The sequence below is a fragment of the Ambystoma mexicanum genome, chromosome 6q (assembly GCF_040938575.1).
Source record: "Ambystoma mexicanum isolate Mex_15411 chromosome 6q, UKY_AmexF1_1, whole genome shotgun sequence".
NCBI lineage: Eukaryota > Metazoa > Chordata > Amphibia > Caudata > Ambystomatidae > Ambystoma > Ambystoma mexicanum.
This window is the reverse complement of record NC_090937.1, coordinates 709,426,810-709,570,988: the sequence shown is the minus strand read 5'-3', so window position 1 is coordinate 709,570,988 and position 144,179 is coordinate 709,426,810.

Below are 144,179 nucleotides of genomic sequence, written 5' to 3'. Positions count from 1 at the left end.
ATATAACGTTACATTTTTATGGCTTATTCACATTTTAAACAGAGGTAGTTCATTAATACCAATACTTGAATTGTTTTCTACCTTCTTCAGATAGTGATGCTTCAGCTTATTTTCCTCGCTACCCCGGCCTTGCGGTCCGGGTCATACGGGGTGCAATATCACATTGTTACTAATATAATGTTGCCGTGTTGGCGTCTCGGGGTTAGCTCATCTCCGACTTTCTCATGGGAACGCGCTCGCAGCGGATCTGTCAGGGCTGCTGAGGCGACAGAGATGCATGAAAGGCCCTCCAAAGGTGGGGGCCTCGTTACAGTGTGCTGAACTCACACCATGTTTGCTGGGCGAGATGGCGTCTAGGCCTAACTTAATTTTTGGTAAATGCAAAGACGGGGTGCGTGTGGGCAATGTCGTCGGCGGGTGAACCCCCCTCCACCTGGGCCCGGGTGGCATGAGGGTGCGCCCAACGAGCCATGGCCCTCACCTGGGGAGGGAGCTGTAGGTGAGGAGGGCCTCGTGGCCATTCCTCCCCTACACAACCCCGGCCAGAGAGGCAGAGGGGCACCAGCTTCAGTGCCAGGGAAGTTGGTGTCCTGGTGGAGCAAGTCCTGGGGCAGTATGATGCCCTCTACGGAAGTGTGCGCGCCGACAAAGAAGGACGGACTCGGATCTGGACGGACATCGTGACTGCCATCAACGCGGAGGGGGTGGCAGTCCGCGACTTCCAACATGTCAAGAAGCGCTGGGAGGGCTTCAGGTCCAGGACCCTGAACAAGGCCCGGCGCCTCTTGAAGGCAGCGGATGCTAAGGGGCGCCGGGGCCACTTGTCGGAAGATCAGATGAGGGTCCTGGAACGCATATCCCCAGCGCTCCACTTCCAGGTCCTTGAGAGGCAGACCCGTCTGGAGTCGAGCGGTAAGTGTACATGCATCATGATTGTAAGCTGTGCGTGTGGTGATGTGCCAGTAGTGTGCCGGTTGCACATCTGTTTGTATGGGGCCGAGTATGGGTGGGGGTGTACAGGACCATGAGGCTTCCACATGCAAGCGCTGTCATGTGTGAGACATGGATGGTGCTTGTGTGTGTAGGTTTGCATGCCAAATGCAGTTGTGTGGGCACACATGTTTGTATGAATGTTTATGTAAGTAGCCATTTTCGTGATGTCACGCATGTATGTTGTTTTCAGCTGCATGTATCAGCACTGTGTACATGTGCATGTGTGTGTATTTGACAAGGGTGCAACAGTGATGCAACATGGATGCATGTGACAGTGGGATGTGGAAGCCTGATTGGCAGATGTGACATGGATGCCCATCGGAACACTGCGACAGTTGGCTGAGGTGTACACATGCATGCAAGTGTGGTGGTGTGCGTGCATGTGTAGTGCACTCCCTGTGTTGCATGTGATGTCTGGCTCACCTTTGCCTGCTCATGCTGTTGTATGTGTATGGATGGTGCTGGCAGTTGCAATGTGGCTGTGGTATGGCTCATGTGTGCATGTAGAAATGACATGTGTGTTGCCAATTGTGATGCCATGTCTGAGGTTTGCCAATGCCACTCATGTGCAACTGTCATGTGTGTATGTGTCCATTGTACAGTGCCCTGATGCCTGTGTTTTATTTCTCCCTGTCTGCAGCGTCAACTGATGAAGAGGGCGGAGAAGGTGCTGTGGAGCACAGCGGCGGGGATCGCACCGCCAGCCGGAGACGCAAGGCCCGGCTCCCCTCCCAGGTTGTGATCTCGTCGGGGAGTGAGGAGTCCGGTGCCGCGTCCCAGGCCGCAGCTGCCGGGGGGAGGTCCAAGAGGCGGAGGTCGGAGTTGGACTCCTCGGCAGCAGAAGGGGCAGCTGGGACCCCACAGGGCCCAACGGGGGAAGATGGCACGGAGTCATCCAGGTTGGTGGGGGGTTTGGTGGAGGAGGAGGTCGTGCAAGCAACAGAGACGGGGTCTGGAGGTGGGGATTCCACTGGTGCTAGTGGTGCAGTGCAGGACCAGGGACAGGAGGCAGCACAGGTCGCCGCAGAGGTGCCTGTGTGCATTCCTGTCCCTGATCCTGTCACTGCATCATCTTGCACCAGCAGGGATGCCTACGTCCAGACCCGTTTTCAGGCAGGGGATGAGCTCACGGCAACTGGCCTTCCTCTGCCTGCGGACGTGGCTATCCGGTCCGGGTTGAGCCTGTCCTGACAGGTGTGGCGTTGCGTCAACGGGCCATGCGAGGTGACCTGCAGTCTTTTCATGAGGAGACTGCACGTCATCTCGAATGGCTCGTTGACCGCGTCGGCCTACTGGGACAGGTCACCCAGGCCGGATTCCTCCGTTTGGTGGGGCTTTCTCAGACCCCCTCCTCAACTGAACACCCTATGCGCCAGTCGTCCTCCGTGCCATCTTCCCACCCATCAGTCCCCTGGGTGCCCTGTGGAGCTGCCTCTGACGGTGCAGCCAGGCTGGTGGAGGAGGCATCCCTGCCACAGTTGGGAGTCGGACGTCCAGCAGGGGTGGCCGCATCAACGACTGCACCCCAGCCAGCGGAGGATGTGCAGGCAGCAGGAGGCAGTGCACGGGCAGAGGTGCAGCAGCAGCAGCAACGTGGTGGGAGCCATGATGGCTCGGGGCCTTCGACATCGGAGGGGCAGGCATCGGCCAGAGGGCAGGAGGACCCAGGACGGGAAGTGTCTTCCGTGTGGCAGCGGTTGGGTCAAGCCATAGATGCGGAGTGGCAGCGGGCGGAAGAGGCACGGCTCACGATGGTCAGGGCGGAGAACTCCATGCGCAGGGCCCTGAGGCGGGCCGAGTGCCTTGAGGCAATCCGCAGGGAGTTTGGGGGGAACATGTGGACGGCCCTGCGGACCCTCAGGCCCATGGAGGAGGAGCGCCTCCGGGACATTGAGCGGGAGTTCGATGATGCCCTGGCCCGGAAAATCCCGAAGTGAGCCGTCGGACTAGCCCGCTGCCCTTGTAAATAGTTCTGTAGTTAGTGTTAGGTTTCCTTTGGTTTAGCATTTTTTTTGGACCTTTTGGACAATGGGCCACATTTTTGTATGTAGTTTTTTTTTTTAGATAGTGTTATTCGATAGGTTTCATTTCTTCGTTTGGGATCATGGACCCTGGATTGGTTATCTGTATATAGTTGACTTTTGGATTTTCATTTTTTTTATGATTTCACCATGGAGCAATGGTTTTCGATTTTAATTTTCCATTGGATTTACTTTTGTGGACTGTGACTTTGGACACCTTTCGTTTGCATTATGATTTGTGGTTTTGCATTATTTCACGTACCTGCTGGGTTTTTTTAAAAACAAATCCATTATTGTTTGTTTATTTTTGATTCAATTTATGTTGCGTTTAATACATATTTTTTCTTCAAACTTCAATGTGTAGTATCATCTCATTGGTTTCATGCATATCATGATATGAGTTTTGACATTCACTGACACCCATTGGGTGTATGTGAGGGACATGTGTTAATTTCCAAACTTGCAATTGGGGTTCTATCATGTTTTTGCCATTTCTAAGTAGGTGGATGCAATACTCAGGTGGGTGTTTGGCATTTGGAGGCTGCCCATAAGGGCCAGGGATCTAGATTGTGGTGACATGTTGGCTGGGGGACATGAGTGGGGGCCTGGTGGAGGCTGCCCCTGCACTGCTGGGGGGTGGGGGTGGTGGGAGACATGAGTGGGGGCCTGGTGGAGGCTGCCCCTGCACTGCTGGGGGGTGGGGGTGATAGCGGACATGAGTGGGGGCCTGGTGGAGGCTGCCCCTGCACTGCTGGGGGGTGGGGGGTGATGGGAGACATGAGTGGGGGCCTGGTGGAGGCTGCCCCTGCACTGCTGGGGGTGGGGGTGATAGGGGACATGAGTGGGGGCCTGGTGGAGGCTGCCCCTGCACTGCTGAGGGGTGGGGGTGGTGGGAGACATGAGTGGGGGCCTGGTGGAGGCTGCCCCTGCACTGCTGGGGGGTGGGGGTGATAGGGGACATGAGTGGGGGCCTGGTGGAGGCTGCCCCTGCAATGCTGGGGGGTGGGGGTGATGGGAGACATGAGTGGGGGCCTGGTGGAGGCTGCCCCTGGTGGCAGTGGGGTGGGGGTGATGGGAGACATGAATGGGGGCCTGGTGGAGGCTGCCCCTGGTGGCTGGGGGGTGGGGGTGGTGGGAGACATGAGTGGGGGCCTGGTGGAGGCTGCCCCTGCACTGCTGGGGGGTGGGGGTGATAGGGGACATGAGTGGGGGCCTGGTGGAGGCTGCCCCTGCACTGCTGGGGGGTGGGGGTGGTGGGAGACATGAGTGGGGGCCTGGTGGAGGCTGCCCCTGCACTGCTGGGGGGTGGGGGTGATAGGGGACATGAGTGGGGGCCTGGTGGAGGCTGCCCCTGCAATGCTGGGGGGTGGGGATGATGGGAGACATGAGTGGGGGCCTGGTGGAGGCTGCCCCTGGTGGCAGTGGGGTGGGGGTGATGGGAGACATGAGTGGGGGCCTGGTGGAGGCTGCTCCTGGTGGCTGGGAGGTGGGGGGTAGGAGACATGAGTGGGGGCCTGGTGGAGGCTGCCCCTGGTGGCAGTGTGGTGGGGGTGATGGGAGACATGAGTGGGGGCCTGGTGGAGGCTGCCCCTGGTGGCTGGGGGGTGGGGGTGGTGGGAGACATGAGTGGGGGCCTGGTGGAGGCTGCCCCTGCACTGCTGGGGGGTGGAGGTGATAGGGGACATGAGTGGGGGCCTGGTGGAGGCTGCCCCTGCAATGCTGGGGGGTGGGGGTGATGGGAGACATGAGTGGGGGCCTGGTGGAGGCTGCCCCTGGTGGCAGTGGGGTGGGTGTGGTGGGAGACATGAGTGGGGGCCTGGTGGAGGCTGCCCCTGGTGGCTGGGGGGTGGGGGTGGTGGGAGACATGAGTGGGGGCCTGGTGGAGGCTGCCCCTGCACTGCTGGGGGTGGGGGGGATAGGGGACATGAGTGGGGGCCTGGTGGAGGCTGCCCCTGGTGGCAGTGGGGTGGGGGTGATGGGAGACATGAGTGGGGGCCTGGTGGAGGCTGCCCCTGGTGGCTGGGGGGTTGGGGGTGGTGGGAGACACGAGTGGGGGCCTGGTGAGGCTGCCCCTGCACTGCTGGGGGGTGGGGGTGATAGGGGACATGTGTGGGGGCCTGGTGGAGGCTGCCCCTGCAATGCTGGGGGGTGGGGGTGATTGGAGACATGAGTGGGGGCCTGGTGGAGGCTGCCCCTGGTGGCAGTGGGGTGGGGGTGATGGGAGACATGAGTGGGGGCCTGGTGGAGGCTGCCCCTGGTGGCTGGGGGGTGGTGGTGGGAGACATGAGTGGGGGCCTGGTGGAGGCTGCCCCTGCACTGCTGGGGGGTGGGGGTGCTAGGGACATGAGTGGGGGCCTGGTGGAGGCTGCCCCTGCAATGCTGGGGGGTGGGGGTGATGGGAGACATGAGTGGGGGCCTGGTGGAGGCTGCCCCTGGTGGCTGGGGGGTTGGGGGTGTTGGGAGACATGAGTGGGGGCCTGGTGGAGGCTGCCCCTGCACTGCTGGGGGGTGGGGGTGATAGGGGACATGAGTGGGGGCCTGGTGGAGGCTGCCCCTGCAATGCTGGGGGGTGGGGGTGATGGGAGACATGAGTGGGGGCCTGGTGGAGGCTGCCCCTGCACTGCTGGGGGGTGGGGGTGGTGGGAGACATGAGTGGGGGCCTAGTGGAGGCTGCCCCTGCACTGCTGGGGGTGGGGGTGATAGGGGACATGAGTGGGGGCCTGGTGGAGGCTGCCCCTGCAATACTGGGGCGTGGGGGTGATGGGAGACAGGAGTGGGGGCCTGGTGGAGGGTGCCCCTGCACTGCTGGGGGGTGGGGGTGATAGGGGACATGAGTGGGGGCCTGGTGGAGGCTGCCCCTGCACTCCTGGGGGGTGGGGGTAATAGTGGACATGAGTGGGGGCCTGGTGGAGGCTGCCCCTGCACTGCTGGGGGGTGGGGGTGGTGGGAGACATGAGTGGGGGCCTGGTGGAGGCTGCCCCTGGTGGCAGTGGGGTGGGGGTGATGGGAGACATGAATGGGGGCCTGGTGGAGGCTGCCGCTGGTGGCTGGGGGGTGGGGGTGGTGGGAGACATGAGTGGGGGCCTGGTGGAGGCTGCCCCTGCACTGCTGGGGGGTGGGGGTGATAGGGAACATGAGTGGGGGCCTGGTGGAGGCTGCCCCTGCACTGCTGGGGGGTGGGGGTGGTGGGAGACATGAGTGGGGGTCTGGTCTGGTGGAGGCTGCCCCTGCACTGCTGGGTGGTGGGGGTGATAGGGGACATGAGTGGGGGCCTGGTGGAGGCTGCCCCTGCAATGCTGGGGGGTGGGGATGATGGGAGACATGAGTGGGGGCCTGGTGGAAGCTGCCCCTGGTGGCAGTGGGGTGGGGGTGATGGGAGACATGAGTGGGGGCCTGGTGGAGGCTGCCCCTGGTGGCTGGGGGGTGGGGGTGATATGGGGACATGAGTGGGGGCCTGGTGGAGGCTGACCCTCGTGGCAGTGTGGTGGGGGTGATGGGAGACATGAGTGGGGGCCTGGTGGAGGCTGCCCCTGGTGGCTGGGGGGTGGGGGTGATGTGAGACATGAGTGGGGGCCTGGTGGAGGCTGCCCCTGGTGGCAGTGGGGTGGGGGTGGTGGGAGACATGATGGGGGGCCTGGTGGAGGCTGCCCCTGGTGGCTGGGGGGTGGGGGTGGTGGGAGACATGAGTGGGGGCCTGGCGGAGGCTGCCCCTGCACTGCTGGGGGGTGGGTGGGGGTGATAGGGGACATGAGTGGGGGCCTGGTGGAGGCTGCCCCTGCACTGCTGGGGGGTGGGGGGGATAGGGGACATGAGTGGGGGCCTGGTGGAGGCTGCCCCTGGTGGCAGTGGGGTGGGGGTGATGGGAGACATGAGTGGGGGCCTGGTGGAGGCTGCCCCTGGTGGCTGGGGGGTTGGGGGTGGTGGGAGACACGAGTGGGGGCCTGGTGAGGCTGCCCCTGCACTGCTGGGCGGTGGGGGTGATAGGGGACATGTGTGGGGGCCTGGTGGAGGCTGCCCCTGCAATGCTGGGGGGTGGGGGTGATTGGAGACATGAGTGGGGGCCTGGTGGAGGCTGCCCCTGGTGGCAGTGGGGTGGGGGTGATGGGAGACATGAGTGGGGGCCTGGTGGAGGCTGCCCCTGGTGGCTGGGGGGTGGTGGTGGGAGACATGAGTGGGGGCCTGGTGGAGGCTGCCCCTGCACTGCTGGGGGGTGGGGGTGATAGGGACATGAGTGGGGGCCTGGTGGAGGCTGCCCCTGCAATGCTGGGGGGTGGGGGTGATGGGAGACATGAGTGGGGGCCTGGTGGAGGCTGCCCCTGGTGGCTGGGGGGTTGGGGGTGTTGGGAGACACGAGTGGGGGCATGGTGGAGGCTGCCCCTGCACTGCTGGGGGGTGGGGGTGATAGGGGACATGAGTGGGGGCCTGGTGGAGGCTGCCCCTGCAATGCTGGGGGGTGGGGGTGATGGGAGACATGAGTGGGGGCCTGGTGGAGGCTGCCCCTGCACTGCTGGGGGGTGGGGGTGGTGGGAGACATGAGTGGGGGCCTAGTGGAGGCTGCCCCTGCACTGCTGGGGGTGGGGGTGATAGGGGACATGAGTGGGGGCCTGGTGGAGGCTGCCCCTGCAATACTGGGGCGTGGGGGTGATGGGAGACAGGAGTGGGGGCCTGGTGGAGGGTGCCCCTGCACTGCTGGGGGGTGGGGGTGATAGGGGACATGAGTGGGGGCCTGGTGGAGGCTGCCCCTGCACTCCTGGGGGGTGGGGGTAATAGTGGACATGAGTGGGGGCCTGGTGGAGGCTGCCCCTGCACTGCTGGGGGGTGGGGGTGGTGGGAGACATGAGTGGGGGCCTGGTGGAGGCTGCCCCTGGTGGCAGTGGGGTGGGGGTGATGGGAGACATGAATGGGGGCCTGGTGGAGGCTGCCGCTGGTGGCTGGGGGGTGGGGGTGGTGGGAGACATGAGTGGGGGCCTGGTGGAGGCTGCCCCTGCACTGCTGGGGGGTGGGGGTGATAGGGAACATGAGTGGGGGCCTGGTGGAGGCTGCCCCTGCACTGCTGGGGGGTGGGGGTGGTGGGAGACATGAGTGGGGGTCTGGTCTGGTGGAGGCTGCCCCTGCACTGCTGGGTGGTGGGGGTGATAGGGGACATGAGTGGGGGCCTGGTGGAGGCTGCCCCTGCAATGCTGGGGGGTGGGGATGATGGGAGACATGAGTGGGGGCCTGGTGGAAGCTGCCCCTGGTGGCAGTGGGGTGGGGGTGATGGGAGACATGAGTGGGGGCCTGGTGGAGGCTGCCCCTGGTGGCTGGGGGGTGGGGGTGATATGGGGACATGAGTGGGGGCCTGGTGGAGGCTGACCCTCGTGGCAGTGTGGTGGGGGTGATGGGAGACATGAGTGGGGGCCTGGTGGAGGCTGCCCCTGGTGGCTGGGGGGTGGGGGTGATGTGAGACATGAGTGGGGGCCTGGTGGAGGCTGCCCCTGGTGGCAGTGGGGTGGGGGTGGTGGGAGACATGATGGGGGGCCTGGTGGAGGCTGCCCCTGGTGGCTGGGGGGTGGGGGTGGTGGGAGACATGAGTGGGGGCCTGGCGGAGGCTGCCCCTGCACTGCTGGGGGGTGGGTGGGGGTGATAGGGGACATGAGTGGGGGCCTGGTGGAGGCTGCCCCTGCACTGCTGGGGGTGGGGGTGATAGGGGACATGAGTGGGGGCCTGGTGGAGGCTGCCCCTGCACTCCTGGGGGGTGGGGGTGATAGTGGACATGAGTGGGGGCCTGGTGGAGGCTGCCCCTGCACTGCTGGGGGGTGGGGTGGTGGGAGACATGAGTGGGGGCCTGGTGGAGGCTGCCCCTGGTGGCAGTGGGGTGGGGGTGATGGGAGACATGAATGGGGGCCTGGTGGAGGCTGCCGCTGGTGGCTGGGGGGTGGGGGTGGTGGGAGACATGAGTGGGGGCCTGGTGGAGGCTGCCCCTGGTAGCTGGGGGGTGGGGGTGGTGGGAGACATGAGTGGGGGCCTGGTGGAGGCTGCCCCTGCACTGCGGGGGGTGGGGGTGATAGGGGACATGCGTGGGGGCCTGGTGGAAGCTGCCCCTGCAATGCTGGGGGGTGGGGGTGATGGGAGACATGAGTGGGGGCCTGGTGGAGGCTGCCCCTGGTGTCAGTGGGGTGGGGGTGATGGGAGACATGAGTGGGGGCCTGGTGGAAGTTGCCCCTAGTGGCTGGGGGGGTGGGGGTGGTGGGAGACATGAGTGGGGGCCTGGTGGAGGCTGCCCCTGGTGGCAGTGGGGTGGGGGTGATGGGAGACATGAGTGGGGGCCTGGTGGAGGCTGCCCCTGGTGGCTGGGGGGTTGGGGGTGGTGGGAGACATGAGTGGGGGCCTGGTGGAGGCTGCCCCTGCACTGCTGGGGGGTGGGGGTGATAGGGGACATGAGTGGGGGCCTGGTGGAGGCTGCCCCTGCAATGCTGAGGGGTGGGGGTGATGGGAGACATGAATGGGGGCCTGGTGGAGGCTGCCCCTGGTGGCAGTGGGGTGGGGGTGATGGGAGACATGAGTGGGGGCCTGGTGTAGGCTGCCCCTGGTGGCTGGGGGGTGGTGGGAGACATGAGTGGGGGCCTGGTGGAGGCAGCCCCTGCACTGCTGGGGGGCGGGGGTGATAGGGGACATGAGTGGGGGCCTGGTGGAGGCTGCCCCTGCAATGCTGGGGGGTGGGGGTGATGGGAGACATGAGTGGGGGCTGGTGGAGGCTGCCCCTGGTGGCTGGGGTGTGGGGGTGGGGGGAGACATGAGTGGGGGCCTGGTGGAGGCTGCCCCTGCACTGCTGGGGGGTGGGGTGATAGGGGACATGAGTGCGGGCCTGGTGGAGGCTGCCCCTGCACTGCTGGGGGGTGGGGTGGTGGGAGACATGAGTGGGGGCCTAGTGGAGGCTGCCCCTGCACTGCTTGGGGGTGGGGTGATAGGGGACATGAGTGGGGGCCTGGTGGAGGCTGCCCCTGCAATACTGGGGTGTGGGGGGGATGGGAGACAGGAGTGGGGGCCTGGTGGAGGGTGCCCCTGCACTGCTGGGGGGTGGGGGTGCAGGGGGACATGTGTGGGGTCCTGGTGGAGGGTGCCCCTGCACTACTGGGGGGTGGGGGTGATGGGAGACATGAGTGGGGGCCTGGTGGAGGCTGCCCCTGGTGGCAGTGGGGTGGGGGTGGTGGGAGACATGAGTGGGGGCCTGGTGGAGGCTGCCCCTGGTGGCTGGGGGGTGTGGGTGGTGGGAGACATGAGTGGGGGCCTGGCGGAGGCTGCCCCTGCACTGCTGGGGGGTGGGTGGGGGTGATAGGGGACATGAGTGGGGGCCTGGTGGAGGCTGCCCCTGCACTGCTGGGGGGTGGGGGTGGTGGGAGACATGAGTGGGGGCCTGGTGGAGGCTGCCCCTGCACTGCTGGTGGGTGGGGGTGATAGGGGACATGAGTGGGGGCCTGGTGGAGGCTGCCCCTGCACTGCTGGGGGGTGGGGGTGATGGGAGACATGTGTGGGGGCCTGGTGAGGCTGTCCCTGCACTGCTGGGGGGTGGGGGTGCAGGGGGACATGTGTGGGGTCCTGGTGGAGGGTGCCCCTGCACTGCTGGGGGGTGGGGGTGATGGGAGACATGAGTGGGTGCCTGGTGGAGGCTGCCCCTGGTGGCAGTGGGGTGGGGGTGGTGGGAGACATGAGTGGGGGCCTGGTGGAGGCTGCCCCTAGTGGCTGGGGGGTGGGGGTGGTGGGAGACATGAGTGGGGGCCTGGTGGAGGCTGCCCCTGCAATGCTGGGGGGTGGGGGTGATGGGAGACATGAGTGGGGGCCTGGTGGAGGCTGCCCCTGGTGGCAGTGGGGTGGGGGTGATGGGAGACATGAGTGGGGGCCTGGTGGAGGCTGCCCCTGGTGGCTGGGGGGTGGGGGTGGTGGGAGACATGAGTGGGGGCCTGGTGGAGGCTGCCCCTGCACTGCTGGGGGGTGGGGGTGATAGGGGACATGAGTGGGGGCCTGGTGGAGGCTGCCCCTGCAATGCTGGGGGGTGGGGGTGATGGGAGACATGATTGGGGGCCTGGTGGAGGCTGCCCCTGGTGGCAGTGGGGTGGGGGTGATAGGGGAAAGGGTGGGGGCCTGGTGGAGGCTGCCCCTGCACTGCTGGGGGGAGGGGGTGCAGGGGGACATGTGTGGCGTCCTGGTGGAGGGTGCCCCTGCACTGCTGGGGGGTGGGGGTGATGGGAGACATGAGTGGGGGCCTGGTGGAGGCTACCCCTGGTGGCAGTGGGGTGGGGGTGGTGGGAGACATCAGTGGGGGCCTGGTGGAGGCTGCCCCTGGTGGCTGGGGGTTGGGGGTGGTGGGAGACATGAGTGGGGGCCTGGTGGAGGCTGCCCCTGCAATGCTGGGGGGTGGGGGTGATGGGAGACATGAGTGGGGGCCTGGTGGAGGCTGCCCCTGGTGGCTGGGGCTGCAGGGGGACATGCGTTGGTGGGCAGTAGTGCAAGGTGACATGTGGGTTGGCTGGGGGGCATGGCCATGGTTGATGGGGTGCCTGCAGGACATGTGGAGGGTAGGCCCCTGTGGTGTGGGCCACCTGCAGGGGCAGTGGAGGGTGTAGAGGAAACACCTGGGAGGATCCACACGTGCAATTCACGTGTGGTGCTCCCCGCGCACCCCTGTAATACACGTACCCTGATGGAATTGCGTGTAATACTTCCTGCACACCCCTAAATACACATACCCTGCTGTTTTTGCGTGTGATACTTCCCGCGCACCCCTGGAATACACGTACCCTGATGGAATCGCGTGTGATACTTCCAGCGCACCCCTGGAATACACGTACCCTGCTGATTTTGCATGTGATACTTCCCGCGCACCCCTGAAATACACGTAGCCTGCTGCTTTTGCGTGTGATACTTCCCGTGCATCCCTGGAACACACGTTCCCTGCTGTTTTTGCGTGTGATACTTCCCGCGCACCCCTGGAATACACGTACCCTGATGGAATCGTGTGTGATACTTCCCGCGCACCCCTGACATACACGTACCCTGCTGCTTTTGCGTGTGATACTTCCCGCGCACCCCTGAAATACACGTACCCTGCTGCTTTTGCGTGTGATACTTCCCGCGCACCCCTGGAATACACATACACTGCTGTTTTTCCGTGTGTTACTTCCCACGCACCCCTGATGTACACTTACACAGGACAATCGCTTGTGGAACTTCCCGCGAACCACTGAAATACACGTTCCCCGCTTGGCGTTTGCTGTTTGCCAGCCCTGTGAACTAGTCCAGGGTTAGCGCAGCCCTTTGCAATGATTTGGGGATTTTGAAGGCTTTTCCTTGCGCAAGGGCATTCTTGGGGGTGTAACTGGCGCTGCTGCAGGGTCGCTGCGCCACGGCTGGTTTCGGAGGGTAAAATCCATGAATACGCTGTGCGATGAAAAGGATTTTTTTGCACGCGGCTGGCGCAGTGTATCGCACGGGGACACTGTGCGCCAGCCGCGTGCGCCATTTTTGTGCAAATTTCTATGAATTACCCTGTAAATCCTCAGCTGTAGCTTACATCACCAAAATGATGAACGCCAGCAGACCATTCCTGACCTCTGACAACTGTATCACCCTCGCCAGAGCCCTTACACTGTCTAGTTTCGTCTACTCCAATTCACTCTTTGCAGGTTCTAATTTGTGCAACATTAACAAACTACAAATGATCCAGAACGCGTAAGAGCTGCTCTCAATATCCCTAAAAATTATCACATTTCATCAGCCAGACGTAATATCCATTGGCTCCCCGTCCGGGAACGCATCACTTTCAAAACTTTATTTCTGACCCAACAGTGCCCGGATCTATCTAGCCAGACAAATCTCCAAGACCCAATTCAACAGACCTACCCGATCGGCCTACACATGCCTCCTAACCATCCCCAGATACAGGTGCCAAAAAGCTGTTGGCTGTAGCTTCCCAGTGAGTGTGGCCACACAATGGAACGCCCTGCCTTTAGCGATTAGATCAGATACTTCCCTTTGGTCCTTCTGCAAAGGCCTTAAGATCTGGCTCTTTTCACAAGACACCTAGAGGAACGACCTGCACCAGTTAATTACCTGTACTACTACTAGCCATATATACATATATTTTTTTTTCTCTCTCAATGCTCTCTGACTGCATAACAGTAACCACAACTGCACAGCCTGTAACCAATTGTATTATGTAACGTACAATGTGTAACTAACGTAACCATCACTCTTATGTAACTACTGCCCAGTTGCCTCCGGGTAAGGTGCGCTCTACAAATGTCTAAACAAATCAAATAAAATAGTTGTTTTCCTAAAACCGCTGACAAGGCCAGAAATCTTCTATCTTCCTGGGCCACTTCCCTAGTGGGACAACTGTGGGTGGTGAGAAAGATTCAAAGGCACGCTGAAGGACAGATCGACACACAGGGGCGAGTTTCCAAGCAAGAGTGAACTGTCAGCCTTGCAGCATCTCCCAACGGATTCAGTATTCATAACAACTCATAGGATGCTGAATGCAAAGATGTCAGTTCCCTCCATCACACTTCCAGATTATACTTCACAGTATTATAAATTGCCAAGACATCAGATCTGAATGTACAGTATCCCAGGCTGGGTTTTTCAAGGTAACAATGTGCATTGCGAGCACAGGATGCTTTCCCAAGACAGAATTATGATAGCAAAGGAATGTGGCCTTTGGGCCTTCTGGCCTACATACAGGAAACAGGTTAGTTGTCACATTTACCAGCAGGAGAAGAAAAGGGAAATTAGGAAACACTGCAGAGCAGTGAAAATAGAGAGCCGAAACAAAGAAAGAGAAAGTGACAAACGTTAGAAGGTTTTTAGACACACAATGGCAAATGAGCTTACACTATAATAGATTGCATTACAGATGGCACCAATCTTTTCTGCTCCTGTCACCACTGCCCCTTCAATCAAAAGGTGAAGCAGTTCCCAGAATCAAGTTGAAGTATTGGCTGCAATGAAAGATATTTGCTCGAATTGTTTTCTCTGTTTCTTGAGAAAATTAAAATCTAAAACATTAGACACTATGGGCCAGATTCATGGAATTATTTGCGTAGGAAATAGGGTAATTGCGCGCCAAACTGCGCGCAAATCTGTATTCGTCGATTCATGGAATAGAATGCGTGGTATTTTTCCTGGACTTGCGTGGAGTTCGGGCATGCTCGGCACATCTCTTCGAGTCGTTGAGGGCCTTGCGGGAGAGTCCACACAGAGCATGGGCATGGCTTGTGCAGAGAGCTGTGAAGCGGTTGGAACACCAAAAATGGGGAAGAACTTGCTAAAAGTGGGCTTTCTGAGGGACAGCCTGCAGGCAGTCCCTTGCATGCCCACAATTGCGAGGCAAAAGATGTATTCATGGATTTGATTGCGCAACCTCTCAGCTGGGAAATGGCCACGCAAGTCCTTCATACTTTCCGCCAGCTGGAAGCAGGCGTAAGCACACTTGGGCGTAGGAATCGCAGCGTGGAGGTGGTGTTGCATGTCGGATATAGAGGTGCCTGTACACAACTGGGGTTCCAATCTAAATTAGGGGTATCCGTACAGAGTTTAGCAGGGTGCAGGAACGGTTTACGGGGGTTTGCACGCAGATTTCCCGAGTAATTACTGAGTTATGATTTTTCATACGCATGTTGGGGTGCTGGATACAGTTATGGGTCCCTGAGATGCAGGCCTGCTTGCAGTGTACCCCACGCACTGTTTTAAGGGTGTGTGTATTTGCGGCTGGATGAGCATGCACGTAGATGTTCTGGCTGTTTGTGCTTTGTGTGTGTGAGTGTTGGGTACATGCCAGACGCGACTTGCGATTATGGTTAATCTGCACTGTAAATTCCATAAATATGCGGGGCACGCATTGTTCATTCTGTCAGCAGGCTTGCGCAGTGTCCCTATTAGCATGTGGCCCTTGTGGGATTTTTGCACACATTGCCATGAATCAGGCCATATCTGTGATAGACTATTGCTTCCTAGCTTGGGCATAGATAAAATAATGTTGGATACTATCTTTGTGGTGTTGAATTGGTTGCAATCATTCATTTTATTTAAATGCTGGGGTTAAGGAATTCTATTTATTTTCTGAATGCTGGGGAAGAAGCACCTAACTCTGTCACAGTTCTCAGGGAATCAATTGCACCCTCTCAACACCCAGTTCAATGTGTTCATTTAAGAAAGGGATTTCAATTACTTTATTGACTATGGCAGACACCAACCAAAGGACTTGTTATTCCCCATTTCAGTCTGTGATGTCTAAAGCTGACAGAGATACCAAATTGCAGGAGATAAGCCCTAATGCAATGATGCTACATAGGGTTTCAATTTTTCAATCTAAATGACAAAGCATGCATGCCTTCTATATCTCCATTCAGTGACATACCTTGTAAATACGTTCCATCCAAAAACACTTATCTGCAATCAGTGATTTCCTTGATTCTTGGAACATTTGTCTAAAAACACTGGGACAATTTTACTCACTTACGGTTTGCCTTTTAAAGGCACAGGACAGGCAGGGCCATCAAAGGTCTTCAGGCACCACAACCAGATACCATTTGTCTGTCCACCTGCTCCCTGGGTCCTTCTCAGATAATCTGGTTCTGTCTTGGGAAAGATTTCTGCATTTGGCTCCATCTGGAAAAGGCACTCCGAAGGGGATTTTCTATCAGCCACTTCCATTTGATGACCGAAGAAGCTTTTCCTCTGTTGGACAGGCTCTCCTCCTTTTGTGCTTTTCCCAAAACTCTCCCCATTATATATTTTAGCTAAAATACCCAGAGAACTCCGCCCATGCAGAATCATTTGATGCAGTATTTTGGGATTGGACAGAGCCTGTGATAGAATGACTTTGCTTACTCAACACCATCTAGGGCCCTCCTATTTGCTGTACTGGCCTATTGAGCTCTGTGTTGGCAGTGGATGTGTTGACTGTGAGTTAGACCTCCCCTTAGGAATGAGGAATATAATTGGACAGAAATATTCATTTTTCTTCAAATTCCTTGTATGGACCTGTGATATTAATACATATTACATATTCAGATTCATAAGCATAGTCTAACTCTGGAGGCCCTATTTTGTTGTCACTGCATACATTACAGTGTTATTGAAACATGTGACTGTATGCATAATTCATACATTTTAATAGTAGCTGTTTATATACTTATGATGCATATATTTCAGTTTTTTTATTTGGACCACTGGTTCCAAGCTTGAAGCCAAAAATGTATTTCCATGTTGAGCGATTTTAGGTTGTCTTTGCAATTCCTGTAATGGGGTTGTGGCAGTGTAGTGGTGAGGTTGATAATGCTGCAGTGAGTGTTGCTAAAACAAGCTCTTTGATGGAACAGGATGTCATCTTGAAGGGCTTAGCCGGTCAGATAGCACAGAGAGTAGGGTGCTCACTTTGACATCCGTGGAGAGCCTCCCGTCGCAGGTTCGAATCCCGGCAGGGCCAGACTCAGCCTTTAATCTTTCTGAGGTTGATAAATGAGCACCACACACCATGGGTAAATAGCAGTGCTCAGATACCTGACGGTTCGCAGTGCTATATAAATGCAAATTGTTATTAGTATTAGTTATGGTCGGTTGGGCTGAGGTGCTGAATGGTGAGGGGAATGAGGGAGTGATCTGACCTGTTGCGAGATAGGGGTGTGTTGAATTGGAGCGTTGAGAAGGCTGTCATGTTGAAGTTCTGAATGTTGTCTTTGTTGTGAGTGGGATAGTTCTTTCTGAGTGATGTTCAGAAGGTGGAGCATTGCCCCCTTCATAGCCTTGGTGGTGGCCTTACATGGGAGCTTGATGCCCCCTAAGAAGATGTAGTTGGTGTGTGTGTGAGGGGCACTGTGGTGAAGTAGCTGAAGATTGCGGTAGATTTGGTATCTCTGGGATAGAGGAATACAAAGTGGCAGGCAGTGCGCTCTAGAGGAGCTAGTGGTGGCTGCTTCCATTATGGAGCAGGACCAACATGACTTGTGGATGATGGCACAGACTCCACTAGTCCTGTGAGGATTGTCTCTGATGTGAGTGATCTAGCCATTGGGGAGGAAAGGAACAGAGGACCTCTAGGATCTGGATATAGGTAGGGGTCGTTAAGTTCTCAGTGATGAAGGATGCTTCCAGGTAGGTTAGTGAGTGGTAATGTCAGCTGCATGCGAGGTTGCTAAGTGGGGAAAAATGAGCATCAGTTCCCAGGTTCATTTTGAGGATTGCAACAGAGTCCGTGACCTGACCCTGTGCCAGAGCACTGCTTACCCACCCCATATTTATGTCATGATGCCTACCCCCGGGGAACCAGACCAGGTCCAGCAACCCCGGAAGCAGGCATCAAGTTATTTTGAGCAAGCCCAAAAAACCCCTGCTAGGGGCTGTTTGGGTGCGGCCCTGGCGCCTAGGACGCCAGGCTCATATGAAGAGTCAGTCCTGACGCCATAAGCGCCAGGCTCATAGAGTTGAACTTACCTGATGCAGACCATGCTGCAGAGCTCCAAGCCAAATGAGGCTTGGAAGGGACTATTTTACCTAGGGACTATTTTTTACTTGGGTGGGGATGGGGAGGAATACTTACCTGGGACTACTTTGGAGGCTATTTAAACCACGCCCGAAGAGCAGCACGCGCTTCGCATTATTCTGCATCCAGCAGCGTAACGCTCACCGTGTCTGCAAGCCTGCATCCAGTCTTCGGCCACGCCCGCCTCGAGTCTGCAGCTCCTAGAAAAAGAGAGGAACAGAAGGAGAAGAGATTAGAATAAGAGCAAAACCTTTGATACTTACCTGAATCCCGGATTCACCGCGCCTTCGAGCTGGAAGAAAGAAGCATTTTACGCACGCCACCTCGCCTGCTGCAGCGCCGCGCTGAACTCACCGGCCTTCGCAGCATCCTCACGATCCACCGCATCCTTCTGCATATTACCGCCGCACTCTGGCACCTAAGGGGAACACAAGAACAGCAAAGGTGAGCCAGGGGAATAAACAGAGGCAATAGTAACTACCCACATAGACTTACCAGATTACCGCCGGGGTACTATTCACGGGTCGGCGCAGTCTCCATTGCATCCTCGCCATACCACGGCCCCTAAGGGGAACAAAAGGACAACAAGGTGAGACGAAGGGATAAACAAGGGGAACTCTTCTCACCACAATAGACTTACCTAATTTTACCGCCGGAGGCATTATTCCCCGAACTTCATATTTTCTCTCCACACCTGAATAAGGGAACAAGCCAGAGGTTACATTCTGGCCTTATTTTATTGAACTGTGTAGGATAAGCCAAATCCTTACCTGAACTTTATCAGCTACCACGAGGAACTCTTCGCTGGGGTCAAGCTGCAAACTGCAAGGAATCGGACAAGATTGAAAGTCAGACATGTGAACTTTTACGAACTACATACTTTTCGGAGTCAATATTGTTCTGGAACTCACCAATTCCTTTGAACCAGTGAAGCAACTGGTTATCAACGCGCCCCTGCGCTCAATGCAGGATGGAGAGCTCATCTTTTCAAACCATCAGGTGAGACTATAATAGGGGACATCAAAGGTGATCTGTGGAGAGAACAGCGGGGGTGGGGAGGATTTACGCTCAACCCCACAGGTGGTTAATTCCCTTTCTCCATTTACAGAAGAATATTCCTACGGGCCAAGCAAACGAAGTTAGGTGGGCCAGTCCAGTCCGTCATCTCGGCCCTACGCGTCACATTGGTGGAGACCGCAGCTGTCCAGTTCCGATCGACGCCTCTGTGGGAGCCAGGTGAGCGTAACAATTTAGAATTCGAGGTCCAGAGAAGGCTGGAAGATTGAGGATCTGGAAAACTCAGTTGACTTCAATGGGGCCACCTTAGCTGTTCCTGGATTAAGAGACGCACAAGACCCAAGGAATTGGTCAGATGGAAAGAAAGCTCCCCCCTGCAATATACTCGTCACTAATATTGACACCCCCTCCCTGAGCAGGGACGCAACCTCCCCGCCCCCCACTTCATTTAGAAATAGTGCTTAGATATAAACACATTAACACAAACCTCCAAAGCAACCAGGGTAATTTACAAAGGAAAGGGTAAAAATAAGAAAACAGTTCTCCGAAAAACCCCATCCTTGGCCCCTTTTACCTGGAAAGGAGGCAACAAACATGGGAGGGAGAAAAACTTGCTGGTCGCCAAACAAACTCTGGAAGCATATGGCATGTTACCAAAATGCCATCCATTTTGAGGACTTCTCAGTTTAGGATCAATAAGACTGAATCAGACAAACACCTGACCATCCCGCGCAATCGGGCATTCAGAACCTGGCTCAAACCCCATATAAAGCCAAATCCCAGAGCAGGAGGCGGGAAGGTGATTTTGGGAGAGAAAGGAGTGAGTAGGAGACTGAGGAAACCCAACCACCTGCTGCTGGTGCAAGGGGAGCTGAGCAGCCTGGGAGATGAAAGACTGAGTGGTGGGAAACCCAGAGCTACCCTGGAGCCTGGAGAGGCTACAGCGATAGAGGCACCCAAGAGGCCTGGAGATCCCTTGCTAATAGTGGAAAGGGCAATATATCAATTGTGGGTGAAATGGGCACACTATTCATAGAATACAGAGCGGAAAGGAGTGTTGTGCAGAGGGAAGGGCACGAAATCCCTCAGAAGGTGAACAGGGAACCATAACCCTTATACAACAAAGGTAAACATGTGAGGAATCTCAAATCGTGGGAATGGCGTAGATCCTGTTTCGATGGGAAGGGCACCACTTTCCTTAATAGTGGTTTATATCTGTAAAGTAAACTGAGGCACTATAAACTGCATCGGGAAGAAGTGAGCCCTGGCACTCTGGGGTGTATTACAGACAGTGAGTTGTGTGCTGTGTCCTCGTGAAGAGGACATGAGACAAGAAACATCTGGGGGCCACACGCCAGTGACTGAAGTTTGAGAGGTTTGAGACAACAAGTGGCTGGGCACTAAATACATGAGTCTGTATGTCTTTAGAGGACCTGCGGGTGTTGGGGGACAGGAATCCCTGCAATAGGGAAAACCAGGACACTTTTTATTATTTGACCCATCATGGTAATGTTGATTTATTTTAGGGCAGTCCTAAGGGCGGAGTCCCTGTTCCATTGTAGGTACACCCTTATAATACTTTGTCCTGATCCCTATTTGTGGATTGGAGCCAAGAAGTGTACTGGGTGTTATATCGATTATATGGCACAGAAGATTGGAGAGCCAAAGCGAGAACTGTATCTCTATTACATTTTGTATCTGATTCTGGCTCCTTTTAGTTGAACCCATACCGAGGCTATTTGTATTAATAGTTCTTAAAACAGCGTATCCCTTTTAACTGTAGATATATCCGTCGATCCCATAGGTGTGTGTCCCACCTCCATTCTGATAAAGAAAAATAGGTCATTAAAACTTGCTTGTGTGCACTATTTTTTGTTGGATCTTGTTGTAGTGCATCTCCTTTGGGAAGGAGATCTCTCTAGTGAAGAGAGCATACATTATGATGTCATGGAATGTTGGTGCGTGTTTCTTGTTTGGTTCCAAGTTGGGCAGTTGGAGGAGAGAGCTGAAGGGGAGGGAGCCCATGAGATGTGGGGTCTTCTTTTCTGACTTATTAACCTAATAAATCTACATGTATGACTTACCTGCTTCCGCCTCATCTTCATAACAATGGCGACGAGGATGGGATGAGATTAGATGGAACGCAGGAGGAAAAGAAGATTCCAGCTGTGATACGCTGCTTCGACGAGCCTCGTGTTGAGAGAGACATCCGGTGAAGGTCCCTGCTCCTGTCGTCAGCCGTGCTCTCCAAACCCATCTGTGCGAGAAGGCCAACCCGTTTTGTCTCCCGTGTGCGGCCCCCGACGTGGAACGCTGCCCACACGACGGTCGCTGATAGGACTGCACGTGTCATCCGTGGCTGCCCGCTCGGTCCCGTGTGACCGGCCGACGTGGAAAGGCTGCGGAGATCAGCTGCCTACGCGAGCGATTCAGCTGGACAAGGGGCTGTCGCTGAGAAGAGGCTCGTCGTTCGCCCGGCACCAGAGGAACATTTCTGGGAGGGCCGCTCCGCTATCCTGTAGCGTTGAGCGGCCACTGTGTGGAGGTCTGCGTGTTGGCCGCTCCGCTTCCCGGTAGCGTCGAGTGGCCACCTTGCGCAGGCCTGCATGTCCGTGCCTCCCCATCGCACCTTCCCAACGTAAAAGTAAGTGTTTAAGTGTTTATGACCCTGGCGCAGCGCCCTCCTTGTAGCCGGGCGTATGACGGATGATGGAAGGCGTGGGGAGCGGACTCCGAACCAGAGTACCGTATTCCTCCTAACGGAGAGACATGTGAGAATGAACTGCCGAGGACAATAGAATAGAGGGGCATTCCTTATTCCAGTGAGGCGTTTGATTCCCCATAAGCCATTTGAGGATTCGAGGCAGCTAGTAAATAACTGAAGGTGTCAGGGAAAAGCATATTAAGTAACATTTCAGAGGAAAAACGGGACACTGTTGCACTTGCACAATCTTCAGGCAGGTAGACACTAACCAGGATCAAGACATTGTACAGTGTGGTTTTGCAGTGTTGGTCCTGATTGCCGGGACTAGTTAAAAAAAAAACACCTAAAGCGCAGAAAAGCAACTGAGAAATAGTAATTCCCAGCGCAGGAAGAACGTAAAAGGTGCTCTCCAAGTGACATTTTGCATTCAGGCGAGATGGCAGCTCTGCCAGGAATATCTGGTCCTCCCATTTTTATGCCTGCCCCAGGCGCAGCAATAATTGTGTGGCCCCAATGGCGCAAGGGCTTTCTGCACTACATGAAAGCAGCCGGCGGAACAGCTTATTCCAGGGAGAAGAAGTTGGCATTATTGTTACATTTTTTGGGCTTTGAGGGCCAAAGAATCTTTGAAACTCTACCTCAACTGGTGAGTGACGGAAGCGGGGATGAATTAAATGAATTTGAATCCGCATTAGTGAAGCTAGATAAACATTTTAACCCAAAAAGGAGTACAATTTTGGAAAGGTACAATTTCCGGATGCGCACACAAGCCCAAAATGAATCTGTTGAGGATTATGTGACTGCATTGCGACATCTGGCTCTGACATGCAAATTTCAAGGAAGTTTCGACGAACATATTCGTGATCAATTCATGACACATTGTCGATCCAACAAGATACGAGAGGAGTTGTGGCTAAAGGATGAGCCAAGTTTAGATGAAGTATTGGACTTAGCGAAACGTGTGGAGCATTCCATGGCATGTGTGGCCAAACTTTCCAAAACTGAAGGAGGGGAGCCCAAAGAAAGTAAACCGGAGGTGTTGTCCGTGGCCGAGGGAAAGAGCAAAAGGAAAGGAAGAAACAGACAGTCAGGGAAGAACAATCCGGAAGAAAGGAAGGGTCAAGACTATATGCAGAGATTTGAGAAGAAAGAGGATAGGAAGGACGAAAGGCTATGTTATTGGTGTGCTAGTGCAACGCACTTTGCATCCTCCGTTGTGTGCCCAGGGCGGAAAAGTACGTGCTCAAAATGCAAAAGGAGAGGACATTTAGCATCGTGCTGCAAGAACTACCAATTTGGACAGACAGGCCAACGGAGGGTCTTGTATGTAAATGAGGAAGAAGATGGAAGGTCATCAGAAGACGAAGTTGTAGTGCCATTACAAAATGTTATCGTGAATACTGTTAATGTTGTTACAAATGGTGGGGACCTTGAGGATTGTGAAAGGCCTTATGCTGTGGTAACGGTGAATGGGCGTAAGGTGTCAATGATGGCTGACTCAGGGTCGAAAATAACTTTAATATCCAAGGTTGCCTTTGAGTGCGAAATGAAAGGGGTAGTATCTGAGTTGTCAGAGCCCGACATAAGTCCAGGAGGGTACAACCAAGATCGTATTGACGTACTGGGTTATATGTGGAGTAGATTTGAATTCAAGGGACGCAGTTGTGATGGCAAAGTGTATGTCACCAAGAAGGGACAATCTTTATTAGGGTGGAGAGAACAAAAGAATTTGGGGATCAGACTCGATCCCAATCACCCAGAGCAAGTGCTGCAAATTTCCGAAGTGTCTGCGAGTCATGATAGATACATGTCGGAGTTTGGGAAAGTGTTTAATGAGAAGTTGGGAAAGGTGAGAGGGTTTCAGCACCAGATAACATTGAAAAAGAATAGTATGCCTATTGTGGCGAAACTCAGGCCGGTGCCTCTAGCTTTGAGGGAGAAAGTGCAAAAGGAATTACAGAAGCTGTTGGAGTCAGGTGTGATTGAGAGAGCTGGGGGGGTTGAATGGGTATCCCCAGTGGTGATTGTGAAGAAAAGTTCAGGTGACATAAGGTTATGTGTAGACATGCGTGAGTTAAATAAGTGTGTGTTGGTGGACAGACATCCTCTGCCCAACATGGGTGAACTGTTGACCATGGTGGGTGGAGGAAGATTTTTCTCTAAGTTAGATATGACGTCAGCTTATCATCAGGTCGAATTGGTGGAGGCGTGTAGGAAAGTTACGGCTTTTGTAACGCATGAAGGTGTTTTTCAATTTAGGAGAATGCCATTTGGGCTGGCGTCCGCTTCTTCAGTATTTCAGAAGATCATGGATCGTTTGTTGAAGAGATTTAAGGGAGTGTTCTGTTTTCAGGATGATGTGTTGGTGAGTGGTGCAACGATGGAAGAACATGACAGGAATTTACGCAAGGTGTTGAGGATATTTGAGGAGAGAGGTATTACTTTGAGAGGTGAGAAATGTGTGTTTGCGGTGACAAAAGTGGACTACCTAGGACATGAAGTGTCAGGGGATGGAGTTAAGCCCAAGGAAGATATGATTAATACCATTAAGAGTGTTGAGAAACCGAAAAGCAAGAATGAGCTGCGCTCTTTTCTAGGAATGACGGAATTCTATCACAAATTTGTGATAAATTATGCTGACAAAGTACAGGAGATGAGAAAGATTCTTAAGAAGGGCGCTGATTTTGAATGCAATAGCCAGTGTGACAGGGAGTTTAACAGGATAAAGGAAGAAATAAATATGGCCGGCCCATTAGGGTGTTTTGACACGAGGAAGCTGACCATGATCACAGTTGACACTAGTGAGAGTGGACTGGGAGCTGTGCTATCACAAAAGCAGGAAGATGGTTCTGAAGAGGTAATCGCCCATGCCTTGAGGGGTCTCAAGGGAGCAGAGTTAAGATATTCGGTACTAGAGAAGGAGGCTTTGGCATGTTTTTGGGCTGTGGAACGCTTCAGAAATTTTGTGTGGGGAGTAGAGTTTGTGTTGCGAACGGATCATAAACCCTTAAAAGCCATTTTTGAGAATAAGGGCCTTGACAAAGTATCTCGGAGAGTGGCAGGGTGGGTTACCAGGATGCAGACACATTGTTTTAGGATGGAGGTCATTCCCGGGAAGGAAAATGTTTTAGCCGACAGTCTATCGAGGATAAGGGTGGCAGCACCTGAATGTATGGAAAGTGAGGAAATGGAATTAGTGTTTGTCAACACTGAAGGCATTGTATCCAAGCAGGAGTGGTTGGACGAAATGGAGAGAGATGATATCATAAGGAGGGTAATTACGTATGTTGAATCGACGGGATGGCCAAATAAGGTGGAATTGGCGGAAGAAGTGAAGCCGTTTTGGGAGGTGAAGAATTAATTGTCCGTAAATGATGACATTTTGTTCAGATGGGTTAGAGCAGTCGTCCCGATAGGTTTAAGGAAGAAAGTGGTACATTTAGCACACAGCGGTCATATTGGGGTTACCAAGACTAAAGGAGTGTTAAGAGAAGATTATTGGTGGCCGGGTTTTGACAAGGAGGTGGAAGATCGTTTGGCAAATTGTCAGTTTTGTGTTAAGAGTGGAAAGAGAATAGCGGCCAGAAAGCAACCTTTAGTGGATGTCGGTCTTCCGTCCAGGATATGGTGTGATATAGCCATGGACATACTTGGTCCCTTGGAACTTGGTTATGCCCGGGGAAAGTATATTGTTGTGGTGGTGGATTTGTTTTCCAGATGGGTGGATTTTAAGGTCGTGAGGGATATCACGAGTGAAAGTATGATAAAGGTTTTGCAGGAAATCTTTGCAAGTGAGGGTTTGCCTGAAACCGTATTGACCGACAATGGTCCCCAGTTTATTGGAGAAAGATTTTCTAACTATTTGAGGAAGTGTGGGGTTGGTCACAAAAGAACTTCATTGTACCATCCCGAGTCAAATGGTGTGGTTGAGAGAATGAATAGGTGTGTGATGGAGAGTGTACGTATGGGAGAGGAGTGTGGTTTAGACAAGCTAGCTCTAATACAAAATAGAATGTGGGCTCTGAGGATGGCGCCACATTCTACGACCGGTCTATGCCCGTTTGAACTCATGAGGGGAAGGAAGCCATACTCCATGGCTTGTCGGCCATGGCTGGGAAGGTGTAGGGAGACCGATCTTGTTGTGGATGAAGTGAGAAGATCATTAGTGAGGAAGAAGTCAGATTGGGTCAAACGTGAAAACTTGAGGAGAGGAAAGAAGGAGTTGCGTGTGGAGTGTGGTGACTGAATTAGGATAAAGAGAGCAGTGATAAGGAGGAAGGGGGAGTCTCTTTATTCTGATCCTGTCAGAGTTGTAGCAGTCATGAAAGGTGCTGTGCGAGTTGCTGGAGGGCAAGTGTGGAATAAAGATAGAGTTGCCTCTGTGAGGAGAGGCAATGTGTGAAAGCCATATGCGGGGAGATGCCCAGGAGAAAGAAGTAAGGAAATGGCAACTGAGCCACTCATGGCGCTTTGTTTTAGATCAGTTTTGAATTGTGAATAAGTTAGTGTAACATGTTTTGTTTTAGATCAATTGTATGAAATGTGACGTAGTTATTGTAACATACTGAAAAGGAGAAGGCGATCAGATGATAGATATAAAAAAAAAAAAAGGAGGGGAGATGTGTTGTAGTGCATCTCCTTTGGGAAGGAGATCTCTCTAGTGAAGAGAGCATACATTATGATGTCATGGAATGTTGGTGCGTGTTTCTTGTTTGGTTCCAAGTTGGGCAGTTGGAGGAGAGAGCTGAAGGGGAGGGAGCCCATGAGATGTGGGGTCTTCTTTTCTGACTTATTAACCTAATAAATCTACATGTATGACTTACCTGCTTCCGCCTCATCTTCATAACAGATCTGCCACAGGATGCTGCACTGTGGGTTGGATGAGGGTGCTGCGGTGCCCGTATTCACATTGGTGGCATGCAGTTTTTTAGGTTGGCTTCTGATGGGCAGTTGATTCACTGTGGTGAGACACATGCTGTACTGCTTGCCTAAAGCATGGGAGAGTCCTGGCACTTATGGGTTCCAAACATGATGACATAGGAATTTGTTTGGTTTTGGTATGCAGAACCAAACTGGATCTACCCTTTTCTTGGTCTACATTTGCTTCGGACACAGACGAGAGATGTCATGGCAACAGAGAAGGCGAGGGAAAGTGCTAGTTTGTCAAAAGGTGCAGGAAAAAATGGGCAATGATTGGCTGCTGGGAAAGGCAGATGTCACATTACCTGTATCACTTGCATCAGCTGCACAACTGCAAATGAGAGAAAATGCTGACAAACTGGTTAGGAGGGAAGTAAGGAGACCGGGTAGGCAAAAAGAGGAGCAAGGAAAGGCAGTTATTGGCTGGTCTTTGCGGTAGAGACAGGCTCGGGCTGGTCTACAGGGCAATGCCCGAACCAAAAACGCAAAATGCTAGTGTGGGACTGTTTTTGGGGTCAAAGTGGGCCACTTTTTTGATGTTGTTTCAACATGCTGCTAGTAGTTTTGACCAGTGTTACCGAATTAATATTCTTTAAATAGGAACGTCCATTTGAGCCAAGTGCATATTCCACAGCGCCAACTAGTAGCCATCGCTAGAAGGTCACATCCAGTTCTGAGCCACAACAGCAAGGCACTGTGGGTATGCAAATTAGCTCAAATGCAAACCTTTTTCTCCAGGCAATTGTCTTTGTCTAAGAGGGCAGTGCTACTTTATGCATGGCTCAATCAACCCAAGACAGACGTTTGCAAGGCTGTAGTGGTCCTGGCAGCCTTGCAAATGTCTTTTGGGTGTCGCAAGACGTGCATCTTTTAAATGTGCTTCGCTACTTGCAGTTCTTAGGCACATCAGACACTTCTTAGGGCCTGATTCCCAAATGTTGCTTGTCGCTCATAAGGTCTCCCCTCCATTTTGTATTATGCTTGCAGCACTGTTTTTGGCGGTGACTAGTCAAAGTGTAAGGGTAATGCTGGAGAATGCTATTTCACACTTACTATTTGACATTCTCCCGTCAGCCACCAGAGGGAAGCATTGTTTCACCAAAGGCTAAGCAGGACGATGGGTTTGCTTGGCTGTGCATTTTTAAAGCATCACATCTTCACATCATTTGGTTGATCTAAGTGTTCCGCCCAAAGTCTTCTACAAGTTTATAATATCAGAAACTCATCAACCCATAAAATTATCCCCAGTCCTCCAGAGGAAGAGGCATTTGTACAAGAGATTCTCATGCGCAAGGCGATGACATCAGAAGGAACAACATATCCAAACATGAGCCCCTGCCAAGGTTCCCATGCTTTGTTTTGTTATTTATGCGTGTTAATGACCGTCGGAGTGATTACTGTCAGTTGAGAATTGGCCACCCAGCGAGACGCGCCCTGAAGGCCGCAGCAGTGGGGGGCGGGGTCAGTTGCTAATGTTGATGCCCGCCTCGGCATCCAGGAAGAGTTAATTAACATATCCACTTGACTCATGCTAAATATTTGAGTTAAGCAAAGTATTCTGGCAGCAGATGTTGCCAGGAAAGATGTGACGCATGCGCCTGAGCGGCCTGTGATCACCGGATCTGCCCCAGAATAACGTTTTGGAACGCGTGAGATATTGCCGTTCACGCCCATTCGTAAAACTCGGGTCCTGTGACCAGTTGGGCGTCTTTAGCACGTTAGCTGCGTATAGTCACATCTCCCATTCCCCCAATCCCCCACCCCCCCAGGTTTAGTCTCACCTGGATGCACTTTCACTAGGAGAAATGTCACCAGGCCGAGTATGCTAATTTTTATGTTTAGATCAGAATCTTCAAGGCCTAAGGAATGATTGCTGTTTTCCCTTGTTACCTTCCCGCCCTGAAGCACTTCACCTGTATATAAGCGCTATCTAAATAAACAATACGAATACATACATATCTCTGGATGCTAAAAGGTCCCACCTTTTGCCTTATTTATAGCCTGGTGACAAAGGCCCCGAGTCCACAAGTGGTGGGGAGATAGTGTTATTCACCACTAAGAAGTCCCAGTGGGCTCCTTTGGCATTTGGGGAAATTACTGGGGGCTGTATATCAGCCTGTAGCAATTCCACCATTTTGTCGAGGAAAACCCTTCAGCCATGAGCTGGAGGTTTCTCAAGCTTAACACCAAAATGGGAATACAGCGGTACAGTGAAAGTGGCAGTAAATGCACTGCACAGGTTTGCACCACTACCACCCTACTCGTACGAGCCACGAAGTGTATTGTGTAGGAAGGGTTGCTGGACCATACTGCGCCCAGGGCGAGACACCAAAATACGCCCCCACTTTGCTCTTCTACTATTACTGTTACCGCACACTGCACTACCTCCTCAACATCATTACATAGTTGCAATTTAAATCATGTTTTATCAGGGACGTCATTTCACAAAAAATGCCAGGAGTAGTGGAATTGACATCACACGACGCTTGACCTCTGATGACATCACAGGAAGTGATGTCATTTGACCCAACCCCAAAGTGATGTCACAGGAAGCGAAGGTACATGGCCTTTTCACCCCTTGACAAAACAGGAAGGGGCATCACATAGCATTGTTCCTTAATACACAACGAAAAATATGGTTCAGATATCACTATATGGTATACATTTCATACAAGAATGAATCACGGTTAATATCAGCGTGTATAGGCCCATATTACCAAATTACTGTGAATACAAGCAGACATCCAAGGCCAAATGATAGAGATGTGTTATTATGAAGCACTTACGCTTAAGCGCTTTGTATAGAACAAATATACATACAATATCACCCAACCTGTGTTGGTACTCCTTTATCGACCTCAGAAGGATGAAAGGCTGAGTTGAGGTGTTTAAGAACAGACTAAATCAGGGACGTGCCCCCTGAAATGTGCCTGAAATAAATCTTTAATGAGTGTAGCAATTATTTTATACAATTCCAGAAAGACAAATTATTTGTTATTCCTATTCTTTCTTATTTAGGGTCACTGCTCAAAGTATTACCCTAGAGCAAACCCCCCCCCCTTTTTAAAAAAGTTTTTTTTTAGAGGGGTGAACAAGAAAGCCATGCAGCCACTCCAGAAACAAAGAGCCACAGGGCACTGGCCACAGCCAGCCCGGGAACTTACATTTAAATAATAATAAAACAAAATATTTTAGGGGTAGCAAGGGAGACCACAGTGGTAACAAGGAAGACCTTGGATGTTGCAGTTGCGACAAATAATGTCCTTGTGTTTTATTGAGTTGTCATAAACCGTACAGAACGATATTACAACTTTTCATTATCTTATGCTTGTGTTATTGACTAAATGCAAGTGTAGCAAGAACCAATTGCTCTCTTCAGTTGGTGAAAACAGCGCTGAAAGGCCGTTCCAAAGGCTCCGGCGGCAGAATGGAAGAGGAGTGTAAAAGAACAGGAGAGAGTGCTAGAGGATGTAGAAAAAGGGCCCATGTCCCAGCTGTATTAAGTAAGGTTAGGTTACAAAGAGTGCCTTGAAGCTACTTCAAAGCGCTAACATAGAGCACAAGTAGGTAAACTATGAGGTGAAGCAGTCAGGCTGCCTGCCATATGATGCGAGTACCTTTACAAATTATATCAATACCTGACAAATGGTCTGAGTGCATGAGCCCTTAAGGGCACATTCTGCCATATGCTGAGTGAACCTGAGTATAGGATGGCAATATGTGTAAAAATGGCATGGGTACTTGGGTATGTGATGGCCATCGCTGCCTCATTGTATAGGTAACTGGGTTTATAATGCTAACTTTGGCAAAGAGTTGCTTGCTGATTTCGTAGCTCATGAGCAACATGCTGTTTTTGTGAATGGGACAAATGCCATGCGACAACTGCTGTACCCTGGTTGGGAAGACCAAGCCCTTCCTCCCTCTTAGATCAATGATATGATGTGGCATTTATAATGCGCCTGTACACACGTTTTTCTAGGCACAACAAGAAAAGGTGGGGGAAACAAAGGGAGGACAAAATAACAATCTTACTAGGCCTTGTGTCATTCAGATTATGCAAGTGGAGGGTAAAAGGGAAGGGGAGAAGTGCCAGGGGGGAGGGGAAGGGGGAAGCTCGGTTATCTCACAAGTGAAGCTAGCAGGTGGATCATACGTGCAGAGAGAAGGGACTGTAGGGTTGCAAACACAGACCCTTAAGTGCTGGTGAGCCCAGAGGCAGTGTGAGGGCACCTGGACATGCAGGAGCCGGGCCCAAGTTAAGAGAGTGACCAGTGCACAGTGCAGTCTGGTGCATCAGCAGGGGAGAGGAAGAGAGACAGAGCAAGTGAAAAGGGAAGTCTTGAGTTGCTTCCGGAACCAGAAGTAGTTCTGCTCCAATTTGAGAGAGGCATGGTGGCTGTTCCAGAGGGAGGCACCAGCCGAGAAGATAGATCTGCCCCCAACTCTCTGCTTGGAGAAGCACCTGACCCTCAGAGAGTTGCAGGTGGATGAGCGGAGAGCTCTAGATGGAAGATGTTTTGGAAGAGAAACTTAGAGGTAGAGCAGCCCCAGGCCCCAGAAAGCTTTGTGGACGATGCAGAGGGTCTAGAACTGGGTCCTTGCAGCCACGGGGAGCCAGTGAAGAGATTTCGGAGCCCAAGAAATATGATCCCTGGGCTTGAGGCCAAGGACAAGTCTTGCAGTCCTGTTCTGGATAAGTTGTAATGGTCGAAGAGTAGAGGCAGGAAGATTTAGAAAGAGGCTGTTGCAATAGTCCAGCCTAGAGAGGACTATATCTCTGGAGACAGTGAGCTTCTGGAGGAAAGCGAGAAAAGGAAGAATGCCTCTGAGGAGGTACAGCTGATAGTTTGACTTCAGACATGTGAGGAGAGAAGGAGAGGGCAGAGTCGAAGATGACACCAAGGTTCTTAGCCTCACTGAAAGGGGCAGGAAGAGGTCCTAGAGTGGGCGGCCAGAGAGAGAGAGATGAAAGTAGATAGCGGGGTCCCAATGAGGAGGATCTCAGTCTTACTGGCACTAAGGCAGAAATCATTGATGGCACACCAATTCTGAATTGCGGCCAGTCTGGTATGAGAGAAGAAGCAGAGGTGGTGGCTGAGGGGAGCCTCAAAGAGAGGCAAGTGTCATCTGCATAACATTGAAAATTGGAGCAGAAAGTAGCATTGCCATGGGCAAGAGGTGCCAGTTAGTGGTTGAAGAGCCAGGAAGAGAGGTTAGATCCCTGGGGAACACCACAAGTACAGGGAGAGATAGGAGTGGGGAAAGACCCCAGTTGGACCTGAGATGGTCAGTCTGTGAGAAAGGAGGTCAACCAGCCCAGGCCAATGAGTCAAGAACCATCAGTAGGTAATAGCATTGATTATCACACAGTTTAGAAGCTGACTATTTACATGAAGTACTACACAAATCACCAAATTCCAGTTATATGATGCAAATATAAGGCCAACATATTGAAACAACTAGTAGATTGTGCGAGTTGCTGTTGTCTGATTGTAAAAGCTGGCAATTTGTCCGAGTGCCTGCCAATGCTGTGCGTTCCTTAATGAATGATGGCAATACCTGTTGTACATTGTATGTGAACAATGGTAACGGTGCGCAGTATAAGACAACATAAAAAAACATGCCCTGGAAAAAAATAGAAAATAATGATAACTTGGACATGCTATTATAATGCTAGGCAAATCATGAAGGTACATGGGTGGGTGATCCCAATACCTACAGTAGAAACAAAAAGTACATTTTCATTACACCTAAGTGAAAACTGTTGGCTTCGCTAATGCATGTTTTCTACCTTTATGAATTCAGTTATCCCACAGTAAATAACACACACAGGAAATGGGCTCATACAACTGAAAACAAAAGTACTTATTCCCTTAAGCGCAATCCACTCAGCCTTCAATCTTTCCTCTGCTTTAACCCATTAACCACTCCTCATTTTTCCAACTGCTCGCTCCTTTGCCTAAAATGTAACAGTTGGCAACAAGCATAATGGATACTGTTGGGAAGGAAATTAGCCTTTTCAACCCCCATAGGCGTTTTAGAGTAAGGCGGATCCCATAACCACACTTGTGATGTACCAGGTAGGAAAGGTGCCATGATAAGATTAAATATAAATGCATAGATTTAGTTCGCACATATGAGGAGGCGCCCTTTTTGTAGTTATGGTAGATACATTCGGCACTGCATGGCTGTGCAGTAAACACAGGCCCGACGAAGAAACCTGAGCAGGCCCAAGCACTGATGGTAGAAAGACCCGCACTGCTAATTCCCACAGAAACTTATTTGTTCCTTAACTGTTGCGAAAAATTGTTATCCCAGAAAGGAATGTGCCCTACACGGCCACGAGACAACATTAGGTGCTTCACTATGCACATTAATCACATCCAGGCCAAAAGCAGACCACCAACCCCAACCCAGCCTACCAAGAGTTATGACACCCACAACTGTCCCAGCCCCAAGACCCATGAATTCTGTGATAGTAGGTGACCTAGCCCAAAGCGAGGGCGGATCCCTTGGTTGCGGGGAGTGCAATATGAACAATGTGTGGGTCAGCATGATCCTGAGCCTCTCCCTGTGCCAGTCCCCGAGTTTCCCATGTGCACGCCATAATTATAGAGTAGCATTGTCTTACAATATTAACTAACGAGGAACGCGACCTTCTGTCCTTGGAGAGATGAGCCCAGCTGACCTCACGTGATGGAAGAGGGACGGGCGGGGCCGGGGCCAATTGCAGCCCGGCATCCCCTATGGAGCAGGCTACCCATGTAAAGGGTCTCACCTACCAGCCACTCAGGTTTCTACTGTATGAATAACATAGTAATGACGATGTGTTGCCTTTATAACTTTCTGCTTGTACCATTTTTCGGCAGAACGTTCTCGAGCAGCACAGTTCTTTGCTGACATATTATTTTTTGTGCTATTAAAATTGTTATCCTTGCAAGAAATCTCTTGATGTTTTTTCACTAGTGGGTTGTATTCTTTCTGGTGTGAGTGTTCAGGGGCATGCCTTCATTTGGTGACCCTGACGTGATCCCACCGCCCCCGTACCTGCAGAGGTATCCAGATAGCTTCTCCGGAAGGGCCGCGCCCACCTACAGTGGCCAGCCCCAAAAAAAGCGTACTTCCCAGTGGCCGTACAGCAGCCGTCTTTGCAGAATCCTGTCTGCTCTTTGGAGCGGGGCATGGTGCCAAGGAGAAGTGCCGATCAGTGTTGTTGGAACCCTGTGACGGAGGAGTTCGGGTGAACGCACACACGTGAGTATAGCCTTGCAACATATAACAAGTAGAGGATAGATGTATGGGAAATTGTGAAGAGTATTAACACGCAGAGATTGAAATTGGAAGTGTGTTCTGTATATGGCTTGTTTTGTTTTTTGCTTTTATGAACTTTTTAGGGAGAATAATGAGGAAAGGAAGACTGAATAGTAGGGAGCCTCCACGAATGAGGGGAGAAGGTGGCACTACTCGTATTGTTTAAAAAAGAAGAAAAGAGGAAATACATAGGTGCCATGTATAATTAGAGGGCTTGCAAATAGTAGTGGTTGTTATTTTAGCTTGTTATTTTAGTTTTTTTTATTTGTGTATTTTATTGTGCAGGGTGGAGGCTCAGACAGCACTTTGTGTGCGTTGTGGTTTGTGTGAAGAGTGGTTTGTGTGAGTGAAGAGACTGAAATGAAAAGAAGGGGCAGGGTAAGAAAAAAACATATGTCTTGTTTGAAATTCTTTTATATTTTTTATCCATAAAACTGTGTAGCGCATTAGCACAGGCGTAACACCAGCAACTTCATGACCAGTACGGCTATGGGAGGAGAAACACCCATAAAAACACGTGCAAGGCCCTGCTGTTGTACTGTGACAGGATGAAGAAACATCACAACCAGTGGGTGACTGAAACAAGGGAAGGGCAGATGCCTCGCTCCTGGCCAGAGCAGGGCTCCTATGACAGAAGTATTCTGGAACACATTTCCATCTTTTTAACAGCAAAGTACAAAAGGAAACAATTACAGAACAGAAAGGAAATATTGAACCTCTGGAAGATGTTTGAGGATACAGAGGATCACGAGGGAGGAGGAGGGGCATGCAGCGATAGCAAAGACGTAGGTCTAGGTGAAAGTAGGAAGTCGTCAGAAGGACACAAAGGAAATATCCCTTAGCATCCTGTCCCACAGTGGGATACACAAATCCAACTTGTGTGTCAAACCCGGCGCCAGCCCTGCCGCCCCATATGCCTCCCCTCCTGATGTTGCAGTGCATGCAGACGTTAATCCAAGAGACCTAGAGGTAGCACTGTCATCAACATGTTCAGAACTCGCAAGACTGCGGGCTGCACATGATGGGACTAAGACACACCGTCAAATCAGGGTACGGATGAGTAGAAATCAAGAGACTTATTATTTAGTATAGATAATGCACCCATAAGAACCGTACACATAGAACATGATGGTGAAACAGATAGTTTGGGTTATGAGAATATTATTTCCCGTAGGGGAGAGGAAGACAGATGGAGAATGTTCGATGAGGTCGAGGACGATGAGTATGAGGATGAGGAGGCAGAGCAAGCACCTCAACGTACCCCTAGACTAGAGAGCTTCTGGATGCCAGGTTGAGAGAGAGGTTTGCCCGGATGGCAGTAGCAAGGAAAAAGGGAAGTGAAAGAGAAGTAAACTAAAAATGCAAATGCCCCTAATAGACAATGGTACTGGGAGACCGCACTATGTGCCATGGGCACAGATGGACAAAAACAACGTAATAAAGGCACTTCCAGCCCTTACGGTGGGCGTGGGGAAATTGATATATGCATTAGAAAACACCGGGAGTGCCCCTAGCAATAGGAGACTTCAAAAGTTTATTGGTGGCCACAATCAGAGATCAGGCTGCCAATGTGTGGGTGAAGGCGGGTTACCCGGGAGTAACCCTGAGCAACGATGCACATGATGGAGCATCCATTAATAAGATTAGAGTGAAAGTGTGGGATGTGCCGCGGAAAGCTTTCCCGCACCCACCCAACTTGCAGTCCATTTTGCAGTGCACCATTGGTGGTGACGAGGATGCTGCTCAATTCATTCTTAAGGTCCCGGAGATGTGGAGGGCAGAAATGGGTAACGCATGGGACCAGTCAATACCCTTCTTCTATTTCATTGTCAAACAAGGTCTACCCAAAAAAGTGCAAAAAGCACTAGACAAAATTGTGGGCATCGCGGCGAAGAGTTGGCCTGAGATTCAGAGTATAATAGTGCACCATTGTAGAAGAATAAAAGAGTGTGAGAAAGAAACGACTTGGAGGCATCAGTATCAAAGCCAACGCAGACAGAAGTGACAGGATACACCCATAATTTCACAAATGCCAGAATAGCCGCGGTGTGGGCTGGAGGAGGACAAGGGGGGTCATTACAACCCAGGCACTAATTGAGCCAACTTTACCACCATGGTGTAAACTGTGTTTACACCATGGTGGATGGCGGATTTACCGCCCCATTCCAAGGTGAGTGGGGCGGTAAATCCCCATTTCCCATTTTCCCTTCCCCATTCCCATTTTTGCCCCATAGGGCATAATGGGAGTGAGGAAGGCGCTAATTACGCCACCATAAATTACGGTGGCGTAATTAGCATCATGGCAGGTTAGCGCCATGGATTTTAACGGCTGCTAAAAGCAGCCGTTAAAATCAGAATAGGCGTTAAGGGTTAACAACGGCGTTAACCCTTAACGCCTGGGTCGTAATGAGGCCCAAGGAAAGTGGGATGGAAACACACAACATCCTGGGCTGCAGTGGCATGGACGACAACAGCGTGGAAGAGGTGGGTTCAGAGGATCAAGGGGAGGGGGGTTTTAAGGAATGGGTCCCTGAGGAGGAGGAATGGGGCAATGTTGGAACTGTGGAAAGTGGGGGCATTTCTCTATGAGAGTGCAGAAGCAGGCAAGGAATGGGATACAGTTATGGCCAACAGAACTATGGTGTACCACCCCAAGGGCCCCCCTCCCAGAATGACCTCCATAACCTATGAGAAACACCAAGCCTACACCCAGTTGCCCCCGCAGATACCAGGCCCTCCCCACAGCGACACCCCAAACAGGCGATGCAACAATACCCACCTCAAAACAACTTCAAACAGGTAAGCAACACGAGTCCCTTTAACGGTTCATCCAATGGCACAGTGGCCCCATTCCAAGGTGCTACAGTGTTGGGGGGAAACCCCTTCCCATTCCTGGGGACAAATACCTATCCTTACTAGAGAGCACTTGCGTGTCCGGTCCTGTTGATGATCCTTAACCCAGAAGAGGAACCCTTGGTGGGGGCAGAGAAAGGAAACAAGCAATTCATCTTTGGATCTGGTGGATTCGGACGCTTAGAAATCATGCATCAGTGAAGGTGACTTTCCGTTATTTGGAAAAGCTCTTGACATGCAGGGAATCTCTGGGGCTATTTCTATGGTTCCTTATACAAAAGATTTGGATGGGAAGGTGGGAGGAAGGGTAGTTCACGCTCCCCTATAGTAATCTTAGAGCTCTCCTGTCAACTTGCTCAGCAGGGATCTGCTCAGCAAGTTGAACATGACAATCTCATTTACCGATAATGGCATTGCCATCCCAAGAATGTGCGCAATAAGGGCGATGCTCATAATACATGCCATGACACATGACGTTAGCGCAAGGCATACCGTTTGACCCAGACATGTTCATCTATGACATAACAGTGCTTGTGGAAGCACTGCCACAAATTGCCCAAGCCTGCTGGAGAGTGCCAACTGATGTCAGTTTCCTCCCTCTAGTGTCCCCAGAATTGGTAGCACTCACAATACTATCCCCAGACCTACAAGGGTTGTGAGCATCTACACAAAGAACAGACAGACAAGGGTGCAAGTTGTGTCCTGTATTTTGCATTGATCCCACTGTGCCCCTCAAGGAAGTGACAGATGCAGAACCTTTTGAAGACAATGACAGGGAGATAATACTTGAGATATGTATCCTCTGTGTGATCATGGTGAAGAGTGCAGTGCCCCCTAATAGCCATTGTCACGCCACCTCCATTCATCCAGGCCGATTTACAGTATGTGCCAGCACAATTGTGGACAGCCAATCCACATGATGTATGGCTACTAAAGGAAGTGATCTCAGTGCAGATCACACCAAACAATTGAGAAGTATTACCCTGAGTAAAACTTTATGCATTATCAAGGGAGGCAGAAGAAGGGATAAAAGACACAATGAAGTCTCTACTACACCAAGGGATAATAGTGCCATCCACCTCACCTGGCAATACTGCCATATACCCTGTCAAATAAAGTGATGGTGGGCAATTGGAGAATGATCCAGATCTCTGGTCACATAATGACATTGTACAGAAAGAATTTCCTCTGCTTCTGAACACTGCCACCGTTTTGTGCAGTATCCCCAAAGAAGCAGCACACTTCACAGTGGTTGATTTAAAGAGCACCTTCTTCTCAATACCCTTGCACCCTGACTCACAATATCTCACAGCATTCACACATGGCGGAAAGCGCTGGGAGCACACTTGGTTGCCATTCAACGGGATATTACACAAAGACTTAGGCAACATCCATGTGCCCAGCACGGTCATCCAGTACGTGGATGACTTACTAGTTTGCAGTGACAATGATCAAAACTGTTGCAAGGATTCTATGACCCTCCTACAACTCTTGGCTACAAGGTTGACAAGGCCAAACTCCAATACTGCCAGCTTGAGGTGCTTTACTTAGGACAGCTCATCTCTTAGGGACTCTGGTAGCCTTCCCACTTCGTATGCCTCATTTAGCATCTCTAAAAGCGGGGGAAGCACCTTGTTCTTGTACATTTTATAAAATTTGCTAGGGAGTCCGTCGGCGCCCGGAGTCTTGCTGGTAGGTAGCTGCACCACTACCTCTTCCAGTTCCTCTATAGTGATGCACCACTACGTCTTCCAGTTCCTCTATAGTGATGCACCACTACCTCTTCCAGTTCTTCTAGAGTGATCGGTTTGTCCCGCTCCTCTAGCTCTTCTGCGCTGATTTGTGGCAACCCAATATCTTCCAGTGTTTCCCTTATTTCCTTGCAATCACTTCCCTCCTCATCACCGTACAAAAGACGGCTGTGTTACATTCAAAACGACACTGTCCACCATCTTAGAACACAGGGTGACTTTAGAGAGAGAATCTAAAATGGCGGATGTACCTAAAATGGCGGCTAAAACAGATCTAAGGTCAGGACCTTGCAACGCGGATTCCTTCGCAGAGCGACTTGGTTTAGGCCAATATATACATTAAAGGTGGGCATGATATGATTTTCTGTTCGACAAACCCTCCTTTTGGCCTAAGCCAATCGCTAAACTATTTCTAGTAACTTTACGAATAACTCCACGTTTCAATGTCCACACACCCTGAATCACCATCGGAGATATCGATTGCCATTAGATCGGTTACTAGGATTTCCTTCAGCACGTATTCATTGGAATTCTTGTCTGGGGCGTATCGATTGCGTCCTAATGTACCCATTGCCTGTGCACAACATCCTCCTAACATCGAACATATACCAAGAAGACATTGTATACAACAACAAAGAAACAACAGAATTCCCAAAATGATCAGCAAGACCGAGAGTACTTCCAACCCCAAGATCGCAAGAAGTCCTAGAACCAAGCGCTAAAATCCCAGTTTCCCTCGGGAGCATGCACTTCTGAACTTAGGACATGCAAATTCTGTATTGACTTGAAGATAGTTGGGGAGGAATCTGGCACGAAAACACAGCAAGCGGACCCCACTAATTTACATACCCCTCCACGTTCAGCCTGGATGACATCTAATGCCATCCGGTTCTGAAGTGCTACTAACCTTATTGTTTTCTAGTCTCCTGATATCTTCTGAGTTCAATATTTGTCCCCAAAATGGCACAAAGGATTTCACTGCGTCTCCCAGAACTTGTGCTGGAGTATCACCACTCTCGTCCCGCCATGGACGAGACTTTGAAACCTCTACAGTACTGGCTATGAATACCCCGGGTAACAGGATCCCTAAATAACAAGTTCCCTGCCAATCCCTGGGTAAGCATGGAAATTCTACATTACCACAAACAAAGTAGACAGGTTCGCCTACATACAAAGGTCTGTCTTCCCCAGTCAAATTCGCAACGTTGGCGCAACCTTTAAAATCCCCCATTGACTGAGTATGATTCCTCTGTATGCAGAAAGAAACTGAATCGGGACTATGATTGACAGTGTAGGAAGGAGGCATGGCATCCTTATTGCCTATAGGAGCCATTTTAAAAGAGATCAAGGATTGAAAAGGACGAGACAGTCTATCAGAAAGCCTAATAGAAGCAACATTAGGCTTACTCCTATTTCCAAAGAGCGAGCACCCCAAGGGAGTCAGTACACGTTTTTCAAACTGATTCAAATGAGTCCCATCAAAGTTCCCTGAGATGCTATCGTTCCAGCGACCAAAGAAGAGTGCTCTAAGAGAAGCATAGCATGCAGTTGTCAAAGGTAAAGGATAAATATACCAACCTAGCCCCTTATCCCCCTGTTGCAGTAAATGTGAACAGACCCAACAGTTGGACTTATTAAAGATGGCATGTGTAGTATTCATGATGAGTAATAATGTGTTGTTATGATATCTCTGTCTGTGCTGAGAGTCCCTAGGAGATAGAGTGTGCAGATGCACGGAAGGAGTAGAAGCAGTAGGTACATTTTCAATCAGCAACAAATTCTCAAGTGGGTGTACTTCTTCTAGATACCAGAAGCCTAAAACAATGACTATTATAAAACCAATTAACATTATCACAAAGCAGCAGTACGTTTTCGGGGCCCACATAGTTAAATGTTCATTCCCATAGCTGGTCACACAGTATTTTCCCTTTTCCATATGAGCGGAAGCGGTTGCAGACATTGTAGTCTTCAAACGAAAAACACCAATGTTTTAGCTAGCGACCTCCAGGCCGAGCGTCGTCTTAGTCCTTCCACAAACCCTAGCCAACATAATCCCCTTTTTAAACGATTAATCGGGCCAAAAGCAAGCCTTCGATGACTTTCTTCTTCTCCAAGCGCACAGCCGAACCGTGCCGTAAGTCTCTTTCCTTGGACGCAGATCGTACCTTTTGATCCCTGGTACTGATTGATCCGTGAACAACGTGTCGTCACTTCCCACTGGAAGCGGCGTTTGAACGGAAGTAAGGTTAGAGGCACAATTGGGGATCGCCTCTGGAAACAAAATGGTTGGAGAGTGTGGGGGTGAAATGGCTGTTTCCCCAGACCTCACAGGATCAGGGGGATTCCCCGACACACTTTCGATGCCAGTTACTGCTTCGGGATTGTTGGTTGCAGTACTGATGAGGGGTTCTGCTTCTTCTGTATGGTATGGCACTGGGTGTGGAATTGAGTAGGGAGTGCAAGCGCTGAGAGTAGCCATACTATCAGGGAGCCATGCTGGATCTTTGTACCATGTGAAGTTAAGAACCCTCTTTCTGACCAAAGTCTCCCAAAGTTGTGAACCACCCCAAAGGCATACTGACTGTCAGTGTATGTATTCACAGTAAGCCCTTCGGAAAGTTTGCAAGCTCGGGTCAAAGCTGTAATCTCTGCGGCCTGCGCGGAGTTATGCGTGATTCTCTTGGTTTCCACGACCCTGCTCAATGTAGTGATTGCATAAGCAGCTGTGGATGTACCATCTGGAAGTTTGAAGCAGGTGCCATCGCAAGACAGCTGCCCCTGTGGACTGTTCAAAGGAGTATCATTTAGATCAATTCTACCCTTTGTCTCTTGTTCGGTAGTTTAAAGGCAGTCATGTGACTCTTAGTCACTGCAAGCAGTACCTTGCGGGAAAGGTAAGAGTTCAGCCGGATTAAGAACACAACACCTCTTAATTTGAATGTGTGGTGCAAACAAGATCAATTCATATCTCGTCAACCGTGTGGAAGTGAGGTGTTGCGATTGAGTTCTGTTCAGTAGAACATCTACAGAGTGAGGTACCATCAGGGTTAAAGCATGGCCTAGGACCATTCCCTCACTCTGTTTTACAGATGCAGCAGCAGCAGCGACAGCTCGCAAACATCTTGGCAAAGCGCATGCTACAGGATCAAGGGCGGAAGAAAAGTAACCGCATGGCTTATTCTTCCCTCCATGTTCCTGCGTTAATACAGCCAAAAGACATCCATCATATTCATGCACAAACAACACAAAGGCCTTTTCATAATTTTGTGTGCCCAAAACCGGTGTCGAGCACAATGCAGCCTTGAGCAAATCAAATGCACGCTGGTGCTCCATGTTCCACGGCAATGGCGAAGAAATGCCCTCCTTCATCAGAACCAACATCGGCTTAATCGTTAACGAAAAATTAGGGATCCATTGCCTACAGTAAGAAGCCATTCCTATCAAGGCTCTAACTTCTTTCTGTGTATTTGGAACAGACATGCTACATGCTAGAAATGAGTTTTATCCATTCAGGCGTCAATCTTCTTCCCTCCTTTGACAGGAGATAGCCTAAATAGGCGACCTCCTGACAACAATATTGAAATTTTTTAAGCAAAGCTTTATGTCCATGTTTAGCCAGGTGAATAAGCAACAACACAGGGCCCTCCTTACAAGCGCTCTCTGAGTCAGCGGCTAACAACAAGTCATCAACATATTGAAGCAGTGTACAAGTAGAGGGCAATTCAAGGGTATCAAGCTGCTCTTTCAAAGCCCTACTGTAGATGCTACGACTTTCCGTGTAAGCTTGTGGTGCACGGGTAAATGTGAAGTAGCGTCCCCTTAAGGTGAACGCGAACAAATATCTACTGTCCTTGTGTATAGGAATACTAAAGAAAGCATTCTTTAGATCCACAACACTAAAGTGAGTAGCTGAAGCCGGAATCATAGTCAATATCATCGTCAATTCAGGCACGAATGGAAATTGTGGAGCAACAAACTTATTGATGGCACGCAAATCAATTATGAAATGAAAAGGAATTGCATTATCGCTTTTTTTGAACCCGGGCAATATCGGACTATTGCACAAACTACCTGCAATTTCCTCAATCACCCCTCGATGCACAAAATCGGAGATGATGCAGTTCAAAGCTTGCTCACCATCGACTGAAATCTTATTCTGTCAAATACGTGGCAGCTTTACTCCATGTTTCAAGACGATCTTAACGGGTTCAATTTGCAAAACACCGACATCATTGTCGTCAATTGCCCACAAGCACTCCGGAACATCACTAAATTCCAGCGGCAAAGGTCTGGTCAAGAATTGAGAGACAGAAAGTTGCTGTGGTGAAATCGTCAAACGCACTCCATCCGAAGAACAATGAATTACCGCATTTAATTCCTTCAACAGATTCAACCCCAGCAAATTCTCTCCACAATTCGAAGTCAAAAGGAATGGACAATGGTCTGTAAAGGGACCCAAAGAAATAGGTCCCGGCGAAGAAACCGGACAGACAACTGGTGTGCCAGAAAACCCTACAGAAAGATTGGTTTGCCCTGACAGTGGAATGTTTGGAACCCGAGAATGATCAATGGAACACTTCTGTGCCCCTGTATATATCATGAATAGATGTTTCCGGGGGGCGTGGCCAGCTAGCGAGCAATGGAGACGTGAGCCCAGGGAGCTCCTGCGGGCGCCAAACAGACCCTGAACAATATCCTGGGTTTTTCATGTGGATAAGAGTCACAAATGGTCCGACTCGACTTCTGATCGCCTGGTCCTTCTGCAAGCCGAGCTAGGTACAACAACTCGGCGGAATCCCTGAGAAATCCCAGAGAAATCCCCCACGTCGTAACAGACCCAGAGGTGCCCGCCGGCGGAAAGATCCAAGATGGCTGGTGGACTGCCCTGCTCTCAGTAGCCCGCATTCTGGGGACGGGAGAGTTGTTCCCCTGATATGCTGCGACGTGACCCGCTGCTCCGGCGCCCTCTGGAGGCGGGCAACGAGTAACGGCCCTGCTGTGCTGTAGAGGAGCCTTGCCACCCGCGGTGTGCGGTCCCGGGGCTCCAGCTGCCGGGAGCACTGCTTGGGAGGCTCCGAGTGATGATCCGCAGCGCAGCGGCGCTGCACCGAAGGAGAGCCGCGGAAACAGCCAAGACCCGGGAGGGGAATCCCTCCCCTCCCCCTGGAGGAAGCACCTCGAAGGACCATCCACCTACTCAGCAGTGGGAAGCGTACACTGCCGCCGACACCAGCACCAAGTAAGTCTGCCAAGGAAGCAGTAGCACGACTCCCATCCACCCCCCCATAGACACTAAAGGGAAATTGGAGGGGTGCGGGACCCTATCCTACGGACACAGTGTCCCCCAACCCACAGCTGCACTGGATGAGGGGACAGACGACTGTTATGCGACAAATTGGAACAGCACCACGTCGAGCAGACCTTTTTTGATTAAAAGACCTCCTGAAACTAATGAACAGTGTGCCCTCGACCGGGGGCCCACCTTAATACGTCCGGGGAGGAACCCACCGGGTGCACACCAGAGACCCTTCCCGTACGGGATGTGTGAACTCCGCTAGGCGCATGACTGGTCATACCGGCCTGATTCCCCCCCCTCCCGGTGACGCACCAAGACATAAACGACACGGAAGACTCCCTCAGGAGCCGCTGTCCTCGACCCACAGTGCTTGCTGCTAAATGGGGGATCTGCCCTATGCCTGGAGAACGTCCCACTAGCCCCGAGAGTCCTAATTACAGTAAAGGGACGATTCAAACGGGAATACTGGTACTGAAGACTAGAACAAGATGGGAATCAAGAAGTGAGGGAGTGCTCCGGGGCCCGAAACGAAACCACAGTTGCTATTGCATTTACCTCCGACAACCATAACAAGGAACGCCCTTACAATAGTGAGGCACGGAGCCCACGCTGCCGGGGCCATGGGCAAAGATGGACAAAAGAAAACGTCCACGCAGAGTAGCATGGACCAATACGCGGTCGCCACCACTCTGGCACCGATGGGCCAAATGACGCAGCCGACATCTCCCACAAGCGAGGACAATCTTTCACTGAGGGACGTGATGGCCGCTATTGCTTGCTCGCGCTCCTCCATGGAGATTAAAATGGACAGTATTGCGGCTGACGTCTCCTTCTTACGCCATGACCTCCAAAAACTCACCTCTCGGACAGGAGAAGCGGAACACCGCATCTCTGAAGTGGAAGACAACATCAGGGGAGTCAGCCAACAGAGGGAAGGTCTTGCCGCAACAAGTGCGCATTCTTGGGCTACCAGAAGGAGAGAAAGGGCACAGCATGGAGCTATTCTTAGAACAGTGGCTTGCAGATATCTATGCACCCCATTCCTTCTCCAAATTCTTCTCGGTTGAGAGGGCTCATAGGATGCCCTCAGGGAGGCCAATCCCGGGCGCCCCACCCCGCACAGTGATCACTAAACTGCTCAACTACCAGGACAGAGACACCCTCCTCCAGATGTCATGCTCGAAGGGGACAATTACCCACAACGGATCCCGAATCACATTCTTTCCTGATTACACCCGAGAGGTTGAACGGGCTCGGCAATCCTTTGAGCCACTTAAGAGACAGCTAGCCCTCATGAACGTCAAATACGGACTGCTCTTTCCAGCAAAGCTTAAAATTTATCATAAGGGATCCACAGTACATTTTACCAACCCGCAGGATGCATGACAATGGGCGGAAACGCACATCGAAGGCGACTGGAATGTGAGACCGGCGAGACACAGAGGGAGACCCCGGCCTGGACGGGACTGTCCCTCCCCCGTAAGAGATCCTGGAAGGTTGGAACTGGAAGCCCCGGAACAGGGGGCGAACCAGAATGAAAGTTGAGCAGGCGATGATCCTACACCAAAGGAGCATCAAGGATCACAGCTAGGCAGCGACACGCTGCTCCTCGAACCTGGCTCATTGCTGTGTGGATTGCTCCAACACGAGAAACCCGACCACACAGCGCAGGAAATGGGGCAGACTGTTTCTCCTCCCCATTGTTCCTGACATTAGTTAAAGTTTGACCTGACCCCCTAGGGTTTGGAGGATCAGCGATGTTCGGGCGACAGGTACTTCAAGTTGGGGTGGAGTATAGGGAGGGGGTGGAGGGGAATGTTTTCATGTTTTGTTTGGGACTATAGCATGCTCAAACAACAACCCAAACACAACCCTGTACATATTATACCCTGCAACACCATGTATCGGGATCCTACTCCCACAAGACATACCAATGGGAGGCAGCTCTCCTGACTAAGACATCATTCAAGCCCACCGATACGAGTTTTAGATGGCACAAACACAAACCCACTCACCACCGGCTGACCGACCCAGATCCCTCAAGCTGCTCACCTGGAATGTGAATGGAATGGGCTCTGGAATAAAGAGACGCCTGATTAGGCAATTGTTGAATAGACACTCTCCCGATGTGGCCCTACTATCTGAGACACACCTAGCAGGAACACACTGCACCCTCTTCCAGAGAACTATCTACCGGGCCGCATTCCATGCGGGGTACACAATGGGATCCAGGGGCGCCCTTATCCTTAAACACAAAAGACTCCCGTTCTCCCCACAGGTCGTCGAACAGGACCCGCGAGGTCGCTACGTATTCATCCTGGGTTCACTCTGGGGGGAAACACTGGCCATTGTGTCGATATATTCCCTGCCCGGATTGGGCCAGGACTTACTGGATGACCTAACCACTCTTATGGGGAAACACCAGTCGGATCGATGGATACTGGGGGGAGATTTTAATGTTATGTGCAATACCATAGATCGTACCCACCTTAGAGGGCGCAACCCGGATACCCCCACGAAACTGTCTAACTTTGTGTCCGCCCTGGGCCTCCGTGATGTGTGGTGGAAATTACACCCCCAAAACAAAGTTTACTGGTTCCACTCAGGTGCCACGGCTCCCTCTCCAGACTCGACTACCTCTTCCTCCCGAACACAGACCTACATAGGGTGACTTTCACAGAGTTCCTCCCTCGGGGAATCTCGGACCACTCCCCCCTAATAATAGAAATACAAACGCATGCCACGACCCCTCCTAGAACATGGAGATTAAACAACTACCACCTCGGATTCCCCGAACTGGTTGACCGCCTTACGGAAGTGTCCGATGAATTTTTCGATATAAATGAACCGGCAGTGGACAACCCAGTAATAGTGTGGGAGGTTTATAAAACAGTGCTGCGTGGGAAATAATCTCCTGGGTAGCGAATAAAAAGAGAGAGAGAGACTGCAAAAAATAATAGAAGCAGAGGGAGAAATGATTCAGGCCGAAAACACCCATGTTCTTGACCCTACCCGCATACCCAAAGGTCCCTTAAGCTAGCCACGGAGAGCCTCAGAAATATCATGCTGGATAACGCCAGGCAAGCCCACTGGGATTCCAGAGCGAACTGGGGGATAAAGCAGGCAAAATGCTAGCATGGCTTGAAAGAAGGAATGAGGGGAGACGCTACGTCCGCGAAATCGTTACTCCGAGTAATGAGAGGTACCAGACGGATGCCGAAATAGCAGAGGCCTTCCCCCAATTCTATGCAGAACTATATCGATCCCCGACATCACCACTCGACCCGACTCTGCTAGACGATGTAATATTCCCATCACTGACAGCACAACAGCGAGCGGAACTAGACTCCGATCTCTCTGAATCCGAAATAGCCGAAGCCCTAGCGCAACTCCAAACAGGGAAAACACCAGGCCCTAATGGATTCCAGGCCAAAGCCTGGCAAAAGCTTGGAGGGAATAAAATAGCAACCCCCCTCTACAAAATGCACCTTGGCGCCCGCGACCAAGGCACCCTCCCACCAGACCTATGCAAAGCCACCATTGTGGTCATTCCCAAACCTGATAAACCCCCGAAATGTGTGCCTCTTATAGGCCTATCTCAATAATTAATAGTGAAGCCAAGGTCCTCACCAAACTCCTAGCCAACCGACTGCAGCCAGTGGCCCACACCCTGATCCACCCGGATCAATGTGGCTTTATGCCACACAAGTCAACTCAAATGAATCTGCGTCGGCTCCATTTGGCGCTAGAACTGGCCCCAGTCATCGATACCCCTCTCGTCCTATTGGCAATAGATTTCGAAAAGGCATTCGACTCGGTCAGGCGGGACAGCCTCTGGGAAATCATGAGATGCATGGTGTTTGGCGACGGCTTCTTGGGATGGGTAAAATTACTCTACACGAACATTCAAGCGGAGGTCAGGGTAAATGGTTGGCCTTCCCGGTCCTTCCCTCTGGGAAAGGGCACGAGACAGGGTTGCCCCCTCTCTTTCCTTCTCTTTGCCCTGGCAATTGAGCCTCTCGCCCTTTGGCTCTGCCAAAATGCAGACTGGACAGGATTCAGATGCCCTGAAGGGCATGAGGACCGAATCTCCTTGTACGCAGATGACCTCCTGATATATCTGGGGGACCCAGCCCGATCCTGCCCTATAGTGACACAAATGCTTATCCGCTTCGGAGAATTTAGCGGGCTTAAATTTAATTGAGGGAAATCAGTTCTCTTCCCGGTGAAGGGCAATGCGCAGGTCGACCCCCAGGATTGCCCGTACCGAATGGAACCGCAAGGTTTTCGATATTTAGGGATCTGGGCAACAACAAACCTCACTGACTATACAACACACAACATTTAACCGGTCCTTGACCGTTTTGTCAGTGACGTCCACCACTGGAAGCTTCTCCCCCTCCCACCCATGGGAAGAGCCACACTCTTTAAGATGATGACTCTCCCAAGCTTTCTCTATGTCTTACAGAATGCCCCACTAAAGATCCCAGATTCCGACTTTGATCGGGTTGAAACCCTCCTTCGGGAACTCATATGGGGTGGAGGCCAGCCGAGGATAGCGCTAACCACGCTCCAAAGATCGATCTGGGAGGGCGGGCTTGGGGTTCCCAGCCTCCAAACCTATTATTGGGCTTCACAACTTGCAGTGGTCAATGACCTACTTCACAGAGACAGGGAACTCCCCCACATCAGGGCTGAGGTTGCCGCTATGCATGGCACCGACCCACGGCAATTACTATACCAAACCCTCCCGAGACCCCCCCCCACCAACGACTACGACTCATATCATTGCTGTTTGGAAGCAGGCGCACAGATTCTTAGGGTGGGAAAACAGAATAACCACGACACAACCCCTGTGGGGAAATAGCAATCTGCCCGAGATAAAGAGGCTTGACCCGTGGCCCCGATGGGTAAGGGCCGGGATTCTGAAAGTTGAAGATATTCTTGAGGAGGGGCAACTAGCCTCGTTTGAAGCCATCCAGCAGAAATTCCAACTCCCGGGCACCGAGCGTTATCACTATGTACAACTGGCCCATGCCCTAAGAAACCATACACCTGTAAACGCCAGTATCCCAGACTATACACCAATAGAGCGCAACATGCTACCAGCTTTCATTCCCACCAAATGCACCTCCATCCTATATAATGCTATAACATCCTTTGCCACACCTGAACTGACGGGCTTAAGGGCCAAATGGGAGGTGGATGTAGGGGAGATAGACCCAGAAGACTGGATCCAAGCACTAATGCATCCAAGAGAAGTGGCCATCTCCTCCAGGCTTTGGCTGGTCCAATTAAAAATCTTGCATATAGTCTATTATCCCAGAATGATACTAAATATGTGGAAGAGAACCTCGAACCCGAACTGTCTCCGATGCGGAGAGGAAGAGGGGACCTTCTTTCACATTTTATGGGCATGCCCCCGAATCCACACCTTCTGGAATGAATGCTGTACTGAACTGAATAAGATCCTTACGTGCCGCATACCACTGGACCCGAAGATTCTAATCTTGGGTGTTCCGGACGAGATTGCTCTTAATAAATGGGAAAGGCTGCTCTTGAACACAGCGGCGGGACTGATGAAGCGCAATATAGCGCAAAAATGGGGAGCCCCGGAGTCCCCAACAATGGAGCAATGGGCATTGGAAATGGACATATGGGCAAGGATAGAACATAGAATATACACCGCCAGAGGCTGCCCTGTAAAAGCGGACAAGATATGGGGGAGGTGGGAAGAGGAAGGACCCTAGATCCCGCTAGATGGAGCGGGGATGATACGGTTTAATTGCACTAAAGACTTGGGGAAATGTTATGGGTGATTGATAACGATTCTGCTAATGATTGAACTCTGTAAAGACATGCTAGTCCCTATTTGTTGTTGTTGTTTTGATGTGATGTAAAACAATAAAAAATGTTTTATCAAAAAAAAAAGAATAGATGTTTCCTATTTCCCACTATCATTTCAACGTACGGACCTTTCTGATTAATGGGAATAGGCGTTGGTTCCAAACCCTGCTTCGGACAATCCTAACGAAACAGAATGTCGTCAAAAGGAAGTTCTTCAGAGAGGTAAGCGGCAGAAGGATGATCGAATATGTTTCTAGTATCCACACTGCCTGATTATCCTGTGATTATCCTGTGAAAAAGGTTGCTGTGAATCTTGTGCAAACTGACCTCTACCAGGGCCCCCCTACAAACAGGCGACCTCTGGATCGTCTATCCATATTCCCAAATGTGTTATTTGACCTCTGTCGGAGGATTGGGCATTGTGCACGCCAATTACCCTCTTGCCTACAATAGGCACACTGGTTAATGTTTACAGGACCCAAGGGCACATTTCCTTGTGGAACATACTGACCTCTAATTTGTGAATTACCCCCTCTAGGGCCTCTAACAATTTGCTGTAACAATACTTTTGCCTTCAAATCACCTTTTCTCTTTTCAACTCTTTCCTTTTCATTATTGACATGATTCTCATAGTACTGAGCCATGTGCAGTATTTCTGATTGAGACTTTGCTTGACAAGTGCTCTCGGAAGACATGATTTGCGACTGGATGTCAGGCAGCAATCCACGCACAAATGTATCTACAAATAATCTTTTCCCAGTCTCTGTGCCTAAGTCTTGTCCACTGAAATCCGAGAATACCTGTTTGAACCGATTAAAGAACTCTGTAGCACCCTCAGACTTCCCTTGGACACAGACAGTAAGCTTGTCCCAAATAATTATCTTCTCAGGAATTATAGTTTTCAATTTCGCAACTATTCTGTCAGGCAAAGTTAGTATCACCTGAGGCGGTCTTTCACCAGCTGGCCTTTCTCCATCGAGTCTGATTATGTTAGCCCAGGTATCTCCTAACCCTGCTACGACGTCTATGGTTCTAACCTGTTTCCACAAATCTACGGGCAGGAGTACGGGAAATAACAGATCAATATCACTTAAAGTGAATACTGAGGATTGCAAAACAGACTATTTCTTTATAGAACCCTGTCAGATTTTTTCTAATGTCGGGAATAGATTGTCTAATTGTGTTTACTTCCTGTCTTGAAAACGGGACGTGAACAAACTGCGACACATAGCGTGCAGGGATTTCCTGAGCAACTTTACCTGCTGCAACATTAGCGGGGATCTCAATTTTTGGGACAAATGTCGGTGGAACCTCTCTCATAGGCAACTGAGAAGTAGGCAACTCCGAACGCTTACTAAGCAACAGAGCCAAATCGAGCACTAAAGCAGCCGAAGAAGTGTCAAATGAGAAAGCTCTCTTGTAAATACTCAATAACTCTGCGGGACAACAAATCTTTCTTTTTACGCACTCATCCTGTAGGTACTCTACCATTACCTGTATCACTTTACTCTGCATTTCTGGTGTGTACTGACTATACGTGTCATATACTTCAACAGGAGTTATCGATGTGTCTGAGATCCATCTAATTCGCGTCTTTCATGCAAATTCGCAAGGTATCGATTTACGACAAGGGAGGAACCGTTTCTGCACATAATGTCCAAACTATCTCCAGCTTCATCCTCATTCTGTAACCTTTCCAACTCCTTTCTATACTCAAATACCCTCTCAACATCCTCTTGCACTCTCTCCACAGTGTCTCTAGAGAATGCTAGGGTGTTTGGATCCCTCAATCCTTGTGGGAGATCTGTATTGTGTAATCTGTCCCACATTACACACAACTGAATCCCTAATCCCTCAATAAAAACATTTTTTTCAGGAAAATTGTCCATATTAGAAAGTGTGGTGAAAACATTAGCTTGATCATCCCTCTCCATACAATGCTTAGCCCACACAATCCACTCACGTTTCTTCTCTGGAGGTACAGTATTACGAGTGACAACTGAACAGTTTCAAAGGACAGAGCAACAGATAGCTATCAGGCCCTCAGTACAGCACAGCGAAAACCAGCCCTGTTCGGTGTGTTCAGTAAGTGGGACTGTACATCAGAATAGTCGCACCTTTTATACACTCCAAAACATGATGTCCAACCCACTTGCAGGTTAATGAATCTCGGATCTAGGGTTTGTGCCGAGTTTGTTCCTAATTTATGCATCCATACATTTAGGATTTATCCTTAATACATTTGCCAACAAGTTACAATAACAACAGTATGTCTTTGGATTTCATGTTGAGCCTTTGCACATATCTTTATACAATATAGTAAAACAAGTGTTCACATAAGACGCTCGAACAGTATTGTACACAATATATGTTCATGGATTAGCTTCGTTGGCACAGGTAATTCTCTATACACAGGTCAACGAAGAACAAGGTCTCAGTACATGACCCTAACATTTGGCCTGCAGGCAGTTTACATATTAACTTGTACACAGAGGTCAAGACGCCATGTTACATTCAAAACGACACTGTCTACCATCTTAGAACACAGGGTGACTTTAGAGAGAGAATCTAAAATGGTGGATGAACCTAAGATGGCGGCTAACACAGATCTAAGGTCAGGACCTTGCAACGCAGATTCCTTCGCAGAGCGACTTGGCTTAGGCCAATATATACAATAAAGGTGGCATTATATGATTTCCCGTTCGACACTGTCTCAACACTGCCAGTGTTGATCTCAAAATAGCTTATTATTTCCTCTCTCAAATCCTCCATAAAAATAGTATCTTTCAACGCCTCTGCTCTAAGGTGCCACGTCGGTATCCTTGCTCTCGGGTGTCGGTACTACCATACCAGTATCAATGGCAAGTGGTCTGACAGGACCCCCTCTTTATATTCTTTTTGCGCTTTTTCTGTCATTAGCTCCTGTGTGACAAGAAATAATCCAGCCTGGTATGTAGATTTTGTGGAGCTGAATAATGCGAGTATTGTCTACCCTGTAGGTGGCGAGACCTCCATGCATCCTCGAACCCTAAATCCGTTAACAGTGACTGCAACGTCCTAGCGGCTGGGGTGGGTCTATCTATTTTGCTATCTGACCTATCTATTTTAGGGTTTAATGTGCAGTTAAAGTCTCCTCTCAAATCACCGCCCCCCCTAAGCACATGCTGAGTTTGTTATATAGGGTCCTAAAGTATGCCGCCGTATCCTGGTTCGGGGCATATGTGTTTATGATGTTTATTTGCTTGTTTTCCACCAGCCCTCTTATAATAACCATCCTACCATCTGCCTCACCTGTAGATTGCAATAGCTGGAACGGGAAATGCAGTGCCACCCAGGTAATCACCCCTCTAGCATAGGTGGAATATGTTGCGCCTACAATGGTCCCCCTCCACTTCTTCCGTATCACCTCCAGCTTTTCTTGTGTGAGGTGAGTCTCTTGTATCAAGGCTATATATATCTTCTGTCTACGCAGATACATCATAACCTTATTCCTTTTTAAATAGCTATTAAGCCCTCTAACATTCCAAGTAATTACTTTAAGGTTCCCCATAATGTATTAGGATCCCGTTCCTCCCTCCCCAAGTACAGTCCATGTCTAGGTATATCCCTTTTCACGTATAGGCTCGTACCCCAATATAAACTTCCCCTAACTATAAACACTCCCGCTTCTCCCCCCCTCCTGCCCTCCTCTTCCCCAACCCCAACACACTCCCTAACTCTTCCCCAGCCTCTCCCTTTCCCCCTTCCCCTCCTGCCCCAACTTACCCCTCAACCCCTTCCCCAACTGTTGCCCAGCTCCATCCCTGGATCTCAGGCACCCCCGCATCTAGCCCTTTTCCAGCTATTGCCATACTCACGGCTCAGCAGGGAGATATCGCCCTACTGGCGATCCTACTATTCTAACTCTCTTTGGTAGGGTGTCTCCATCCCCTTGCTCCTATTTGGTCATCAAGCTAAGCACGCCTAACACCACCTACTTTGTTTTTCACATTCTATATTCCAGTCCAATGTGTTCAAATGTCACATGTTACAGTTTCCCATTACTCTCTTTACTGGCCGCACCAATGTTATCTGTTCTTCTGTCTCTGCCCCATTCCCCCACCCACTTCTTATCATGCATGACTGTGTTATCACTTATCCTGTTCCTCTCAGCCTTGCTCCTCATCTCACTCCGGACAGCCATGTGCGTCCAACCATGTCGCAACTTCTTCTGGGGTGTCAAAAAAAAGCGCTTTGCCTTTATGTAAAATCTTGAGCTTTGCGGGATACAAGAGCATGTATTTAAATCCAGCTGTATGCAGTCTCCTCTTGATCGCCACATAGCTGTATCGTTGTCTCTGTACCAGCATTGTGTAATCAGGGTACGTGGTGATGGTCACCTACGCTCTTTTTATCGCCCCCCCCTTCTGGAAGAATTCCAAGATTTTCTCTCTGTCCCTGTAGTTCTGGATCTTCGCTATGATTGCTCTAGAGGGGTGGGGGCCTAGGCTGCGGTTTCCTCATCAGGGCCCTGTGTGCACATTCAATTGCGAACCCTTGGGAGAGCTTGCTAGCTCCTATTTCCTGTATAATCATGTTCTCCACATAGTCTGTGGGGTCTTGGCCTTCTTCCCCCTCCGGCAGGCCTACCACGTGTATGTTGTTGCATCTCGCTCTTCCCTCGGCCTCCTCTGCTCGATTCTCCAGGTTGGCCATTTGCTGTTTCAGTATGTGGAACTCCTTGGCATTGTTCGTGCTAATTTCAGTGTTGGTTTTCACAGCGCTCTCTAGGCCACTCGTTCTCTCCGCAAGTGCTCTCACATCTTGTCTCAGCAGATTAACCTCGATCCGGACTGCGTCTATCTTAGTTTCTAGCGCTGTTCTCAGATCTGCCATCTCTATTCCCCACAAGGTTTTTAATTCGGTAATGGCTGTTAAGATCAAGTCGTCCTCTCTTGGTGTGGCCGCGTATGCGGATGAAGTAGCCATAGCTTGTGTTGGGGAAATGGGGGCCTGCTGCGATTTAGCAAAGATGTCCATTGTGGGATGCTTGCCCTTCGTTTTGCCTCCCCTTGCAGACATATTTCGGCCCGTCTTCACACCAGGATCCGTCTTCCCAACAGTGAGCGGGTCTTTTGCTCCCTCGCCGTTCCTATCCCGATCCTTTCTGCTATCAGGTCCAGGCCCCGCCTTGGGGCTTATGCACTACTTCAATGGCTGGTGGGCTGGGTGCCAGCTGCTCTAGACTGGGAGCTTTGCGGGGTCTCCCTGCACCCTTTCCAAGGATTTCTTGTCTTCCCTTCACCTCTGCAGTAGCCCCAGTAGTATTTGACCTCATGCGCACTCCTCTCCTGCGTGGGGCCCCAGTTTTATTTTCTGGCTTTGTGTGGGGTGTACCTTTTCACTCTGCCCTGTCAGCTGCCAATATGTCCTCCACTGCAGTTTAGCCCTGTGTCTCATGTGGGCTTTCCACTCTGCAGTGCCCAGTCTTTGCTTTCATTTACCTGGCGCTGTGTTTAAGTGCCCACTCTGTTACAGTGTACGCCTGCATTGATGGCGACTTTGCAGTGTATTGGGGTTTTGGCACCAATATCTGCTGGGCTTCTTCTGGGACTTTCTTACATGTTAATGCAGTGCCTCCACACCTCTGGGGAGTTGCACATGTGTTGATGGAATCTTATTGCAGGTCTACCTTCTGTAGATTTGATCCACTACATGCAGTATTATTGGCCAGCAGCGTTTGTTTATTATTGTGCCTGAATGTTGATTATAAGGCAGCTCGCCATTCCTTTCGGTGCATCCGATGGCCGCATGTCCTTTGTTCTCTGTGCGTGTTCTGTATCCACCATGCGTGGCTGCTCCTCCACCTCCCGTCAGCCTCTCTGCTACGGTGCTCGTGTCTGCCACGCAAGCCTGGGTCCTGGTCACCGTGCATCCACGTCCCGGAGACCCCGGGCTTCGCAGCGCAGCTGGTGCTCGTGCTTGTGTGAGAATTTGGTCCCCGTGCACGATTGCCCGCAGGTCCTCCCTCACGCCACTGCAAACTGGGTGCCCCAGCACTTTGCACAATTGTGGGGTATGCCGGTCGTCTTCCGCGCCAGAAGCGATTGCTCATCTCTTGCCGCAGCGCTTCTTATGATGGGTACGGTGCAAGCCCTTGGAAGTTCCTTTGTTTGATGCTAGCCACCATCTTGTGGCCAGCATCACCTCGGGCATCGGAGGCTACAATGTTTCATAACCTCCGTTCCCGACCTTCAATCTTCACGCGGTCAGATGCATACAATTCAGCTCGCATTCACATGTCATTCAGTCCGTATTTCTTGTTGAGCTACGTGGTCAGAAGGCATGCGCCCATCTGGATCATTTGTCGGATCCAGGAACGCTCGGGTGAAGCAGCCTATTCCATGGCTGCCAAGCCACGCCCTGCCCTTTTCACGTCTTATCTCGTGTTTTAGTCATTTTCAATTTAGTATATCCGTAAGGCTAGGGTTTTCTGTTCTTTTAATGTCTTGACTATTACTCAGATTCTTTGGTCAGCCTATCAGTTTACTCCACTGAATTCAATCTTTAATATGTGATATTCATATTCTTTTTCAACTTTCCTCTCGCACTTCAATTTCCTCTTCTTTCCATTTCTTGGCTACATTATGTCTCTTGTCTTCTTTTTTATTTTCTTTCTATTGTTTTAAAATGTGTCCATGGTCGTGCCCCTGCTCATTTAACCATTCATGTCAACATATATTTCCTTTCTCTCATGTTGCCCTCTCAAAATCAGTTTTTACTTGTTGTTCACGAGCCTCCTTGTGCCAAATCCCATTTCCATTCCTTTTCCTTATTGACAACTAAGCAATGGAACTCCTCACTTCTGCCGCCTATCTGATCTACACCTATTCTTTTGACTTTCTGTTCTTTTCTCAAAATTGTAGTTCTTCTCTACCATAAGCCTTCATGACTGTTTCCTCAGTTCCTTTTTTCCATATTCCCAGTTTCACTCTAGGAGTATCAGAGATATACCTGATAAAGGTTGCCAAGTTAATTGAGCTGTGCTTTCAATACTTCGACGGTTAAGGAATTTAGTTTGAGGGCATCCTGATCTCAAATGTAGCTAGGGAGTGAATTCTCTCTTAAAGAAAACCCATTAATTCAATTATACCTCATGTATAAAAGTGTCCTTATAAATGATGTATAATTGAATTATTCCTTTTTTACATGTTCATTTTTGATGTTGTATATTATATTGTTCAATGCTTTGATGAAAGCACTTTATAAATCAATGAAAACAAGTAAATACATTTTCTTTTAATGAAGCAAAGTTTTTACATTTATTTGTATGTTGTGTATAGAAAACATTGAAATACTGATGTGCTACCAAGAACAATACTTTCATATAGATTTTAGTAATGAAAAATATAGTAAAAACATTTAAAACCAAACCATATCTTCAGCACAGAAAAGAAGATCCACGTTTTGAGATATATATTTTTTTAAACTTGTTTTTATTATTTTCATAAGTAATCCAATTACAGAACAATCCCCAAACTTCCCATCCCACCTCCCCAACCCACCCTCATCCGGAAGAGAAGTCCTTGTTCAAATGTCCTCGGGATCGTTTAAGAGATGAATAAGTCCGTAATTTTTATGGAGTGCGGGCACCATTGTGCCATATAGTCTGATTGGAGATATTCTAGTACTTCTCCCCATTCTTTTGTAAAGGAGCCTTGTGTTCCTTGGAGATTGTGTGTTATCTTTTCCATGGACATTTGGGACCAGACCTTTTGTAACCATGTAAATAGCATTGGTGGGTCTTTTTTCTTCCATCCCTGTGCTATCGTGGCCCAGGCCACTATGACTAGGCCCATGAGACTCCTCCATTGCGTCTTAGTGAGTGCTTTGGCGTGTTGCCCTTTAAGTCCACAGAGCCAGATTTTCTCAGTGAATTGATCCGCTTCTGGATATATCTTTTTCAGTTCGTATATTACTTCTGTCTAGAAGCCTTTGACCTTTGGGCAGTCCCACCAGATGTGTCTCCACGTGCTTGCGTCTGTGCAGCCTCTCCAGCAGCGGTTTGGTGTGTGAGGGTACATGCCATTTAGGCTCTCTGGGGTGAAGTGCCATTGTGTAACAATTTTGATCCACATTTCTCTGGTTTGGGCTGCTAGGGTTAGTTTGGGGATATCAGCCCATAACGACTGCCACTGTTGTGACGTGATGTCTTCTCCCAATGTCTTTTCCCATCTTTTCATGTATGCCCATTTTATGTCTTCTTCCTGTGTATTTATGAACTTGTAGAGAGTGGAGACTAGTTTTCTGTCTCCTGAGTTGGTAAGGAGAAACTTTTCAAAGGCAGTAAGTTCCCTTGTCGCTGCACATGTTATCTCAGGCGAGGTCAGCCAGTGTCTGAGCTGTTCGTATTTGTATCTGTCCGCATTTGTGAGTGATTTGCAGTCGGCGAAAGATCTCACCTCCTTATCCACGAACATTTCCCCCATTTTTCTAAATCCGGCTTCCTCCCAGTTTTCGTATGCGCCGTGTTCTATCCCTGGTGGGAATTGCGGATTCCTGCAAATTGGGGTGAACGGGGCTGTTGCAGTGGTAATGTTCCCCTTCCATGTCTGCTCGTCCCAGGCATTCAACGTGGCCTTCATGATCTCGCTGATGCGTAGGTGTGGATGCCTGTGCAGCTTTGGTTTCCATAGAAGGTCTTCTAGTGGTGTTCTTGCGACCGCCCTGTCCTGAGTCACCCAGATCGTTCGCTGATTGTCCCCCAGCCATTCTTTCAAAATCCAAAGTTGCGCCGCTTGGTAGTAGTTCCTAAAGTGAGGGAGCGCTAGGCCCCCCTCCTTGATGTGTGACGTGAGAACTGATCTGGCTACTCTGGGGGGTTTCCTGTTCCATATGAATGACGAGACTGACTTCGCTAATGCTCTGAAAAAGGAATCGGGGATCCTGATCGGGAGGGATTGGAAGTGATACAGTATTTTAGGGAGGATATTCATTTTTATCGATTGGATTCTTCCCCACCATGAGATATTCATGGGACACCACTGCTCAAGATCTTTTTGAACTCTGGCCAGGAGTGGGGGGTAGTTTCTTTTATACAATGTCTCTACCTTATGTGTGATAGTTATGCCCAAATATTTTATGCCTTCCTCCGCAACTTTTTAGCCTAGTAGCCCTGCTTCCCTGTTCAGTGTTTCACTGCTCCCTGCTAAATTTAAAATTTCTGACTTTTTCTTGTTTATTTTTAGGCCCGATATTTTCCCAAATGACTCAAGTAGGTGGATCGCCGCGGGGATGGAGTGGGTTGGGTTTTCGAGTGCTAATAACATGTCATCTGCATATGCTATGACCTTATGTTGTCTACCCGCCATCTCGATCCCGCTGATTTGGTCCGATTGCCTTATTTTAATTAATAGTGGTTCTAGGAACAGCGCGTATAGGAGCGGTGATAGCGGGCAGCCCTGTTTTGTTCCCCTAGAGATCTTCACCCTCTCTGTGATCTCCCCATTTACCACTATTCTTGCCGAGGGGGAGGAGTAGTTGGCCTTGATCATGTTAATATATTGGTTCCCAAATCCCATGTGTGCCAGGGTCTTAAAGAGCATAGACCATTCTACGCGGTCAAAAGCCTTTTCGGCATCTAGAGATAGTAGTACTGCTGGGGTGAGGGATATGCTAATTTTTTCTGTTAGATGAACTAGCCTTCTCGTGTTGTCGTGTGTTTGCCTCCCTGGAATGAATCCCGATTGATCCGGGTTAATTAAGGAGGGTAGCAGCAGGGAAAGCCTGGCTGCCAGGATTTTCGTATATATTTTTGAGTCTAGATTAATCAGGGCAATAGGTCTGTATGAGCCCAGGAGGGTGGGGTCTTTCCCTTGTTTGTGAAATACCAATATTTTACCCTCATTCATGGATGGGGTAACATTTCCACTATATCTAAAGGTGTTTAGTAATCTTGTGAGGAAGGGGGTGAGGAGGTCTTCATATTTTTTATAAAATGGGGCTGTGAAGCCATCCGGGCCTGGTGCTCTGTTGAGTGGAAGATCCTTTATTGCCTTCTTCACTTCACTTTCCTTTATCTGGGCCTTAAGTTCCGTTCTGGCTTCTTCTGGTATTTTCTGGAAGGGGATTGACGTCAGGATTCTATTTTGGTCTGCTTCATCTGGGTGGGTGTTCAGTGGCATAAAGATTCTGATAGAACTCCCTGAATGAGTCCCCTATATCTTTGGTGTGCGTCAGCAAATCACCTTGTGCGTTTTTAATGTTCCAGATGGTCATTGATTTTCGCTTCGATGAGAGTAGTCGAGCTAGATATCGGTCTGCCTTGTTGGCTTTTATGTAGTATTTCTGTTTGAGGTATAGGAGAGATCTCCGAGCTTTTGTGCTACGGATGAGTTGGAGTTGCCCCTCTGTGTGGTTGAGTGTTCTTTTTAAGTCCCTGGTGGGGTTTGCCATTAGTTCTACCCGGATATTTGTCAGCTTCTTTTCCAGTTCAGTTTCCCACTGCTGTGTTTGTTTATCCCTTGTTGCTTTGAGGGCTATTAAGTGGCCCCTGATTACTGCCTTGAACGCCTCCCATACAGTGCTCAGAGAGACCTCCCCTGTATCGTTGTGTTCGAAGAATTCTGCGATCTTATCCCTTATGGATTCTCCCATCACTGGATCTGACAGTATCTCCTTCGGGAGCCTCCATCTCCATATCCCCCTCTCTTTCTTTGGGTTTGACAGGTCCATCCAAAGGGGTGCGTGGTCCGACAGAGAGATGGGGCCTATCTCCATGTCTTGGATTTTGCCTAGGGTCCCCACTGACACCCAGAAGTAGTCAATTCTTGACAATGAATTGTGTACGTGCGAGTAGTAGGTGTATCCCTTGGCTTCACTTTTCTGTTCCCTCCATGCGTCACACAGTGCCATGTCATCCATTCGCCGTTTAAGGCGCTCAGATGGGGCACCATGGTGGTGGGGTCCCCCCGCGCTCCGGTCTGTCTGTGGGTGCCAGGCCATATTAAAGTCTCCTCCTATGATTATCTCACCTTTCGCATATCCTTCCAGCCTTCCCATTGTGTCTCTCAGGAAGCTATCTTGTCCCGTGTTTGGGGCGTAGATTGATGCCAGTGTTAACATGGCGTTGTGTAGTTTGATATTAACAAAAGTGAATCTTCCCTCCTTGTCCGATAGTTTGTCTATCACAATAGCTTCCAAGCTCCCTCTAACTGCAATCATTACCCCCGCCCGTTTCTCTGCTGCGTTGGATTGTGCTATTATGTCGTAGCCTCTGAGGCATATTTTCCCCTTATCCTCGGTTTTGATGTGAGTCTCCTGGAACAGCAGCACTTCCGCCTTTTCCCTCCTTAACATGTTTTCCACTTTTTTCCTCTTCACTGGGGAGTTCAAGCCCCTTACATTCCACGTTACGAGTCTCATCTTCCCCATTTCAACTAGCTTTTCTGGGTGCTCCGTTTGCCCAAGCTATGTGTTTCTCATTCTCTTCCGGATAATCCCCCCACCCGCCCCTCCCCCCCGAGTTGCACAACTGTCCCCCAACCATTAACTTTTGTCCAACTTTGCTCCCGAGGAGGGCCCGGGTACCTAAGGTAGCTCTGGCGTTCCGCCACTCGCTCCCTGCCCTCAGTAAAGAAGGCTATTTTTGCGGGGAGTCCGAAACCCTGCATCATTTCTTGGCCGTAATGTGGGTCGTTCATCCCCCACCGGGCCAACAGATTCTGTTATGTACGTATCCCTTCATAGGGTGCTGTTCCGCTAACTGTGTTCGACCACGGGACTGTGATCCTTTATGGCTTGCTGAGTCGCTACTCTATTCTGTTGTGTCTGACGCATCAATTCCCCTCCCGTGTCACTTCCTTTTTTGCCGGACCCTTTCCCATCCTCTGGGTCTGTTTTGCTGTGCCCCCTTCATTTTCACAGTTCTGGTGGCTGGCTCCCCTGTCTGGATGTCCATGATGCTTAGCCCTTCTTCTTTGGTGGATACCCTCCTTTGCTTTCCATCCCAGTCGAACACCATGCCAAAAGGGAATGTCCATTTATATTTTATTTCTTTCGCGACCAATTCCCTAATGAGTGGTGCCATTTCTCTTCTCTTTAGGAGTGTGACGGCCGAGAGGTCTTGAAACAGTTGAATGTCCACTCCGTTCATCCTGATTTGGTTTAGCTGCCTCGCTCTCCGCAATATTAGTTCTTTTTGTGGGTTTGAAGATAGGGCCGTCAGCACGTCTCTGGGTCTCTCCCCTGGTACCCCTGTGCGTTTCGGGCCCACTCTGTGAATGCGGTCAATCCCAATGCTTTCCGTGTCTTGTGCTTCTATGATATCCCTGAAGACTTCCTGCACCGCTTTCATTAGATCCTTGTCCAGGACCGATTCTGGCATGCTTTTAATGCGAATATTCGATCTGCGGGACCTATTTTCTAGGTCTTCGCATTGGATTTCCAGGTTGTGGGTCAGGCAAACTAAATGTTCTTGTGTTTCACTATTTTGTGTTGCCTCATCTTCTGCATTGTGCACTATTTTTTCTAATGTGTCTGTCCGTTCTTCCAGGTTGGCAATGTCGTGCTTGACCTCTTGGATGGCCTGTTGCATGTCGTGTTTGATTACGGCGAATTGGTCCTGCACTGTCGACATGAGTTTGTCTTGGAGCTCTGTGAACCAGGCGCGCATATCATCTTTCGTTGGGGGCTGATTGTTGGATGTGGTGTGGCCTGCATTCGGTGTCTGCAGGGCTGGGTCGTCCTGCGATCTACTTCTGGACGCCACTGGTGTCTCCACTGCCCACATCTGGATGATGCTGGGGTCCTGTCTGAAGGGTTGCGGGTTCTGTTGTGCTCCCCCCTCGCTTTGGACATGCCCCCCAATGGGAGCCGCTGCCGCCGATGTTACCTTGGTCTTCAACCCAGTGATGGGTGGCTCTGCCACAATCTGTTGCGTGGTGGCCTTAGTGTAGTCCTGTTGCGTACTTTGCCACAGGTCTTGGTGCTGCTTATAGTATTTTTAGTAGTGGTGAGGGGGGGAGCATGAGGGCTTATTTCCCTCCTTTGTGCCTCTCTGCCCGCAGACCGACCCCCAATTATGCGTTGGCTCCCGAGGTCCGTTTATATCTATGTTGGGGTCGCCAGGAAGGTCCCTATGGGAGTGGGCGGGAGGGCCTCACCTTCTATTCTGCTGCGCCGGGGACTTCCTCTGGCGCCCCACGCCTCGGGTTGTATTCCGTGCTTCGCCGGCCTCTCCGCCTCTACCTCTTCGGGATCCTTTGGTGTTTGATGTAGCTCTGTCTGCCCACACAGGCCGCCGACTCCACTTTCGCCCCAGTGGGCTCTGCCGTGCCTGTGCTCACCTCCCGGTCCTGATCGGGAGTTGCTGCCTGCCCCCGCTGTGTGCCCCTGGGGGGCGTGCAGTCCGCTTCGCCCTGCTCCGCTCCCTCGATGCTCCGCAGCCCCCGGCGGCGTGGAACCACTCTGTGCCTTGGATGGGGAGGGAGGATCCTCTCCTCCGCGTCGCCGGAGGTCGAGCCGAGGGAGGAATGCCTCCCCAGGACGACCGTGTTGCAGGCGATGCTGTGCCTGTGCCTCCCGATCCCCTTTGGAGCGTGCTTGTCTGCGCTGTGTGCCCCGGGGGGCGTGTGGTTCGCCTCGCCCTGCTCTGTCTCCGTAATACGCAGCAGCCCCAGGCCGCGCTGGATGTCTCAGAGTCACGGTGGGGGAGGGGCGCTCCACTCTGCGGCATCGCCAAAGGTCGAGCCGTGGGGAAAACACTGCCCGTGCTCGTCCTGTGTCTTTCGGTGATGCTGGGTGCTTGGTGTCGGAACAGACACCCTCTGGTTCGTCGCTGAATGTGGTGCTTCTGTGTGGCCCAGCGGGAGCGAGACTCACTCACGTCTCCCTGGTCCGGCGGCCATCTTGGAATGTTGTTTTAAGATATTAATGTTAATTGTGTCCAATACAGCAATAACAATTTCCATTAATTTGGTATTTGAGGATCTCAAAATCCTCTTTCAATTGGTCCTCTGTATAGTTAGTATCAGATGATTTTTGGATATTGTGCTTCTCCACAATCTTAAATATTAAAATAAATGCATCTCTTTCTGTCTTAATTACAAATCTTCAGTGTCCAATTCTTTGATCAAATATTTGATATAATGCCTTTATTGTTGATTATTCTTTTGATGTGATTATAACTATATTTAGATTTCATATATATGTTTAGTTTACTGTCTTCATCATGTCCTCTCATCCTCATGTAATTATATAAAATTAATATATCAATTGTCTGATCAGTTTAGAGGTTTTGTTTTAATCACATTATCCTTACCATTTCATCCTATGAAGGTGTTTCGCAACTTTTATATTTTTGTGGTTGCAAATGTTGTGTTTTGCGGTAGACCAAGAGAAATATTTGCAGGTGCATATATCAGATATTGAGGAGACCCACACAAATATTTTCATGTTCGGGGGTCTTACAAAGCATGTTTCTGTCTCTTTTGTAGTTGGAAGAAACTGAACAATTCTTAACGGTGCTTTCTGCCCTGTTTGAAGGTGACTCTTAGTGCCATACTTTGGTTTTAAAATAGCAGGTATCAATAACAGAACAGTAGTAGCACAACATGAGTGGCATCTCTTTAACATTAGTCAGACGTCAGTCAGAGGTATCCATATCACAACCACAAACAACAACAAAAAACCTGGTGTGAATTGAAGCAGACAACAAGACTTCAGCGTAAGAGCTGGTTGTTGGCTACAGATAGGTATCTTGCTGCTCCAGTCTTCCGCAGCATAATGGTCACTCATCTAAATAAATGTTAGTTGTTCAACACGAGGGACCACAAGGCTTGTGTGGTGAGGTACAATAGACTCAGCAGCACTAAAGCTTGCACAGACTGTACATTGCTGACCCGATAGACTGCCTATAAAACCACTACGCTTGTGGATCCATCCCTACCTGTGTCAGATGTGTCAAGTATATAAGCATTTAGCATCTAAGATGTTGCACGCCCTCTGTGTGCTAATGTAGACCCCTACACATTTTGAATTTCTGTCTCAGTGAGGAATGTGTCCAACAGGCTCTCCAGCCTATCAGAAGTGTTTATAGAAAATGTCTCCTGTGGTGCAGACTAAAGGAGGAAGGATACTTCCTGACAATAAAAACGACAGAGGGCCCTATTTCAAGTTCACCGGCAAAGGAATGGCGATAATTTGGTTGCCACCACTTTTTCTGCTATAACCTGCTATCAAAAACATCTCTTTTAGCAACGTTCCCTCCATTTCTATGGACCCCCAAACTTTTTGCTTTTCTTTTCTGAATCTGATCCTGAACTTTACGCAGTGCAGTAAAGCCTTGTGCATCCCTACACTGTTTTTTTCCCATTGTTATGGGGAAACTGACACATCCTTCAGGCTGTCAGTACTGAGAAGCATTATTTCTCGTAGTCTTTCGACTTTACCACTTGTTCATTTATTTCATTTGTTACACACCCAGACACTTAGGTATCACAGCGAGGTTACAGAAAGCTCCGTAAAAAACAATAATTACAGCACAATTATAGTAATGTTGCAACACAAATATAGTTTGTAAGGTAATATGGATACAGTAAAACATACCGGAATATTTACAAATAAGGATATAGCGACTTTCTTAATATTGGTTAAATAACCACATTTTTAACAGCATTTGAAGCCTGTGAATGTATCCTGTTTTTTGATACTGCATGGAAGGGAGTTCCAATGTTTAGGGGCTAGGTATTTGAAACTACTGCCCCCTGCTCTGGTGTTTCTGAAACGGAGCATAATTAACAATAGGTGGTTATTAGATCTTAGTGTTTTTGTATGTTTTTTCTCAGTTATGGCAATATTGAGATAAATGGGGGCTTTTTTGTGGATGCATTTGAATGTGATGCATAGAGTTTTGAAAATGACTCTCGCTTCAATAGGAAGCCAGTGAGTGTCTCTTCTGATCTTGGATATGTGTTCAGATTTCCTTATTCCTAAGGCGGCCCGTAGAGCTTTATTTTGAATTAGTTGTAGCTTTTTAATGTTAATAGAAGAGGTGCTGAGTAGTAACACGTTGCAATAATCAAGCCTGGATAGGATCAAAGCCCTAGCAAGCGTAATGCAATTGCTGGGGGTTAGAAACGGGTGGCTTAGGGCAATTAGTTTGGCAGTGTAGGATGTGGTTGAAGAGAGATTGCATATGTGTTTGGTCATTGTGAGGTTCGCATCTAGATAGAGGTCTAAGTTTTTACCACAATGAGAATCTCAGTCTTCCCATCGTTGAGGCAGAGGCTGTTAAGCGCCATCCAGTTCTGTATTATGGCATCGATTTTGTTGATGGTCAGGGTATCTTGGGTGTAATTCCCTGAGAGTGGAATGAGGATCTGGGTGTATCTGCGAAGTTTGTGTAGATGACACCCATGTCATCTAGAGCTGCAAAGATGAGTTTTGTGTACGCATTGTAAAGAGTTGGTGAGAAGCACGAGCCTTGGGGTACTCCAATGAGGAGTGGAATGGGGTCTGCAGCTTCTTTGCCAATGAAAACTCTGGAGGTTCGTTCAGCTAGGAAGGATTTTATCCACATGGTGGCGTCCGTAGAAAAGTTGAAATCTTTAGCTAGGGTGGAGCAGAGTTTATTATGGTCCATCAGGTCAAACGCTACAGAACGATCTAGTAGGAAGAGAACGCAGAGTTTTCCTGTGTCCCTGATGGTGTCCATCTGGATTTTCAGGTCCAGAAGTTCTGTTTCCGTACTGTGGTTGGACCTAAAACTGGATTGTCTTGTGCCCATAAACTGATTATGTTCTAGATGTGCTTGGACTTCATTATAGGCTATTTTGTTGAATGATTTTGAGCAAAAAATGGGACAGTTGTTATTGACCGGTAATTGGTAATTAAGCATTAGCATTAAAAGAGGCATTGACAAAGTTAGTAATGATGGGTGTGAGGGTAGGGGCGCAGGTTTTAAGTACCTGTGCTGGGACGGAGTCTCCTTTGCAATTCGAGGCTTTGAGTTTGGAGATAGTATTAAGTACTGTTTCTTGGGAGACTGGTGTAAAGGAAAAGGGGGGTTAGAGTTAACGTTGGAATTCTGGATATTGCTATCACTGGAGGATTTGTCAGCTAGTAGTTGCCTTTTGGTTGTAATTTTGTTTTGTAGAAGATCGATTTTAGCGGCAAGTGTCACTTGAATGGTGGTGTACCACTCTTTACTAGCGATCGTTGTTTTGGGTGCTGGAGTAGGAGTTTCCGGTTCTCTCAAAATCGAGAACAATTCTTTGGTATCGGATGTGGCGTTACTGATGTGGGCATTAAGGGCTTTTGCTTTGTGGGTGATGATAGCTGTTTTATGGGTTTTATTTGCCGCTGCGAAGGCTATGCCAGACTCTGTAGTGGGGTGTTTTTTATGAGCATGTTCGAGGGCACGTTTAGTTCTCCTAGTACCAGATCATCATTAAACCAAAAGCATGAGCGTTTGTCAGTATGTTTGGTTTTAATTGTTATAGGAGCTATAGCGTTGACCGTGGAAGTGAGGCACTTATGGTAAGTGTCTGCTAGTTGGCAAGGGTTGTCACTGGATATTAGCATGGGGTCTAATGCTTTATTGAGCATGGGGTTGAGATTCTCTGGTGTGAGGTTGCAGAGATTTCTAGTTTCGTAAGTCTCAGTAACTTCAGGTTTGATGGGCGGGGGTTCATTTGAGACTAAGGTAAACTTGATATTGTAGTGATCTGTCCAGTCTAGTGGTGAAATGGCGTCAATAGTTATAGTGGTATTGAGTGACAGGATCCAATCTAATGTTCTTCCTTTAATGTGAGTGGGAGCATGCACAAGTTGTGTAAATCTCATGTCCTTAAGGGATGAGTGAAGGGCTTCTGCTTTTTGGTCTAGGTTGTCGTTAAATCCTAGGTTTAAGTCTCCAAGGATAATGCATTTGGTGATGGGTTTGGTAAAAGGAGCTAGAACCAATGGGATGTCTAACTCTGGATGGCTAACGTTGGGTGACCTGTAGATTACTACAAGATTGATTGTAGTTTTTTCATTAATGGTGAATTTAGTTAACAAGATTTCGTAACCTGAAATATTTTCAATGGGGCAGGATCTCAATTGAAGCTTCGTTTTGGCAATAATGGCTATGCCGCCTCCATGCAAATGTGACCTATCATTTTTGAGGATCGAGTAGTTGGGTTGAATTGCTATAGTCAGGAGAGGTCCAGAGGCTTGGTGAAGCCAAGATTCTATAACAACTAGTAAGTCTAGTTGTAGTTCCGTGATGAGGGCGTGAATTTCAATAGCGTGAACTCCAATGGAGCGAGCATTAATGAGGGCACCCGGAAAACTGATGGGCAGTTTCTGCCTGGGGGTGACTATCACCTTGGTGGGTTCTACAAGCTGTGTGTAAACCATTTGGTTGATGCTGGGTTTGGCTTTATGGTGACAAGGGTGCACCGTGAGTGATATCTGCATGGAGGATTTGGGTGTGGGTGTGCAGCATTGGGCAAAATGCATGGTCCTTGATCTTAGGCAATAGCGTCTCATCTGTCCCAGAATGGGGTGAGGGTGTTTTTCCTCTTGGAGAGTGTGCCACTGTGGCTGTTCCAGTTTATGTGTGGTGGAGCATAGTTTCATGTCGTGAGAGATGCCGTTGGTCAGAGGGGCGTGGTAGGTGATAGGTGGGAATGGTGACAAGGTGGACGGGAGTAGGACAAGGGATAGGGTAATGATGGGGCGGGCCAGTTTAGAGAGGCCGTTTTTGTGTTCAACATAGTGGCTCCTTGAGAAAGGTATGTTGTTTTGGATGATGCAAAATGGGAACATGATCGAGGTTAACCAGGCTAGCATGGTTGGCTTTAACTAAGGTAAGGATGGTAAGGATGCGTTAGGCATGATGGGCTAGGGTCCAGTGTGGTGCTGGGCGCAGCTAGAGCCTGAGTTGTTTATGCTATGAGCTCAGCAAAGCCAGAGGACGTTCTTCCCTGGGTGGCTAGAAGGGAGGAGTACTATGACTATACTGCACAACGAACAATAATGACATTCAGGATTGAGCGAGAGTTAAGGTCAACATTGTAAAGTATTGGGTCAACATTTCTACATGCAACTAGCTGAACAGATAGTCCAACCTCAATTCCACAGTTGAGAGACATATAAGAAGAATGCAGGACACCTTTCGGAATTTCAAAAGTGCACCGGGCATGTATCCATGGGCATAAGATTAATACTGCTAAAGGGTGGTAGTGTGACAATTCTGTTATCTAATATACAAACGGGGGCTATTGCTAATCAACTGAGGTGACGGTTGATAGATGAGATACATGGTGGCATTAGCCAGGAACAGGAACATATATTGATAATTAATCTATATGAAGAAATAATAAAATGTTATGGACACTGCGCGGCAAGAACGCATATGCGTTAGGTTATGCAGGCAATGTTACTAATACATTAGCAATGTCGTCCGTGCTGCTGATAGCAATCTAGAGCAAATGGGCATTAGCAAAACAGTCTGTATGTACGGCATATAACAAATTAGGACACGTAGATACAATCGGTATCTACAACAGATTTAGATCAGATGGGTAACTCCAAATATGGCGCAGTAGGTTTAATGACACGTACGGTGGTATGTCCAGCGGCTGTACTACTTGTGAGGAGATGTATAATACACTACTCACCAATAGTTTGTAAGGAGGAGATCGTTCTTGTCTGTAATGGCTCACAGATCAGCGAGCAGGAGGCATACAGGGCCTTTATCTGGGCCTTCTTCCGCAGACGGCTTCTGCCTGCTGGCAAAGCCCATTGGCTGAAGAAGGTGGAGGTTGCTTAGCAACTGAATTGAGCCTCACTTTGGCCCCGAGTAGCGCCAGCCATCTTTGAATAGGCCACGCTGGATCGATGCAAAGTAGGTGACGAAAAAAGGCGATAAATCGATTTTGCACAAAATAGTGATGCTGTAGTTGCAGCAGATGACTTGGAGCGTAGTTGAGGAGCGCTTTAGCGTATTTTCAGATGAACGCTATTGGAATCCGCTGGTAACATTTTATCATTGTGCAAGGTACCGTAAAGCACTGCGCAATGGGGCGATTTTTATTTATGGCCTTAGACACTCTCCAAGGATGTTTTGAAATTGTACAATATGCCTTGGAACAGATTGGTGGGAGCAATAGCTTTTTCTTGTATTTTGGTAACTTTTTTACCGAGCCACGCTGTGTTTACTGAGTTTGGCTCATGACTGTGACTAGTGTCTAACATGGCCACGCAATTAGGTCTTTTGTCTGTTCCTTTGGCCATTTTGTCCCTTGACCTCCCCTCTGGCCTTCCAGGTCTGTGGTTTCCTGATATGGGCAAGCAGTTGCCTGCAAAATCTGCTTCTTTCGTGGGTCCCTCCAGGTCATGTGTGTAGGCACCCAGGAAGTGGGCTGGGATTTTCGGGTCCCAATCCACATTACTGGTGCCAGGGTGTCTGGTGTGCATGAGAGCATGAAGACCCCAGTGGTCTCAGATTGGACACATTTGGCGTGCATGCATAGGGCAGATCTTCTCATTGGTGGGCCGGGTGCCAGCACTAGCCTGACTTTTGATCTGAAGAGCTCCATTCCAGAAGATCAGCACACGACCAGCAACAGATTCAAATGGATCTGTTGAAGGAACCAAATGTCCTGAAGAGCCAAGCAGAAAAAAGGAGGATCCTGAGACGCACTGAAGAGGCCTGGCATCCGAATCCCATTGTTGTCCCGGTCGAGCTCTGCTTTACGCTTCATCTCAGAAGACCTGTGAAGGTGCTTCAAACCCTTCAATTGGTGGGACCATTCACTCTGGACGCCTCCTACTAACCCTGTAAGTGAGCCCCTACAGAAGTGTCCCTGGACCATCCAGTGGACTGTCAAGCTCAATAATTGGGTGCTTCGCAGGAGCATCAGTGTTTCAAGTTTCGACCCGAAACTTTGAGGCATCCCAGCTTATCCCACAAATCACCCTTCTACCTCTCCCAGCACCTTTGAGTCTTGAGATAGGAGGCTGCATCATACCGCAAGTGTTGGGTGACCCTGCATCACTGTGCAGCAGTGACGGTCACTGAAGGTGGCTTTCCTGTCCTGCGTTCCTTCCAGTGCCCTGAGGCACGCTGCATCAGTGTTTTCTTTGTTCTTCATCTGAAACAATAGTAGCAGCTCCTTTTGCATAGTGGACCCTTGTCTGCACTCACAGCGCCTGTGCAACTGGAAGCCGAACCGAGGGTAGTGTAAAGACTGGTAGGGGGTGTCTGTTCTTCTGCTCTCTATATGGTAGAGGAGAGGCACAGAAGACCCCAGCCAAGATTCTCTATTACGGTAGCAATGGATGAGCAATCAAGGCCTAGCTTCTCAGGAGGTGATGCGGGCTGGTTCTTAAGTACAGTGTAGTCCCCGAACCCTCACAAAGGAATTTCCACACACTGTATTACTGAAAACACAGTCTTTATATAATTAATATTCAAAGGTATGCACACGATCACAATAACGCACTTTGTACTCGGAAGTCAATAATGATAAATATATACAATTCTAAAGTGTTACCACTAATGTTATCGAATCTCATTAAAGTGCATCAACTGTACGGTTAAAATGTCACACAGATTAATAACGAGGAAACCAGCAATAGAGATAGGCAGGAACGTAAGATGGTTGAAACAATAGGCAGAATGCTGGCCCCGTTACCTAGACACAGTTCTGTGTGGAGATCTCCCCACCTGGGCAACCTGTAAAATAAGGATATATCGCACAAGCCCAGTCCATATGTTCAATAGTCTCACTTCTTCCTATTAAGGTTTTACCCCCCCAATGTACAGGGTGGAGTCGAGTTCTCCGACGATGCGTCGACCGATCCTTCTTGAGTGCCTCCCTTTCAGGCGGGAGCCACGGATCGTCGAGAGGTGTCGGGGAACTTGGCGTTCGGTGTCGGGGAATCGACGGCCCTTCTTGAGTGCCCTCCCTTTAAGGCAGGAGTCACGGGTCGGCGAATGTCCGACGGTGAACAGGGTGAACTACGGCAGGGAAGTGGCAGCTTCGTTCCTAGCGGTGCTCATCAACGACAGAGCGTGGGTCTCCTGCAAGGAAGAGGCGTGCGGGGCACCTCAGTGACGATAGTTCTGGACCGCAAAGAGATGATGAAGAACTGTGGCCCAGCAAGGGCGTCAAGTCATCGGCGTCTCTGTGGTCCTTAGGTGGCGGGAAACCCACCGGTGGATGCTCCTCGGCACGTCAACGGTCAGGCCTTCTCCAGCGGGAGTCAAGCGGGTGACGATGCAGACGAGAGCGTCCGATGTTCAATGGAAGTTCTTAGGCAAACGGGAGCATGGTGGCTCCGGTCGGCGACGGCGGTCGTCGACAGTGGCGGACAACAGTCGGGGCGCTTCTCCTTGGAGTTCCGCGGCTGTCCCCGTGTCGGGTCGGCAGCCTGTCGAAGGTCTGTCTACCAGGGAGCGTTGGCAAAGATCAGCTGTGCCCGATGGTCCCTCGTAGCTCGGGAAGAGGTTGCCTTACCAAGTGCTCTCTGAGTCAGTCCTTGGAAACACAGCAGCTTTCAGATTGTGAAGAAGAGCCATGGCACTTCTTCTCGTCCAGCAGGGCTTCAAGGTCAAGCGTCAGTTACTCCAGTTACTCGTCGTAGTGGACTTCAGCTTCTGAATACGATTCCTAGCAGTGAGAGGTCCTCAGATATACTGTTGATCTCCCATTCATTCCGCTGGGTCACACTCAAGCATCCAAACACGACTACGGGCATTCATGCAGGCAGGCAGCCAATCAAGCACACAAGGTATTCAGGCCATTCACTTCTCTCCAGACACTCACAACAAGCTATGTTTATTGGGACAAGTACCGAGCCATTCAACACTCCAAGCTGCATTCATACCAGTTTCGGGCAGGGTTGTCTCAGTCATTTTGTCAACCACCAGATACTAGACACCCACAACACAGAATGCATATTCGTCACACACTCTATTCACCCAGGTCCCACCCACAGGAGGTACCCATAGCATACATCACCGGGAAGGCTCCAGCCAGTCTGGTCGGGCCTTCACAACAACACCATATATGGCACTTCCACCCAACAGCCAGACAGGGGGAAGGGACAGAGTCAGGGCATCCCAGGGAAAACAAGGTAATGGGTAATAGAAAGCAAGAGGCCACCGGGGCCATCTTGTTTTCCATCAGGAATCAACTGATTCCAATGGCAGGGCTGGGGTATCCCAAAATGGAGGATACTCCGCCCCCCTGTCAAATTCAGCATGGAGCTGCCACCAGCCCATACCCTGCTCTGTGGGCCACCCACAGGTGCCCAAAAACATACACTAGGGGCACAGGGTTGTATCCCCACCCATGGGTGCCATAAGGGTATCCCACGGGTCCGTTCACCAAACCAAAAGAAAGATAGCTGCACCGCCAGGAGTCCCACATGAACTCCTGCGTGGAAAACACGACAGAACACACGATAAAAAGCAGTAAAGGACAAGGATACGGAGGCCCTGTCCCTCCGATGCATTTCCAGCATCACAGGTAGGAAATCGAACCTCTGATGACCACCTTTAGACCTGCCAAGTCTGGAATTAAACCGAGCTAAGTGCGGTGAGTAGTGAAGTCACTTACCAGTGACACTTTATTCATCCAAACGCATTTACGCGTTGAAGGTTATTTTGGCCATCTCTTAGGCTTGGGTAGTATTCACTCCTTAAAGTTGGGAACAGCTTGGATCACCATAGCAGATCGTCTTCTAACTTTTGGAACTCGCTTTACCCCTTCAGAAGTATTCCACTAACCTTTTCCTGCATCCTAAGAAGTACTTTGTGAACTTTACGCATGACTGAGTGCTTTTACGCATGCATCCAACATTGAGCACAAGGCTCCATTCATCGTAGGGCTGGACGTATAAAGTTAGGGTTGCATCTCTGAAGGTTGTCTGTGCTATAAAGGTTATTTGCCCTTTTCCTTTGCAGATATTGGTGGAGTTATTAACTAACTGGCACTGACTCCAGTGATTGTATATATGTTACATAGTATGTTGCTTGTGTGGTATTTTACTATAGCATTTCATGATTCATTTGTGTAGTTGTTGGGGCTATAATAAATAGTATATATTTTGGTATACTACTGTCTAATTGTAATTCTTGGTGTTTCACTGTGAGTGCTCATTAGAGACCCCTTTTCACTCTCATCCCTCCAAAGACATAGACTTAACCGCGCTCCAAGCTACTGTGAATTGGTCTTGATATCTTCCCAGAAGTGTCACCTTTTCAGCTAACAAGGGCGACCTCCCAAACATCTGTCCAGAGTTTAGAAATCTATTTTAACACCACTATTTTACTGCACAATCAAACTCTGAGTTTGAAGGAAAAGTGGAGGATTCACCTCTATAAATCAGTGTAATTACTGCAATGTAATTACTGCTCAGACCAGAAAGATAGCTCAGGGTCACTGCTCATCTTGGAAAAAAGACTGTCGAGCAGCGGCGGTTCGATACCCAGTGGCGCTTAGAGAATCTGGAGTTGGGCCTGAAGTATGAAATAAAAAATAATAGAATTCCACCAAAATACCAATGGAGCAATCGAATTCCACCAAAATACCAATGGAGCCCTATGGACTCCAAGAAATTGGGATTTACATGGCCCTTCCACCGCTCATCCCGTAGTAAGCCCAGTGGACCGAGTGGCTGTAACGGTCAATGAATTTGGTGGTAATTCAGCAGATTTACTGGCAAATTACTGCCAAAATCCCAATAAAGCCCAGTGTTCTTGACACCTCTCCAGTCAAAGAATAGAGAAAAGAGTAGTAAGGAAGTGACCAGAGTTTAACCCCAGCTGTGGAAGTAAGAAAAACAGGTGGTTGATGGTGACCAGTGAAACAACAATGAACATCAACAATAGAAACCTGCATTTTAGGAGCCAGAACATAGTCAATCTTACCATGAACCTGTGAATCCTAGATCTCCAGTAGTAGGTGGTAGCTGAATCCACAGCACAAAAACAAGGCAATCCACAATTATGACGGCACTTGAACTACATCAACATGAGCCCAACAGGACCATGGGTGGAACAGAGGCAAATCCAGTGATGGACCATGGAAATGAATGAGGACACCTGGGAGAGTCAAGTATACGTAGGACAGACAGCGATCAGGAAGAAAGAGAGGGGAGCACCTAAGGAGACCATGACAGACCTGGGACATTGACATGAAGACCATGAACTCAGTCCACGAACTACAAGTAAAACACAAGGCTAAAAGAAGGGGTATGGCTAAGCAACCCATGCAATGGGCCAGGTGTTGGGCCAAGATGGCCAGCAAAGCTACCATGACCTAGGCCGGGTCAGTACAGATATGGTCTGAAAGTTCACTTGAGGTGACAAAGGGGCCAGAGAAGAACAATCTCAAGAGTGGGCCAGAGTTCAGATACAGGAGTAAAAACGCACAAAGATGAAGAATTGGCACTGAGGGACTAGAAATAACCTATGAGGCACCGGACTGAAGGGGCTGCCATTTGATATAGGGGTCAAACCGTGCAAATTCAGAAATTAGGAGTTGAAAGAAGCTACTGCTGTACTGCACTTTGAGGGATAAGATCGGTAGGAAATGAAGTTCAATGACGGCACCTTCTATTGAAAGGAAGTGTCACTCTGCCCTCAAATCCCACATGCTTTTCCAGGAAAGTCGGCAAAGGAAACCACAGCACTGTATGACATGAGCACAGGGTTTGTGCATTTTCTTCCTGCCTCTCTGCTTCATGAACTATGTTTCTGAGCACTGCATTGGTACTTATATGCACATTTTATCTGTGTCTTGTGTTGCATAGTCTTGGTTCCCTCAGTTTGATTGCTTAAATCTTGAGGTTTGGGCCAAAATGAAGCCCAGGCGAAATCAATGTTCTCTTCTATCTACTACTTTCCTATTGTCGACTGGTTAAAGGTTTGTTTATGAACAAATACACAATAAAATAATGGGAAATGTTCTGGAGGAAGACCTTTTCCACTGGTGCAATCTGCATAGTTGGTCGACACTTGAAATGTAAACCTGTTTGCCAAAGCTCCTCTAAACTCTGAACATGTCAGTGATCATGAGGCAGAACATTGCCTGTCATGGCTCTGAAGTATCCTTGCTGGAGAGAACATTTTGCCAAAGTAAAAAAGAAAGAAAGCATAAAAGATGCAAACCGGTTTTGCACCGATCCGTATTGCCTACATATTTTGCACATGGGCATACATGAAGCAGTCTGACGTTCTGAAACTCTTTAGGCTACATAGATTGGGGCAACAACTGGTGGTCCCATTCTATATTTCACAAGCAGGAAATCCGCTGCTAAGTGCATATTTCTGAATTGTTATCAATGCACACACATTAGATAATATGGCCCCTGGTGCAGACACACAGGCTTTTCCAAGCTACAGCCATTAGGCAGGCCAGTGAGAAATAACGATCACCCTCAAATTATTTTTCTCTAAGTGCGCAACATGGTTGACTAACAAAGTAACCCACACTATGAGAATGCGTAGTTAGTGAGCTACAGGCAGAGTTTGTAAGGGGATTTCTCCTTCCCAACCACTGCAATTCATTACAAATCAGTGTAAAATGTGGTATTACCCAAGTTGACCAGGGCAGATTTGCCCACGACCGATTTGACAAAAGTTTCTGTGGCCGTTTGGACTGCAAATATATGTGGGGGGTGGGTTTGGGGTAATAATATAGGGGGATTTGGGAGGGGGTTTCCTCTGCATATTTTTGCATTCAAAACGGTAAAAGAAAACGCCAAATTGGCCACGGACAAATTGATGCAAACAAATCACATACATCCTAAACGTACATCCTAATAACGTTTTCCAAAATATAGTCTAAAAAATAAATAATTAGATGTGATAAGGAAAGCTCATCAACCAGTCCAATATTTCAAGATCTGCATAGTATCTACCAAAAGTACTCCTGTGCAGAGAAACAAACGTATATGCACAAAGAAACATTGTGTACTCAATATAAAAGGTTATGTTGTGGCTATTCATTTGTTGACACTGCTCAGAAACGATGCAGAAAGTGTTTTATACCTTTGGGAAAAATACATTCATGTGCATTAAAAAACAAATTTCGCTTATCACTGATGTGGCTGTCAAAAAAATCAGATAGGTTACAGTATATGCAGATGGAATAATGGCAACTAAAAGGAGTGTGTCAGAAAATATGCCAATAGGAGTTCATGTGCCACTTGAATGAAGTAATTCAAGGTCCGGGAGAACATTCCTCTCATTTGTACAAGGATGATAATTGCATCAGAATAATTGCAGCACAGAAAATGATTCTCAGAATTCCTGTGCTTCTGCCTACTATCCACATGTCCTGGGAGTTGTGACAAAACATACTTAGCCTTACTGTTAGGAGGCATGTGCACGATCCATGTTTACTCCCTAAAAACAGGAAAATGGGACCACCAAGAACGGGAAACAATGACCATATAGGAGCCTATGTCCTGCTTCAACCCACAGAGTTGAACTGATATTATTTCATATCAGTGACCAACAGAGCAGTGGCATAGGAAGGAGCTCTACTCATATCACTTCCCAATCTCAAGAGGAATTTGAAAGGGAAAGAACATCTTTTAATAAGCATAAAGCATCTAATTGGTAAAGCCAATTACTTTTTTACTCCCTGAAAAATCATTTGTTTCCAAGTGGGGGGTAAAATATTATCAGAGCCTTGCTTGTAACCCTGATAAAGAAGTGAAATGAGAGGACACATAATGCAGCCTATAGTTTTGACCTGCCTTCCCCACCACAGCTTAGAGACACATTCAATAAGAGCCTTCCTGAGGTTTCTTATGGAGCCAGTTGAAGCACATCCCCTATATGTGACTTTTAAGACCACAGCGTCACTGCACAGAGGTAAAACAGATGGAGCGCCTTCTTCTGTAACTAGGGACCCCTTTTCTGCAATTCATTTTTATCAGTTAAACAAGATGCACAGGGATGCTGGAGGCGATAAACTCAGAACACATTGTTACATTGAAAAGCCTCAGCAGCGGAGCATAGAAAGCAACAGAAGGTGCAGTTGCCTAGACTTTAGCAAACAAACAATACGTTTCCTTCACTGAACTTCTGAGACATCTGACTTAGTTTTTGAAAGTTGCTGATTTGTTCTTCACCTTGGAGTGTTCTTCTGTGTCCCTCCACCCATACCCTTACCCGGCTCCTATGCTAGCCTCCAATACTAGTTGACCAGGCTCTGTCAAAAGTGAGGGTTTGTAACAGTAACATACTCACTGGGATACTTGCATGCACACAATACTTTGCAAGCAAAACATATTTAAAGCCTCATCATGATATTATGTATAGTTTAAGAAAATGTCATAAATTTGCATGTGCACAATTATTTTGAAGTGCATACAAGATTGTTTGCAACATACTCTACCCTTCTCTTGTTGGGTAGGATTTTGCAAGCACTCAGTGAAACCGGTTTTGTATAGCAGCGAGTTACCATATAATTTGGTTATCTCTACGCCCAGTGGAACTCTAAAATTGTGGAAAGGATGCAGATTGCATAGAAAGCATTCTAGCTGTCTCAATATCCATTGCCCTAAGACTATGTGCAGGTAATGCCAGGCATAGTCCATACTTATTATCCCTTGGAGGCCAAGTAAACGATATTGCAATGTGGCTCTACACTTATAGGATAATTTTAACAATGGTAAAGTAGGAGACGCTGAGCATGACATTTGCCTACTGATACTCCTTAAAGGGCAAATTAATATGTGCGCTTTCTAATGTCTTAACTTGCAAGGGTACCGCTTCAAAGTGCTTGTGTCACATATGTACAAAGAATAGGAAGCATGGGTTTAGGTTACACATCTAAGTAAGTAGCCTGATTACTTACAGTCAGTAGCTAATATTTATATTGACCCTGGGGTTAAATGGTGTGGGTGATGCTTTTGCTGCAGCAACATGAGTAACAGAAATTCTGATGCTTGAACATTATTCCAATTATAACAAACATAAAACAAATTAATGTAGTTACAAATTTGGTAACTTTTTGCAGAGCCAAGGCCTGTACTTATTGTACCTGCAGGTGACCACTCTCCTACCAAGGAGCAGTTGCCTGACACTTACCAGTTGCCCTGCACCTGGTTCCCTGGCACTTCCCCCTCTGTTGAACCTCTAGCACGTACCCATCTTCCCTGTCCCTTCTCTCTCTGCACTTGCATGTTCTGAATGTTCATAAGGCCTAGTAGGACCACCTCTTCCTTTGTCTCATCATTGTTACTTTATTCCACTGTCCTGCTTTGTTCCCTTGTTCCCTCCCCTTTGCCCTGTGGGAGCTTTGAAATACAATTTCTTGATGTACAAGTGCCTTACAAATGCACAATAAATAAAATGAATAAATAAGGTATGCAGAGTCAAGGTTGTCCGGTAATATCTAAAAGTAACCTGGGGCAAAGGTTAGTCATAAGGTATACGTGTGGTAGAGTCAAGTATAGGAGTCATGGGCACGGGGAGGGAAGATAATTTGGTCATATTCGTTTTTTAACCTTTTGTGGGTATATTCTATTTTTAGGTTTTTAAAGTCATGCTTGCATAGGGTAGTGTGAATAGGCTAGACCAGAATATCAAGACTAGTTAGTATAATTGAGCATTATTCGGAGAGAATGCAAAGACATGCAGTGGCCTATGCCTTATTAAATCTTTTTGAATAGGTGGGAATTGTTTGTGTGCTGCTAAGACTCTTCTGAGTGGCACCCAGCTTCATGTGTGCACAGCTTAGACGGAACATTGATCATGGCACTGACAGTGATATCAACAATGATCATCAGAACAGTAGGATGCATAGTGGGTGGTGCTGCTTGGAGAATGCTGACTAGAGGGAGTGTCTCTATGCACATTTGCATGACTACACTGGCAGGACAGGATTCCATGGTCTCAATGCACAGAATGTACCACTCCCTCCTTCTGCACTTTATCGCTGTACTGTTGTGTGTACAGTAGCTGCTTGTTGTGGTTGGTGGGGTTCTCTGTGATTTAGTTGAAATTATAACATTGAATTCGATTTCATCAAATTTCTTCATTTGTGGTAGATTTTGCTGTAAATATATGCGGGGGTGAGGGAACCTCATGCAGCCGCCCCCCCCCCCCATGATAGTTTGTCTAGGATGGCATATTGTCTTAAAATGGTGCTTATATGGGGAGGTTGAGGCTCTGGAGCGCCGGCCTGAGAGTGTTTCTTAGGGGTGATCCCGAAGCCCATTACCTTTAATTTCACAAGGAATGGCGCTCCATTGATGTGGGCCATGAAGATGAAGGAGCGAAAGCGGGAAACAACACTGTGTTGGGGCGGGGATCAGTTGGCAAGAGAAGAGTGGGAGAAGAGAGTGGGGGGGGGGGTGAGTGCCAGACAAATCCACTCAGGTTAGCAATAGTGGTCTAGCCAATCACTGAATTTAAACACAGGAAAACTATTTGAATAATTTACTATTTTGCCTGGCCAGATTCTGGGAGCCTTCGAGAGTGGGTAGGAATAGTGTGAGATTGTAATTGATGATCATAGCAAGCTTTAGGACCTTGCTGAGTGGAGTAAAGGTGTAGGGAGGGAGCCTCATGAAGAGCCTTCAACCTGCTGCGGGTCAGAATGACACTGAGTGTTTTTGGATTAAGTGAATAGTGAGATGAATATGGATTACATGAATGTGCAGGTGACAGCCATAACAGTGGAGGCGATGATGTGCTGTTGAGTTAGATTGCTATTAAAGAGAGTCCCCCTATTGCAAGCCTTGAGGGATGCTGTAGGAACATCAGAGGGGAACAATATAGGAGAAGTGATCATCTATTTGATTCCTGTGTTCTGTGTCCTGTGCTCCCACTTGACTAATCTGAAGCTTGCATCTTTTCAGTCACACGTCCAAGGGGCTTTTTCAGCTACATTGCTTGTCGATGCAGGAAAAAGCCATTTTTAAGAAGGCAGAATTCAGTTGTGTTTTTTCACGGTCTGAAAGAGATATTCAATCCATTTAAAGCAAACTAGTGGTGATCCCTAGATCTGGAAAGCCTTACTTCAATGGAAAATATTTTCCCAATGAGAGAAATAACATTCCTGGAAGACACTGTATAACGTATTCATCAGGCACCTCCCTTGTGGTCGTCCACGATTCTCTAAAAACCCAATCTTCTTCTAGAGGCCCCTGGTCTGCAGTTCCTTGTGAGTTTCTGTCTCAATATAGCGCTCTCTGCCGGCATCCAATGCAGTATACCTGAAGGAGCTATGAGGCTTAGGCCTGCCAGCATTCAACAAGATCTCTGGCACATCAATTCAAATTGAATCCAATCCCAAAGTCAACGTGTGAAGCATGCCCCCATGAAAGGCTCGAAGAGAGACTGAGATCTTCACATGTTACTGCCAAACCACGAAAATGTTCTGGAGAACAAAATCAATATGCGTCACACCCGAAATAGAAATAAAGGGCTGAAAAGCACTGCATGGAAATGTGACAAACATGGGGATCACATTTTCTGAGAATTAGTAGACCTATTAGGCACTGTAAAATGAGATTAATAATAAGTGCTTGGGCTCTGACTATTTTGTAACGTGCTCTATTCTGGAAGAGCAGTACAGATTGGTTCTGAACACAGAAGCCCATGGGTTGACAGATTAGGGCAGGTGCCTTTGCTTTTGAGCACATTAAATCAGGTGATTGAAAGCTTTTGCTGTTAGTCTGATCCAGTGCTTCCCGGTTGAAGTTCTAATGTTGCCACCCCCAAAGCGACAACAGGCAAACACGCTTTCATATTGTGGGGAAAACGTCCTATGGAGCATAATATACTTTAAATTCATTTTGCTGCAATGTTTCTGATTGTGCTATGTGCTATCATGTTTCACTTTAAATCTATCGGAAATCGTTGAATAAAGATTTAGCCTGTTGAAAAAGAAATGGTATTATTTTTACTGATTGTTATAAGCCATGGAGCAAACCAATTGGTCTTTCATCTTTCCAAGCATGGAACTAGGTTCCAGATAGAAATAGAATACCAGTGTTTTAGGCTTTTCCCTTTGTACCCAGGTAGGTGCACCCACACGTGAGGTACCGTTTTCATTGGGAAACCTGTGGGAACACGGGAAGGCGGGAACGCAGGAAGGTAGACCATGTGTTGTTGGCTGCATGTTTCGGTGGGTCACCAGAGTGAAATGTGCGGAAATTGTTTTTTTTTCTGTCATTTTCCCGATTTCCCCCCAAACTATGGAATCTTTCCCTAAATAGTTGTTGCCTGATCTACGCAAATCACCCCTTCCTAAACTTGGAATATTGTCTACTTTTCAGAAATGTATGCCTTTCTGGCTTCCCATTCAGCTTTTCTACCGTTTTCTTCCATTCCGTCCACGCATGTCCTTTTGGACAAAAAAATGCCAAAATCGCCTACTTCTCACAAAACAGCTGATTAGCATATCAAAATATGTTATTTTGGTTTCCATTCAATCTGTTCTTGAAAGCCTGGAAAATGGCGAATCCAGCACAGCAAACCATTTGTTCCTAGCTCTTACAAGGAAAACACCACATGCTTCCTTGTACAACATTTTATTTTAAGTTCTCCTTTTTGGTCATTTTCTCTCACCCCCCCCTACAGCAAACTAGGATTCCTGGGTGGCGTTACGACCGCCTACATGTGGGGAAAAAAGGGGCCAACTTTGGGCGAGATATCTCATGCAACAAAGAAGTTACAAGGGATTGAATGGCGACATAACGAAATCACCAAAAAAAAGGCTGTGGCACTGGGGTGAAATACCCATTGCAGTTAAGGGATTAAGACGGTAAAGCCCCAGAGGAGATATCATTTGTAAGGTAGCTCAGTTAGTTAATGCTACAAATGCAGTGCACAGGAATATGTAACACCTGTGTTCAGCACCTGGCTTAATCTTCCGATGGGATAATAGGCAGAGTGAATGCATTCAGCTTCCGATGCAACACAGCATTTTCCAGGTCAATTGGTTCAGAAAAAGTGGTGGAAAACACTATTACTGTCACTTTTTCTAATTGGCCAGATTTTCATGCATTTTCTGGGTGGAGTTCAGGAGCCGAGTGAACACACCAGGACCCCCTGTATTTCCCGCTCCACCAGACAAATGCAGCCTTACTGCCAGCATGGATTCTCATGCTGGAAATAAGGAAAGGGATTCCTCTGGGATCTGCCTGGAAATGAAACCTGGTAAAAGTGGGCAGAGTCCAGAGGAAGCCATTGTCAATTCCTGCCGCAATCGCTAATTGCGCAAGGTATTTACACTCATCCAAAGTGGAAAAGCAATGTGATTTCACCTGCCTTTTATGCTAAAATCTTCCATTTTGTGGCAGAAGAGTAAAAACGTGCGTCAATGGAAGTGGTCCACTCCATGCAGTTTACTTTGCGCCTTGATGCTTGGGGGTTTTGCGTGATGCTACACATGTAATAAATAAATAAATACATTTAACTTGACCCCAGATAAATGGCAATTCATGATCAGAATGAGTGAGCATGGCATGTCGCTGGTAAGAGGGTGTCCTGTGCTTCTGCAGTGCTTGGGCAAATGCCCTTCATTGCCATCTCGCGTTAAGCAGGTGGTTAAACCCATCAGTGTGGATTGCACAATAGTAAGTCGACAGAGGTATTTCAAATGGGCAATTTCGCTCTTTGGGTGACATTGTCAAAGTGGGAGAATGTTGCCCAGCATGTGCCACTTTCTCTGCGGAGTGAATTGTGCCCACCCCGAGGAAGAAGTGTGAAAAACCCACAAGGGCACTGTGCCTTGCTCTTTCTGTGTGTGTCTTCCCCACAGGGCGAAGCAGGAGGCAATGTCTGCACACCCTCAAAGGGTACGTACAGCCAAAAGTAATACGTCCCTCCCCCCATCATGGCTGTAGGGGCCAGGCTCCAAACCAGGGCAAGAATATCTTCCAATCATCCATGCCCACGAGTAGGGTACCCCTCGTGCTCTAGGAACCCTGTTGAGCAACCTCTGTGCTTTCCAGGTGATACTAACGTTATTTAAAGCCAGAAGTCTAAAAGGTAATCGCTTAATTGCAGCTGGAAATGAGCTCCAAAATGTCTTAACCAAGTGTGACATCATCCCCTTGATTTATAAGCAATATGTGTGTTCTCGCGTTTCTTTATCCACTGAATTACTGTTAGAAACAAAGGCAAGAGTTGTGTCTCTTCTGTAGACATTAGGAAGACAGTTGCCAGCCTCTGGCATAATATGCCCATGTTCTTCCAATATTGGCTAGCTGTTGCCCACTTATGGCCAGGTAGAACCATCATGGCAGTGACTGGCAAATGCCTTTGCCCTGCAGACAGAGTGGAAATAAGAGGCCAATTCAAGACACGGAACAAATAGAAGTTAAGACAGACTGCAGCTGCCATTGCTGTGTTAGGGAGAATATGTTGAGTTTTCAAGCAAGGAGGTATGTATTAAGCAAGCAAGCAGTGATACAAGGGAGAGGCAAAGAAAGGCAAGAGGGGCTCTTTGAATAATGTAACAGGACAGAGTACCCATGCTCTGCCGTCCTAGTAACATATGAGAGAATCAAATAGATCAGGGTTTGCAGCAAATGTTAAACGAGAAAGGAACAGAGTCCAGCTCTGCATTCAGAATAACAAAGGCAAAGAAAGGGTAGGCTCTGAAGCCAGTATGAGATGGAATAAGAGGGCACTCATCGTGTTAGGCTGGCCCGGTCCTCGCAGGGGCGCTAGAAGGGCAGCCCACTTAGCAGGCTGCCCCTCTGGCCACCCCCCTGGTTCCACATACACACCACCTACTAGGCATCCCCCGTGTCCGGCACATCTGGCCGCGGACCTGGGGAGTGCTTATAAGAAGGTGGACTTGCGATCGCTCATCCTCCCTGTTTGCTGTACCCCTCCCAACCCCGGAGGACAGTCAAAGCAGCAACATCACACTCCTGGTCCCTCTACTCCCATAACATGGCTTACTCAGAGGTAAAAACAAGATTTCCTCTTTCTTTGAAACCCCCATCCTTCCATTCCAAGAGACACACACGTCTCCTTGCCCCACACAAAAAAAGTAGCAACTTGCAGTTGGTATAAAAGGCTGCAACTCCTTTATTTGGCAGGAGTCCACTTACAGGTGACCCGCCTCTTAACAAGCTGGCGTCCTAGCTGAGGCCCACTGGAAGTAATTGTTATTTCCTGTCTCTTACCATGAGCTCAAAGTCAGATGAAAAATCCAGAAATGCAACATACAAAGACATGTTCTTTGCTGCTGCATCCTTTAATTTTCTTCTGTTTTCTTTTCTTCTTTTCTCTTGTTTTATACAGTGATTTTTGTAATTTAATACGTACTGCTATTTTAATTCAAATTTTGTGAAAAGTCGAGTTCTTTGACCAAAACACAATAAATAAATAAATAAATAAAGCAAAATCCCCAAGATGTCCCCTGTCCCCCCCAGATTTTATGTGTCTCCTACGCCCCTTACCACACCAGCCCTATTCTAACGAGGACGTTGAGTTCAAGTGTGGTGTGGGAATGGCGTAACGAAACCCTGCCCTGGACTTCCTGCAACACGGTGTCAGTGAACTGATCCTGCGTAATGGCGGGATTCCATTAAATTGGGATTGTTTTCCCACAGAGGTGTTGCTTTCGGGGGAGCTAAGGGGTCTATAGCCCCTGGTATTTTGGTTGTAGCCCCAGATAGAATCTCAGGAGCTACAACCAAAAGGCTAGCTAGCTGTCATGCACTCCGTCTTGACCCTGCCCACACTTACCTTGCGGTGGCGGTGCGTGGGTGGCCTGGCCCAACGTCGGCAGGAGTCACACCTGCCTTCCAGGGTTACCGCGCCTGGCCGTGGGCCGCTGTTGCCCTCGGTGGCTCGTGCCGTGCTGGTTCTCCAGCATCACGGCGTTCGTGGCGCCGACACGGATGGGGCAGCCATGGTGCTTGTGGTCCCGTTGGACCTTCCTGCATCTCGGCCGCTCACGTGACCACACGTGTAGTATTTACAAACTGCACTCACGCGTTGGTCATGTGATGCGAGCACGAACCCAATCAGGGGCAAGCCAAGTCAGGTCACATGACCAGGAAGCACACCATAAAAGAAGCGCACACCCTCATTCAAATGCTTCTCAGCTGTTCTAACGGTGCGTGGCCATTTATTGCTCCTGACCTGCTTTCTTGTATTTTGGAACTTTGGAACCTGTTTTTGACCCTGGAATGCTTTGGACTACCCTTATTGTATTTGGCAACCTAGGCTTGTTTATTTACACGGCTACGACCTCTGGACTTTAAAATTGGACTGCTTTGATTACCCCTTTTGGATTTGGTGAACTCGGAACTGCTTGCCTGGACTCTTACGAACTACAGGACCATTTCTACGGATTGTTCTATTGCTTTTGAGTCTACCCCGGTACCCAAGTCTCATAAACCAAGAAGAGAACCCTCAGGTGGGTCCTGGTAGAGTTATTCCATCTCTTTACACTCCCAGCGGGGAACATCTAGGTGTAAAGCAAACATTGGTATTCCCACGGGTAGGTGTCTTTGGCTTTCCTAAAAATACAGTATCTGTAGTTGTTTACTTGCCTAACCCAGTCCTTTTCTTGCAGCCACCCGCGATCCGGTGTTCCCTGTTCCTGCCACCTGTGGTCTCAATAACCGGTCAGTGAGTTATTTCATATCTCCCTGACTGGTACTTGGGAACGGAGGTATACCTAACTTCGTGGATCTCAGATCTTGACACTAGCCCCCAGTCCAGACAGTTCCGACATCAGCGTAGCCCCGCGTCTTTTCCAGACTTAGCAACACCCCAGTTTTCCCGCATCAGGTGAACGCAGGCACAATTCTTTGGAATACAGGGGCAATGGAGGGTGTAGTGTTTCTCGCGGTAGCCACCAATGCACAACGCCAAGGTGCACAGGCAGGATAAATCTAGGCCCACTGCATGCATGCTGTAAAACCCGGGTGGTGCCATGTTCCAGTACCTTTCACTGCACGCAAGCAGTACCTCAATGGTCCTTGTCCACCATGTGTGGAAATGGAATCAGCAGCCACGAGAAAAACGGACCACACTGGCACAAAAATGGGTTGGGCTCTTCACGTGGAGTCAAGCCGGCCATCAGAAGGATCCTGCATGTAGGACAGGACAAGTAACTTGAAGCATTGTCTCAAAAGTAGAACCATCTAAGACATCCAAAGCTGAAAACACTAATGCAACATCGAACTGCATTGGGGTAGATTTTCAGCAGCCAAAACGCCTCAGCACTAAATGGTCTACAGTTGTGCCGCTATTATATCTCAGTAAAACATGTGTACCCATTTGAGCTGTGATTGATGAAGAAAAACTGTGTACTCGAACGCCTGGAGTAGCCTCTAAACACTCCGGTTATTAGCGAAAAGATGAATAGATACGAGATGAAACAGAAACCTCGCATTATCAAAAACAGACCCAACCAGTCACGTTGATTAGATGAGAGACGTTTAGTAGCTGTGAATGCAAAATGTATATGGCCTCTTCAAAGACTTTGCAGCATGGTGGTAGGGGACCACGGGGGTTCTTCAAAGCTTTCCCAGTGCCGGGGTGACCTAGTTTTGCATGTGCTCGCAGCAATAGTTTCTGTAAGAGGTTTCATATGAAAATTGAAGATGCCCTTCAGCCTAAGACCACCTTTCTCTTTCTTTGATCCAGACCCGTGAGTGACGCTTGGTTTCACGAACTAAAGGCCGGAATGATGCCTATACCGTTTACTATGTTAAACTAATTAACCTGTCTCTTCCCTTTGGTGCGCTTTACCCCCCCCAGAAAGGAAATGTTTTGTGTTAGCCCAAGGAGGAGGAGTCGATGACTCATCCAAAGCGCAACCCTACGCGCCCCTCCACCAGCAGAATGCCACTGCCACCCTATATGAGGTGTACATTCCACCGATGACTGCAGCTTCTTGCACTTGCATGCCTGTGGCCCTCTCCCTGGAATGTTGTTTCCCCGTTGGGGGTTGGCACAGATGAGGGGTGTTAATCCCATGTTCACGTCCCTTTTTGCACCCAAATGGGAAGCATTTGGTAACCGGCTGTCTTTGCATTGGACAGGTAGTACAATGAATCCCTACAGATTTCACCTAGTAGTTAACTGTCTAAAAAACAGCCTCTCCACCCCATCAAAATAAGATGCTTATATGGGCACTGAGATAGTTCTAGCATGGAAGAGGGGTAAGTGACAAAACAGAATATCTGATCCACTGTCGCCCCCCTGCCCCTGCCTTCAACCCTCTCCCCCCACCTGTCCCATCCTCCCCACCTGCACCCAACCCTACTGCCCCCCAACTCCATGCAGGAAATCACATCCACGGCCCGCAATGTAATTCACAGAGTGCTTGTCGTTGCCTGTAAATTGTGTTCCAGGTCTTTGTTCACCATGACAAAAAAGAACCAGTGTGATGTATCATATACCTCACGAACCCAGGCAAGATGCCTGCCTCAAGTGTTGGTGATACCACTACCTCCTCTGGGCCATAAATAACCTAATCTGCCAAAGTAAGACTGAACAGTTGACAAAAATATGATTTCCCACCCTCAGTGTTCGGGTTGGCTTCCTCTGCTGACATATGCATTGCTTGAATGACTTTCACTTATAGGACACATGCTGCTTGGTCACAGGTGCAATTGATGTTAAAAGTCCAAAGGGCACTCTGCATTGATAAGCAGGGGTGGTCAGTCAAAAGACTTCAGCAACAATGTCAACGTTAAAGGTTATGTTCTCAAAAACGCAAAGAGGACAGGCTTAAAAGTCACTAGGTTCCTTTAAAGTGGAGCGGTGGGGAAAAGGGGGATCAGGGGACAAGGGACAAGCTCTATACAAAATACCATGGGTTCTTGTCTTTGAGCCAGCCTTTTAGGTTTTTTCATTGCAACCCAGCCGATGCTGAGACATTTGAGCAGAGCAATCTCATTGGTAAGATGTTCGATGTGTGTGTGCTCCATTTGGGTCGAGGTGGCGGTTGAGACGGGTGAGTCGATTAATTCCAATGGTTCAAGATGGCAGTTGAATCAGCGGCTAAACAATAATTCTGCTGGGTCAAGCAGCTCAAAGTGTGACCAGATCATTCAAACTGTCTTGAAGATGTTTTGAGGGGATGAAACCGCATTCCAGTTGTTTCTGAACTCCTGGGTTGCTGGGAGGCCCAATGTAGGGTCTCCAGAGATAAGGTGAGTCCTTTGTTCCATTTTTCCAGTCCGGGAAGTTGTCTGGCACATACATGGGGTTTCCCATCTCCAGTGATCAGGATCCTGGTTCCAGTGCACAGTCACAAGTGAGGCCTTGGTCCCACCGCAGCATCACCCCCACTGTTCTTTCTTCTGGGTACTGGGATGTGTGAGATTGTTGGACTGCCTCTACCTTTTTCTCCTGGGATCTGACCATCCAATTTCCTACATGAATCTTTTATGGTAGATATAGCCACTTCTCATTGTTCAGCTATTGGACTGGAGCTCGAGCCTGATGCAAACCAAACAATAATAAAGTAAACTAGAATAAACCTTTCAGGGTTGGGAAATACCATCTTTTCTCTGTATTTGGGAGCAAGGGGTACATCTTGCTATCCCTTTATCAAATCCAGGGTAGATATATTGGTAGGGGACCAGCCTTTTTCAATGAGATGATCAATGCTTCGTATGAGATATGTGCCAAACTTTTATATTTCATTTATTTCTCTGTATTCTATGCGAAGCTCCATTTCCCACCAGATTTGGGCACCAAATCAATTGGGGAAGACCCCAGGCTGTAGGACCTATTGAGCACTTGGCGGCTAAACATCTTTTTGATTTTGTTCTTTATGATCTCCTGTCGAGCTTCAGGTAGTCAATATGGCCATAGGTGGACTGATTAAATCCCAGAATCCAGCCTTGTAATCTTAGAAAATATCACAGAAATGTTCCACCAAAGTAATGTTTGGTTGCCGAAATAAGATTTGCGGGGATCACTGTCGTTTTGCCGTCATATTCACTGGTCTGCACAGATGCCATCAAGTTTTGGGTGCTATTTTCTTTCTAGAATGTCAGCCAATTCGCATGCAAACTCGTTTCTATTTCCTTCAACCTAGTTGGTGAGCCTTCTTTTTCATGTTCTCCTACCTTGGGCCTAGGCCACTGAATCAAATGTTTATCAGTGGTTGGCAAGAAGACTATGAGCTGGTCAGGTACCTAGAAATGATGTATCTTGGTGATGTTATCATAGTTGGCTTTGTGCTTGTCTCTGGCCCCTACCTATCTTACCATTGTCTCCTCTCACTGTAATTTTGGGACAATCATGCTTAATTTGTAGTCCGATCCCCCTGTTGGTTCCTTCCTTCCCCTCACATGTATAAAACAATCTTGAGGCTCCTAACAATGATGTAATAGGAAAGTGAGAGCCCTGTCAAGGCTTAATGGATTTTCCTGATAGCGAACAAGGCTCATGGTAATACCTCATCCCATTTCCTAATGTCCTTGCCATTCGGTTTAAGGGTTTGGTTAAAACGTATCACAAATTCATTGGTTGGAGGTTGATACATTGAGGTGGAGAAAGCAAAAGAGGTGTACGTGTTACTTTTTGTTAAGTTATTAGGAAACTGCTAAATGTTGTATAATGCCCGGTTGTGTCATTTGATGTTAGAACTTTCACTCCAAATTTAAAATTCTCACTACATATTTGAGTTCTCATTCCAAATAGTTATGCCTGATGTTTACAGTAGCAGTTTACCATGACTGATGGAAGTCTAGTAGCAATCAAGGATGTTTGTATGTAGAGGAGCCACCCATGCGCTGTGCCATTACACAGAAAACAACCTGGCAGTCACTTCTCAGTGATATGATGTTCTAATTCTTCTTACTAGTAAACATATTGCTAAATGAACTGAGTGGTGTGTCATATCCTAGCCCAGGGATCTGCAACGTGTGGCTAACTTGTTTTGGACTACTACTTCAATGATGTTTCACCATTGAGTTTGCTGTGTAGGGCTGATGGGAGTTGTAGTCTACAAAATCTGGAAAGCCAAAGGTTGCAGATCCTCGCCCTAGTCCAAAAGAAGGGAATTCCTCGAATGCTGACTAAGGAAGCAAAATGCTTCCAAAATGCCATTTTTAAGTCTTTTTTATCCACCCAACATCTATAGGGCATGAAAAATGTAAAGGAGCTAATCGCTCATTGAACATTTTCTGAGCAGTTTCCTTCTTAATGCTGAGAGAATAAATGGGCTGGCTGCTTGCAGAGGAGAACTGCTTATTCCTAACAGAGAACTATTATTTAAACATTACAATCTCCTGATTAGTGCATTTCTCTTTGTCTAGTGTAATTCTTCAAAAGCTTTATTTTTCATCCAACTTATTCTCTGTTGTGTAAAGGGCTACTGTTGCTTTTCTTTCTACAAAAGAAGGAAAACGTACAACGCCCAGATCATAGACATCTATCATATTGATAAACATTGAAGCAAAGGTCACCTATAAGATCATATTTACCAATGTGGGAGGCTGACTGGATTCTGAAAAGATCACATTCTACCTAGATGTACTCGCAGCAGGCCTGTTCAACTAGGTCAGCCATTTTGGTTGAATTTTATATTGAAAGGCACGTTGTTCAAAATAAAGCTCATCTATATGTAGCCTCTAGTTGACTTTTTCTTGTCCCAGGGTATCATGTTCGACTATGTGAGAACGTAAAAAGAAAAAGAATCAACACATATCTAGAAAGCCTAACAAAAATTGTTAAATATTTACAGAAGAATTAAAAAACCTCTTCCTCCAACAATAATCAGCTACAGTATAAAATGCCAAGCCCAATGTTGGACCGACCCATTTTAAAGCGCTCCACTGCTCTTGAACTAGGTTTGCACTACAAGCAATAAAACAAACATACAAAATAACCTCAGTGCCGGAGCCCATGTCCACCATAGTTAGGTTGATCAACTCACTGGGCCTCATTACGACCCTGGCGGTAAGGGGTTAGCGCCAGCGTTAGCTGCGCCGACCCCTTACCGCCAATTACGGGGTCCCTTAGCGCCATGGCGCTTTTAACACCTGCTTTTAGCGGGTGTTAAAATCCATGGCGCTAAGGGACCATGGAGTTAATTACGCCACCGTAATTTACGGTGGCGTAATTAACGCCTTCCCCACTCCCATTATGCCCTATGGGGCAAAAATGGGAATGGGGAAGGGTAAATGGGGATTGGGGACTTACCGCCCCGCCGACCTCGGAATGGGGCGGTAAGTCCGCCAACCACCATGGCGTAAACGTAGTTTACGCCATGGTGGTAAAGTCATGGCCCAGGCGGTAACTTACCGCCTGGGTCGTAATGAGGCCCACTGAGACATATGTCACCTCAAAAACAGCACACATGGGAGGTCATTACGACCCAGGCGGTAAGTACACCAACTTTACCACCATGGTGTAAACTATGTTTACACCATGGTGGATGGCGGATTTACCGCCCCATTCCAAGGTGAGTGGGGCGGTAAATCCCCATTTCCCATTTACCCTTCCCCATTCCCATTTTTGCCCCATAGGGCATAATGGGAGTGGGGAAGGCGCTAATTACGGCACCGTAAATTACGGTGCCGTAATTAGCACCAAGGCGGTTTAGCGCCATGGATTTTAACGCCTGCTAAAAGCAGCCGTTAAAATTGGAATCAGGCGTTAAGGGTTAATGACGGCGTTAACCCTTAACGCCTGGGTCGTAATGACCGGTTGCTTATTGAAGACCCCCCTTTTTAACATGTATTTAAATGATCTCCAAGACTGTGTGATATCCCCCCGCTTGGATTTTTATCTCTCTCAAAAAAGGCAAGCTACAGTCTTCTTGTTTAGGGATGATTAGTATTCTAGACAGAACCTGGAAATCTATACTAAATTTCTGTCTATTGTGCTGAAAATCCTACCAAGGTGGATAAACCAACAATGAAAGTGAGCAGGGACGTCATTTGGGGGTCGCCAGAGGTCGCAAGTGCGACCTCTGTGGTCACAACTTGCGACCTCTGCCAGGGACGTCATTTGGGGGTCGCCAGAGGTCGCAAGTGCGACCTCTGTGGTCACAACTTGCAACCTCTGCCGACCTCCTGCGACCTCTGGGTTTAGCTGTTATTTTCAGACCCCTGTTGAAAACATCAAAAGTGCTAGTTTAAAAAAGCACAACGTGCAAGCTCGGCCTCGGCGGTGGGTGCCACTGTGTCTGCAGGCTAGGTCTGCACTGGACGTTCTCGAGCTCCTGGTTGTTAGTCTGACACCCGGGCTGGCTGTGGGGGATGTGCCGATGAATACTTGGAAGCTGCAGTCCTGAAGCAAATCGCAAGCTCCAATGCCTGCGTGGGCGGCGGGCGAGCGAGCACCGGCGCCAATGTGTCTCCTCGAGTCAAGTCTTGCAAGGGTTGCTTAGCAACCATTAGCTTAACAGAGCTACAATTGTGTCTTTTTATTAGAGCCCAGGGCCTGACGCTGAGACGAAGAAAAAAAACAATTATGGAGCGCTGCGCACCCGTGAGGGGGGGAGAATGAATCCTAATTTGGTGCCCAGGGTGCCCCCAGCATCTAATTCCAGCTAGCCTGGACTTGGTGTGTCTCTGCGCCTAGGCTGGGCATGGGCACAACCAGATGAGACCGTCAGCGTCACCCTCTCGCCCTTCCACCTGCTCAGAGGGCAGGTGCTGGCCCCGACCAAAGGGCTGAATGATGTCTGCGGCCGTGCGGCGGGCTACAACAAGCATGTGGGTGAGTGTCGGGCGATTGTGGGCATGCTACTTTCGTATATATCTGTACGTGTGTGTCCATTTTACATGAAAAATGACACACACTGTACAAACTCATCTGATGCAATTAAACGGTCTTCTTTTGGCTGGATCCATTTCATATGTGCAAAGTAGGGTAGGCGCTGCTGCCGTGTTGGCCTGAGTCAAGGTAAAGCACGTGCATTTTGTATTGTGCATGTATTGTGTATGCATCTGGTCAGGCCTGCAGCACCCTGGAGCACCGGTCCCTGGACCTCCTAACAAGACACCAAGACACCAACATATTCGTACAATATCTCTACATTTCTAAAGTTCTGAAATGTGTTAAGTGCTTTGATGTGACTGACAATTTCATGCAACCCTTTACAAAAACCGTAGCCAAATAATAATAATGAATAAAGAATACACCTCGTTCAAGTCAAAGATGGGTTTCTCTGTATCGTCGGGTGTTACACCCGACATTCTTCCACCCTTTCAGTTCACAGAAGGGCTCACTACCAGCTTTCCTGTCTTTTCCGTGGAACTTGTCCGAGTATCATTCACACTAACTCAAGTAGCTTCCAGCACGAATGGGAAGCGATGTGACAACTCCATGCAGTGTCAATATATATATATAGCACTATTATAGGGAATAAGTAGCAAAGTATATTTGAAGATCACTTGATGAGTCAACTGAATTAATACATTTTTGTTGTTGCATATCCCGGCAGGGGATGCCTGTAGATTTGCTTGGTTCTGGCTCAGTGTCTAAGAATTGAATTTGTTAATGCACCTTCTTTTATTTCATGCAACAGACACATGTATTTTATTTACATTCCATGGCATCATTTGGCCTTAGAGGTTACATTCACAGCAATTCGGTCATATGGGCATATACACACCGATATTAATGCAACATATGGGAATACATTCTTCTATGAAATGTATATCATAATACTGTAATACCGTAACTATATTGTTCTTAGTGTACTGAGGAACAATGCTATGTGATGCCACTTCATGTTTTGTGAAGGGGTGAAAGGTCGTGTGACATCACTTCATGTGGTGTCACTTGGGGTGGGGTCGAATGGCCACTTCCTGTGATGTCATCAGAGGTCAAGGGTCGTGTGACGTCACTTCCGCGACCCCTGGCATTTTGGTGAAATTACGTCCCTGAAAGTGAGGCTTGGGATCACAAGAAAGCAAAATACAAAACCGAAAGTTCTTATGAGTAGAAATACAAATGATCACAAATAATTTTTAAAAGTATGTCACTTATTTTCCAAGAATAAACATGCTAAAGTGGTATTTACCAGATCTGAACAAACAGCAGGCTGTCTGGTCAGATTCACAATGATTTTATGGCTAAAATAAACCCCCACACTTCATGCATAATTCCTGAATTATGCAGACAAAAGTGGAAAACACAATGGTGAGTTGTATGGATGATCCAGAGAAATATTTGGGCGACATTCCTCCATGCCCCACAAGTTCTAAAGCCCCCGAATGTAGCTACCGTACCTCCAGAAGTTGATTGTAGAAAAGGTACGATGGACTTACTGCATGCCTAAAGCATCTTATTCACAAATGTTCGGCTTTACTCACCCATTGGAGTGCCTCTTAAAAGTAAAAGCTGGACTTATGAATTTGGCACTACAGAATTTTCTCTCGAGTAAAGTTCTGGTTTCTTTACATTTTGATAAAAACCAGATCAACCAGGACTATAAAAGAGTTTAGGGAAAAGTGGTCTGCAGAGTAAGCCCGTCGGCAATCTGTTTTATGGATCAATAGCTTTAAAGATCACAGTCAGCTATTACCATATATTATCAAAATCGAGAATTGAAATTGAAGAAAGGATATTCCCACTGGCTAGATTCAATCTAATGGAAACTCTGGAACAAATGAAATGGTTGAGGAGAATGATTGCTGCCAAATGTCAGTGTAAGGCCAAATAACAAGAGATGTATTTCCATAGCTTTGAGTGTTGTACCTGGTACCAAGAATAAAAACATAACATAGCAGAACATGTTAGGTACCCAGGGCTATATGGAATTGACTCTCCAAGCCTCCACATGTTGTTAGGACAGTTTCTGTCAGTGTCTATACATTGTGAATAAATAAATGAAGCAGTCGTTTCTAGAAAGTGCTTCAAATGCGAGAAGGCAGAAATTGAAGCAAAAGTACTCTATAACTTGAACAAGTATGGGAATGAGAGGGGTTCCCTTGAAGAGTTATTAAGGAGGGCGATTACCCCAGCAAATTTAGTCGGAAGGGGGAATCTTCTAGATGAGGGCGTCGGGGGTATTATTTCCTCAGCTGGAAAAAACGGTTGGGTATAGAGGGGGGAGTGCTGTCCAGTAGTATTCCAGTTACGATGAGTCAAATGATAGTGTTGAGGTTTTCCTACCAGAGGGCTACCAGTCACCCAGAGGGTTTCTAAAACACAACAGAGTATCTGGGATATAGCAGCACGCTGCCTCTTGGTTCAGAGTCACAAGGATATAGTGCTCTGCCACTATCTGTGCTTGCTTGAAGTCGAAGGGATTTAACACCCAGCTGCTTTATTGCCACATGCCCTTTACGCATGTTTATAGTGCCCTGCTCGTTACTTGTAACCCGCACCTGGAGGAGCATGCCTGATCCACATCTAGCTGGGCTTGGGTTTTCATGCCCCCTGGGCCACTATAAGAGTCATAGTTCCCTTCCCAACCTATTTGTACAATAATAATTGCCCATTGTGGCTCGTATCCTCTTTAGTATCTTAAAGACCTGTACGTTCTCCTATGTTCCCAACCGGGCCATAAGATCAGCCAACTTGGGAACAATGAAAACGCTCAGGTTCAGAAAGGCCCGAGAATGTGGCAGAGCTTCCAAGCAAACTTCGACTGGAAAAAAACGTTCACAGCTTTTGCGCTCAATTGAAAATGTTACTGTTTAAAATGAGTTATACTCCTACGTCCGTCCTCTTTCCTCCATACTTATGGGACATTCTATGTGGTGCTAATTAACCAGGTTACTCACCGTAGTGACCACCTTACTCCTAGTCCATAGTCCCCTTTCCTCCATACTTATGGGACATTCCTCCGTCCTGTGGGACGGGACCGGAGCACTTTGTAAAAGCATCAACATTTTGCACAATTTTTAGTCCTTCCTCTCTTTCTACGCGGTGTACTGCACGTAGCCGTACCCCACCCATCAGTCCTTTTCTCCGCTCGTTCGAGACTGGACGCACTTGCATCTGCAGGAGTTTTTCTTCCTTTTTTCCTCCTCTCTGGCTCTCGCTAGCGATCGCGTAGTAATCTGTCTATGCCGTTTAAGCTAGACTTCCCGAATTGTTCTTCGTGTCAGCGACGCTTCGCTAGGGCGGATCCCCATCCTCTTTGTTTAGAGTGTTTGGGTCCCGATCACCGTTGGGACTCCTGTTTCTATTGCGATTCCCTTTCGGTCCGGGTGCTTCAACGTCGATTGGAGCGGTGGGAGGAGGTGTTCCAGCACGCTCCTCCATTGCATTTTCTTACGTTAACCGAGGAAAAGAATAAATGCCCGGTGAGTTCTTTACTTTTTAGGGCACCCCGGCCAGGGACTCCTTTCCGGGATCTTCCCGGTCTGGGTGTAGCGTCGACCGCTCTGTCACCGGGGCTTGCCCTGAGGTGCCTCCTGGGCCTAAAAAGTGTACCAGAGTTTTCTCTGAGGGTCCCTGTAAGGGGCCTGTGGACACCGGAGTGCAATCCGAGGCCCCTTCTGTGGGGGCTGCTTGTAGACCTAGTTCTACTGAATCATGGGGTACCGGCTCCTTAATTGGAGTTTCCCTCAAAAGTACCGGGGTGCGCCCCAAGGCCTCGGCTGGGCTTGGTGATACCGAACGGATGTTTGAGGCCCGCCGTGAAGAGGCTTCTACCGGGGTCGGGCCTGAGGTCCCTCGTCCAGAGGCTAAGCTAACCAACAGTTCTGAGAGGCCTGTGAAGCCCTTATCGGTGAAAAGCATTTCTCACCGTTCCCGCTCTTGCGGTGACACCAGAACTGTTGAGGGGGCAAGAGTGAGGTTTCGGACCGTAATTCCTCCTTTACCGGCAGTGCCGAGGTCCTTCCTGTGAAGGCTAGTTTGGCTATTGGCATGTCGCAGAAACATCCCAGGCTGCACAGTACCGGCTCGGCCGAGGTTCCTTGTGTAAAGGTTAAAATGAAGACCCTGACCCACCGGGGGGGACCCCTGCCTCACTTCCATATGTGTCGCACTTCTCCTCAAGTGTCGACAAAATGGCCGCCGTTCCCGCCAAGACCACGGCAGCCATTTTGGATGCATCCCCTACAACTACGTCATTGGCCTCAGGTGTAGGGATTGGTTCTGTTGGTGAACATAGATTTCCTTGTGTGCATCCGTTTCATCCGGTTTATGACTGGAACGCTCGGATGCCCTTTCCGCCCAACATCTCGCTGCCTGCGGGTTCGGTACCCTTGATTTATGTGGACACCTCTGGGGATGGGCCTACTTGGCAACCCTCCCCTCTGTGTCCCTGGAATTAACCTCCTCATGAGAGGCCTTCTCCGGCTGCCACAAAGCTGTCACCGGAGGACGCTTTATTCAGCAAATTTTAGCTACTCATGAGTACCGACCCCATGAGAGAGTATTTAAAGGGTCTGTTTAGGGAGATATGCCCGCCAGCGGCACTGGTTTCATCTGCATCTCCGGTGGTTCCGCCGGTGCTGCCTTTGCCTGCGGGGCCTCCCCCTATCCTTCCGCCCTTGCCTCCATTGTCACCAGTGGACAAGGTTGTGGTGGTGCCCGACGTGGTTCAGCAGTATCCTGACCTGTCGGATGACGCACAGGGCAATCAGGACAGCGAAGACCAGCCCGGCTCTATTAGAGCCTTTCATGACCAGGTACTGGACATGATGTGTCTGTTGGATTTCCCTGTGCCGCACGAAGGTGTGCTTTCAGGGGCGTTCATCTTGTCTCCTTCGGCACATACCAGCCTGTTCTTGCAGAAGGACGTTTTGGCCGAGGTCCGTAGAGTCTGGGAGAAGCCACACTCTGGACTGTTGGTCAATAAGAAAATTGACACGCGCTATAGGCTGCATTCTTCGAAGAGGTGGCCCTAGCATCTTGTCCGCCCTCCTTCTCCATGGTGGTGGCTGCGGCCACCTTGCAGTCCAGGCCTGCAGCATCCTCTTCTACGATGGCTTCTCAGGTCCCGGGGAAAGAAGACAAGCTTCTCGACTCCCTTGGGAGGAAGATTTTTGCTAACTCAGCCTTGCAGCAACGGCAGGCTAACGCAGAACTGGTGTTAGCGGGGGCGAATATGAAGATGTGGAAAGGTCTGTCAGAGTTCGAGGAGTTCATTCCGGTCAAGAAACTGGAGGACTTTAAGGCGGGATTGTCGGATGCCAGAGTCTTGGCCCAGGATCTGCTGGAGGCTGCGGCTCATCACGTTGATACTTCGGCCCGGGGCCTTATGCTTTGAGTTGATACCTCTCGGCAGGCTTGACTACACGCCACCAAGTTCTCCAAGGAGGTGCAGGACAAAGTTTTTGACCTGCCGTTTGACGGCAAGGACCTTTTTCATTCCTCAATGGATGTAGAGCTGACCAAAACGAAAGACAGCACCCAGAATGCCAAGTCCCTGTCCGTCTTGGTGAAACCACCTTTTAGGACACAGAGGGCCTCATTCCGACCCTGGCGTTAACCAAGGCGCTAGTAGCGCCTTGGTTGACGCCGTTATTTTTCCGACTCCGCCATGGTGAATGGTGGAATTACTGCCCCATTCCAAAGTTGGCGGGGTCGGTAATTCCCCATTCACCAAGGGCCCTTCCCCATTCCCATTTTTGCCCCATAGGGCTCAATGGGAATGGGCAAGGCGCTAATTACGGCACTGTAAATTACGGTGCCGTAATTAGCTCCTAGGTCCCTTTGCGGGTTGGTTTTTTAACGCCTGCAAAAAGCAGGCGTTAAGTACCAACCCGCAAAGGGAACTCGGAATAGGGCGGTAAGGGTTTAACGGCACCGGTCTCGTTAACGGTGACCGTTAACCCTTACTGCCCTACTCAGAATGACCCCCAGAGACCGCTGTCACAAGCCTGGCCCTCCTCTGTATTCAGGGGGTTTCTAGATCGTAAATCCCGTAGAGTGGATACCCCTTTGGGGAATTCCCGCCAGAGGCAGCAACGGTCTCGGTTTTTCTCCCGCTCCTCAGCCTCCACCTCCGGTTCAGGTGGTAACACCACCGAAAAACCTACCAAATGAGGGTTCTCCGCGTTTGCACGATACCCCGGTGGGAGGACGCATTGCATCTCATTGGGAGGCATGGCAGACCATCACAGAGGACCGGTGGGTCTTGTCAGTCACTCGGGCGGGCTGCCACTTACCCCTAACCCCTACCTCACCCGTCAACCCTCCTTTCCAGCAGTCGGGGTTTTCCTCCCTCAGAGCCGAGATTCAGAAATTGCTGGACCTCAGAGCAGTGGAACCCATTTCCGTAGGGGAGCGAGGGGAGGGCTTCTACTCCCGACTGTTTACGCTGCCCAAACCCAACCAGGCTGGCCTGCGCACCATCCTAGACCTTTTCCAGTTCAATCTTTTCCTACTCCAAGAGAAATTCAAGATGATCACGCTCGGCCAGATAAGGTCCTCTGTGCAGATGGGCGATTGGCTCAGCGTGGTGGACCTTCAGGATGCGTACATGCATATACTGATCTGGAATCCTCACAGGAGATACCTCCTTTTCTCTGTGGGAGAGGAGCATTTCCAGTTTCGAGTGCTTCCTTTTGGCCTCAGCTCGGCACTGTGTGTCTTCACGAAGATGATGTCGGTGATTGCAGCTTATCTCCGTCTGCAGGGTATCCATGTGTATCCGTATTTGGACGATTGGCTTTTACGCAGCCCTTTCCCGTTGAAGGCCGCGTGCAATCTGCAGTCTCTCCTCCAGCTCCTGTTCCATCTCGGGTTGTCGGTGAACTGGCGGAAATCTTCCATGACGGTCTCTCAGGACTTGATTTTCCTGGTTTTTCGCTGGAACACGATCGACTGCCGAGTTTACCTGACTGGAGACAGAATGGCAGATCTGTTGGCCAAGTGTCAGATGTTTGCGCAGTCGGAGAGCATGTCGGCCTGGTGGGTCCAGAGGCTTCTGGGCCTCATGGCCTCCTGTGTTTTGGCCCTACCTCTCGTTCGTCTCAAGATAAGGCGGCCTCAGATGGCTCTTCGGAGTTCTTGGCGTCAGGCTGTGGATCCGGACTCCAAGTTGATATTGATTCCGGCTTCCATGAGAGCGGACCTGGAGTGGTGGTCATCTCTCAGCAACCTGTCAATGGGCGCGGATTTTCTGGACCCAACCCTGACTGTAACGGTCACAACGGACTCCTCTCTTCTGGGGTGGGGTGCGACGTTGGATCTTCTTCAGGTCTCGGACCTTTGGTTGCCTCAGGACAAGTTCCTTCACATAAATCATCTTGAGCTTCTGGCAATTTTCCTAGCGCTCAAGGAGTTCAGACCGGTCATTGCCAATAGAGTGGTCCGTATCCGCACGGACAATGTGGTGTCAATGTATTACATCAACAAGCAAGGGGGCACCAAGTCTCCCCCTCATGTGGACTTGTCCATCCAGATTTGGGAGTGGGCGGTTCGTCATGGTGTCTGGCTGGTAGCAGTACACATCCCGGGCCAGCTGAATGTTACGGCAGACGCCCTCAGTCGGCGGACGATGGTCAGCTATGAATGGGAGCTGAAGGCGGAGATCCTCTCATGGATTTTCCAGCTTTGGGGCACTCCGGAGGTGGACCTCTTCGGAACATCGGCAAACAAGAAACTTCCTCTGTATGCCTCCAGGAATGGGCTGGGAGCCTCCTCTCTGGGGGATGCTCTCAATATTCCTTGGCATAACATGAGGGCCTATGCTTTCCCACCTCTGCCTCTGATTCATCGGACGATTTGCAAGCTGAAGAACACAGTGAACTGTTTGCTTCTCCTCATAGCCTGTGGTGGCTGGCCAGGTTCTGGTTCTCAGAACATCAACACTTGATGGTGTGTGCACCGATCTGGCTACCAGTGAGTCCCGATTTGCTTCACCAGGGGGATCAACAACTGTGGCACCCCTCCCCACAATCGTTCAGCTTGGCGGCATGGTGCCTGAGTTCAGGTCCATAGAACATCTCAACCTGTCTGCTGATAACATGCGCATTATCCAGGCAGCCAGAAAGCCCTCAACGAGGTCTCAGTATAGAAGCAAATGGCTTAGGTTCTGTCATTGGTGCTTAGACAAGCAGCTGGACCCAAGGGAGGCTACGATTGACACTGTGCTGTCCTTCGTATCCCACCTAGCAGAGTCGGCTATTCGCATTCTGTCATGCAAAACTTATCTTTCGGCGGTAGCCGCCTACCTATCCACGGACCAATGCTCTTATTCTCTGTCTAATCCAGTGATTAGGAGACATTTCGCGGAATTGACACGCCTTTATACCCCGGTTCGCAAACCACACCCTGCGTGGGATCTGAATGTGGTCCTTACGGCGTTGTGCCATAAACCGTTCAAACCAATGGCCACGGTGGACTTTAAGCACCTTTCGTGGAAGGTGTCTTTTTTGGTTGCTGTTACCTCGGTAAGGCATGTGAGTGAGCTCCAAGCTTTGTCGGTGGAGTCTTACACTGTCCAAGGGCTGCAGCCGCAAAAAGGTATTCAAGCACACCTGGTGCGGGGCAAGGAAGCTGCAGTGGCCTTTCAGAAGTATGTCTCGAGAGGATAGCTCAGCGGCAACGTACCCGCCTTGGAAGCAAGATGACAGGGAGCAACACCGGTTCGATCCCCGGGTCTGCGCTTAGAAACCTCTGGGTATTAAGCACGTTATAAATAACCTATCATATATCATATATCATGTCCCCTGGGAGACCATCGCAAAAGCGGATACATGGGCCTCCCCATCGGCATATTGTAAACATTATTGTCTTGATCTGAGCTCCAGATCTGATGCTCAGTTTGGCCAGGCTGTGCTGAAGAACCTGTTCCAGTAAGGGTTTTTCCATCCACCCGTAGTTCCTCTAAGGAGTGCTTGGGAATCTCCTATAAGTATGGAGGAAAGGGGACGGGAAGTAGGAGTATAACCAGGTTACTCACCGTAGTGATCACCTTACTCCTAGTCCATAGTCCCCTTTCCTCCATACGCCCGCCCACCGTCTCCTCTAATAAGGTTCCTCTGTTATTGCTTAAAGGTCTCTGACCTGGCGATAGAAAAGGACTAATGGGCGATGCGTGGGGCAGAGCTAAGATGGGTGGGGTTACGGCTGCGTGCAGTACCCCACGTAGAAAGAGAGGAAGGTCTAACATTTTTACAAAGTGCTCCGGTCCCATCCCCCAGGACAGAGGAATGTCCCATAATTATGGAGGAATGGGGACTATGGACTAGGAGTAAGGTGGTCACTACAGTGAGTAACCTGGTTAATTAGCACCACCTAGTTTAACCTTGATATCTCCACATTACATGTATTGTCTATTAAATTTCCTTCTGTGTCTTTGTGCGCCTGATGCCCGAGGGTTCCCGGCACTATACAAGTAAATAAATAAGGGATATAAAGCTCTTGCCACTCTGTCAGGGATTTCTCACCAATCACTTAGTTCTGTATTCTAAGGGATGTGGTGTTCTTATTATCCACACAAGATAGTTGGAACCAATTTGGCCAGATAAGCCTGGTTGCATTGGTCATGATTTCCAATGGCTTCTCATTGCAGAGAACTTCATTGAGGTCTCTCTACACTGCTGTAGTCTTCACCTTGTACCGCCTCTCTAGCTCTCAAGTCCTCATGTAGGCTCTCTGGCCCACTGGCAGCCTCAATGCACATGTTCGCCTTTGCTGCTCCTCCCTGGCCTGCTCCAGCTCTAATCAACATTCTCTCATGCTTGCTCTCTCCAGCACACACCCTGCTTTACCCTCCGTTTATCTTTTGAACTGTGGACTTTATATAGGCCTCCTCCTGGGACTGTGGCTGTATCGGAGTGCCTGATTGACCCAATTTGTTGCCTCCTTCTTGATCGCATATGTTTGAATAGGCTTCATGTGATTAATCATGTGCCCCTTTTCTTCCAGCCCACAGTGGGTGGAATTACAAAAAGCCTGGTGTCCATGTTTGGGCCAGGTGAATGTCTGTCCCGCTGCACCAGCATTCTGGCATTTACTTTCAAAATCTTCTGAACTCGAGTTACGTCTGCTTTTGTGGTTTCTTACTCAGCCCCCACACATCCTGAGCCCCTTGGGTAGGGCCATGTGTGTCAATGTTCTGAGCAAGCACTGTATCTTCCAGCTCATGGCGGACAGACATGATCCTGTGGATCCTTGGTTGATAGGTGCATGTTTAGTGCCAGAGATTCATCTTCAAGGCTGCACTCCGGTGTGTCTCGCTAAGCCACCATTGCCAAAACAAAGAGATCTGTGGGAGGGGTATAAAGTTCTTTAAACCTGCATATAAGCATGGGGAGTCTACGCAGTTTGGATACTCCCTGGAGAGTCAGAGGAAGTGTCCCTTAAGTCAGGGCACAACCTCCAGAGATGAGGGGTGTCTTTTCCACTCCTGCACTATGCTGCCTCTGGCCAAATCACCCTGGTAGGCCAGCTTTCCTGGCTGACGGCGACCACTATGTGTCTGCTGGCAGGACCAGGTGTCTGATTTCATCACATCAGATACGTTTAACATTTTTAACAGCGGCATACTTTTCCATCCAAATTACATTGTACAAATTACATAATATAAAAATTATTAAATGTGATCTTAAATTACGTAGTAGGATTTGTGGGGAGCCATTGGTGAAGTTTACTCATTTAGTCAAAAGACACCAACGTGAAGATCTAGGATAGCTGTGTCCACTAACGTAACACATTTGCAAGGTCTGCTCAACCTATCCTTGGAAATGTGCTTGCTGGAAATGTACTTTGTTCATCCGCTTTGTTGTTTAGTGGATCAATGTTCAGTAACATTTCAAGTTTCTGTAAATTTGTGGGACTTGAGTTAATTGCTAAAACTGCATACTACAAATGTCAGAAAACATGTTCTTGTTCCCCTCTATTAGCCATGCCTGGAATCTCAAACAGATATCAATGGACAATGCTCTCGAAGGCAAAAGGCTCAGTGTTGCTGATTATGCACAGTGCGACAGTCCTCCTTTTTCTGCTAAATACTGCACTTACCACTTCCAAGACATGGAAAGCAAATAAATAGTGAGTTGAATCATTGTGCAAGGGTCTGAATGTACATCTTCGGTTGCAATGAAGAAATATGGTTTAATTAAATCCACTGAACTTCTGCAATCCAGGGGAATGCAAATAGACCTGATAACCACTGACAGGCACGTTGGAATAGCAATGGCCAGGCAAGAGCAGTTCCCACACATAACGCATCAATTTGGTATATGGCATGTCACAAAATCAACATCTAAAAAAATAACAGCTGCTGGTAAATAAAGGGTACAGAAAACATTTTACATTGGTCACAGTCTATCAGCAACCATCTTTGGTGGTGCTAAAAAAAACTTGTGAGGTGTCTGTAGATATTCTTCTTCAAAAGTGGTGTTCAATGCTGCACCGTGTTCAAACATGCCCTCTTGGGAAGAAAACAAAAATGTCCATGAATCAGTGCATGGACCTTTGATTAAGGAGCAGGAGTGTTAGAATAAGTAGTTGGTGCCAGGCTCCCCTCCTTACATAGCACTCAAGAAGATTATGTTTGACAAAACACTTTCAAGAGACATGAAGGGACTCACAGAATTCTTCCACTCTGGACACTTGGAGGTGTTCCATAATATGTGCCTAAAATACAAGCCTAAAAGATTGCATTTTGGCATAGACGGTATGGAGGCCAGAACAAGACAAACTGTACTTGCACACAATGAGAACGTTTGTAGGGAACATGCCAAAACTGCATGAACTTTCAGGATGCTTCTTTAGAACATGGTGTTTACAATAAGAAGCAGACAGTGGGTGGCAAAGCCAATATTCCAGCAGATGAATTTTGAATTTGTTAAAGATCTGATAGTTGCTGTGCTAGCCATGCATACGCATGTCATGGCTCCAGACTATGTTTGAAAGGGCCTAGTCTAGGCTACAGAACATTGCAAAAGTGGTGTGTCCTCCAAAACTTGAACTTGTTGAAAGGTTGACTTCAAAATTCAAGTGATGTGATGCGGACTTTAGAATTTTATCCAAAGCAATTTTTAATTGTTTGTATAATGTTTGGAAACTGCATTGATCACACAACAAATTTAATAGAATAACACTTGAAATGTAATTGTTGAAGAATTTATTTTTATTTAATTATTGTTTGCGATGTAATCTTAGTCGATATGTATCAATAGTTATGTTTTATTTGTCCTTTTCTTTATTTTTCCTCCACAATATCACTGATTTATATTACAACAATAAATGACAATGTGTTTATTTTCAGTATGTGCCTTTTTTGAAAAATCCTGGAAAAGTTTTTAAAGGTCATGGTAAAATGTTAATTAAGAGAAATAGAACATTGAGAGAAATTCATGTATTGACAAAAGGTAATCTTTACAGCAAAACAGATGCCAGATGTAATATTAAATGTGTTACAATTTATCTTGCACATAGAACTTGAATTGTCAGGAAAAGAACCATTAGTTGTGTGGTTTGATAGTAATCAAGCATTATACCAGGGCTGAAGTCAAGGGTACACGAGTGTGGACGGAGTAGCCCCATTGTTTTCAGGAGTCCCCTTACTTTTTTCAGAGGGCACCATCATATGCTACTTTCTGGTGAAACAACATTCAATTGGTATGTTAATGAGTTCACCCACTATTTTTTGGGGGGACTAGAACACTGGATTATCGACTGACCATGCACAACGCCAAGCAAATAGGCTGAAATTGTATGGATTTTAGCATGCAACAAAGATGCATTTAATTGTAAACTTTCAAGAACATTACTTCTCTATTGCATCGCATTAATCGGAGTCATTATAGAAGTCTTAATTGAAACATATGTTGTTAATGCAAATATGCATCACCTTATTAGAACAAGTAAGGAGTCTTGCATGTTGCACAAGGAGTTTTATTGGCTTTCAGGTTAGGCATAGATCTTTTGCAACGGCCACTCAATATAATGACTTACCTTTCAGGATTTATACCTGTCTCATTTACCCTATTTTCCATACACATCACCCTATGGTGTTCATCCATTCTATCACATGCTTGATGTCCCCTCATCCCCTGCTTTCTTACAATTAAGTTTCATACCTCTGTAACCCTTTTGCGCCATCCCTTTAATCTTTACTCACTTCCCTTCTCTTACCTAGCGTGCAACCCCTTTCCTTCGTCCACATTATTCATTGACTAATCTCTTGTAAATCACCCCTTCCACTGCCCGGTTCACATGTACCTGGTAGATCACATTTATTTGCCATTTATGTTATGCATGGCACGAAAAGAAGATGGGGTCGGACACTTAATGGTAATTGAAGATATGGGGTCTGCCCATGAACAACACAGCCAAAGATGCTGAGTGGACCTGACATTTATTGTGCTGAAATGTTGCACTTTCTTATAATGTTTGCTGCATATTTCCATTCATGAAAGCAGATGCAACTGCAAGGGGTGTCATCCTGGGATATGGTGATGGAGAGGGAGTAAGAGAATCCTATAATATGTATTTGTGTTTTCAAGGAAGCAGAGCTGCTTTCCTTCAAATACATAGGGCCTCGTTACGAGGTAGGCGGCCACGGAATGAATGGTGCCAGTAAGGGACCGGCACCGTTCATTCTGGCCCGCCCTATTACGAGGTCTGCAGCGGGTCCCACTCTGGAATGCCTGGTCAGACCAGGCGTCCTTAGCGGAACCCGCTAGCAGACCAGGATGCTAACAACGGGCCAGTCATTAATGGGCCCGTTGTTAGCATCCTCCTCATTCCCATTGAGCCCTATGGGGGCTCAAATGGGAATGGGGATGTACCGGGTCCGGGTCTCGAGAATGGGAATTACTGGGCCTGCCAAAGTTGGCATGGCCCGGTAATTCCCTATTCCTGGAACCCGGACCCGGTACCCGGTATGAAGGTATCCATGCCACTAAAAGCGCCATGCACCAGCGCTGGGCACCATGCGGTGGGCCTCCAACACCCGGCCCTTCTATTTCCGGGGGCCCTACAACATCTGGCAACGAGGATGGCATCCAGCCCCCTGCCGATCTTGGTCACTGCATCAACTGCTCCCTTCATCGTGGAGCTCCAGGGACCCAACTGTGCCACCGGCCTCTCCAGAGCATAGCAAAGCACGACGAGGGGTGCGGCCTCCCCACAGCCACGTCTTGATCAAAGGCTAGAGTCGTGGCCGCAGTGAGTGGTGCAGCCTCCCCACAGCCCCGCCAAGAAGACAGTCAAAGTGGTGGCCACAGTTAGGGGCTTGGCCTCGCCATGGCCCTGACACCCAACAGACCTGCTCTCCTCCCCAGCATGCAAAGGAAAAAAAGGACCACGATCTGCCGCAAGATCTCTGATGACTCCCATCTGGAGGAGCCTCATGGCTTGGACACTGCCTCCAGGCAGGTCCTGAACTCCCACAGAGGGGGAGGAGTGCAGCGATAATTGCTGCAGCATCGATGAGCCGTGCGCGACACAGCCAACCCTACTGCCCACACCCGCGGGCATCAATGACGCCTGCCTGGGGGTGTGGCCTCTGCCGCATCAATGAGACCACATGCGGCACGGACCATGCCGCTGGAAGGAAAGGACAGATGTTGCGGCCATGTGAAGGGAAGGAAGGTGTTCACCAGTGAGCGGCCCCTGCAGCCGCAACGGGAGGAGTGTGCTCTGTTCAATGTTGACTTCGAACAGGCCGATGAGGCAGCCAGCAGTGTGGTGATCGGCGACCGCTGCATCAATGAGAACAGTGGGCCACTGTCAAGGAAAATACTTCCCATGCCGAATGCATGAAGGAGTTTGAGGAAGTACGGCATGCACCGTGGCAACTGGCCAACATCGCGGTGGCTGCTGCCCTCATCTCTGAGGGTCACTGTGCGGACAGGGCAAACCCGGCATCCTCTTGCACCTGCCGCAATACCTTCTGCCTAGGTGGCAGACGGGGGGGAAAAGCGTGTTACCTGCTGCAGGTGACCAACGTGTTAAGGAATTACTCCTGCCCGGGGAGGGTAACTGGGGAAGCATGGCATCCGACACATAGGTGAAGGTAAATGCACACTGCAGACAAAGAGAGTGGCCAGCCTGCTCAGACTCTGCCGCATGTTGTCCCCTGCCCACGATGAAGAGACTGCGCCCGTTCCCCAGTGACGCGGATGTCAAGCACACAGATCAACTCGGACACAGCAAGTCCTGCAAGCAGGGCCCCTTCCCTACAAGAAGTGCTCCGGACTCTGAGAGCTTGAGAGATGTGACTGCACCCGAGCAGCGACGTGGGTGTCAAGCTTACAATGGATTCAGAAAATCCAGCAGCTGCCGTCAGCCCTGCCCCAGCACCACTATCCCAAAGACCTAGGTGCATATTTGGCCCCTGGTCTACCTAGGCGAGGCATTTCCTGCTGTCTCCCCGACCTCATTGACTAATAAAGTTTACCTGAATGGGCTGTGTATCAATTAAAGTTTGTCCATGGCTTTGATCAGCGATATGTTTAAACTGTTGTCCGGCATAACCTTGTATGCTTAAAGCTGACCGAGTAATATGTTGTTGACACCATGAAGTTAATTGTTGTTGGTGTTGGTTTATTTTATACCCTTGGCATGGAATGTTAAGCCCAAAGCCCCTCCTGGGCTCGGGCAGCCAACACGTGGTCTGTGACACGTGGGAGACGTATCACAGAGTCAATAATGAGCTGAGCGGCTTCCTACTCAGGGAGTTAATTACCACTGGGGCCTACAACAGAGTCTAACTTCATTGTCAAGTAGGATTTGTGGTAAGTGGCTGCGGATTGCAATAGACCAAAGGTCTTTGGGCCACAGTGTTAGCCCACATTGACATCCCGGGTGACAGAATAAGTAATTTAAAGGCATACTTTGCCAATGTGCAGTATGAACATGCGCCTGTGGCCTATGATCATTTCCATCTCAGTGTGGAGGCCCACATGTGGAAGTCACCTAAGCACACCTGCAACATTGCTGAAATCAAGATGATTGCTGGACTAGAGCTCCACAGAAGCCAGTCAGCCTTTCAAAACTCAGCTCATTCTAGGCGGGCTGAAATTGTAAGGATTTTCTCATTTGTTTTGTTTAGTTATTTGGCACTTTGCTCCTCTGGCCTGGGAGCAACAATCCAGCCAGCCTGGTGGCCAACCACCCCTTTGCCTCCCTTCATGGTATTCCTGTGCCGTCTCTATATACATTAACCAATTGCTCTTCATCCATCAATATCCATGCATCTGTATTTCGCTCTGTAACCATCTCTCTATGTCCCATATGATTTGTGTAATGAGTTTGTTTGTGTGTTTTTAATCCGTACTGAAGGTGGGTAGCGAATAGCTAGTTAGCTAATAGCAATAAATATTTAACAGGTCTTGGGAAGTAGGTGCATTTAGTAATGTTGCAATAGGTGGCAGAGTCCCAAGGATGATATGATTTAACCGACGGACAGAATTTCAGAAGTTGTATTGGGTTTGAGGTGGAAAAGCCTGTGTTCATGTTGTGTATTTGAATTCCGTTTTTTAAGTGAGCCTGTGGTTTGGATGTGTACAGAGCAAGACAATTAAGTTTTGTTGTACTGTAGCTGCTTTTCTTTACATTGAAGAAAGACCGGCATGTGTTTATAAAAACACTTTCGATAGTATTGCAATCACCATGTAGCCCGATCTGAACTGTATGGGCAGACAGAACTGCATCCGAACCACACTGCAGCAGGGTGACCTCCCTTCTGGGCATCTGTAACAAACAATACATACATGCCCAGGGCACATGACTTGTTGTGGCCATTAGCACATAATCTAAGTAAACATTGTGTTATCTGGAACAGTTTAAATATTTCATTAAATCGACTGCACAACTTGCAATTGATTGTAGAACATAATATTGTGCATTTTTGTGTTACATTTTACTGAAAATTAAACCTTTGTTTGGCAGGCCGTGAACACACAATAAAGGGTCTCTTTGTTATTTGTCCTTGAATCGCCCATACTAACAATTTGAAGGCCACACTGAGCCTCATTACGAGTCCAGCGGTAAACCTGTCGGTGCTACCGGTGTGTTGCTGCCGGACCCGTAATACTTTTCTGGCGCCTGACTTCCTGGTGCCAAGTCCCGGCGGATCGGGAAGTCAGGCACCGGAAAATGTAACTCCCCATTCCCATTCTCCATGGGGGTGGGAAGATGGAAGCAGCGGAACTGTTGCTTCCGTGAAAACTCTGTGGCTGAGTGCCATTACGCCCGGAAGGCCAAACCTGCCGGGTGCAACGGCCCCCGCCTGTACAGTCATAGTTTGGCGGTCCAGAAATGGGTGCCGGTATGGTGAGACCGGCACCCATAATTCCAGACCGCCACACTGGCAATGAGGCTCAATGTGTCCAATATCCACAAAGAATTTATAAGATTTGCTCTAATGCAACTGAACATAAGAACGTTTAGTTTCTATTACTGAGCTCTGTTGTTCAAAACCTTTGCTCAGCCTTACATAGAGACAATGGAAAATCAGCAAATAATGTAAGCACAGTTTTATGTAATATTTATGCGACTAACCTTGGCATGTGTGCTGTATGCTTGATGATTAAGCATGTGCAGTCTTAATGTTCAATTTGACACAAAGACTAGACATTGTCCGCGTACATTTTACTGTAAATTGTTACATAACATATTTATGTACTGTGTATATTATTTCTTAAAATGGGCACTGAAATATATTTTTGTATTTCACAAATTTACATAGCTACATTTTGAGAATGTGTCTTTGACATGGACACAATCTTCTTGTGGATGGTTTCCTCAACCAGAATTGGACGATAACCACCAACAATGCATCTGTAGTATCAATATTTTGCGACGATCGTCTGGCACCAGGGTGTCCATGTGCAATTGCAGTAGTAAGATGAAACATGCCCGCTTTTATGGTCTGAATGTTTGTGGTCGAAAAGTGTTGCATTTCAAAGTTATTTACTCCTTGTAATTAAAAGAAAGATAACTTTCGTGCTGTGTGTGGATGTGTGTGTTGATCTTCCTGGTTTTGCTCTAGGTAACGCAATGACGTGGGTGAAGACAGGGTACATTTGGCTACGTTGTCCACGAACGTCATGAGAATAGGTGGAGCATATCATTTTGACTAATGATGTCAGTTTGAAGGGCAGGTGATCTGAATTACTGCCGCAATGGCACTTGAACTTCGGGTGACGGATCTATAGCCAAGTTTAACACAAAATGGCAGTACCCGACCCATCATTTTCGCGTGTATAAATGTGAGAAAAACCAAGGTAAGATGCATTGGAATTTTTTAACGATCATTCTATTTATGCTCGATTGGGCCAATAACATTTCTGAGCGAACTTCCCCTTTAAGTATTCATGCATTCAATTCCCTCTTAGATGTCAATGCCTGTAGTCCATTTTTAGCACAGGCTGCCTTCTTTCCGGGAAGGGAGGCGGGAGTATTTTTGATTCATACCATGGTAAGAACTGCATAGGTTTTAACATTTACAAATGTATTCAGATAATAGTTATTTGCACCTCATAATTAAATACTGTCTTCTGTTAGAGCCCACCCATGAATGATTATATTTGCATGAAAAAGCTTTGGAATGAAGGAAGGCGCTAGCTCCTTCCCAACATTCCCCCTTTCGTTACTTCTACAGTAACAAACTCTTCCCCACCCGACAAATCTTCATCCCCAGAAATATTAGTTTGAGTTGCGCTGTTTATTGTATGGTAAGGTGTTTTAGATCCCCCAATTGATACTAACATCTTTGCACTATTAGGGACTATATTAACACACCATCGGAGACCCAACTGGCACATGCAGAAGAGGACCAAGAAAAATACGATAACGGGAACCAGTATCTTTACTGCTGCCTCCAGCCATGACAAGACCCAATCAACGGCAAGCAAAAGCCAATCCGTGTTCTGAACTCCATCTTCTTTCTTCATTTGAACACCTAGATTGTGCACTGCCTTGATGATGTGGGATAGTGACCCATTCTCAGCATCCTCCGGCGGTATAAAAGTGCAGCAGCTGTTTGTAGCCCAGGAACCAAAAAAGATGAAAAGAAAGTCTCTTCTGAGCTAAAAAGTCGATACTCATCAGCTATTCCTCTGAGCAGTGCGGTAGAGTCCTTTGAGACATAGTTTGTTCTCTTCTCTCTTCCCCGCTGTTGAAATCACCCTTTTTCTGGCAGTATACCAAATGATTGCATGATCTGCAAGTTTCTTTCTGCTTCTTTAGGTGCTGGAGTGGCTGTGGCACCTCGACAGGCATTTCTTCTCCCTTCAGGAGTTCTTCCGGGATTGCTAGTAGCAATGAGTGCAGGGTGGCCAGTGAACGCTTGCCCCTCCAGGATGGTGGGAGGCGCAGGTAGGCTTGTAAGCCACCAACCCAGTAGTAATCCATCACTGCTGCCGTACCTTTCATCATATCAGGGATCACAAGATTGTGGTTGCACTGTGTGTTTTTGGCAAGAGGAACTGTTCCTTCATTGCTAAAACAAAGTGCATAATCTATGGCTCTCTGTATTCGCACCGGTTTCTCCATTGTTGCAATCTGTGTCAGCCTTGTGGTGTATTGGGACCACATTTGCACACCCATACTTGGGCTATTGCTTCTCTGCTGTGCTCGATCAGTCCATCTGCCAGGCTCGTTGCTGTGGTGCCCTGGCATTTGTCGTTGACATTTTAGTAACCTCCCAAGGAAAAATATGGCACTTGAAGACACTGTGTGGCAGTATTTCGTGTTGCATAATGCTGGGCCTAGATCAACCGCACTCTGTGCGCCTGCAATGTGTTCTTTATCCTTCATAGTGCAAGATGTACCAGACACTGTGCCTCTGTAATTTGGACTGGATGTGGACCTAACCCTTTAGGAGCCCCTGATGCGTTTGGGATAAGTGCACACACATAACAGCTTTCATTTATCACATTTCTTCCTGCAGTGCACATATCAGAGTACCAGCTATTGGGGGATTCTGGGTACTCGATATCAGAAATGACGTCAAAGTCCAAACCCTTATATAAATCATACATCATTCGTACTTCCCGTTTCTTTGTCTAAGAAAACTTGTTGGGGTGGCTGGCAGAAAGTGAGCCATTTTGTATTTCCTTTTTTTATATATTCATATTAGCATTATTTTCCAACTGCCCCCCCCCTGTTATATTGTCACCCCATATAACAGACATACCATCATCCACTCCAACAACCACAACCAGTGTCATACAAAACAATATAATACTTGAAATATATAATACATAATTCCTAGAACAAATTACTTTTATCTTAATCTTATCTCTACACAACAGAGAGGTTTGAACACGTCGGTCAGGCATCCGTGCTTATTCCTGGAGAGTAGAAAAATGCTAGAAAGAAAGTGAGGAAAAGGGAGAGAGAGAGAGAAAGAGGGAGAAAGAGAAAAAGAGGAAAGGGGAGAGGGAGATGGAGGGAGAGAGAGAAACTCTTTTTCCACCAGGGCCTGACCGGGTTCTGGACCTTCGAAAAATTGAAAAAAGATAGAAAAATAAAAAAGCTATAAAAAATGAAGAAATTAAGAAGAAAAGAAAGAAAAATGAAAAAATCAGGTGTGTGCCACGCCACTGTACCACCCTGGCATGGATCTTTCATCTTACTCTGTTGATTGAGCTTTGCCTTGTCTCAAGTGCTCTTCGGACTTCTGAGAGATGCACCCAACATCTAACTCCTTCATACGGATGGCGAGAGGAGTACAGAACACCACCTCATATGGACCTTCAAACCTGGGGCTGATCAGTTCCCAGGTAATAATGGTCCAGTTGGAATATGGGTAATGCTTTGTATGGAACTGTAGTCTCGCTTCTTACAGGGGTGGTCACTATTTCTCCCCCTCTTTACTGTACCCCACTACTGCCCCTGTGTGCCTCCGCCTTGTCACCTGGTCAATTATTTACAACCCAGCAACATATAGTATGTCTCCTTGAGTCAATGCATGAGCCATTCATCAGAGTGGGACAATAAATAAAACTCCTGTGTATAATCCGGAGTTGCTAAAACAGGGGCCGTGCAAATAGCTTCTTTGAAGTCCTCAAATTGTCTAGTCATTTTGTCAGTGCATTCCAATTTACTTTTAAGTACTCTGTCCTTCCCTGAGACTTTGTAACAGTGGCCTTGTATTGACTGCGTAGTCTAGGATCAATGCCCTACAATAATTACATAAGCCCAAAAACTACTGCATTTCCTTGACCGTACTGTGCCTAAGAGTGGCGCATACTGCAGCTGCCCTTTCTGCTAATATTATTTTCCTGTTTGCTAAAATGAGTTGTCCCAAGTATAGTACCTCCTGTTGGCAGTATTGTATCTTCTTTTTATCTGCCTTGTACCCTTTGTGAGCCAGCAATTGCAATAATGCAACAGAATCTCTCCTTCACTGTTGTTCATTTTCACTACATACTAGCAAATCATCCACATACTGGATGATTGTGCTAGGCATCTGACTTCAATGTAATCTGCATTGGGGTCACATCTCTCATTAACCCAACATATTGTGAATTAACAGTCTTTAATTGTGCTGGCACATATTGCATGTCCTCCTCAAAAAAGAAAGACAGGGTCACTGCTGCCATTAGGAGGCACTGTACCTTCCTATACTGCACCATGATCTCACAGTGGATGCTGATTTCTAAAATAATCTCCCCATTTTGCTCGCCGTCCTCAAATAACTCCTCATCAGTAATTTCCTTCTATTTTATTGTCAGGTCTATACATGATACTGTGCGCCACTTGCACCCATCCTGGTCTGTTTCAATCAGGACTGCTGTTTTGTCTGACACTACTAGTCCTTGCAAATCTAATGACAATATTGTCCCTGCCACCATATGGGTGGCACCAGAGGTTCAAAAATAAAATCTGTGGGCACTCGCCAACATTTTGTTGCAATTTGAGGCATTGCTTTTACTAATACCTTGATGCCATAAAAAAATGTGTCCGGGACCACAGGAACCCCACGGACTACTGACTCCCTTGCCATTGCATTGATTATTGCCATTGCTCAAACAACACACATCCCTGTAGTGGAACACACTACCCCTTGATCTGTGAAGGATATAGTTATATTTAATTTATTGAGCAGATCCCTAACCAACAAGTTCACAGGGGAACTCTCTGAATATAACCAGGGGGCTTGTACTACCTTCCCTCCCACTTTTATATCCAACTCCTCAGTGTATGCAACTGTAGAAATAGCCCCAGATAATCCCTGTGTGTCAAGAGTTTTACCTGATAATGGAAAGTTCCCCTCCATAATGCATGATTTAGTTGCACCTGAATCTACCATAAATATAAATCGCTTGTTTCCTATTTCCACCTCCACCAAGGGCTCCTCTTCAGGGTGTGCGGTTGTCCATAGGATTGGACACGTGAGTGCTCTCTGTGGGCTGTCCTAATCAGAATATGTATTTGTCCCGGGAAATGAAAAAGGGCCACCCCGCCATTGCAACTCCTTGGAATGTGGAACCTGTTCCCCCTGTCATCCTGTTGAACTTTGTTCCCACGCCTGGCTGTGGTTGTGGCCCACGTTGCCCCTGCCTGTCGGCCCCATAAGGGAACTGATTTTGACCCCCTCACCCAAATTACTGTTGTCCCATTACTTGAGGCCCTTGGAATCCGTGCCCTGGAGGTGATGGTTCATAATTAAATCCCATACCAGGCCTGTTCCTGCATTTGAAATGTCCCCAATACCAGCACTTTGATGTTTCCAATCCATCTCCCTCAGGCCCTTTCCCCCCAGAGTCTTCTGCTCTTGCTCCTTGAAATCCACCCTTTCCCCTTTGTGCTCCTTCATACTGCCACTGTGGGTTGGGGTACTGTTCCCCCTTCCCATAGTCCCTGTCCTCCTTCACCCCATAGTGCTGCAATTGTGGCATTCACAATTTGTTGAGTGTCTCCTGTCCTTTACCCCTGAACCGGTGCCGCCACTGGTGCTTGGACGACAACTTTATTTAGTTTCTTTTCCACTAGTTCTGCCTCATCCGTTTGCCGCTTCTGGCAGTCTCCCTTTCCCGCTCCTTGATTATCTTGCAATGGTTGAATATCATACTTTGTATCTCTGCCCACCCTTTGACTTCAATTCCCACAATTTCATGTAGGGCCTTCTGGACCTCTTTTGGTAATCCCCTCTTTGCAATAAAATAGAAAAATGGTACTGAGTAATCCCATTGCCCTCCTGTCTCAACTCTCCACATTTCCTGAAACTTAAGAATAAACCTAACTGGGTCCTCTTCATCATCACCCATTGTACATTACATTAAATAATGTAAGTCAGGGGTACCCTTGCCCTTACCTCATTAAAAGCTGCTCCATTATGTTCATTATCTGCGAGACTTATCCCAGAGTAACCAGCCCTTGTCCATATGTGTCCAGCCTGGTCCCCAACTAGGGCGCCCAATAAGCTCTTAAGGTCTCCTAGTGCTAAGGCTACCCCTGCTGTTTGTTTTTCAAATTCATCGATCCTTTTGGCTCCGGCTATAAGCTGGGGAAGAGCTTTAATCACATTATTTGTGTCCAATTGAGGCCATGGCAAATACTGCGTTATCCTTACTCCTTTATGTATAAGAGGCATCTGTATATCTATTTTGTTTTCTACCCCTTTAGTATTCTTCTGATTTTGTACTACCACCATTAAATCTGGTCTATTTCTTAGTCTGTCCCTCCTCAATGCCTCTTGTGACACGTATGGCTTTCTTGCCACCTCCTCTCCTTGATCTCCTTCTTGCCCTGCTTGTTCATTATTTCTACCACCTTCATCTTCCCATCCATTTTGCCTTGCTTGTTCTACTTGTTGTCCCAGGACCGTCCATACCCTCTGCCCATCATCTTTTTCAACACAAACATTTCTTATTGGCCCATGATTCACTTTAAACAAAAAATCTCCTGACTTCCCATCCCCTATTTTCTGCACTGGTAACCCTATTTCTGGTGATACTTCTTCAGGTTCTTGTTACCTGGCTAACCTTTCCCGCAATTCTCTTAACTCATTATTTATATCTTCTTGTGGACCCTCTGGGTACACTGATGCTACGGGCATGTTAGCACTTGTGGAGGGGTTATATGGAGTTGGAGGTGCAAAAGCTCTTGCGTCCGCCCCCCCAGTTGGTAATCCTGGTAATCCTGTTGACACTCTCTCTACCACTGCAGACTGATTGTAACGCTCACCTGATTCCCACGGAGGCGCTGGTCTTGGCAGGAAGGTGTCTGCGACTCGAAAAGTGATGTGCAGGACTCGATTGGCTTCTGGGGTCGAACCTCTTCTCACTGTGTGTCGAACTCAAAGGGTGAGGTTTCTGCAGTTAAAAGAATATGGGGGTTAAGGGTCTGGGTTGTTGAATGTCCCTCTCTCTCTCCCTCTCTTCCTAGCTTCTCCGTAGAGCCCCCAGGTCAACGTGCTCACCTTAGATAGGTGAATGCTGGACTCTCCATCTGCGTCTGGTGCAGGGTGCCGTTGCCAGTTCCTTCACTGGTGAAACATAGGCCTCCTGAACTCAGAGGATCGTTACCGTCGTTAACTGCACGAGCGGTGAGTTTCCGGACACCTTTTTAGTCTTTATAGTCTTTAGGTGCGTGGCACGTTAATATTGAACAGGACTCTGTATAATGCTTTTCCCTTTTTGTCTTGCAGGACTCTGGAGATGGAAGACGGAGTGAAGCACCTGGAAATGAGTAAGTAAATGCAAGCGCTCAAACAGTCTTTTTCCCTTGCTGCTTAGTTCGTGCTGAAGAGACGCCGGAGTATTTGCAGGCGTTCTATTGTGACGAGCGCAATGGGCGTAAGTAAATACCTGTCTAATGTCTCTTCTTTTGTTTTCCCAGCCGGCGATGCAGCGTGAAGAAATCCGGAATTCGCGGAGTGCCGGTAAGTAATAACAATGCTTTTGTCTTCACAGGCGGAGGTGCAGCGTGAAGAAATGGCCGCAGCCGATGGATCAGGTGAGCAAGCACTGCGTGTAAAGGTTGCCTTGCTAACCTGTTGTTTCTTGTCCTTGCAGGTGCTGTTGTTGACTGGATACAGGAATGGTAAGTATAATTCTTGCAGGTTCAGGATCGAAAGAAGAAAGGCTGGAACAGACTCGGTGAGCGTTCTGCTGCAGATGCAGAATAACGCGAAGCACGTTTCATCTATCGGGTGTGGTTTAAATAGCCTTGGAGTGATGAGGCGTCTTCCTCCACGGCCCCGTCCAGGTAAGAAAAGAGTTCCAGTTCCAGAAGAGTTCCAGTGCTGTATCCAGGGAGTGAAGCTAGCCCCACCCAGGTAAGAAAGTAGTTCCTGTTCACAGAGGACTTCTAAGTGGCTGGTAAGTAAGCAGCATGGTCTGCTGCAGGTAAGTCCACCCAAGCATCTTCATACATAATATGAGCCCGGCGCTTCCAGTGCCGGGACCGATGACTTTGATGAGCCTGGTGCCACCGGCGCCAGGACAAGGTCCAAAAGGTCCCAGTGGGGACCGGCTGGTGCCTAAGATAACGGTTAGGGGCCTGCTTCCAAGGATGTTGGGATGTTCCTGACTCCTTGGAAGCAGTGATCATGACAGCACCCCCCCTCAAGGCCCCTCCCAAGCGTGTCTTCTCCAGGGGTTTTGGCTTGTCGGGGTGATTCAAATGGAATTTCTTGACCAGACGAGGTGCGTGGACATGTTCTGAGGGTTCCCAAGACCTTTCCTGGGGGCCGTATCCTTTCCAATCAACCAGGTAATATAATTTAGATTTGGAGATTTTGGAGTCTAGGATGTTCTTTACTTCGAACTCAATTTCTCCATCTACTAAAACAGGTTCTGGGAGTTCGGTCAATCGGGTTCCTGGTTGTACTGGTTTTAGTAAGGAGACATGGAATACTGGATGTATTTTCATATGCGAAGGCAATTCCAATTTAACAGCCACTGGATTAATTATGGCAGAGATAAGATAGGGTCCAAGGTATCTCGGGATAAAAGTGCGGGGTCCTTTTAGAGATAGGTGCTTAGTGGATAACCAGACCTGATCTCCCACTGCGTAGTGAGGGGCCTCTTTACGGTGCTGATCTGCTCCTTTCTTGAATTGAGCTTTAGCTCTTTGCAGATGTTCAGTGGCTTCCTTAAAAGCACGAGTGATCTCCGAGTGCAAGTGATCCACAGCAGGTGCCTCGAATTCTTGGGGAGGATCCAGGTTAGAGGTTCTGGGATGGTGTCCATATAATAAGAAGAAGGGAGTCATTCCAGTTCCAGAATGAGTCGAATTGTTATAAGCGTATTCAGCAATCCAAAGAATGTCCTTCCAAGGGTTTTCAGTTTGTTGGAGCATGCAACGTAGATATTGCTCTACAGTTTGATTTGTCCTCTCGGTTTGTCCGTCAGTCTGGGGATGGTGACTGGTAGAAAGTCTCACATCTATTTGGGCTAAACGACAGCAACTTCGCCAAAAGTGGGAGATGAATTGACTTCCCCTATCGGAAACCAAAACCGAGGGAAAACCGTGTAACCGAACGATGTTTTCTAAGAATTCTCGGGCCAATACTGAAGCTGAAGGTAGGCCCTTCAGCGGAATGAAGTGAGCCATCTTGGAGAATAGATCCATGACTACTAAAATGGTATTATACCCTGAGCATGGAGGTAAGTCCGTGATGAAATCCATGGACAGGGTATGCCATGGACAGGGAGGGATGTCTAGTGGGTGTAAGAGGCCGGCTGGTTTCTCCTTCAGACTTTTATTTTGGGCGCATACACCGCAAGAGATTACAAAGTCTCTAATATCCTTTTTCCATGATGGCCACCAGAAATGTCTTTTGACCTTTTCCATGGTTTTGGTTATGCCAGGGTGACCCTCCATTAGTGAATCGTGATAACAGGAGATTACCTGTCTTTGTATCTTCTCACTGAGCAAGTACAATCGTCCTCGGAAAAAAGGTAGGTCTTGATCCACTGAAAATTCTTTTCCCCTTAATTGCCAGTCCTGTAAGTCGGCCGGAGTTAGAAGTGATTTGACTGTGGTCTTGATGTCTTCAAAGGATTGAGCGCTGACCAAACCCAAAATCCTTTGTTCAGGGATTATGGGTATTGGTTCTGGATTGGTCAAATGTTCATCGATTCCCATCCGGGAAAGGGCATCTGCTTTTCCATTTTTACTGCCAGGTCGATAAGTAATTATAAAATCAAATTCCGCCAAAAACAGAGCCCAGCGAAGCTCCCTGGAAGACTGAGCTTTGGCCGTCTTCAGATACTGTAAGTTGCGGTGATCAGTCATTACGGTGACTGTGTGTCTGGCTCCCAAAAGATTATGCCGCCAGGCTTTAAAGGCCGATCTTATAGCTAAAAGTTCCTTGTCTGTAATTGAATAGTTGATCTCGGGAGCCGAGAATTTGCGGGACCAAAAGGCTACAGGATGTAATTGATGTGTGACTGGATCTCTTTGTGATAAAACTGCCCCCATAGCAAGACTTGAAGCATCTGTTTCTACGATGTAGGGGAGTTCTGGACGAGGATGTTTTAGAATAGGTGCAGAAATGAATTTAGTTTTTAAGTCCTGAAAAGCTTGTTCCGCCTCAGTAGACCACTCAAAACGTTTGTTTTTCTTTAACAGAGCAGTGATGGGCTGGACTATTCGAGAGAATTCAGGAATGAATCTGCGGTAAAAATTAGCAAAGCCTAACATGCTTTGGACGCCCTTTATAGAGGTTGGTGAAGGCCACGTGATAATTGCATCGACTTTCTTTGCATCCATATGGACTCCATTGGGTGACAATATGAATCCCAGGAACTCAACTTCAGTTACATTAAAAACGCATTTTTCGAGTTTAGCAAAAAGGTTATGTTGACATAGTCTCTTGAGGACCTCTCTAACATGTTTCCGATGTTCTTCTTTAGATGATGAATAGACGAGGATGTCATCAATGTAGACAACAACACACACATCTATGAGTTCTCTAAGGACATCATTCATAAAATACTGGAAGGCGGCAGGAGCGTTGCAAAGTCCAAAGGGCATAACTTGATATTCAAACAGCCCATACTTGGTGCGGAAGGCCGTCTTCCATTCATCGCCCTCTTTTATTCGTACCAAGTGGTAGGCTCCTCTGAGATCCAACTTTGTATATATACATGCGTCGTTGACTTGGTCCAGGAGTTCAGGGATCAAAGGTAACGGGTATCTGTTTTTAACAGTGATTTGATTCAGGGCGCGGTAATCAATACAAGTCCTACGGTCTCCTTCCTTTTTCGGAACGAAGAACAAAGCCGAGGAAGCTGGAGATTTTGAAGGACGGATAAACCCGTTGGCTAGGTATTGGTCCAGATATTGTCTGAGGTGAAGATTCTCTGGCTCGGTGAGGGCATAAATCCTACTGCAAGGAGGAGTTGTTCCGGGTATCAGATCTATTTGACAGTCGTAAGACCTATGAGGAGGCAGGGTGTTAGCTTGATCCTTCCGAAAGACGTCTTGGAATTCCTGGTATTCGGGAGGTAATTTGGGAACCTCAGAAGAGATTGCCGCCAGTGAAACATCAGGCCGAGGATAACAAGTGGTAAAACATTCTGGAAACTGAACCGTCTTTGCTCGCCAATCGATCTGAGGATTGTGCTTCTCTAACCAAGGGATTCCCAGAATGATCTGGAACTGAGGGGCCTTGATCACATCGAACACGATTTTCTCCCGGTGTCCATCTTGGCTCACTAGCGTCACTTCTTGGGTGGCGTGCGTTACTGGTCCGGAGGCTATCTCCGTGCCATCCACTGTAGTAATGACGTCTTTTACTGCCTTAGGGACAAGGGGTAGGTTCATCCTTGATACCATTTCACGGTCCACATAATTACCGATTGCTCCGCTGTCGATGTAAGCTTCAATTGCATGCAAACGATCCGGACGATCAGGACTAATGAGGACCATGGGCACCACGAAATGCGAGGTCACGGGACAGATCTTAACGCTCGGCAAGAGGACCTCTACACTTGTCGGGCTAGGTCGTTTCCCTGCTCAGAATTTGTGGTACAGGTATCTGCGGCTCCTACAGCTTCTTAGCTGGTTTCACTGGACAGTCTCGAAGAAAGTGCCCTGAGTTTCCGCAATAGAGGCATAATTGCAGCTGTCTTCTTCTTTCCCGCTCCTTTTGGGTTAAAGGTCCTTTCATGCCCCCTATTTGCATGGGTTCCACAGTGTCTACCCCTAGTAGAGGTCTGTGGTTTCGAAAACACTCGGGTATCAAATTTGGAACGATCAGCCTTCCTGTTCTGTAATCTGTGGTCCAATTGGACAACTAAGTCAATATAGTCTGAGCATTCTTGTGGAGGATTCACAACTTGAGCTAACACATCCTTGAGCTCTCCACGCAAGCCTCTGTAGAAAAGCGTTATTCTCTTATCCTCGGGCCATTGAGTTTCCACTATAAGTTTGTTGAATGAGGCTATATAAGTCAAGAGGTCTTGATTACCCTGTCGTAATGAAAGAAGTTCATTGTCCAAGGCCTGCCCTTGTGCATGTCTTGTGAACAGTTTCTCCATGCTGGACTGGAAGGCCTGGAAATCATGTAAAACCGGATCATCCTGGGTGACTAAAGGGATCGACCAATCTGCTGCGCTGCCACTGAGATAAGAAAGCACGAAAGCCACCTTGGTCCGATCTGTTGGGAATGCAGCTGGTCGACATAAGAAGTGTAGGCGGCACTGGTTGATGAACACTGCAAATTTCTTTGGGTCCCCAGAAAAGCGTTCGGGCGGAGCCAATGGCACATTACCGGTTAGATTGATTTGCACTGGATTTAAAGATGATGCAGAAGGATAACTTCCTCCTGGAGCGGGCAAAGGAGTCTGTCCTGCCTGCGTTTGTAGCAATTGCCTAGCGAGGTCCTCTGTTCGCTCCTTGGAAATTATCAGCTCTCTTCTTAGAGAGTTTGTTTCCTGACGAGCTGCATGTACTTCTGCTCTTAATTCCCCGAGCAACTGGGCTAATTGATCAGTGTCTGAGGTTTCCATTGCGCCTGGGTAGGAGTTTTGCGGTGGGCTTCGCGTTCTGTAACGCTCACCTGATTCCCACGGAGGCGCTGGTCTTGGCAGGAAGGTGTCTGCGACTCGAAAAGTGATGTGCAGGACTCGATTGGCTTCTGGGGTCGAACCTCTTCTCACTGTGTGTCGAACTCGAAGGGTGAGGTTTCTGCAGGTGAAAGAATATGGGGGTTAAGGGTCTGGGTTGTTGAATGTCCCTCTCTCTCTCCCTCTCTTCCTAGCTTCTCCGTAGAGCCCCCAGGTCAACGTGCTCACCTTAGATAGGTGAATGCTGGACTCTCCATCTGCGTCTGGTGCAGGGTGCCGTTGCCAGTTCCTTCACTGGTGAAACATAGGCCTCCTGAACTCAGAGGATCGTTACCGTCGTTAACTGCACGAGCGGTGAGTTTCCGGACACCTTTTTAATCTTTATAGTCTTTAGGTGCGTGGCACGTTAATATTGAACAGGACTCTGTATAATGCTTTTCCCTTTTTGTCTTGCAGGACTCTGGAGATGGAAGATGGAGTGAAGCGCCTGGAAATGAGTAAGTAAATGCAAGCGCTCAAACTGTCTTTTTCCCTTGCTGCTTAGTTCGTGCTGAAGAGACGCCAGAGTATTTGCAGGCGTTCTATTGTGACGAGCGCAATGGGCGTAAGTAAATACCTGTCTAATGTCTCTTCTTTTGTTTTCACAGGCGGCGATGCAGCGTGCAGAAATCCGGAATTCGCGGAGTGCCGGTAAGTAATAACAATGCTTTTGTCTTCACAGGCGGAGGTGCAGCGTGAAGAAATGGCCGCAGCCGATGGATCAGGTGAGTAAGCACTGCGTGTAAAGGTTGCCTTGCTAACCTGTTGTTTCTTGTCCTTGCAGGTGCTGTTGTTGACTGGATACAGGAATGGTAAGTATAATTCTTGCAGGTTCAGGATCGAAAGAAGAAAGGTTGGAACAGACTCGGTGAGCGTTCTGCTGCAGATGCAGAATAACGCGAAGCACGTTTCATCTATCGGGTGTGGTTTAAATAGCCTTGGAGTGATGAGGCGTCTTCCTCCACGGCCCCGCCTAGGTAAGAAAAGAGTTCCAGTTCCAGAAGAGTTCCAGTGCTGTATCCAGGGAGTGGAGCTTGCCCCACCCAGGTAAGAAAGTAGTTCCTGTTCACAGAGGACTTCTAAGTGGCTGGTAAGTAAGCAGCATGGTCTGCTGCAGGTAAGTCCACCCAAGCATCTTCATACATAATATGAGCCCGGCGCTTCCAGTGCCGGGACCGATGACTTTGATGAGCCTGGTGCCACCGGCGCCAGGACAAGGTCCAAAAGGTCCCAGTGGGGACCGGCTGGTGCCTAAGATAACGGTTAGGGGCCTGCTTCCAAGGATGTTGGGCTGTTCCTGACTCCTTGGAAGCAGTGATCATGACACTTATAGACTGGCTTTGTATACCCTACTGCCGGTTTAGGCCTTATGGGGTATATCCCCTTACATTGGATCTCTTTTCTTCTTTGGAATTCTTTTTTCCTTTATATTTTGCTGCTAAAAAGATGGAAATATTTTCGAGCATGTTTCTGTTATGGGAGCCCTGCTCTGGCTAGGAGCATGACATCCCTCCCCCCTTCCTTTGTTTCTACTTTCCATTGTTTATTTATTCTGTCGCAATACAACGGCAGAACCCTATTCATGTGTTTATTGGGGTTTCTTCCTCCCTAATGTTGCCTGCGTCCCTAATGCTTCACTCAGACCTGACTGCTATGCTGTGCATGCTGCTGCACGTTACACAAAAATACAGATCATCCCACTGTTTCCCCTCTCCTATTATTCTTTTTCCACTTTGATTTCAAGCATACACACAGTGCGACTCATCCACCCTCCTTCCTTTTTTACCACAAAAGACAGAAAGAGTAAATATACAAAAAGAAGTGACTATAATCCAGGCCCATTCCTTATACCAAACCACTACTGTTTTCCTCATATCCTTTGTAATACCACATTCCCAGCTTTTTCAATATGCTGAGGATCCCATTGCTTTTATTGTCATAAAAGAATAATGCGTGGTAGTACCTACTCAACCTGTAATGGCTGAGGATCCCTTACTTTCCAGTCCTTATAAGCGTGGGATCCCTTTCCTCTCGGGTCTTTATACCTTGAGTTTTCCATTTTTCCATTATAAATTGTAGAAAAACAAAAATACACGACAATTTCAATACATAACCCACCTCCTATCGAATCTATTCCTTAACACATCACCAAAAGTCCTATTCCATAATACATCACCAAAAGTCCTATTCCATTGACCTCGTACATCATCCACATCACCATACTATCATACATACATGTTCCCATGTTGTTATCTCTTGCAAGAGTATACTCATGTGGGCATGTTTCACTTGCGTTTTCCTCCGTTACCAAGCTGGCCTTTCTTTCTGGAGTCACGCCCACTTGAGTGAGCAGAGAGGAGTTATTTTGAAATGGCTCCTACTAAAATCGCTCAGGATACATGCATTTTTTGATTTAGGAGACTGGTCACTATAGTTGGGCATGGCTGACTGGCCTAGGGCTTTGCAAAGTATGGGGGCAAATACTAAGACCACGTCGGGAATGTTACCACTGAAAGGTAGCCCAATTTACAGGGTTACCCCTTAATTATATGGGTACTCCTAATCACACTCACACCAGAGTAAATGCACCCCTGTAGGGAAGCAAGGCCACAAGTCTTATCTTGCAAGGATAACAAGTTTAATCTTTTACAGAAATGAGGATGGGGCAAAGAACTCTTCTCTCTGAACGGCATATTCTGTCTCCCAACCACTCCAAACTCCTACAGACTGGAGCCAGACAGGAGCTTATATACTTCTTGACTTGCTCACTGGATACTGGCATGGCTCCATCCCAAACTGTCCTTCTTCCCTACACAGGGTGCTGAAAAGTCTTCCTTTCTTCATCATCAGCAGTTTCTGGCAGCCATGCTACTTAACATATTAATACCTTACATAGGCACACACTGCAGACTTTTATAAAACTTGAGGCCAAGCCCCAGGAATAATTTAACATTTGTATAACTCATTTTAATTCATACTCCACTCATCTTACTCATATTTTTATGTGGTCCTGTAATTTCTTTTAAGCCTGATTTTCCATAATTCTGCATGCCGTGCATTGAGCATGTTCAATCCCATTTTAGCATACTTGGGTTTTTGACAGACGGCAAAACAGTTGTTGCCTTACGTGCTGGCTTACCAGGGTTGGCAAACACCACGACAATGCCTGTAGTCCATTATTAGCACAGGCTGCATTCATTCTGGGAAGGGAGGGGGAGTATTTTGACTCATACCGTGCTAACAATTGCATAGGTTTTAACATTTACAAATGTATTCAGCTAATAGTTATTTGCACCTTATATTTAAATACTAACGGTCTTCTCTTAGTGCCCACCCATGTCTGTGTGTGATTATATTTGCATGAAAAAGCTTTTCTCAGTGTTCGTCTTCCCCCCTGGTCTCTTTGTAGAGCCTAGAAACAGTTAGAAGAAGTCCTGCCTAATTCTAAAGCGCTTGGGAATGAAGGAAGGCGCTAGCTCCTTCCCAACAATTTGACAACAGCCGTAGTGAACCCGACGGAGGAAGGCAAACATTCGGGAGGAGTCTGAGCCCGAAAGAGGAGGATCCAGGGGTGAAAAGGCATCATCCCACTGACATGTGAATGCAACCAAGAAATCATTTGAATACAAGCCAGAATGAACCCGACAGAGGGAGGCTGATATTCGAGAAGGGTCTGTGCCCGGAAGAGTGGGACCCAGGGGTGAAGAATCATCACTCAAGTACAATCAAAGAGGAACTTTTGTTTATACTTTTGAACACTCCAGGCCTTTGGAAGCAAGAGATCTAAGCACCGAAGGGCCTGATATCGCCAGGAACTTTTTGTGTATCTGAGACCCGGAAGAGGGGGATCCAGCAGTGAAACGGCATCACCCAACGTACAAGCAGAAAGGAACTTTTGTTTATTATTTTTGAACTCATCTGGTCCACGGAAACGAGAGACTTTTTGTAGAAAAGAGGCTCAACCACCGACGGTCCTGATATCTGAGAGTGTAACTATAGTCTTGTGCTGTGCTCAGGAGTCCCTCCTTGTCCCATGCTCAAAACATGGGGAAGGGAGACCCCCGGCTACCACATCCTGACTCATCATTTTGTGAACACTTGTTTCTTTCTTGTGAACCTTATCCCACATTCTTTTTGTATTTAGTTGTAAGTATTGGCAATAGGTTTTTCTTTTAGTATAGGCCCTTTTTATTCGACAAGATGCCACTAGGATTGCCTTATTATTTGATGGTCGTAGCTTGCTCCCATCTTATATTTATGTTTAGATTAGGCGTTTTTCCAACCCGCATATACAGTTTAATAAACACTCTTGAACGGGTTGCTGCCAAACTCGTAACACTGTTCTGCGGCCTGATATCCCAGTGCCACCGGGACATTACAAGTCCTGGTGGCCGAAATGTGTAAGTCCCTATTCCTGTGGAGTCCCATAGGACTCCTTGGAAATCGGGAAACGTAAGCACTGGCGCTGTTGCTAACGGCGCTGGTGCTTTTATGAAAACCATGCCTGAAGAGGCCAGTGCGCCTGGCAGGTCAGACCTGCGGGGGGCACTGGCCCCTTCAGGCATATTTGTAGTCTGGCAGTCCGGAACGGGTGCTGGTACGATGCTACCGGCACCTTTAGTTCCGGGCTGCCAAACTTAGAATGAGGCCCTGATTCCAAAATGGCCGCCGGCGTGGGGGGACGTGAGTGAGTCACTCTCTGGCCGGGCCTATATGCAGCACCTCACTTAGCTGAGACCCCGAGGGTACCGGTCTCACCTGCAGGCGTCTTTTCCCCTCCGGAGTCTCTGGAACTAAGGGGGAAGTGAAACCCCCAAAGATAGCAGCGAGGCGGCACTGGCGGAGCGGATGCCTATCCCCCGCCGCATCAGAGTCGCTTCCCGCGCGGCAGAGCTTCGGAAGTAGCCGCGGCATTGACGGCACTGGACTGAGGGGAGCGAAGCCTCCGGTGCCGCAGGGGCACGGCAATAGCAGCTGGATACGTGCTACTGGGAGCGTGAGCGGAACCGCCGCGAGCAAGCAGAGGGCACGCTGCCTTGCCACCCCCCACGAGAACTGGTGGAGGCTCCGCCGCGGGCGGGCCCGGGAGTCTCTGGTATCGCTGAGTCCCGGGAGGCGGAGAGCACTTGAGAGGTCTGCAGGGATGAGGACCGCGGCCCCGGATCCCCGGGGTGCTGCGGGTGATGGGGGAAGGTCGTGGAGAGACGGCGCTGGAGCCGGGTGAGCGCGGCGGATCTGAAGCCGGGGACCACAGCGGTGGATGCCGGCCCTGTGAGCAGCGGAACTACAGGTGAGGCTCCCCCTCCCTCGTAGCCTCCGTGCACCGGAGACAAGACCCACTGGACTGACACCTGGGGGGACACCCTCTCCCCACGCAAGCTAAATAAAGAAGGTTGGGCATCTGTGATCTCTTCGGGGAGGAAGACCCCACCTCCCCCCTAATACAGGGCATGGAGCCCCTCACAAAGGAAGGGGGCGACGCAGGAGGAGCAGAGAAAAGAAAAGAATCAGGACCTCAGAGCTCCATCACCAATAGCCACCAGTAGGACTCAGGTGTCTGGGGCCCCCACCCAAGGGGGTGTTTTTGTGTATTTGTGGTGGGTCGGATGCCCCCGGAGTGACTAAAACAGGATAAAAAAAACTCGGCGCGAACAGCAGAGGTCCTATCTAGGAAAGTGCCCCACAGCCGCTCCACCAAAGAGAGGAAGATTCTAGTTATAGTGGTGGCACAGTACACCTGAAAGGGCCATGTCTAAAGCGAAAGGGAGGGGGGGATCACAACAACACCCACAGTCCTCAAAACAAGACTCTAGTATCCTACAATTGTGGGCATCAGACACCCCAGGGACCACCAGAGGTAGATCACAGGAAGACTCTGTGATACCTACAACAGATCCCATCCCTGCCAACTCGGGTAACCTACACCCATCAAGGGGCGATATGCATGCCTGGTTTGTTGAATTACAAGATAAGCTAATGACGACACTACAGGACCAGTTTGCGGCAATAAAGAACGACATGAAACAGGCGGTCCAAGACATAAAACACGATCTGGCCCAGCTTGAAGAAAGGACAGACACGTTGGAAAAAATTGTGCAAAATGCAGGAGAAGAGGCTCAACAGAATAGCGAGACACAAGAGCAGTTAGTGCGAGTGACCCACAATCTGGAGATACAGTGCGAAGATTTAGAGAACAAGTCCCGCGGATCAAATATTCGCATTAAAAATATGCCAGAAACGGTACTAGAGAAGGACCTAAAGAAAGCGGTACAGGAAGTGTTTAGGGACATAACTGAAGCACAAAAACCAGAGGACATTGGGATCGACTATATCCATAGAGTGGGGCCCAAGCGCACGGGGGCGCCTGGGGAAAGACCCAGAGATGTGCTGGTGGCTGTTTCCTCGTACCCGCAAAAAGAAATCATCCTGTGGAGGGCGAGACAGCTGGACCGAATCAGGATGAATGGGGTTGACATTCAACTCTTTCAAGATCTGGCGGCTGTAACACTCCTAAAGAGAAGAAAGATGGCCCCACTGATCAGAGAGCTGGTCACGAAGGAAATCAAATACAAATGGACTTTCCCATTCGGTCTGCTCTCCGAGTGGGAGGGGAAGCAGAGAAGAGTGACCACTTGGGAGGAGGGACTACAAATCATGGACATTTCGGCAGAGGAGGCTTCTAGTGGAGGTGAAATGACAATGGGGGACCACCAAAAGAGGCCGAGAGGGTGGGAATGGAGCCAGCAGAATAAGAAAAGGAACGGGAGTGGAAAGCACAAATCGGCAGCTACGGAATAGTGGTAACTCCCGGCGGATTCTTGACGAGGCCATTCTCACCTCCGAGGGGCATGGAGAAGTACCCGATGAAGGGTTAGGTTTTCGAATAGTCTACAGGCCCGGCTGTGAAGCTGGATAGTCTCACGCTACGGTCTGAGAATGCAGCGGGGTTTAGGACCCCCCGCAAAGTTTGTCTCGAGTCTACAGAGGGCAGGGAGCGATAGGTGGAACGCCATAGCTACCATAGGTACCCGGGCCCTCCTCAGGAGTAAAGTTTACTGTAGGTTAATGGTTGGGGGACAGTTGGGGTGTCTGTGGGGCTGGAGGGGAGGGAGTTTTCAGCTGGAAGAGAGGGGGGACTATAGCATTGGGGCTCACAGGTTAACCCACAAGAACCATCCGATATGGGGAAGACCAGGATTGTGACTCTGAACGTGAGAGGCCTGACCTCCCCCGTAAAGAGGAAAAAGGTGGAAAGCATGCTTAGGAGGGAAAAGGCTGATGTGCTCCTGCTGCAGGAAACTCACATCAGGACCTTGGATAAGGGGAAAATCCGCTTGAGAGGATATGATGTAATCACACAGTCAAATGCAACAGGGAAGCGGGCAGGGGTGATGATAGCAGTAAGAGGGGGATTGGAGGATTCACTGATAGACAAACAGACGGACAAGGATGGAAGATATGCATTCGCCAACGTCAAAATACATAATTCCAGGTTGACTCTGGCGTCCATATATGCACCTAACACGGGCCAGGGTGGCTTCATGCGGGATACAATGGGGAGGTTGGACGGGTTTGCGAAAGGGGATCTAATAATAGGGGGAGACTTTAACATGGCCTGACACCCCCAGACAGACAGGAGCGCGGGGGATCTCATAACCAAGGCTCCCCTTCAGAACAGCTTAAAAAAAGGATGGAAGGCATGGCGCTGTGTGACGCATGGAGGGAACTTAAAGGGCAAACCCAGGGATATACGTATTACTTGCACGTACACAATACGATGTCGAGGATAGATTATTTTTGGGTCTCGGCAACTAGAACTCCTCCGTAATAAAAAAGCAGAGAGATCCCTCCTGTACCTTAAGCAGGGATACTATATTAAAGCCAACAGGGCAGATCGACTGCTGGCAAGACAACTCGCTGCAAAACAAAAGTCCCTGACCATCCGAAACATCAAAAATGCACATGTAGAGACGCTCACGCGTACCAAGGATAGAGGGGAAACTTTTAGGGTTTTCTATCAGGAATTATATACATCAGAGCACCCGGATGAGTCAAAACAAGAGAGTTACCTTCAGTCAATACACATTCCAAAAATTTCCAAAGAAGCCAAACAGGCTCTAGATGCTCAAATAACAGAAAGCGAAGTTAAAAAGGCGATAAAAGAGCTCCCCCTTAACAAGGCACCAGGCCCGGATGGCTATACACCTTCATTCTATACAAATTTTGAGGACATCTTAACCCCATTCCTCACCAGATTGCTAAACTCCTTTAAAGACAATGGGAATGTGACCCCTTCCATGAACGAGGCTAAGGTTATGGTATTCCACAAACAAGGGAAAGATCCCTCCCTTCCAGGCTCAAATAGAGCTATAGCTCCGATAAACTTGGACTCGAAGATCTATACAAAAATTCTGGCAGCTAGGCTCTCCCCGCTGCTTCCCACCTTAATTAAACCGGATCAGTCGGGATTCATACCGGGGAGGCAGACCCATGACAACCTTAGGAGGCTACTTCACTTGATAGAAAAAATAGACTTCACCCACACCCCAGCACTGCTCTTATCACTAGACGCCGAAAAGGCTTTTGACCGGGTGGAATGGTCCATAATATTTAAGACCCTAGAACACATGGGATTTGGGGATCAGTTTATAAAAATGATCAAGGCCAATTACGCCTCCCCAGCGGTTATAATAGCTATAAATGGGGAAGTTACGGGGAGGGTCGAGATCACAAGCGGTACTAAACAGGGCTGTCCGCTACCCCCCCTCCTGTACGCGATATTACTCAAACTGCTCCTGATTAAAATTAGGGAATCACCCCGTATTAGAGGGATCGAGATGGCAGGCAGACAGCATAAAGTAATTGCTTACGCAGATGATATGCTACTGGCACTAGAGGATCCAACAAATTCTCTACCCAGCGCCATACAGTTGCTAGAGGACTTTAGGGACATCTCGGGTCTGAAAATTAACAAAAATAAGTCGGAAATCTTGCACTTAGCCGGGAATCTAGAAATTATGGAGGGGGAGGTGGGCCGGGTAGGACTCCGAATAGCGAAGGAAGGTATTAAATATCTGGGGATTACTCTTACACACAAAATGGAGGCCCTTTTTAAAAGTAATTATCCCCCGCTTCTTGTTAAAATTAAAAAAGACCTAGAGCGGTGGTGCCCGCTAAACATCTCCCGGTGGGGTAGGATTCAATCAGTGAAAATGAACACCCTCCCCAAGCTGCAATTCCACTTCCAGGCCCTCCCGATTTCTGTCCCGAACACGTTCTTTAGGGCTCTAGCTAAGTCAATCTCAACCTTCATTTGGAACAAGAAACCCCCAAGAGTTGCCAAAGGGGCCCTCATGGCTCACACCAGAGAAGGGGGTCTCGCACTCCCACACTTTAGAAACTATTACCATGCGGCACGACTTTGGGTTCTGAAGGAATGGCTTGGGGAAGACCAGCGATCGATCTGGGTGACTCAGGATAGGGCAGTGGCAAGAACCCCTCTTGAAGATCTGTTGTGGAAACGTAAGCATCATAGATACCCAAACCTTCGCATTAGTGGGATCATGAAAGCAACACTGGACGCATGGGACGAGCAAACACGGAAAGGGAGCATGAACACGGAGACTGCCCCTTTCACTCCGATATTCAGGAACCCTCAATTCCCTCCGGGACTGGAGCTAGGAGCCTATGAGAAGTGGGAGGAGGCTGGCTGCAGGAGAATAGGGGAAATTTTCCTAGACAAAGAAGTAAGAACCTTTTTGGATTGCAGGTCCTTGTGGAAACTTACAACGACAGACAGGTTCAAATATGAACAACTCAAACACTGACTGACAACGCCTATCCCAGGCGGTAACCAGGGAACTAACTACATTTGAAAGGTTCCTCTTCTCTAACTCAGGGGATAAGAAGCTAGTCTCCACTCTATACAACTTCATTAACTCACAGGCAGAGGATTTAAAATGGGCCTACATGAAAAAATGGGAGAATACACTGGGGGAGGTGATCCCGACCCTACAGTGGCAGACGTTATGGGCAGACATCCCCAAATTAACACGAGCGGCCCAAACCAGGGAAATGTGGATAAAGATAATTACACAATGGCATTACACGCCCGAGAGACTCAACGGCATGTATCCGCAAACATCGAACCATTGTTGGAGGGGCTGCAGTGACATTGGCACTTGGAGTCACATCTGGTGGGACTGCCAGGGAGTTAAAGGCTTTTGGACAGAACTGATCACGGAAATGAAGAAAATGTTTCCAGAATTGGATCAGTTAGGGGAAAAGGTCTGGCTCTGTGGTCTGAAAGGGCATCAAGCAAAAACATACACCAAAGCGCACTGGAGAAGCTTCATGGGCCTAGTCATCGCGGCTTGGGCCACAATCGCACAGAACTGGAAGAAGCAAGACCTTCCACTAATCTTCACCTGGCTACAGAAGGTCTGGTCACAAATGACTATGGAGAAGATTACGCATGACCTCCAGGGAACACGGGACTCCTTCCTAAAGGAATAGGGGGGTGTGACGGAGTATCTTAAGTCGGATTACATGGAACGATGGTGCCCTCATAACATAAGAATTACGGACCTTTTCACCTCATGGACAGTCCCGACAACTACTGAACACTGAGATCTCTTCTGCAGGGGGTGAGTTGGGGAGGGGGGGGAGTTGGCGGGGGGAATGTTGCTTTTTGTGAAAACAATTTAAACATGTTTAAAAAAAAAAAAGAATGAGGCCCTAAATTTGAGCTTTGCAAACTCAGTATGGCATTTTTGACAGTACGTAGTCCATATATTTTTATTAATGTTAAGACATTTTCTCTGTATTTCATTCCCATAAAGGTTTTGCCCTATGCCAAATGACAATGGGTAATTTTCAACATAGGGCTCCTTGTGTGACATGGAAATGCCAGTGATTCGTTTTAGCACTGCTGTTAATCATCAGCAGCCAGTCATCTCAGTCAGCTGTTTTTGTGTACACATTATTGAACTTTCATTTCTATCACATATTTTCATTATTAGCATTGTTGCCTTCAGTATTAAAATTTACATTTTCATTGCTTTATCTTTTTATTAAAGTTATGTTTTAAAACATACTGCTTAATGTTTCCTTTTTGGGTATGTCTAAATAGATCTTTAGTTCTCCTGTAGACCAGTAGCATACCAATCCTATATGGACTCTGCTGTCAGCAAGATACTCTGTACAGCATAGACTGCTACTAATTAGTTCATTGTATCTTGGCTTTAGGATTGTAGTTTGAAAGTTTTACCATGTGCATGCCCAAACAAGTGCAACTTTATTTATTGTTTTATTTAATTAAATTTTGGTTGGACATCCTCAATCAGGCTAGTCAGTCATTCCAAAGGGCATGACCTCAAGGGATTGGGTCGGATGTTCTGTGGAAAGAAAGTGTAGTTTCTGGTTTTCTCCTTAAAGGGCTGATGCATTCGGCTCTTACTGAACTTGCTGAAGATGTGCACTGCTGCCCCCCATCATTAGCAGGGCAACCACCACTATAATATAAAAATCAGCAACCTATAGTGAAGATAAAATCAATTGGCATTAACTTTTTGTAAAATTGTATTGCTAATAACCTTTGACTCGCTGGATGGATCTGGATGACATTTTCCAATCTTGTGTGGTCCATAAGACATGCAGGCTGGGGGAATGGTGTCCCCAAAAGTGAGTAGGCTCACTCCTGCAATTTCCTGTGCATTGAAAAGACTTGGTGCGGCAAAGTGATTGTGCTCCAGTACCACTATGCCAGTCAGGAACCAGGAAGGGACAGTTATTTGATTGACAGCTCCCCCTGCTTCATGGTTTCTGTTTGTGGGCTGCGTGGGAGCCTGGGGCCATCTGAAGCAGCATGTCGGCAGCAGCGGGTGCCCAGAGCTGATGCAGGTAAAGAAAAGCCTATGTGTACGGGATTATGGGGTTATGTCTCTGTAAATGCACGTGTGAATTAGAGGACAGTATGTGGTAGAGTGTGAGTGTGAATGAGAGTGCCTTGTGTATGCTGTAGTGTATAAGTGCCCATGTGAATGAAAGAATGAGTGTGCATTGTGATTGTTTATTAATGTATGTGCATGCAGGTTTTGGAGGTGGGCCTTTGATTATGGGGGATAGGAGGATGATGGGTTGGGTGGATCTCTAGGTCTTAAATGGGCAAAGTCAATAAGATATTATGTGAGAACACTGGCCTACATTGGTGCAGCCATTATTGACATAATTTCTTACAGTGCAATAGCATTTTACTGGCATTAAGGGCAAAACCAACATGATTTGTGTTTTTAAGTGGGTTACTGCCCTGCATTGTTTCAGGCAGCATGGACCTGGTTAGGCACGGGCAACATTAAACTGTTTTGATACTGGCATATAGTGTAGGCAAATGCACCACGAAAATGTGTTGGAAAATGCTGCTGGTGCACTGTTGTTAACCTGGCATCTACTAGAGTGTCTTGTATGTGTAATATTTAAAACCAATTGTAAACTGTGTGGCTTCTTTACAATTTTACACAGAAAGTGTACTGTTAAATGCATAATTTTAACATATTATTTAAAACAATTCTTGGGTGGAAGAACCCCCACAGAAATCCTGTTGGTTGGGACACCCATGTTCCTCACGCACATTCATGAGGAATTTCTACTCCCCACCAATTAACAAACGTATCGGTCACCACTGGTTGAGAGTGAGCTTGCTAAAGTTCATTCATTAGTTGATGGCTTTAAGACAGACATGGAGAAGAAGAGTGGAACTAGGCCAGTCATGTCTCTAGGCTCGCATGCCAGTTTGGTGTCAGCAGCATACATCAATGCAGCATCCATTATGTGCTGGAGTGAGATTGTGGTACTGGGTGACATTACATTAGCGAGTATGCAGTGCATTAGAGCTTCCAGTGCCCTATTTGTTGTGATTGCTGCAGCATCTTTGAAATAAGTTTAAGATACTAAACATAATATTTGGATATTTTGTATGGTACAAACTGCCAAAAGTGCAATGGTCCCGAATGTGTCTTGTATAAGAATGCGAAAATAAAAGAGAGGCCAAGTCCCAACATTTTTTGTTTATGGGGGAGCAATTCTCAAAAAGGGACAAGTTAATGTATGAAGAACAGGTGTGCCGGTAAATGCATTGAGAATTGATTACCCCTCACTACTTCAGCTCTAGGAAGGGATTGAACAATTATGGTCACACACAAAACAGCCTTCCAATAGACGTTACAGAAAATCAACAGTGCATGATGGTCATGAATCAAAAAACAGGCAAAAATAGCCAAAAGCACAGGGTGTGCATGAGATCAAATTTTAATCATAAAAATGTAAAAAAGGTAAAAAACAATTCAGTACATCAATGAGTCATAAAAAACACAGAAAAATATGTCAAATTATTGCAACATAAAGAGAAAGGCTGGAGAAAGGATAGAAACAAGGGAGAAAGAGGAATGGGTAAATCAATACACCCTGTAATCCTAAGAAATGATTGTAGAAACGCCTAAATGTAGACATTTTTTGAGATGTGAGGTGTCGACATGTTTCGGCCAAATGATGGATTGGAGATTTTCTCAGGTGGCCATCTTCAGGACAGATGATTTCTTCACGACAGGCCTTATATGTGATGTAAATATGACATCATAGATCTAAAAAGATGTATACACAAATGATTACCTTGTGCAACAAAACAACAGAGGGAACTATAAGCTGTTTAGTAAGTTCGTTTTTACAGCAGATAAGCCTGTGAGTCCTATCAGCCAAACATTACACTGTGATATTATCAACAAAGACTCTCTAGATGAAAAAACATAAAAAATGATAATTTGTTAGTTGCATTCTAGAAAAAAGTTTAAAAACAAACAAATGACATGACGTAGTGTGACACAATTGAGTCCAATCTCTTACTTGTTATCGCTAGGACGAGTGTGATAACGACGGTGGACAAATCAGCCGTATTGTCAAGAGCAAAATTTGCATCTGGAAGCACGTTGGCTAAAAGAGTCATCAATTCGGTGGCAAGGAGCGGCTGGTTCTATTCATCCAGGAGAGCAAAGTAATCACTATGGAAGTAGATACAGAATAATTATTTAATCAGTAACCTGCTAGTTAATTAAAAGGTTCAAGAGTGCACTACTGTGGTCCATGTTAATTGCACCAGGTGCATCCATCACCCTAAGTGTTGGGGAAGCTAAACTTACATCAAAGTGCAAAAGATAGGCTGCTAGAATAAGTTATCTATGAAATAATGTGGGGTCAGAATTTTCTAAGACAAACTTACTGTTGTCGAAGTCTCAACACTATTTAATGAATGCTGGTAGATCTTTTCTGCATACGCCATGCTATCAGACACAGGTGCGGATGATAGGGAGCCCAGAACAACAGTTGTTTTTCAGAGATCGATCTCTAAATAGAACAGAGACAACATCAGATGGAGTAAATGAGCATCTCTTGTCCTATGCCGAAGGAATTGCATAAGAAAAGGTAGCGCCGGGCATCCAAGGGTGATGCGCCTCAGTGTAAATACCTTAAAGAGCCAAATGTGCAAGAAAGGTAAGATGGCTCCTGATGTTTTCCACGATGTTCGCAGGACAGGGCAGGGCGTATCAACGAACAGCTCAGTGCAAGGACTAAGTTAGTTGGGCCGTGACATCTTCCCACAAGTATATCTCAACTTGTTCTAAATAGTGGAAGAAACACACAGCTTGTAAAAGGGTGACAGAACCAGATGAGCATAGCTGGTCACAAGGGAGGCTAGAAATGTGCTAGAGGGAGAGAAACACATTCTCTAACAGTCACGAGCAGCTCGAACAGGAAAACGGTGGAAGGATACAGCTTACCTGTGTGGCATGGAAACGAAAGGTCGTCTGCTATTCCACCTGGCCCGACCCAAACTGAAAGGGGGCAGCGGGGGGCGGGTATAAATACTCCTTGACGTCGGAGCAGAAGCCCTGTGTGTAAAAGCCTCAGAGTTACGTGACTTCTACAAAGCGCCTATTTCTTAAAGGTGTATGGCACAGACGTGAAAGGACACAGTGCAGAAGGAATATTGATATCCAGATTCCTGTGTGTACAATAAAAGTGGAGTTGTACATGTAAAATTACTTATGCACATATAAAGATATAATTTCCACAAATCATGTGTAGGGCCCGGATGGGGGTCGTAAGACCGATAATTTAAGAATGTTTTACTTGGGCCAGAGCAAAGGACAGATCGCGAAATGATGTAATCTCACTAAGGTATGCATAAGTAATTTTGCATTTACAACTCCACTTTTATTGTACACACAGGAATCTGGATATCAATATTCCTTCTGCGCCATGTCCTCTCACGCCTGTGCCATACACATTTAAGAAATAGGTGCTTTGTAGAAGGCCCAAGGCCCCTCTCAAGGTGTTACTTCTGTCCGGCCCTGGTTTAGTTGGAAAGTTGCGATGATATGTTCTGATCAGACGTGGTGCATGAATGTTTTCACAGGGTTCCCAGGATCTGTCTTGGGGTCCAAATCCTTTCCAATCGACTAGGTAATATAACCTTCCCCTCGAATACTTGGAATCCAAGATGCTTCTGACTTCGAATTCTGGTTCTCCGTCAATAAGTATGGGTTTTGGTGGTGTGCCAATCCGTGTACCGGGCTGCATTGGTTTTAATAGGGACACATATGGGTGAATCTGTAGGTTAGGTGGTAAGTCTAGTTTGACGGCCGCTGGATTGATAATTGCCTTGATGGTGTAAGGTCCTAAGTACCTGGGTTGAAAAGTCTGGGTTCCCTTGATGGGTACAAACTTGGCAGCCAGCCAAACCTTGTCTCCTACTTGATAGTCTGGGGCCTTTTTCCGGTGTTGGTCGGCAAATTGCTTTTGTTTTTCTTTGGCGAAAATAAGATGTTCTTTGGCCTTTTTGAAAGCCTGAGTGATGTTGGTGTGAAGAGTTTTTACTGCTGGCATTTCCAAAATTGTTAGGACATCTAGTTCTGAGGTACGTGGGTGTCTACCATAAAGGGTATAAAAGGGTGTTAAACCCTTGACTGGGAGGTAACTCAGTGATGAAGTCGAGGGAAAGAGTGTGCCAGGGAGTGGGAGGAATGTCTAAAGGTTGCAGAAGACTGGATGTTTTTTGTTTTTGTGACTTGTTTTGCGCACAGACTCCGCAGGACTGAACATATTGGGTGACATCTTTACGCCAGGCAGGCCACCAGAAGTTCTGTTTTACCTTAGCTAGAGTCTTGGTGATTTCTGGGTGCCCTCCGATCAGGGAATCATGATAACTAGCAACAATTTGTTGTTGTAAGTCTCTGGTGGGTACATAAAACCGATCCTTAAAAAAGGGTAAGTGATCTTTAATGGAATATTCTTCTCCTTGCGCTTGCCATGCGAGGAAGGCATCTGGGTTCATGGTTCGTTGAATCTTATCTCTCAGTTCAACTTGGGTTAAGGCCGTAGTGAGGCCCAAGAGCTTGTCTTCCGGTATGATGGGGACTGGATCTGGGGGCGTATATACCAAGTCATCAGTGCCTGTACGAGAGAGTGCATCAGCTTTTCCATTCTTGACCCCTGGTCGAAAAGTGATGACATAGTCGTATTCGGTGAAGAAAAGGGCCCACCGCAATTGGCGTGAAGACTGGGTTGCAGGTTTTGGTGGTCTGTGATAACTGTAATGGTGTGTCTGGCCCCCAGAAGGTAGTGCCGCCAGGCCTTAAAGGCGGATTTGATCGCCAAGAGTTATTTGTCCGTGATGGCATAATTCATCTCAGGGGGAGAACATTTCTTCGACCAAAAGGCCACTGGATGTAGCTGGCCTGTTACTGGATCTCTTTGCAGGAGGACAGCTCCCATCGCTATGCTGGAAGCGTCTGTTTCCACGATATGAGGAAGATCGGGGTGAGGATGTCGCAGGATTGGCGCGGAGGTGATCCTTTTCTTCAGTTCCTGAAAAGCCTTCTCTGCTTCTTCGGTCCAGGCAAATTTCTTGTTATTTTTTCTTAGCAATATGGTGATCGGGTGTATGACCTGTGAGAAGTCTGGTATGAACCGGCGATAGAAGTTCGCAAAGCCCAGCATGCTCTGTACCCCTTTTACTGATGTTGGTGACGGCCATTTCAAAACAGTGTTCACTTTATGCAGGTCCATTCTGATGCCTCCCGAAGTAAGAATAAAACACAGAAACTCAAATTCAGTGACGTGAAAAAAGTACTTCTCCAGCTTTGCATATAAATGATGTTCCTGGAGCTTGGAGACGACTGAACGGACGTGCTTGATGTGATCCTGTTTTGAAGTTTAGTACACTAAGATATTATCTATGTACACTAGGGCGCAGACATCAATTAACTCTCTCAAAACGTCATTCATAAAATACGAAACGCTGCAGGAGCGTTGATAACCCAAAGGGCATGACTTGATATTCGAAAAAACCATATTTGGTACGGAAAGCAGTTTTCCATTCATCTCTGCTTCTGACCAGCACCAGGTGGTATGCTCCTCGAAGGTCCAGTTTGGTGTAAATTTGGGCATCTTTGACCTGGTCCAGCATTTCCAGGATGAGCGGCAAGGGGTAACGGTTCTTTACATTGATCTGGTTTAATGCGCGATAGTCAATACAGGTTCTTAGGTCCCCTTCTTTTTTCGGTACGAAGAACAAAGGACTAGCTGCAGGGGACTTGGATGGGCAGATGAATCCATTTGCGAGGTACTGGTCTAAATAAGTCTTCAGATAAAGGTTTTCGGGTTCCGTGAGAGCATAGATTCTGCCACAAGGAACCTGAGCACCGGGAACAAGGTCGATCTGGCAGTCATAGGGCCTGTGCGGCGGCATCGTGTTTGCTTGTTCCTTCCGGAATACATCCTGGAAATCTTGGTATTCCTCAGGCAAGGTACTAGTCACTCCCAAAGTTGCCACTTCAGGAGTCGTAGAGATACTGAAATGGTTTCTGTTCTTGGTAATAACAGGCTGGAGAGCAGTCGCTGGGAAAGGTTAATTTTCTTGCCCGCCAGTCAATCAAAGGGTTGTGAGCAACTAACCATGGCATCCCTAGTATGAGCCGGAATTGAGGTGCCTTGATGAGATCGAATGAATTAAGTTCTCGATGTCTGTCCTGGCACAGCAAAGTTATCTCAGCTCTGCGCTGGGTTACGGGTCCGGAAGCGATTTCTGCCCCATCCACCATGGTTACCTTGTCTGTAGTCGGCTTGGAACACAGGGGAAGCCCCATCTCTGCAGCTAGGTCCTGATCTATATAATTCCCAACTGCTCCGCTGTCGATGTATGCTTCAATGGCATGCATTCTTGACGATCGTTGGTTATTAATTAAGATCACCGGAATTGCAAAGTGTGAGGTCGGTGGCTCTTTTCCCTCACTCGACAAACTGACCTCTACGTTTGCCGAGCTGGGCAGTTTCCCGACTGACACTCCTTCTCTTCATCTTTTTCCATGGCTCCAACGATCTTCTTCGGAGGTTTCACTGGGCAGTCCTTCAGGAAATGCCCTGACTTTCCGCAGTACAGACATAGTTGTTGTTGTCTCCTTTTATCTCGCTCTTGTTTTGTTAGTGGGGGTCGTACCCCTCCGATTTGCATGGGCTCCACAGTATTTCCTTGCACTCGAGTTACATTGTCTCTAGGCCGAACGTACACTGGCCGAGGGTCCATTTTAGAACGGTCTGCTTTTCGGTCTTGCAATCGGTGGTCCAGTTGCACAACCAAGTCTATGAATTCAGAACAATCTCTGGGAGGATTAACCACTTGAGCTAGAACGTCTTTTAATTCACCTCGTAAGCCCCGATGAAACAACGTGGTTCTTTTGTTTGCAGGCCACCTAGCTTCAGCAACCAATCGGTTGAAAGTAGCAATGTATGTTAACAAATCCTGATTCCCCTGTCGGAGGGAAAGGAGTTTGTTGTCCACAGCTTGTTCTCGGGTATGGCAAGCAAATCGTTTTTCCATTTCCCTCTGAAAGTCTCAAAAGTTATGTAATAAAGGGTAATCATGGGACACCAATGGTACCGACCAATCTGCGGCGCTGCCACTTAGGTATGATAAAACAAAGACTACAAGGGCCTGGTCATTTGGGAATGCTCCCGGCCTGCAAAGAAAATGAAGGCGACACTGATTCATGAAAGCTGCGTATTTTCGTGGATCACCAGCAAACCTCTCCGGTGGTGCCAAAGGAACTGTACCTGGTAACACAACTTGTACCGGAGTAGAGACAGTGGATGACATGCTAGGATTTCGCATTGGTGGGTTGTTCCCAGGTAGAGGCGTCTGACCCGCTTGTTATTGCAAGACTTGCCTGCTGATATCTCCGGTACACTCTTTAGTCACCAATAAGTCTCTCCGGAGAGCGTTAGTCTCCTGTCTGGCAGAGGGAACCTCGGCACAAAGTTCTCCCAACAATTGGGCCAATTGGCCTAATTCTGATGTTTCCATGGCACCCAGGTGGATTGATTTGGCAGTCTTCGCGTTCTGTTACGCTCATCTGGTATCCACGGGGACGCCACCCAGCTGCGGGGACTCTGGTGCCCTTCTCAGCCGCTCCCTGGTATAATCAGCGGGGAAGTTCTGCCTGGAAAACAGGTGGGCAATGTTCAAGACTGGGCAACTGAGGTAAGAGCCTCCCAACACCCTGTATGCCCGCAGCCCCGCCCCGGACCTTTCCTCACCTTGTTATGGGTTTTGGCATGCTCTCCGTCCTGCCTTCTTGGCAGGGGCGTGTTGTCCTTTGTGGGCGAGTGCGATCTAGTTACTTCACTGTTGCTGCCCGTTAGAGTCTTTCAGGTAGGTCTTATTACTGTTATACTGTAAGCCTTTCTTGGATTCAATAATGTCTTTTCTCTCTCCTTAGGTGCGCGGAAGTTCGCTGTGGAATGTTGGCTGAATTTGGACTCACCGGCAGGTGATGGTGTTTCGAGAGCGCCTTGATGCGGTAAGTAGGCGCTATGCGCAGCGTTATGATGCCTGCCTTTGCTAACCTGTTGTCTTTTGTTCCCGTAGGTTGCGGTGCTCACCCAGAGCAAGAAGTCCCAAGGCGGTGCTGGTCGATAAGCGACTTGAGAGGTAAGCTGCCGGCACAATTGTAAATGTCTAATGTCTTGTTTCTCTCCTTTTGCAGATCCGTCGATCCGGGAGGCTTGCTGTTCCTTGGATGCTGTTTGCAGGAGCAGAGGTTAGCTAGCGGTGGAATCACAGGTAAACTGCTGCTAATAACGATGTCCCTTTTGTTTTTCAGATGCTGTTCTTCCGAGGTTCGCAGATGCTGCTGAACACGATGAGCGTCACATTGCAGGATTGCAACGTAACGCGAAGCGTGTTCTCCAAGTCAGGCGTGGTTTAAATAGCATAAAGAAAGTAGTCTAGGTAAAATAGTCCCTAGGCTACCACACCCAAAACACTATACCGCATAGCTTGGTTCTAAGGAGCCAAGCTATGTGGATGCCTCCATGTTGACTGGCTTTGAAATAAAGTAGTTCCCAAGCACAAGTCTTCATTAAGTATGAGCCTGGCGCCAAAGGCGCCAGGACTGGCCCCCGAGAGGGCCTATGCAAAGGATGCCTAAGCTTGTTGGAGGCCCGAGCCGAGTCCCCTCTTGGCCCATGGGCCTGCCCGGGGGGTTTTAGGAAGTGGTTTGTGACAGCTGCCCTCTCTCAGTTTGAGTCGAGCCGGGTGGAATAGCAGATGACCTTTCGTTTCCATGCCGCATAGGTAAGCTATATCCTTCCGCCATTTTCCTGTTCGAGCTGCTCGTGACTGTTTGAGAATGTGTTTCTCTCCCTCTTGCGCATTTCTAGCCTCCCTTGTGACCAGCTACGCTCATCTGGTTCTGTCACCCTTTTACAAGCCGTGTGTTTCTTCCACTATTTAGAACAAGGTGAGATCTTCCCACAAGAATATGTCACGGGACAACTAACTTAGTCCTTGCACGGAGCTGTTCGTTGATACGCCCCGTCCTGCGAACATCGTGGAAAACGTCAGGAGTCATTTTACCTTTCTCGCCCATTTGGCTCTTTAAGGTATTTACACTGAGGCGCTTCACCCTTGGATGCCCGGCGCTACCTTTTCTTATGCAATTCCTTTCGCACAGGACGAGAGATGCTCATTTACTCCATCTGATGTTGTCTCTGTTCAATTTAGAGATCG